The sequence below is a fragment of the Leptosomus discolor genome, chromosome 7 (genome assembly GCF_034619465.1).
Source record: "Leptosomus discolor isolate bLepDis1 chromosome 7, bLepDis1.hap2, whole genome shotgun sequence".
NCBI lineage: Eukaryota > Metazoa > Chordata > Aves > Leptosomiformes > Leptosomidae > Leptosomus > Leptosomus discolor.
In genome coordinates this window covers 42,263,408-42,399,929 of record NC_141397.1, presented here as the reverse complement: position 1 = coordinate 42,399,929, position 136,522 = coordinate 42,263,408, and the positions used below count along the sequence as shown (strand labels likewise).

Genomic DNA, 136,522 nt, shown 5'->3' with positions numbered 1-136,522 from the left:
GGCTTGGTTCTGCACCAGGGTGTGCTTGGGGTGTCTCATTGGTACTAGGTCTGTGACTCCTGGTTCCTGCCGGGAGCCACCGTGTGTTTCGTATGCTCTATGCCGCAGGCATTGCTTTGTGCTGTTGGAGCGGAGCTCTGCTGGAAAAGTGGGTGAAGAGAGAGAGGGGAGTAAAGAAATGCACTAGGCAAACCCCTCTTTATTAAAAAATGGGGGGGGGGGGGTGTGGGGGGGTGGTGTGTATTTAAAAGAGAACACCTTCAGCTCAGTCCTCATAGGAGAGCATATTGGGCGTGATCTACTTTTAAGCATGCAGAATACCTTGAGATGTGGGTCAGCTTCGAATCCAGCCTAATGTGCAGTGCAGCTCCACCCGCCAGCGAGGTTCCCCTGTCCCTCCTCCCAAGTATCGATGCGTCTCTAAAATGGACCTTTCAAAAATCTCTGTCAGCACTACAATTTTCTTAACGAAATCCGTTGGCCTCCAGAAGTGGGGGACAAGTGGGAGATCTGGTGTTAACAGTGCAGCTGATTCTAGAAGACAGAACGGTAGGGGTCGGACAGACCTTCTTGGGTGAAAGCTTGAAAAATGAGCATTATTTCTGTACAAATTCATAGCCACATGAGTGCCAGGGTTTTGTATATAAACAGGGACTGATGTGCAAAACCTTTAGTGCCTCATCTTTTTACTCAAGTCTGGAACACTTTGCTCTTCAAAACAGTGTTTTTCCACTCTCGGCAGCATTTTAAAACCCTGCTTTGCCATTCGTTCTATCAAGTGCCTCCTATCAAAGTTTTAGGTTTCCCTCAGCTCGTGAGATTCCCCTCTCCTCTGCCACTGTGGATGGCTCTTAGTGGAGGGAGCGGAGCGATTCCGATCCCAAATTTTGGATTCTTTGTCTTCACAGCCTGGACAGAGCCACAGTAACGTGGCAGAAGCGCAGCCTCCCCGTGAGGCTACGTTGTGGCGCAAGCTGAGGAGCGTTAAGGGGCTTATTCGACATAGCAAACAAAATGCAGTTCAGTGCTGTTTGTATGCTGGCAGGATGCAACGTTCTGCTGTATTGTTGGCTTACGTGCACGGACATCCTCTCCTTCCAGATACTTTTAGATGTGCCACCACCGTTACCAGACAACCCACTGGCCCTGCTCCCGGCCGGTTACCGCCCTGTTCCTTGCATCAAGTCCACTGCCCGCTCCCAGGCAAAAGGGAAAGGTATGCTGGGCAGGAAAATAGGTTTGAGCGGGGCTGCAGCCATTGTTTGTGGGAGAGAGTGGGAGCAGATGCCGGCTGGGTTCAAGCCCTTCTGTTGGGGTCTGGTGTCCTGCGTCTGATGCCCAGAGCCTAGGTTTCAGAGGAAGGGGGCTGCTCTCCCACATGCTCTAGCAGAAATGAGGAAGATCCTTTGCTGACCCTTCCTGAGGCTTGGGCTTTGGACTTGCCCTTTCTGAACTAGGTGGCAGGTCTTTTAGAGAAGACTTCGCCCTTTAGGTCGCTTCTGGGTGACTCCAATTGGTGTCTGCTGTGCCATTCAGCAGGGTGGGCTCTTCTTTTCTCCGCTCTCTTCTTACTCCAAGTCTTTCACTTTACAGCAGTGTCGTCACCAGCTGAAGAGAGTGAAGAAGGTTTTAAAGGCTGCCGGGTGTATTCAAGGATGCCCGTGTATTCGGGTTCCAAGGCTACCTCCTTGCCCGAGATGCTGTCTCTGTATCAGCAATGCGTCAGAGTGCTCAGTAACAACATGGACTGCAAGTACCTTTCCTCATCTGTCTTAAAGTCCTGAGCCGTGCCTGGCATCTTGGTAGCTTGTTTGTATACCTCTCCGCAGCATCTGGCTTGGAGCATGTGAAGAGTTGCCCCTTGTTGCAAGGCAAGCTAGCTAGTAGGGGACAGATCCCACTGAAAGCTCAGGTGCTGCGGGACTCAGCACCCAGCATGCTTTCAGGGAGTGCTAAAGCGCTGGAAATAGTGTGAGACAGAGTCTTGCGCACGCACCTCTTGACTTGGAGGTACTGGTGCCCGACGGCTCCCTAGAGCTACGGCACCTACGGTTCCTTCCTCCTTGCCCTCCTATTGCGTGGCGTCACGCAGCACTGCAGGTTTTTCCACCGCGTTTCAAGGCGTCAAGCCCTTTCCTCGGCAAGCAAGAAGCAGGATCGATACTGTGTGCATCTTGCTTTGCTCTAGCAATCCACGAAGCGAGTGGCGTCCCTTTCTCAGCTCTGAGGCCAGTATTGGAGAGATGCACCCCAGAGCAGCTGTGTCGCATGGAGGAATGTAATCATGTGAGTGCCTTGGCCTGGGGAAGGGAGGGTGAGGTGTGGAAGTGATGTTCTGTCCTCACTTGCAACAGCAGAATGGTAAAGACCAACGCTCTTTATAGCAAGGGGTGGCTTTTGCTAGTCTCGAGTTCCTGCATTTGCCATCGGCCGATCTCTTGCTGCAAGTTGGCCCCTAAGCCGTCTTGCCCTCTGTGCTATTCCAGTGGCACTGGCACTAGCTGGTGCCGAGGGAGAGAGGGGAGTGAAGGTGTCAGGAGGGATCCCAGCTTACGTGTGCCTTTGCTTCAGTTCCTCACTGAGGATACGGACCAACTGTGGCGCAATCACTGTCTCCGAGACTTCAAGAATGAGAAGCCAGAAGAGGCTGAGTCCTGGCGGGAGGCGTACTTTCGGCTTCGCGATGCACGCGAGCAGCGGCTGCTCGTGTTAGTAGGGAAGATCAGCTCGGCTTATGCCAACAAACCCAGAGGTAAAGTAGGGCTGAATGACCAGAGCGGGGTCTGGGAATGCTGCCTAGGGGATATCTTTGGGGCGGGGGGGGGGGGGGGGGGGGTGGAAGGTCTTTTGAATGCCTGGTTGAAATCTAGTCTAATTTAGGAGATGCCTAGCTCTCTGTTCTTTCTGTGGCGGCCTTTGCTTAGTGGCTTAGCAGGCTCTTGATTTCATCCATAGCGGTGTCGATGCGGACTAGACAGGGCAGAAAACCGGGGGGAGGGGGGGGCGGGGGGAGCATTCCTCCTCTTTCGGTGAACCTAATGAGAGCTACCGACCCGATCAGTCTGGTTTCTCACGGCCCATGTTGTGACTGCAAGAGGTTCGGAGCTTAGGGACGAGGCTATCACCAGAGCTTGGGAATGGGTGGACTGGGGAGAGGTGGCTGGAGCTTGCTGTAATAAGGCAAGCACTGAGGAGCCTCCTTTATATATAGTAGGTTGGGTCCAAGCAACGTTTCCCTCTGGCCTCCTACAGGCAGAGTGACCAAGGTGGCACTTATGGACTGTGCAGCGAAGCCCGCTTGGAACGTACACAGGAGACGAGAGCGGTTGGGAACTGGAGGACCTCTTCTTCCAAAGACCAAGTGAGCGTCTCTCTTTTCCTGGGAGCCCCTGCCAGCTTCCCGCTGAAGCTCTGCATCTGGCAGGAAAGGATACCGTGCGTCTGGGAGGTGTTTGTGCGGTGAAACTTGTAACTGTAATAGGCTCTTTCTTGCTGGGACGTATGGAGATCCTGGGCACCGCTGGCTCCGTGCGATATCAGCCGTGCTGCTGCAAACAAGTGTGGCTCGTGTCTGAAGAATCGCATCAGACCACAGGGATTCCCTTACTGCAGCGTCTGTCCCACCTCTGTTTCAGTACAAAACCAGTCCCGTACGTACCTAGCCAAAGCCGCGCTCCTGTGAGCGAGGAGCACTCGTGCGACGGGCCCAGCACCAGCAGCGCCCATTCTGTCTCTATCCCATCTTCAGCTAGAACCTGCTCCTCTAGTGGCGCCAGGAAACGACAAGGGAAGAGTAAGTACCAACTGCGGAACGTCCCTGTGGTCTCCTTGAGCTCCTCCTTTACAAACACATGAACCCGCTGCTTCTGCTGTGAGAGAAATGCAGGCTATGCAGGAGGGTTAACGTTGGTGGCCTCTCTTCTCTCCTCTCCCTAAGGAGAGCGTGAGAAAGACTGCCCAAACTTCTTGCAGAAGAAAAAGCATAGGGAAACAGCCGATTCGCCTGTCTGCTCGGCGCTGACTGTGTCAGCCTGTCCTAACGGTCCTAGTGAGGCAGAAACCCTGCCTTTTCCCTCCTGCTGTCCTTTGGTGCCTGTCCAGCCGTTTGGAACAAGGAAATTGTAGTGCAGCTCCCCTGGGAGGGAAGCAGGGAGAGTTTAAGCAGAGATCTGCGTTCCTGCAGTGCAGAAAGCAGAGTGGGCTCTCCTTGGTCTGTGACCTGAAAATACGACGAGCCACGATCAGAGAGCACACACTTAGGCCCGCCTTGCGTCTCTTCTGCCAGGGCCGTGGCTTTGAATTGCTCTCTGCTCTCCTAGTCTGTGACTGCTGCTTTACCGCGTGGGGTTCTTGTTTGCTTTGTTTTGTTGGTTTGTTTTTTTTTCCCTTCTCTTTCTCTGTCGCAGACCTTTCACCCGTGACGGCAAAAACGAACAAAGATTTTCAGAAGAGCTTCTCTCGGAGATGAGTTTGCAGTGCAGATCTGGGACTTCCTCTCTCATGGGGGACTGGGAGTGAAGAGGGAGAAAGTACCCCACCCCCCTCAACAGCCCTTCTCGTTGAACTCTTTGGAGGCTGCCGCTGCTGGGAGAGGATTCGATCTGCACAAGACGACGGCACAGTGTTTTCTCTTTACTCTGGTCCCTTTCTCAGGTTCAAGCCCCCCTCTTTTCCCCCTGCCCTTAACATCCTGTTTCGGGCGCTGTCATTGGAAGATGGAGCGACTATTTGCTATTTGACCTCTTAATAAATGATAGAATTGTTTTAATTGATATTAAACTGCTCCTCTATCCCGCCTGTATTATTTACGTCGCTCCCAGTAGTCTCCCTCCTCCCAGTCCAGTACAAGGACCGGCCTCTCTGTGGCTCGAGCTGGCAGGAACCCATCTGTCTGAGGGGAGACACTGGGTGTCACTGGAGTCACTCCCCATGATCTGGTACCTGCTGGGCTCCAAGTCCCACCCGGACTCTCTGGGGCGGGTAGGACCGGCGGCCCATTTGCTCGTCAGTCCTTTGGCAAGCACGTCGAGTCCCGAGGCTTTGCTCTCTACCCATGTATGTTAATGAAACCTTAGCTCTTGACCTTTCCTCTGCTGTTACTATACGTCTTGCACAGGTGCTTACGTTGCTGTGCAGGGGTGCCAAGAGGCCTTGGGGACTTGTGCTCTGCTGCTGTGGTCTTCTGCTGGCTACTGGGAATAAAACTAGGAGGGGGTTGGGGAGAAATTTTACTGCGCACCAAGTCAGGTTTTAACTTTTCTTTTTTTTTTTTTTCCTTTCCCCTTGAAGAGAGAGAGGGGACTTTGCCTCTCAAATTGCAGACAGCTTTTAAATGTCGATGGAGGCATCGGCTTGTCTCTTGTAGTGGAAAGAAGGAATGATTTTGTCGTGTTCTCTGTGTGGAACTGGGAAGGATTTCTTTCCAGTTTGGAAGCCGTTTCCCCTGTATCTTTTGCCCTGACCCCCTCTTTGGAAAAAAAAAAGCAAGGATTTTAGTCTTTGAACCTGAAGCCGCTTGACTGGGGTTGGAGGGAAGCGAATAACGGAACGCGGTTTGTTTCTAGTGCGTGCACACTTCATAGCCGGCGTTCAAAACGCTCGGTTGTACTTGGGGTGTGAGGAACTGGAGCTCTGGAAGGAGCAGGTGTGCGACGTGAGCCTGCAGACCCAGGGGTTGGTGGGAGTGTGAGGAGGTGCCCTGGAGCAGAGCTCCTCTGGGCAGGTTGGGGAGCCCGAGTGCTGCACGAGGCCTGTGGTTTCCGGTGGCCTCGCTGAGGCCGCAGCAGAGAGCGGGGAGCCGGCCACAACGGGGCAGTCGCTATTAACTGTGAAGTGAGCAGCAGAGGGCAGTTTTGGCCCGGGGGGCTGTGTTAGTCTTTGGTGGCCCCTGGAGAGGTGTCTTTCCGTGAACTCTGGAGTCTTTCTTCCCTATACGGGCTTCTGTTGTCTCAGCGCTCTGTTTGCCCGTTCTCCCGTTTCCTTGTCTTGGTTTCTCTGCATACGCCCAGGACGTGCCAGTCTAGGTGGCAAAGATGTCCTCGACCGTCTTCCTGCCTGAGGCTCCCTACAACACTGCAACTAAAAAGTTGGTCGACATCTCGGTGAAGGGATGTCCCAAACCGCCTGGGTGGCAGAGGTAGAAGTACGTTCCCTTCACCTGCAGCCCCCTCACTGGGCTGCAAGTCGGAGAGGGCGCCTCTTCCCTCCCTGGCCTGCGGAGCCGCTGCACGAGCTGGCAGAGCCTCGCCTGGCAGCATGTGCGTGAAGAGAAAGAACCTTTTTCACTGGGGTATGGGGAGGGGAATGGAAAGGAGCGGGTCGAGAGGCAGTGGTCGCGGAAGGGATCAGTCGCCTTTTTAGCACAGACTCTAGTTGAGAGGAGAGAGAGACTGTAGGCAGCACTGACAAGAGTGGAGGGTCTGCAGGGGAGATGTGGGTTCCCTCTTTAGCTCTTGAATAGTCGCAAGCTTCCAATGGAATTGGCTACGTGCTGCAGGCCCGTGTCCGAGGTGCCGCTGCGGTGAGGTTCTCGGTGTCCATGGTGCCATTGTGATGAGGCTCGCTACATTCCAGGCACGAGGAGGGAGCCTGTCAGAGCAAGCGTGGAAGCCACGGAGGGCAGTTTGTCATCCTCAGTTCTTCTTTCAAACGCTTAACGCTTGACTGGGATACGAGAGCTGCAGGCTGGGAGAGGTACCCGGGTGAGCTCTGTGAGAAAGGGAACATGAGTGGAACCAAAGAGCGCAAGTCTTCTCACGAGCAGCAGCGACTGGATGGCAGAGGGAAGCGCAAAGTCTCTGTCGTGGACGAAAAATCAAAGGGCTTTTCTTCAAATTTTGGGGAGGGGGAAGAGAAGGATGAATTTGAACAACCCACAATGTCCTTTGAGTGGTACCTCAACTATGACCAGCCCCAGAAAAAGAAAAGGAAAGTGCTCAAGCCCTCTGTGTCAGCTGGGGGGAAAGACCAAGGGCACAGCAAACCGGACGGCTGCAGAGCCAGTGCCACCAGCTCAAGCCCAAGCCAGAAAAGTCCAAGCCGCAAGCGAACCAATGAGACAGAGGCAGAGAAGGAACTACCAGAGTCTCGTGAACCAAAGCGGGTAAGGTTTTGAAGGATCCGAAAAGGAAGAAAGGAGGTGGCATCAGCTGTTCTCGGGCCTCTGGCACCTGGGGCTTGTTAGTTTTCCCCTTGGAAGTGCTGGGCTTGGTTCTGCACCAGGGTGTGCTTGGGGTGTCTCATTGGTACTAGGTCTGTGACTCCTGGTTCCTGCCGGGAGCCACCGTGTGTTTCGTATGCTCTATGCCGCAGGCATTGCTTTGTGCTGTTGGAGCGGAGCTCTGCTGGAAAAGTGGGTGAAGAGAGAGAGGGGAGTAAAGAAATGCACTAGGCAAACCCCTCTTTATTAAAAAATGGGGGGGGGGGGTGTGGGGGGGTGGTGTGTATTTAAAAGAGAACACCTTCAGCTCAGTCCTCATAGGAGAGCATATTGGGCGTGATCTACTTTTAAGCATGCAGAATACCTTGAGATGTGGGTCAGCTTCGAATCCAGCCTAATGTGCAGTGCAGCTCCACCCGCCAGCGAGGTTCCCCTGTCCCTCCTCCCAAGTATCGATGCGTCTCTAAAATGGACCTTTCAAAAATCTCTGTCAGCACTACAATTTTCTTAACGAAATCCGTTGGCCTCCAGAAGTGGGGGACAAGTGGGAGATCTGGTGTTAACAGTGCAGCTGATTCTAGAAGACAGAACGGTAGGGGTCGGACAGACCTTCTTGGGTGAAAGCTTGAAAAATGAGCATTATTTCTGTACAAATTCATAGCCACATGAGTGCCAGGGTTTTGTATATAAACAGGGACTGATGTGCAAAACCTTTAGTGCCTCATCTTTTTACTCAAGTCTGGAGCACTTTGCTCTTCAAAACAGTGTTTTTCCACTCTCGGCAGCATTTTAAAACCCTGCTTTGCCATTCGTTCTATCAAGTGCCTCCTATCAAAGTTTTAGGTTTCCCTCAGCTCGTGAGATTCCCCTCTCCTCTGCCACTGTGGATGGCTCTTAGTGGAGGGAGCGGAGCGATTCCGATCCCAAATTTTGGATTCTTTGTCTTCACAGCCTGGACAGAGCCACAGTAACGTGGCAGAAGCGCAGCCTCCCCGTGAGGCTACGTTGTGGCGCAAGCTGAGGAGCGTTAAGGGGCTTATTCGACATAGCAAACAAAATGCAGTTCAGTGCTGTTTGTATGCTGGCAGGATGCAACGTTCTGCTGTATTGTTGGCTTACGTGCACGGACATCCTCTCCTTCCAGATACTTTTAGATGTGCCACCACCGTTACCAGACAACCCACTGGCCCTGCTCCCGGCCGGTTACCGCCCTGTTCCTTGCATCAAGTCCACTGCCCGCTCCCAGGCAAAAAGGAAAGGTATGCTGGGCAGGAAAATAGGTTTGAGCGGGGCTGCAGCCATTGTTTGTGGGAGAGAGTGGGAGCAGATGCCGGCTGGGTTCAAGCCCTTCTGTTGGGGTCTGGTGTCCTGCGTCTGATGCCCAGAGCCTAGGTTTCAGAGGAAGGGGGCTGCTCTCCCACATGCTCTAGCAGAAATGAGGAAGATCCTTTGCTGACCCTTCCTGAGGCTTGGGCTTTGGACTTGCCCTTTCTGAACTAGGTGGCAGGTCTTTTAGAGAAGACTTCGCCCTTTAGGTCGCTTCTGGGTGACTCCAATTGGTGTCTGCTGTGCCATTCAGCAGGGTGGGCTCTTCTTTTCTCCGCTCTCTTCTTACTCCAAGTCTTTCACTTTACAGCAGTGTCGTCACCAGCTGAAGAGAGTGAAGAAGGTTTTAAAGGCTGCCGGGTGTATTCAAGGATGCCCGTGTATTCGGGTTCCAAGGCTACCTCCTTGCCCGAGATGCTGTCTCTGTATCAGCAATGCGTCAGAGTGCTCAGTAACAACATGGACTGCAAGTACCTTTCCTCATCTGTCTTAAAGTCCTGAGCCGTGCCTGGCATCTTGGTAGCTTGTTTGTATACCTCTCCGCAGCATCTGGCTTGGAGCATGTGAAGAGTTGCCCCTTGTTGCAAGGCAAGCTAGCTAGTAGGGGACAGATCCCACTGAAAGCTCAGGTGCTGCGGGACTCAGCACCCAGCATGCTTTCAGGGAGTGCTAAAGCGCTGGAAATAGTGTGAGACAGAGTCTTGCGCACGCACCTCTTGACTTGGAGGTACTGGTGCCCGACGGCTCCCTAGAGCTACGGCACCTACGGTTCCTTCCTCCTTGCCCTCCTATTGCGTGGCGTCACGCAGCACTGCAGGTTTTTCCACCGCGTTTCAAGGCGTCAAGCCCTTTCCTCGGCAAGCAAGAAGCAGGATCGATACTGTGTGCATCTTGCTTTGCTCTAGCAATCCACGAAGCGAGTGGCGTCCCTTTCTCAGCTCTGAGGCCAGTATTGGAGAGATGCACCCCAGAGCAGCTGTGTCGCATGGAGGAATGTAATCATGTGAGTGCCTTGGCCTGGGGAAGGGAGGGTGAGGTGTGGAAGTGATGTTCTGTCCTCACTTGCAACAGCAGAATGGTAAAGACCAACGCTCTTTATAGCAAGGGGTGGCTTTTGCTAGTCTCGAGTTCCTGCATTTGCCATCGGCCGATCTCTTGCTGCAAGTTGGCCCCTAAGCCGTCTTGCCCTCTGTGCTATTCCAGTGGCACTGGCACTAGCTGGTGCCGAGGGAGAGAGGGGAGTGAAGGTGTCAGGAGGGATCCCAGCTTACGTGTGCCTTTGCTTCAGTTCCTCACTGAGGATACGGACCAACTGTGGCGCAATCACTGTCTCCGAGACTTCAAGAATGAGAAGCCAGAAGAGGCTGAGTCCTGGCGGGAGGCGTACTTTCGGCTTCGCGATGCACGCGAGCAGCGGCTGCTCGTGTTAGTAGGGAAGATCAGCTCGGCTTATGCCAACAAACCCAGAGGTAAAGTAGGGCTGAATGACCAGAGCGGGGTCTGGGAATGCTGCCTAGGGGATATCTTTGGGGCGGGGGGGGGGGGGGGGGGGGTGGAAGGTCTTTTGAATGCCTGGTTGAAATCTAGTCTAATTTAGGAGATGCCTAGCTCTCTGTTCTTTCTGTGGCGGCCTTTGCTTAGTGGCTTAGCAGGCTCTTGATTTCATCCATAGCGGTGTCGATGCGGACTAGACAGGGCAGAAAACCGGGGGGAGGGGGGGGCGGGGGGAGCATTCCTCCTCTTTCGGTGAACCTAATGAGAGCTACCGACCCGATCAGTCTGGTTTCTCACGGCCCATGTTGTGACTGCAAGAGGTTCGGAGCTTAGGGACGAGGCTATCACCAGAGCTTGGGAATGGGTGGACTGGGGAGAGGTGGCTGGAGCTTGCTGTAATAAGGCAAGCACTGAGGAGCCTCCTTTATATATAGTAGGTTGGGTCCAAGCAACGTTTCCCTCTGGCCTCCTACAGGCAGAGTGACCAAGGTGGCACTTATGGACTGTGCAGCGAAGCCCGCTTGGAACGTACACAGGAGACGAGAGCGGTTGGGAACTGGAGGACCTCTTCTTCCAAAGACCAAGTGAGCGTCTCTCTTTTCCTGGGAGCCCCTGCCAGCTTCCCGCTGAAGCTCTGCATCTGGCAGGAAAGGATACCGTGCGTCTGGGAGGTGTTTGTGCGGTGAAACTTGTAACTGTAATAGGCTCTTTCTTGCTGGGACGTATGGAGATCCTGGGCACCGCTGGCTCCGTGCGATATCAGCCGTGCTGCTGCAAACAAGTGTGGCTCGTGTCTGAAGAATCGCATCAGACCACAGGGATTCCCTTACTGCAGCGTCTGTCCCACCTCTGTTTCAGTACAAAACCAGTCCCGTACGTACCTAGCCAAAGCCGCGCTCCTGTGAGCGAGGAGCACTCGTGCGACGGGCCCAGCACCAGCAGGGCCCATTCTGTCTCTATCCCATCTTCAGCTAGAACCTGCTCCTCTAGTGGCGCCAGGAAACGACAAGGGAAGAGTAAGTACCAACTGCGGAACGTCCCTGTGGTCTCCTTGAGCTCCTCCTTTACAAACACATGAACCCGCTGCTTCTGCTGTGAGAGAAATGCAGGCTATGCAGGAGGGTTAACGTTGGTGGCCTCTCTTCTCTCCTCTCCCTAAGGAGAGCGTGAGAAAGACTGCCCAAACTTCTTGCAGAAGAAAAAGCATAGGGAAACAGCCGATTCGCCTGTCTGCTCGGCGCTGACTGTGTCAGCCTGTCCTAACGGTCCTAGTGAGGCAGAAACCCTGCCTTTTCCCTCCTGCTGTCCTTTGGTGCCTGTCCAGCCCTTTGGAACAAGGAAATTGTAGTGCAGCTCCCCTGGGAGGGAAGCAGGGAGAGTTTAAGCAGAGATCTGCGTTCCTGCAGTGCAGAAAGCAGAGTGGGCTCTCCTTGGTCTGTGACCTGAAAATACGACGAGCCACGATCAGAGAGCACACACTTAGGCCCGCCTTGCGTCTCTTCTGCCAGGGCCGTGGCTTTGAATTGCTCTCTGCTCTCCTAGTCTGTGACTGCTGCTTTAACGCGTGGGGTTCTTGTTTGCTTTGTTTTGTTGGTTTGTTTTTTTTTCCCTTCTCTTTCTCTGTCGCAGACCTTTCACCCGTGACGGCAAAAACGAACAAAGATTTTCAGAAGAGCTTCTCTCGGAGATGAGTTTGCAGTGCAGATCTGGGACTTCCTCTCTCATGGGGGACTGGGAGTGAAGAGGGAGAAAGTACCCCACCCCCCTCAACAGCCCTTCTCGTTGAACTCTTTGGAGGCTGCCGCTGCTGGGAGAGGATTCGATCTGCACAAGACGACGGCACAGTGTTTTCTCTTTACTCTGGTCCCTTTCTCAGGTTCAAGCCCCCCTCTTTTCCCCCTGCCCTTAACATCCTGTTTCGGGCGCTGTCATTGGAAGATGGAGCGACTATTTGCTATTTGACCTCTTAATAAATGATAGAATTGTTTTAATTGATATTAAACTGCTCCTCTATCCCGCCTGTATTATTTACGTCGCTCCCAGTAGTCTCCCTCCTCCCAGTCCAGTACAAGGACCGGCCTCTCTGTGGCTCGAGCTGGCAGGAACCCATCTGTCTGAGGGGAGACACTGGGTGTCACTGGAGTCACTCCCCATGATCTGGTACCTGCTGGGCTCCAAGTCCCACCCGGACTCTCTGGGGCGGGTAGGACCGGCGGCCCATTTGCTCGTCAGTCCTTTGGCAAGCACGTCGAGTCCCGAGGCTTTGCTCTCTACCCATGTATGTTAATGAAACCTTAGCTCTTGACCTTTCCTCTGCTGTTACTATACGTCTTGCACAGGTGCTTACGTTGCTGTGCAGGGGTGCCAAGAGGCCTTGGGGACTTGTGCTCTGCTGCTGTGGTCTTCTGCTGGCTACTGGGAATAAAACTAGGAGGGGGTTGGGGAGAAATTTTACTGCGCACCAAGTCAGGTTTTAACTTTTCTTTTTTTTTTTTTTCCTTTCCCCTTGAAGAGAGAGAGGGGACTTTGCCTCTCAAATTGCAGACAGCTTTTAAATGTCGATGGAGGCATCGGCTTGTCTCTTGTAGTGGAAAGAAGGAATGATTTTGTCGTGTTCTCTGTGTGGAACTGGGAAGGATTTCTTTCCAGTTTGGAAGCCGTTTCCCCTGTATCTTTTGCCCTGACCCCCTCTTTGGAAAAAAAAAAGCAAGGATTTTAGTCTTTGAACCTGAAGCCGCTTGACTGGGGTTGGAGGGAAGCGAATAACGGAACGCGGTTTGTTTCTAGTGCGTGCACACTTCATAGCCGGCGTTCAAAACGCTCGGTTGTACTTGGGGTGTGAGGAACTGGAGCTCTGGAAGGAGCAGGTGTGCGACGTGAGCCTGCAGACCCAGGGGTTGGTGGGAGTGTGAGGAGGTGCCCTGGAGCAGAGCTCCTCTGGGCAGGTTGGGGAGCCCGAGTGCTGCACGAGGCCTGTGGTTTCCGGTGGCCTCGCTGAGGCCGCAGCAGAGAGCGGGGAGCCGGCCACAACGGGGCAGTCGCTATTAACTGTGAAGTGAGCAGCAGAGGGCAGTTTTGGCCCGGGGGGCTGTGTTAGTCTTTGGTGGCCCCTGGAGAGGTGTCTTTCCGTGAACTCTGGAGTCTTTCTTCCCTATACGGGCTTCTGTTGTCTCAGCGCTCTGTTTGCCCGTTCTCCCGTTTCCTTGCCTTGGTTTCTCTGCATACGCCCAGGACGTGCCAGTCTAGGTGGCAAAGATGTCCTCGACCGTCTTCCTGCCTGAGGCTCCCTACAACACTGCAACTAAAAAGTTGGTCGACATCTCGGTGAAGGGATGTCCCAAACCGCCTGGGTGGCAGAGGTAGAAGTACGTTCCCTTCACCTGCAGCCCCCTCACTGGGCTGCAAGTCGGAGAGGGCGCCTCTTCCCTCCCTGGCCTGCGGAGCCGCTGCACGAGCTGGCAGAGCCTCGCCTGGCAGCATGTGCGTGAAGAGAAAGAACCTTTTTCACTGGGGTATGGGGAGGGGAATGGAAAGGAGCGGGTCGAGAGGCAGTGGTCGCGGAAGGGATCAGTCGCCTTTTTAGCACAGACTCTAGTTGAGAGGAGAGAGAGACTGTAGGCAGCACTGACAAGAGTGGAGGGTCTGCAGGGGAGATGTGGGTTCCCTCTTTAGCTCTTGAATAGTCGCAAGCTTCCAATGGAATTGGCTACGTGCTGCAGGCCCGTGTCCGAGGTGCCGCTGCGGTGAGGTTCTCGGTGTCCATGGTGCCATTGTGATGAGGCTCGCTACATTCCAGGCACGAGGAGGGAGCCTGTCAGAGCAAGCGTGGAAGCCACGGAGGGCAGTTTGTCATCCTCAGTTCTTCTTTCAAACGCTTAACGCTTGACTGGGATACGAGAGCTGCAGGCTGGGAGAGGTACCCGGGTGAGCTCTGTGAGAAAGGGAACATGAGTGGAACCAAAGAGCGCAAGTCTTCTCACGAGCAGCAGCGACTGGATGGCAGAGGGAAGCGCAAAGTCTCTGTCGTGGACGAAAAATCAAAGGGCTTTTCTTCAAATTTTGGGGAGGGGGAAGAGAAGGATGAATTTGAACAACCCACAATGTCCTTTGAGTGGTACCTCAACTATGACCAGCCCCAGAAAAAGAAAAGGAAAGTGCTCAAGCCCTCTGTGTCAGCTGGGGGGAAAGACCAAGGGCACAGCAAACCGGACGGCTGCAGAGCCAGTGCCACCAGCTCAAGCCCAAGCCAGAAAAGTCCAAGCCGCAAGCGAACCAATGAGACAGAGGCAGAGAAGGAACTACCAGAGTCTCGTGAACCAAAGCGGGTAAGGTTTTGAAGGATCCGAAAAGGAAGAAAGGAGGTGGCATCAGCTGTTCTCGGGCCTCTGGCACCTGGGGCTTGTTAGTTTTCCCCTTGGAAGTGCTGGGCTTGGTTCTGCACCAGGGTGTGCTTGGGGTGTCTCATTGGTACTAGGTCTGTGACTCCTGGTTCCTGCCGGGAGCCACCGTGTGTTTCGTATGCTCTATGCCGCAGGCATTGCTTTGTGCTGTTGGAGCGGAGCTCTGCTGGAAAAGTGGGTGAAGAGAGAGAGGGGAGTAAAGAAATGCACTAGGCAAACCCCTCTTTATTAAAAAATGGGGGGGGGGGTGTGGGGGGGTGGTGTGTATTTAAAAGAGAACACCTTCAGCTCAGTCCTCATAGGAGAGCATATTGGGCGTGATCTACTTTTAAGCATGCAGAATACCTTGAGATGTGGGTCAGCTTCGAATCCAGCCTAATGTGCAGTGCAGCTCCACCCGCCAGCGAGGTTCCCCTGTCCCTCCTCCCAAGTATCGATGCGTCTCTAAAATGGACCTTTCAAAAATCTCTGTCAGCACTACAATTTTCTTAACGAAATCCGTTGGCCTCCAGAAGTGGGGGACAAGTGGGAGATCTGGTGTTAACAGTGCAGCTGATTCTAGAAGACAGAACGGTAGGGGTCGGACAGACCTTCTTGGGTGAAAGCTTGAAAAATGAGCATTATTTCTGTACAAATTCATAGCCACATGAGTGCCAGGGTTTTGTATATAAACAGGGACTGATGTGCAAAACCTTTAGTGCCTCATCTTTTTACTCAAGTCTGGAACACTTTGCTCTTCAAAACAGTGTTTTTCCACTCTCGGCAGCATTTTAAAACCCTGCTTTGCCATTCGTTCTATCAAGTGCCTCCTATCAAAGTTTTAGGTTTCCCTCAGCTCGTGAGATTCCCCTCTCCTCTGCCACTGTGGATGGCTCTTAGTGGAGGGAGCGGAGCGATTCCGATCCCAAATTTTGGATTCTTTGTCTTCACAGCCTGGACAGAGCCACAGTAACGTGGCAGAAGCGCAGCCTCCCCGTGAGGCTACGTTGTGGCGCAAGCTGAGGAGCGTTAAGGGGCTTATTCGACATAGCAAACAAAATGCAGTTCAGTGCTGTTTGTATGCTGGCAGGATGCAACGTTCTGCTGTATTGTTGGCTTACGTGCACGGACATCCTCTCCTTCCAGATACTTTTAGATGTGCCACCACCGTTACCAGACAACCCACTGGCCCTGCTCCCGGCCGGTTACCGCCCTGTTCCTTGCATCAAGTCCACTGCCCGCTCCCAGGCAAAAGGGAAAGGTATGCTGGGCAGGAAAATAGGTTTGAGCGGGGCTGCAGCCATTGTTTGTGGGAGAGAGTGGGAGCAGATGCCGGCTGGGTTCAAGCCCTTCTGTTGGGGTCTGGTGTCCTGCGTCTGATGCCCAGAGCCTAGGTTTCAGAGGAAGGGGGCTGCTCTCCCACATGCTCTAGCAGAAATGAGGAAGATCCTTTGCTGACCCTTCCTGAGGCTTGGGCTTTGGACTTGCCCTTTCTGAACTAGGTGGCAGGTCTTTTAGAGAAGACTTCGCCCTTTAGGTCGCTTCTGGGTGACTCCAATTGGTGTCTGCTGTGCCATTCAGCAGGGTGGGCTCTTCTTTTCTCCGCTCTCTTCTTACTCCAAGTCTTTCACTTTACAGCAGTGTCGTCACCAGCTGAAGAGAGTGAAGAAGGTTTTAAAGGCTGCCGGGTGTATTCAAGGATGCCCGTGTATTCGGGTTCCAAGGCTACCTCCTTGCCCGAGATGCTGTCTCTGTATCAGCAATGCGTCAGAGTGCTCAGTAACAACATGGACTGCAAGTACCTTTCCTCATCTGTCTTAAAGTCCTGAGCCGTGCCTGGCATCTTGGTAGCTTGTTTGTATACCTCTCCGCAGCATCTGGCTTGGAGCATGTGAAGAGTTGCCCCTTGTTGCAAGGCAAGCTAGCTAGTAGGGGACAGATCCCACTGAAAGCTCAGGTGCTGCGGGACTCAGCACCCAGCATGCTTTCAGGGAGTGCTAAAGCGCTGGAAATAGTGTGAGACAGAGTCTTGCGCACGCACCTCTTGACTTGGAGGTACTGGTGCCCGACGGCTCCCTAGAGCTACGGCACCTACGGTTCCTTCCTCCTTGCCCTCCTATTGCGTGGCGTCACGCAGCACTGCAGGTTTTTCCACCGCGTTTCAAGGCGTCAAGCCCTTTCCTCGGCAAGCAAGAAGCAGGATCGATACTGTGTGCATCTTGCTTTGCTCTAGCAATCCACGAAGCGAGTGGCGTCCCTTTCTCAGCTCTGAGGCCAGTATTGGAGAGATGCACCCCAGAGCAGCTGTGTCGCATGGAGGAATGTAATCATGTGAGTGCCTTGGCCTGGGGAAGGGAGGGTGAGGTGTGGAAGTGATGTTCTGTCCTCACTTGCAACAGCAGAATGGTAAAGACCAACGCTCTTTATAGCAAGGGGTGGCTTTTGCTAGTCTCGAGTTCCTGCATTTGCCATCGGCCGATCTCTTGCTGCAAGTTGGCCCCTAAGCCGTCTTGCCCTCTGTGCTATTCCAGTGGCACTGGCACTAGCTGGTGCCGAGGGAGAGAGGGGAGTGAAGGTGTCAGGAGGGATCCCAGCTTACGTGTGCCTTTGCTTCAGTTCCTCACTGAGGATACGGACCAACTGTGGCGCAATCACTGTCTCCGAGACTTCAAGAATGAGAAGCCAGAAGAGGCTGAGTCCTGGCGGGAGGCGTACTTTCGGCTTCGCGATGCACGCGAGCAGCGGCTGCTCGTGTTAGTAGGGAAGATCAGCTCGGCTTATGCCAACAAACCCAGAGGTAAAGTAGGGCTGAATGACCAGAGCGGGGTCTGGGAATGCTGCCTAGGGGATATCTTTGGGGCGGGGGGGGGGGGGGGGGGGTGGAAGGTCTTTTGAATGCCTGGTTGAAATCTAGTCTAATTTAGGAGATGCCTAGCTCTCTGTTCTTTCTGTGGCGGCCTTTGCTTAGTGGCTTAGCAGGCTCTTGATTTCATCCATAGCGGTGTCGATGCGGACTAGACAGGGCAGAAAACCGGGGGGAGGGGGGGGCGGGGGGAGCATTCCTCCTCTTTCGGTGAACCTAATGAGAGCTACCGACCCGATCAGTCTGGTTTCTCACGGCCCATGTTGTGACTGCAAGAGGTTCGGAGCTTAGGGACGAGGCTATCACCAGAGCTTGGGAATGGGTGGACTGGGGAGAGGTGGCTGGAGCTTGCTGTAATAAGGCAAGCACTGAGGAGCCTCCTTTATATATAGTAGGTTGGGTCCAAGCAACGTTTCCCTCTGGCCTCCTACAGGCAGAGTGACCAAGGTGGCACTTATGGACTGTGCAGCGAAGCCCGCTTGGAACGTACACAGGAGACGAGAGCGGTTGGGAACTGGAGGACCTCTTCTTCCAAAGACCAAGTGAGCGTCTCTCTTTTCCTGGGAGCCCCTGCCAGCTTCCCGCTGAAGCTCTGCATCTGGCAGGAAAGGATACCGTGCGTCTGGGAGGTGTTTGTGCGGTGAAACGTGTAACTGTAATAGGCTCTTTCTTGCTGGGACGTATGGAGATCCTGGGCACCGCTGGCTCCGTGCGATATCAGCCGTGCTGCTGCAAACAAGTGTGGCTCGTGTCTGAAGAATCGCATCAGACCACAGGGATTCCCTTACTGCAGCGTCTGTCCCACCTCTGTTTCAGTACAAAACCAGTCCCGTACGTACCTAGCCAAAGCCGCGCTCCTGTGAGCGAGGAGCACTCGTGCGACGGGCCCAGCACCAGCAGCGCCCATTCTGTCTCTATCCCATCTTCAGCTAGAACCTGCTCCTCTAGTGGCGCCAGGAAACGACAAGGGAAGAGTAAGTACCAACTGCGGAACGTCCCTGTGGTCTCCTTGAGCTCCTCCTTTACAAACACATGAACCCGCTGCTTCTGCTGTGAGAGAAATGCAGGCTATGCAGGAGGGTTAACGTTGGTGGCCTCTCTTCTCTCCTCTCCCTAAGGAGAGCGTGAGAAAGACTGCCCAAACTTCTTGCAGAAGAAAAAGCATAGGGAAACAGCCGATTCGCCTGTCTGCTCGGCGCTGACTGTGTCAGCCTGTCCTAACGGTCCTAGTGAGGCAGAAACCCTGCCTTTTCCCTCCTGCTGTCCTTTGGTGCCTGTCCAGCCCTTTGGAACAAGGAAATTGTAGTGCAGCTCCCCTGGGAGGGAAGCAGGGAGAGTTTAAGCAGAGATCTGCGTTCCTGCAGTGCAGAAAGCAGAGTGGGCTCTCCTTGGTCTGTGACCTGAAAATACGACGAGCCACGATCAGAGAGCACACACTTAGGCCCGCCTTGCGTCTCTTCTGCCAGGGCCGTGGCTTTGAATTGCTCTCTGCTCTCCTAGTCTGTGACTGCTGCTTTAACGCGTGGGGTTCTTGTTTGCTTTGTTTTGTTGGTTTGTTTTTTTTTCCCTTCTCTTTCTCTGTCGCAGACCTTTCACCCGTGACGGCAAAAACGAACAAAGATTTTCAGAAGAGCTTCTCTCGGAGATGAGTTTGCAGTGCAGATCTGGGACTTCCTCTCTCATGGGGGACTGGGAGTGAAGAGGGAGAAAGTACCCCACCCCCCTCAACAGCCCTTCTCGTTGAACTCTTTGGAGGCTGCCGCTGCTGGGAGAGGATTCGATCTGCACAAGACGACGGCACAGTGTTTTCTCTTTACTCTGGTCCCTTTCTCAGGTTCAAGCCCCCCTCTTTTCCCCCTGCCCTTAACATCCTGTTTCGGGCGCTGTCATTGGAAGATGGAGCGACTATTTGCTATTTGACCTCTTAATAAATGATAGAATTGTTTTAATTGATATTAAACTGCTCCTCTATCCCGCCTGTATTATTTACGTCGCTCCCAGTAGTCTCCCTCCTCCCAGTCCAGTACAAGGACCGGCCTCTCTGTGGCTCGAGCTGGCAGGAACCCATCTGTCTGAGGGGAGACACTGGGTGTCACTGGAGTCACTCCCCATGATCTGGTACCTGCTGGGCTCCAAGTCCCACCCGGACTCTCTGGGGCGGGTAGGACCGGCGGCCCATTTGCTCGTCAGTCCTTTGGCAAGCACGTCGAGTCCCGAGGCTTTGCTCTCTACCCATGTATGTTAATGAAACCTTAGCTCTTGACCTTTCCTCTGCTGTTACTATACGTCTTGCACAGGTGCTTACGTTGCTGTGCAGGGGTGCCAAGAGGCCTTGGGGACTTGTGCTCTGCTGCTGTGGTCTTCTGCTGGCTACTGGGAATAAAACTAGGAGGGGGTTGGGGAGAAATTTTACTGCGCACCAAGTCAGGTTTTAACTTTTCTTTTTTTTTTTTTTCCTTTCCCCTTGAAGAGAGAGAGGGGACTTTGCCTCTCAAATTGCAGACAGCTTTTAAATGTCGATGGAGGCATCGGCTTGTCTCTTGTAGTGGAAAGAAGGAATGATTTTGTCGTGTTCTCTGTGTGGAACTGGGAAGGATTTCTTTCCAGTTTGGAAGCCGTTTCCCCTGTATCTTTTGCCCTGACCCCCTCTTTGGAAAAAAAAAAGCAAGGATTTTAGTCTTTGAACCTGAAGCCGCTTGACTGGGGTTGGAGGGAAGCGAATAACGGAACGCGGTTTGTTTCTAGTGCGTGCACACTTCATAGCCGGCGTTCAAAACGCTCGGTTGTACTTGGGGTGTGAGGAACTGGAGCTCTGGAAGGAGCAGGTGTGCGACGTGAGCCTGCAGACCCAGGGGTTGGTGGGAGTGTGAGGAGGTGCCCTGGAGCAGAGCTCCTCTGGGCAGGTTGGGGAGCCCGAGTGCTGCACGAGGCCTGTGGTTTCCGGTGGCCTCGCTGAGGCCGCAGCAGAGAGCGGGGAGCCGGCCACAACGGGGCAGTCGCTATTAACTGTGAAGTGAGCAGCAGAGGGCAGTTTTGGCCCGGGGGGCTGTGTTAGTCTTTGGTGGCCCCTGGAGAGGTGTCTTTCCGTGAACTCTGGAGTCTTTCTTCCCTATACGGGCTTCTGTTGTCTCAGCGCTCTGTTTGCCCGTTCTCCCGTTTCCTTGTCTTGGTTTCTCTGCATACGCCCAGGACGTGCCAGTCTAGGTGGCAAAGATGTCCTCGACCGTCTTCCTGCCTGAGGCTCCCTACAACACTGCAACTAAAAAGTTGGTCGACATCTCGGTGAAGGGATGTCCCAAACCGCCTGGGTGGCAGAGGTAGAAGTACGTTCCCTTCACCTGCAGCCCCCTCACTGGGCTGCAAGTCGGAGAGGGCGCCTCTTCCCTCCCTGGCCTGCGGAGCCGCTGCACGAGCTGGCAGAGCCTCGCCTGGCAGCATGTGCGTGAAGAGAAAGAACCTTTTTCACTGGGGTATGGGGAGGGGAATGGAAAGGAGCGGGTCGAGAGGCAGTGGTCGCGGAAGGGATCAGTCGCCTTTTTAGCACAGACTCTAGTTGAGAGGAGAGAGAGACTGTAGGCAGCACTGACAAGAGTGGAGGGTCTGCAGGGGAGATGTGGGTTCCCTCTTTAGCTCTTGAATAGTCGCAAGCTTCCAATGGAATTGGCTACGTGCTGCAGGCCCGTGTCCGAGGTGCCGCTGCGGTGAGGTTCTCGGTGTCCATGGTGCCATTGTGATGAGGCTCGCTACATTCCAGGCACGAGGAGGGAGCCTGTCAGAGCAAGCGTGGAAGCCACGGAGGGCAGTTTGTCATCCTCAGTTCTTCTTTCAAACGCTTAACGCTTGACTGGGATACGAGAGCTGCAGGCTGGGAGAGGTACCCGGGTGAGCTCTGTGAGAAAGGGAACATGAGTGGAACCAAAGAGCGCAAGTCTTCTCACGAGCAGCAGCGACTGGATGGCAGAGGGAAGCGCAAAGTCTCTGTCGTGGACGAAAAATCAAAGGGCTTTTCTTCAAATTTTGGGGAGGGGGAAGAGAAGGATGAATTTGAACAACCCACAATGTCCTTTGAGTGGTACCTCAACTATGACCAGCCCCAGAAAAAGAAAAGGAAAGTGCTCAAGCCCTCTGTGTCAGCTGGGGGGAAAGACCAAGGGCACAGCAAACCGGACGGCTGCAGAGCCAGTGCCACCAGCTCAAGCCCAAGCCAGAAAAGTCCAAGCCGCAAGCGAACCAATGAGACAGAGGCAGAGAAGGAACTACCAGAGTCTCGTGAACCAAAGCGGGTAAGGTTTTGAAGGATCCGAAAAGGAAGAAAGGAGGTGGCATCAGCTGTTCTCGGGCCTCTGGCACCTGGGGCTTGTTAGTTTTCCCCTTGGAAGTGCTGGGCTTGGTTCTGCACCAGGGTGTGCTTGGGGTGTCTCATTGGTACTAGGTCTGTGACTCCTGGTTCCTGCCGGGAGCCACCGTGTGTTTCGTATGCTCTATGCCGCAGGCATTGCTTTGTGCTGTTGGAGCGGAGCTCTGCTGGAAAAGTGGGTGAAGAGAGAGAGGGGAGTAAAGAAATGCACTAGGCAAACCCCTCTTTATTAAAAAATGGGGGGGGGGGGTGTGGGGGGGTGGTGTGTATTTAAAAGAGAACACCTTCAGCTCAGTCCTCATAGGAGAGCATATTGGGCGTGATCTACTTTTAAGCATGCAGAATACCTTGAGATGTGGGTCAGCTTCGAATCCAGCCTAATGTGCAGTGCAGCTCCACCCGCCAGCGAGGTTCCCCTGTCCCTCCTCCCAAGTATCGATGCGTCTCTAAAATGGACCTTTCAAAAATCTCTGTCAGCACTACAATTTTCTTAACGAAATCCGTTGGCCTCCAGAAGTGGGGGACAAGTGGGAGATCTGGTGTTAACAGTGCAGCTGATTCTAGAAGACAGAACGGTAGGGGTCGGACAGACCTTCTTGGGTGAAAGCTTGAAAAATGAGCATTATTTCTGTACAAATTCATAGCCACATGAGTGCCAGGGTTTTGTATATAAACAGGGACTGATGTGCAAAACCTTTAGTGCCTCATCTTTTTACTCAAGTCTGGAGCACTTTGCTCTTCAAAACAGTGTTTTTCCACTCTCGGCAGCATTTTAAAACCCTGCTTTGCCATTCGTTCTATCAAGTGCCTCCTATCAAAGTTTTAGGTTTCCCTCAGCTCGTGAGATTCCCCTCTCCTCTGCCACTGTGGATGGCTCTTAGTGGAGGGAGCGGAGCGATTCCGATCCCAAATTTTGGATTCTTTGTCTTCACAGCCTGGACAGAGCCACAGTAACGTGGCAGAAGCGCAGCCTCCCCGTGAGGCTACGTTGTGGCGCAAGCTGAGGAGCGTTAAGGGGCTTATTCGACATAGCAAACAAAATGCAGTTCAGTGCTGTTTGTATGCTGGCAGGATGCAACGTTCTGCTGTATTGTTGGCTTACGTGCACGGACATCCTCTCCTTCCAGATACTTTTAGATGTGCCACCACCGTTACCAGACAACCCACTGGCCCTGCTCCCGGCCGGTTACCGCCCTGTTCCTTGCATCAAGTCCACTGCCCGCTCCCAGGCAAAAAGGAAAGGTATGCTGGGCAGGAAAATAGGTTTGAGCGGGGCTGCAGCCATTGTTTGTGGGAGAGAGTGGGAGCAGATGCCGGCTGGGTTCAAGCCCTTCTGTTGGGGTCTGGTGTCCTGCGTCTGATGCCCAGAGCCTAGGTTTCAGAGGAAGGGGGCTGCTCTCCCACATGCTCTAGCAGAAATGAGGAAGATCCTTTGCTGACCCTTCCTGAGGCTTGGGCTTTGGACTTGCCCTTTCTGAACTAGGTGGCAGGTCTTTTAGAGAAGACTTCGCCCTTTAGGTCGCTTCTGGGTGACTCCAATTGGTGTCTGCTGTGCCATTCAGCAGGGTGGGCTCTTCTTTTCTCCGCTCTCTTCTTACTCCAAGTCTTTCACTTTACAGCAGTGTCGTCACCAGCTGAAGAGAGTGAAGAAGGTTTTAAAGGCTGCCGGGTGTATTCAAGGATGCCCGTGTATTCGGGTTCCAAGGCTACCTCCTTGCCCGAGATGCTGTCTCTGTATCAGCAATGCGTCAGAGTGCTCAGTAACAACATGGACTGCAAGTACCTTTCCTCATCTGTCTTAAAGTCCTGAGCCGTGCCTGGCATCTTGGTAGCTTGTTTGTATACCTCTCCGCAGCATCTGGCTTGGAGCATGTGAAGAGTTGCCCCTTGTTGCAAGGCAAGCTAGCTAGTAGGGGACAGATCCCACTGAAAGCTCAGGTGCTGCGGGACTCAGCACCCAGCATGCTTTCAGGGAGTGCTAAAGCGCTGGAAATAGTGTGAGACAGAGTCTTGCGCACGCACCTCTTGACTTGGAGGTACTGGTGCCCGACGGCTCCCTAGAGCTACGGCACCTACGGTTCCTTCCTCCTTGCCCTCCTATTGCGTGGCGTCACGCAGCACTGCAGGTTTTTCCACCGCGTTTCAAGGCGTCAAGCCCTTTCCTCGGCAAGCAAGAAGCAGGATCGATACTGTGTGCATCTTGCTTTGCTCTAGCAATCCACGAAGCGAGTGGCGTCCCTTTCTCAGCTCTGAGGCCAGTATTGGAGAGATGCACCCCAGAGCAGCTGTGTCGCATGGAGGAATGTAATCATGTGAGTGCCTTGGCCTGGGGAAGGGAGGGTGAGGTGTGGAAGTGATGTTCTGTCCTCACTTGCAACAGCAGAATGGTAAAGACCAACGCTCTTTATAGCAAGGGGTGGCTTTTGCTAGTCTCGAGTTCCTGCATTTGCCATCGGCCGATCTCTTGCTGCAAGTTGGCCCCTAAGCCGTCTTGCCCTCTGTGCTATTCCAGTGGCACTGGCACTAGCTGGTGCCGAGGGAGAGAGGGGAGTGAAGGTGTCAGGAGGGATCCCAGCTTACGTGTGCCTTTGCTTCAGTTCCTCACTGAGGATACGGACCAACTGTGGCGCAATCACTGTCTCCGAGACTTCAAGAATGAGAAGCCAGAAGAGGCTGAGTCCTGGCGGGAGGCGTACTTTCGGCTTCGCGATGCACGCGAGCAGCGGCTGCTCGTGTTAGTAGGGAAGATCAGCTCGGCTTATGCCAACAAACCCAGAGGTAAAGTAGGGCTGAATGACCAGAGCGGGGTCTGGGAATGCTGCCTAGGGGATATCTTTGGGGCGGGGGGGGGGGGGGGGGGGTGGAAGGTCTTTTGAATGCCTGGTTGAAATCTAGTCTAATTTAGGAGATGCCTAGCTCTCTGTTCTTTCTGTGGCGGCCTTTGCTTAGTGGCTTAGCAGGCTCTTGATTTCATCCATAGCGGTGTCGATGCGGACTAGACAGGGCAGAAAACCGGGGGGAGGGGGGGGCGGGGGGAGCATTCCTCCTCTTTCGGTGAACCTAATGAGAGCTACCGACCCGATCAGTCTGGTTTCTCACGGCCCATGTTGTGACTGCAAGAGGTTCGGAGCTTAGGGACGAGGCTATCACCAGAGCTTGGGAATGGGTGGACTGGGGAGAGGTGGCTGGAGCTTGCTGTAATAAGGCAAGCACTGAGGAGCCTCCTTTATATATAGTAGGTTGGGTCCAAGCAACGTTTCCCTCTGGCCTCCTACAGGCAGAGTGACCAAGGTGGCACTTATGGACTGTGCAGCGAAGCCCGCTTGGAACGTACACAGGAGACGAGAGCGGTTGGGAACTGGAGGACCTCTTCTTCCAAAGACCAAGTGAGCGTCTCTCTTTTCCTGGGAGCCCCTGCCAGCTTCCCGCTGAAGCTCTGCATCTGGCAGGAAAGGATACCGTGCGTCTGGGAGGTGTTTGTGCGGTGAAACTTGTAACTGTAATAGGCTCTTTCTTGCTGGGACGTATGGAGATCCTGGGCACCGCTGGCTCCGTGCGATATCAGCCGTGCTGCTGCAAACAAGTGTGGCTCGTGTCTGAAGAATCGCATCAGACCACAGGGATTCCCTTACTGCAGCGTCTGTCCCACCTCTGTTTCAGTACAAAACCAGTCCCGTACGTACCTAGCCAAAGCCGCGCTCCTGTGAGCGAGGAGCACTCGTGCGACGGGCCCAGCACCAGCAGGGCCCATTCTGTCTCTATCCCATCTTCAGCTAGAACCTGCTCCTCTAGTGGCGCCAGGAAACGACAAGGGAAGAGTAAGTACCAACTGCGGAACGTCCCTGTGGTCTCCTTGAGCTCCTCCTTTACAAACACATGAACCCGCTGCTTCTGCTGTGAGAGAAATGCAGGCTATGCAGGAGGGTTAACGTTGGTGGCCTCTCTTCTCTCCTCTCCCTAAGGAGAGCGTGAGAAAGACTGCCCAAACTTCTTGCAGAAGAAAAAGCATAGGGAAACAGCCGATTCGCCTGTCTGCTCGGCGCTGACTGTGTCAGCCTGTCCTAACGGTCCTAGTGAGGCAGAAACCCTGCCTTTTCCCTCCTGCTGTCCTTTGGTGCCTGTCCAGCCGTTTGGAACAAGGAAATTGTAGTGCAGCTCCCCTGGGAGGGAAGCAGGGAGAGTTTAAGCAGAGATCTGCGTTCCTGCAGTGCAGAAAGCAGAGTGGGCTCTCCTTGGTCTGTGACCTGAAAATACGACGAGCCACGATCAGAGAGCACACACTTAGGCCCGCCTTGCGTCTCTTCTGCCAGGGCCGTGGCTTTGAATTGCTCTCTGCTCTCCTAGTCTGTGACTGCTGCTTTAACGCGTGGGGTTCTTGTTTGCTTTGTTTTGTTGGTTTGTTTTTTTTTCCCTTCTCTTTCTCTGTCGCAGACCTTTCACCCGTGACGGCAAAAACGAACAAAGATTTTCAGAAGAGCTTCTCTCGGAGATGAGTTTGCAGTGCAGATCTGGGACTTCCTCTCTCATGGGGGACTGGGAGTGAAGAGGGAGAAAGTACCCCACCCCCCTCAACAGCCCTTCTCGTTGAACTCTTTGGAGGCTGCCGCTGCTGGGAGAGGATTCGATCTGCACAAGACGACGGCACAGTGTTTTCTCTTTACTCTGGTCCCTTTCTCAGGTTCAAGCCCCCCTCTTTTCCCCCTGCCCTTAACATCCTGTTTCGGGCGCTGTCATTGGAAGATGGAGCGACTATTTGCTATTTGACCTCTTAATAAATGATAGAATTGTTTTAATTGATATTAAACTGCTCCTCTATCCCGCCTGTATTATTTACGTCGCTCCCAGTAGTCTCCCTCCTCCCAGTCCAGTACAAGGACCGGCCTCTCTGTGGCTCGAGCTGGCAGGAACCCATCTGTCTGAGGGGAGACACTGGGTGTCACTGGAGTCACTCCCCATGATCTGGTACCTGCTGGGCTCCAAGTCCCACCCGGACTCTCTGGGGCGGGTAGGACCGGCGGCCCATTTGCTCGTCAGTCCTTTGGCAAGCACGTCGAGTCCCGAGGCTTTGCTCTCTACCCATGTATGTTAATGAAACCTTAGCTCTTGACCTTTCCTCTGCTGTTACTATAGGTCTTGCACAGGTGCTTACGTTGCTGTGCAGGGGTGCCAAGAGGCCTTGGGGACTTGTGCTCTGCTGCTGTGGTCTTCTGCTGGCTACTGGGAATAAAACTAGGAGGGGGTTGGGGAGAAATTTTACTGCGCACCAAGTCAGGTTTTAACTTTTCTTTTTTTTTTTTTTTTTCCTTTCCCCTTGAAGAGAGAGAGGGGACTTTGCCTCTCAAATTGCAGACAGCTTTTAAATGTCGATGGAGGCATCGGCTTGTCTCTTGTAGTGGAAAGAAGGAATGATTTTGTCGTGTTCTCTGTGTGGAACTGGGAAGGATTTCTTTCCAGTTTGGAAGCCGTTTCCCCTGTATGTTTTGCCCTGACCCCCTCTTTGGAAAAAAAAAGCAAGGATTTTAGTCTTTGAACCTGAAGCCGCTTGACTGGGGTTGGAGGGAAGCGAATAACGGAACGCGGTTTGTTTCTAGTGCGTGCACACTTCATAGCCGGCGTTCAAAACGCTCGGTTGTACTTGGGGTGTGAGGAACTGGAGCTCTGGAAGGAGCAGGTGTGCGACGTGAGCCTGCAGACCCAGGGGTTGGTGGGAGTGTGAGGAGGTGCCCTGGAGCAGAGCTCCTCTGGGCAGGTTGGGGAGCCCGAGTGCTGCACGAGGCCTGTGGTTTCCGGTGGCCTCGCTGAGGCCGCAGCAGAGAGCGGGGAGCCGGCCACAACGGGGCAGTCGCTATTAACTGTGAAGTGAGCAGCAGAGGGCAGTTTTGGCCCGGGGGGCTGTGTTAGTCTTTGGTGGCCCCTGGAGAGGTGTCTTTCCGTGAACTCTGGAGTCTTTCTTCCCTATACGGGCTTCTGTTGTCTCAGCGCTCTGTTTGCCCGTTCTCCCGTTTCCTTGCCTTGGTTTCTCTGCATACGCCCAGGACGTGCCAGTCTAGGTGGCAAAGATGTCCTCGACCGTCTTCCTGCCTGAGGCTCCCTACAACACTGCAACTAAAAAGTTGGTCGACATCTCGGTGAAGGGATGTCCCAAACCGCCTGGGTGGCAGAGGTAGAAGTACGTTCCCTTCACCTGCAGCCCCCTCACTGGGCTGCAAGTCGGAGAGGGCGCCTCTTCCCTCCCTGGCCTGCGGAGCCGCTGCACGAGCTGGCAGAGCCTCGCCTGGCAGCATGTGCGTGAAGAGAAAGAACCTTTTTCACTGGGGTATGGGGAGGGGAATGGAAAGGAGCGGGTCGAGAGGCAGTGGTCGCGGAAGGGATCAGTCGCCTTTTTAGCACAGACTCTAGTTGAGAGGAGAGAGAGACTGTAGGCAGCACTGACAAGAGTGGAGGGTCTGCAGGGGAGATGTGGGTTCCCTCTTTAGCTCTTGAATAGTCGCAAGCTTCCAATGGAATTGGCTACGTGCTGCAGGCCCGTGTCCGAGGTGCCGCTGCGGTGAGGTTCTCGGTGTCCATGGTGCCATTGTGATGAGGCTCGCTACATTCCAGGCACGAGGAGGGAGCCTGTCAGAGCAAGCGTGGAAGCCACGGAGGGCAGTTTGTCATCCTCAGTTCTTCTTTCAAACGCTTAACGCTTGACTGGGATACGAGAGCTGCAGGCTGGGAGAGGTACCCGGGTGAGCTCTGTGAGAAAGGGAACATGAGTGGAACCAAAGAGCGCAAGTCTTCTCACGAGCAGCAGCGACTGGATGGCAGAGGGAAGCGCAAAGTCTCTGTCGTGGACGAAAAATCAAAGGGCTTTTCTTCAAATTTTGGGGAGGGGGAAGAGAAGGATGAATTTGAACAACCCACAATGTCCTTTGAGTGGTACCTCAACTATGACCAGCCCCAGAAAAAGAAAAGGAAAGTGCTCAAGCCCTCTGTGTCAGCTGGGGGGAAAGACCAAGGGCACAGCAAACCGGACGGCTGCAGAGCCAGTGCCACCAGCTCAAGCCCAAGCCAGAAAAGTCCAAGCCGCAAGCGAACCAATGAGACAGAGGCAGAGAAGGAACTACCAGAGTCTCGTGAACCAAAGCGGGTAAGGTTTTGAAGGATCCGAAAAGGAAGAAAGGAGGTGGCATCAGCTGTTCTCGGGCCTCTGGCACCTGGGGCTTGTTAGTTTTCCCCTTGGAAGTGCTGGGCTTGGTTCTGCACCAGGGTGTGCTTGGGGTGTCTCATTGGTACTAGGTCTGTGACTCCTGGTTCCTGCCGGGAGCCACCGTGTGTTTCGTATGCTCTATGCCGCAGGCATTGCTTTGTGCTGTTGGAGCGGAGCTCTGCTGGAAAAGTGGGTGAAGAGAGAGAGGGGAGTAAAGAAATGCACTAGGCAAACCCCTCTTTATTAAAAAATGGGGGGGGGGGGTGTGGGGGGGTGGTGTGTATTTAAAAGAGAACACCTTCAGCTCAGTCCTCATAGGAGAGCATATTGGGCGTGATCTACTTTTAAGCATGCAGAATACCTTGAGATGTGGGTCAGCTTCGAATCCAGCCTAATGTGCAGTGCAGCTCCACCCGCCAGCGAGGTTCCCCTGTCCCTCCTCCCAAGTATCGATGCGTCTCTAAAATGGACCTTTCAAAAATCTCTGTCAGCACTACAATTTTCTTAACGAAATCCGTTGGCCTCCAGAAGTGGGGGACAAGTGGGAGATCTGGTGTTAACAGTGCAGCTGATTCTAGAAGACAGAACGGTAGGGGTCGGACAGACCTTCTTGGGTGAAAGCTTGAAAAATGAGCATTATTTCTGTACAAATTCATAGCCACATGAGTGCCAGGGTTTTGTATATAAACAGGGACTGATGTGCAAAACCTTTAGTGCCTCATCTTTTTACTCAAGTCTGGAGCACTTTGCTCTTCAAAACAGTGTTTTTCCACTCTCGGCAGCATTTTAAAACCCTGCTTTGCCATTCGTTCTATCAAGTGCCTCCTATCAAAGTTTTAGGTTTCCCTCAGCTCGTGAGATTCCCCTCTCCTCTGCCACTGTGGATGGCTCTTAGTGGAGGGAGCGGAGCGATTCCGATCCCAAATTTTGGATTCTTTGTCTTCACAGCCTGGACAGAGCCACAGTAACGTGGCAGAAGCGCAGCCTCCCCGTGAGGCTACGTTGTGGCGCAAGCTGAGGAGCGTTAAGGGGCTTATTCGACATAGCAAACAAAATGCAGTTCAGTGCTGTTTGTATGCTGGCAGGATGCAACGTTCTGCTGTATTGTTGGCTTACGTGCACGGACATCCTCTCCTTCCAGATACTTTTAGATGTGCCACCACCGTTACCAGACAACCCACTGGCCCTGCTCCCGGCCGGTTACCGCCCTGTTCCTTGCATCAAGTCCACTGCCCGCTCCCAGGCAAAAAGGAAAGGTATGCTGGGCAGGAAAATAGGTTTGAGCGGGGCTGCAGCCATTGTTTGTGGGAGAGAGTGGGAGCAGATGCCGGCTGGGTTCAAGCCCTTCTGTTGGGGTCTGGTGTCCTGCGTCTGATGCCCAGAGCCTAGGTTTCAGAGGAAGGGGGCTGCTCTCCCACATGCTCTAGCAGAAATGAGGAAGATCCTTTGCTGACCCTTCCTGAGGCTTGGGCTTTGGACTTGCCCTTTCTGAACTAGGTGGCAGGTCTTTTAGAGAAGACTTCGCCCTTTAGGTCGCTTCTGGGTGACTCCAATTGGTGTCTGCTGTGCCATTCAGCAGGGTGGGCTCTTCTTTTCTCCGCTCTCTTCTTACTCCAAGTCTTTCACTTTACAGCAGTGTCGTCACCAGCTGAAGAGAGTGAAGAAGGTTTTAAAGGCTGCCGGGTGTATTCAAGGATGCCCGTGTATTCGGGTTCCAAGGCTACCTCCTTGCCCGAGATGCTGTCTCTGTATCAGCAATGCGTCAGAGTGCTCAGTAACAACATGGACTGCAAGTACCTTTCCTCATCTGTCTTAAAGTCCTGAGCCGTGCCTGGCATCTTGGTAGCTTGTTTGTATACCTCTCCGCAGCATCTGGCTTGGAGCATGTGAAGAGTTGCCCCTTGTTGCAAGGCAAGCTAGCTAGTAGGGGACAGATCCCACTGAAAGCTCAGGTGCTGCGGGACTCAGCACCCAGCATGCTTTCAGGGAGTGCTAAAGCGCTGGAAATAGTGTGAGACAGAGTCTTGCGCACGCACCTCTTGACTTGGAGGTACTGGTGCCCGACGGCTCCCTAGAGCTACGGCACCTACGGTTCCTTCCTCCTTGCCCTCCTATTGCGTGGCGTCACGCAGCACTGCAGGTTTTTCCACCGCGTTTCAAGGCGTCAAGCCCTTTCCTCGGCAAGCAAGAAGCAGGATCGATACTGTGTGCATCTTGCTTTGCTCTAGCAATCCACGAAGCGAGTGGCGTCCCTTTCTCAGCTCTGAGGCCAGTATTGGAGAGATGCACCCCAGAGCAGCTGTGTCGCATGGAGGAATGTAATCATGTGAGTGCCTTGGCCTGGGGAAGGGAGGGTGAGGTGTGGAAGTGATGTTCTGTCCTCACTTGCAACAGCAGAATGGTAAAGACCAACGCTCTTTATAGCAAGGGGTGGCTTTTGCTAGTCTCGAGTTCCTGCATTTGCCATCGGCCGATCTCTTGCTGCAAGTTGGCCCCTAAGCCGTCTTGCCCTCTGTGCTATTCCAGTGGCACTGGCACTAGCTGGTGCCGAGGGAGAGAGGGGAGTGAAGGTGTCAGGAGGGATCCCAGCTTACGTGTGCCTTTGCTTCAGTTCCTCACTGAGGATACGGACCAACTGTGGCGCAATCACTGTCTCCGAGACTTCAAGAATGAGAAGCCAGAAGAGGCTGAGTCCTGGCGGGAGGCGTACTTTCGGCTTCGCGATGCACGCGAGCAGCGGCTGCTCGTGTTAGTAGGGAAGATCAGCTCGGCTTATGCCAACAAACCCAGAGGTAAAGTAGGGCTGAATGACCAGAGCGGGGTCTGGGAATGCTGCCTAGGGGATATCTTTGGGGCGGGGGGGGGGGGGGGGGGGGTGGAAGGTCTTTTGAATGCCTGGTTGAAATCTAGTCTAATTTAGGAGATGCCTAGCTCTCTGTTCTTTCTGTGGCGGCCTTTGCTTAGTGGCTTAGCAGGCTCTTGATTTCATCCATAGCGGTGTCGATGCGGACTAGACAGGGCAGAAAACCGGGGGGAGGGGGGGGCGGGGGGAGCATTCCTCCTCTTTCGGTGAACCTAATGAGAGCTACCGACCCGATCAGTCTGGTTTCTCACGGCCCATGTTGTGACTGCAAGAGGTTCGGAGCTTAGGGACGAGGCTATCACCAGAGCTTGGGAATGGGTGGACTGGGGAGAGGTGGCTGGAGCTTGCTGTAATAAGGCAAGCACTGAGGAGCCTCCTTTATATATAGTAGGTTGGGTCCAAGCAACGTTTCCCTCTGGCCTCCTACAGGCAGAGTGACCAAGGTGGCACTTATGGACTGTGCAGCGAAGCCCGCTTGGAACGTACACAGGAGACGAGAGCGGTTGGGAACTGGAGGACCTCTTCTTCCAAAGACCAAGTGAGCGTCTCTCTTTTCCTGGGAGCCCCTGCCAGCTTCCCGCTGAAGCTCTGCATCTGGCAGGAAAGGATACCGTGCGTCTGGGAGGTGTTTGTGCGGTGAAACTTGTAACTGTAATAGGCTCTTTCTTGCTGGGACGTATGGAGATCCTGGGCACCGCTGGCTCCGTGCGATATCAGCCGTGCTGCTGCAAACAAGTGTGGCTCGTGTCTGAAGAATCGCATCAGACCACAGGGATTCCCTTACTGCAGCGTCTGTCCCACCTCTGTTTCAGTACAAAACCAGTCCCGTACGTACCTAGCCAAAGCCGCGCTCCTGTGAGCGAGGAGCACTCGTGCGACGGGCCCAGCACCAGCAGGGCCCATTCTGTCTCTATCCCATCTTCAGCTAGAACCTGCTCCTCTAGTGGCGCCAGGAAACGACAAGGGAAGAGTAAGTACCAACTGCGGAACGTCCCTGTGGTCTCCTTGAGCTCCTCCTTTACAAACACATGAACCCGCTGCTTCTGCTGTGAGAGAAATGCAGGCTATGCAGGAGGGTTAACGTTGGTGGCCTCTCTTCTCTCCTCTCCCTAAGGAGAGCGTGAGAAAGACTGCCCAAACTTCTTGCAGAAGAAAAAGCATAGGGAAACAGCCGATTCGCCTGTCTGCTCGGCGCTGACTGTGTCAGCCTGTCCTAACGGTCCTAGTGAGGCAGAAACCCTGCCTTTTCCCTCCTGCTGTCCTTTGGTGCCTGTCCAGCCGTTTGGAACAAGGAAATTGTAGTGCAGCTCCCCTGGGAGGGAAGCAGGGAGAGTTTAAGCAGAGATCTGCGTTCCTGCAGTGCAGAAAGCAGAGTGGGCTCTCCTTGGTCTGTGACCTGAAAATACGACGAGCCACGATCAGAGAGCACACACTTAGGCCCGCCTTGCGTCTCTTCTGCCAGGGCCGTGGCTTTGAATTGCTCTCTGCTCTCCTAGTCTGTGACTGCTGCTTTAACGCGTGGGGTTCTTGTTTGCTTTGTTTTGTTGGTTTGTTTTTTTTTCCCTTCTCTTTCTCTGTCGCAGACCTTTCACCCGTGACGGCAAAAACGAACAAAGATTTTCAGAAGAGCTTCTCTCGGAGATGAGTTTGCAGTGCAGATCTGGGACTTCCTCTCTCATGGGGGACTGGGAGTGAAGAGGGAGAAAGTACCCCACCCCCCTCAACAGCCCTTCTCGTTGAACTCTTTGGAGGCTGCCGCTGCTGGGAGAGGATTCGATCTGCACAAGACGACGGCACAGTGTTTTCTCTTTACTCTGGTCCCTTTCTCAGGTTCAAGCCCCCCTCTTTTCCCCCTGCCCTTAACATCCTGTTTCGGGCGCTGTCATTGGAAGATGGAGCGACTATTTGCTATTTGACCTCTTAATAAATGATAGAATTGTTTTAATTGATATTAAACTGCTCCTCTATCCCGCCTGTATTATTTACGTCGCTCCCAGTAGTCTCCCTCCTCCCAGTCCAGTACAAGGACCGGCCTCTCTGTGGCTCGAGCTGGCAGGAACCCATCTGTCTGAGGGGAGACACTGGGTGTCACTGGAGTCACTCCCCATGATCTGGTACCTGCTGGGCTCCAAGTCCCACCCGGACTCTCTGGGGCGGGTAGGACCGGCGGCCCATTTGCTCGTCAGTCCTTTGGCAAGCACGTCGAGTCCCGAGGCTTTGCTCTCTACCCATGTATGTTAATGAAACCTTAGCTCTTGACCTTTCCTCTGCTGTTACTATAGGTCTTGCACAGGTGCTTACGTTGCTGTGCAGGGGTGCCAAGAGGCCTTGGGGACTTGTGCTCTGCTGCTGTGGTCTTCTGCTGGCTACTGGGAATAAAACTAGGAGGGGGTTGGGGAGAAATTTTACTGCGCACCAAGTCAGGTTTTAACTTTTCTTTTTTTTTTTTTTTTTCCTTTCCCCTTGAAGAGAGAGAGGGGACTTTGCCTCTCAAATTGCAGACAGCTTTTAAATGTCGATGGAGGCATCGGCTTGTCTCTTGTAGTGGAAAGAAGGAATGATTTTGTCGTGTTCTCTGTGTGGAACTGGGAAGGATTTCTTTCCAGTTTGGAAGCCGTTTCCCCTGTATGTTTTGCCCTGACCCCCTCTTTGGAAAAAAAAAGCAAGGATTTTAGTCTTTGAACCTGAAGCCGCTTGACTGGGGTTGGAGGGAAGCGAATAACGGAACGCGGTTTGTTTCTAGTGCGTGCACACTTCATAGCCGGCGTTCAAAACGCTCGGTTGTACTTGGGGTGTGAGGAACTGGAGCTCTGGAAGGAGCAGGTGTGCGACGTGAGCCTGCAGACCCAGGGGTTGGTGGGAGTGTGAGGAGGTGCCCTGGAGCAGAGCTCCTCTGGGCAGGTTGGGGAGCCCGAGTGCTGCACGAGGCCTGTGGTTTCCGGTGGCCTCGCTGAGGCCGCAGCAGAGAGCGGGGAGCCGGCCACAACGGGGCAGTCGCTATTAACTGTGAAGTGAGCAGCAGAGGGCAGTTTTGGCCCGGGGGGCTGTGTTAGTCTTTGGTGGCCCCTGGAGAGGTGTCTTTCCGTGAACTCTGGAGTCTTTCTTCCCTATACGGGCTTCTGTTGTCTCAGCGCTCTGTTTGCCCGTTCTCCCGTTTCCTTGCCTTGGTTTCTCTGCATACGCCCAGGACGTGCCAGTCTAGGTGGCAAAGATGTCCTCGACCGTCTTCCTGCCTGAGGCTCCCTACAACACTGCAACTAAAAAGTTGGTCGACATCTCGGTGAAGGGATGTCCCAAACCGCCTGGGTGGCAGAGGTAGAAGTACGTTCCCTTCACCTGCAGCCCCCTCACTGGGCTGCAAGTCGGAGAGGGCGCCTCTTCCCTCCCTGGCCTGCGGAGCCGCTGCACGAGCTGGCAGAGCCTCGCCTGGCAGCATGTGCGTGAAGAGAAAGAACCTTTTTCACTGGGGTATGGGGAGGGGAATGGAAAGGAGCGGGTCGAGAGGCAGTGGTCGCGGAAGGGATCAGTCGCCTTTTTAGCACAGACTCTAGTTGAGAGGAGAGAGAGACTGTAGGCAGCACTGACAAGAGTGGAGGGTCTGCAGGGGAGATGTGGGTTCCCTCTTTAGCTCTTGAATAGTCGCAAGCTTCCAATGGAATTGGCTACGTGCTGCAGGCCCGTGTCCGAGGTGCCGCTGCGGTGAGGTTCTCGGTGTCCATGGTGCCATTGTGATGAGGCTCGCTACATTCCAGGCACGAGGAGGGAGCCTGTCAGAGCAAGCGTGGAAGCCACGGAGGGCAGTTTGTCATCCTCAGTTCTTCTTTCAAACGCTTAACGCTTGACTGGGATACGAGAGCTGCAGGCTGGGAGAGGTACCCGGGTGAGCTCTGTGAGAAAGGGAACATGAGTGGAACCAAAGAGCGCAAGTCTTCTCACGAGCAGCAGCGACTGGATGGCAGAGGGAAGCGCAAAGTCTCTGTCGTGGACGAAAAATCAAAGGGCTTTTCTTCAAATTTTGGGGAGGGGGAAGAGAAGGATGAATTTGAACAACCCACAATGTCCTTTGAGTGGTACCTCAACTATGACCAGCCCCAGAAAAAGAAAAGGAAAGTGCTCAAGCCCTCTGTGTCAGCTGGGGGGAAAGACCAAGGGCACAGCAAACCGGACGGCTGCAGAGCCAGTGCCACCAGCTCAAGCCCAAGCCAGAAAAGTCCAAGCCGCAAGCGAACCAATGAGACAGAGGCAGAGAAGGAACTACCAGAGTCTCGTGAACCAAAGCGGGTAAGGTTTTGAAGGATCCGAAAAGGAAGAAAGGAGGTGGCATCAGCTGTTCTCGGGCCTCTGGCACCTGGGGCTTGTTAGTTTTCCCCTTGGAAGTGCTGGGCTTGGTTCTGCACCAGGGTGTGCTTGGGGTGTCTCATTGGTACTAGGTCTGTGACTCCTGGTTCCTGCCGGGAGCCACCGTGTGTTTCGTATGCTCTATGCCGCAGGCATTGCTTTGTGCTGTTGGAGCGGAGCTCTGCTGGAAAAGTGGGTGAAGAGAGAGAGGGGAGTAAAGAAATGCACTAGGCAAACCCCTCTTTATTAAAAAATGGGGGGGGGGGTGTGGGGGGGTGGTGTGTATTTAAAAGAGAACACCTTCAGCTCAGTCCTCATAGGAGAGCATATTGGGCGTGATCTACTTTTAAGCATGCAGAATACCTTGAGATGTGGGTCAGCTTCGAATCCAGCCTAATGTGCAGTGCAGCTCCACCCGCCAGCGAGGTTCCCCTGTCCCTCCTCCCAAGTATCGATGCGTCTCTAAAATGGACCTTTCAAAAATCTCTGTCAGCACTACAATTTTCTTAACGAAATCCGTTGGCCTCCAGAAGTGGGGGACAAGTGGGAGATCTGGTGTTAACAGTGCAGCTGATTCTAGAAGACAGAACGGTAGGGGTCGGACAGACCTTCTTGGGTGAAAGCTTGAAAAATGAGCATTATTTCTGTACAAATTCATAGCCACATGAGTGCCAGGGTTTTGTATATAAACAGGGACTGATGTGCAAAACCTTTAGTGCCTCATCTTTTTACTCAAGTCTGGAACACTTTGCTCTTCAAAACAGTGTTTTTCCACTCTCGGCAGCATTTTAAAACCCTGCTTTGCCATTCGTTCTATCAAGTGCCTCCTATCAAAGTTTTAGGTTTCCCTCAGCTCGTGAGATTCCCCTCTCCTCTGCCACTGTGGATGGCTCTTAGTGGAGGGAGCGGAGCGATTCCGATCCCAAATTTTGGATTCTTTGTCTTCACAGCCTGGACAGAGCCACAGTAACGTGGCAGAAGCGCAGCCTCCCCGTGAGGCTACGTTGTGGCGCAAGCTGAGGAGCGTTAAGGGGCTTATTCGACATAGCAAACAAAATGCAGTTCAGTGCTGTTTGTATGCTGGCAGGATGCAACGTTCTGCTGTATTGTTGGCTTACGTGCACGGACATCCTCTCCTTCCAGATACTTTTAGATGTGCCACCACCGTTACCAGACAACCCACTGGCCCTGCTCCCGGCCGGTTACCGCCCTGTTCCTTGCATCAAGTCCACTGCCCGCTCCCAGGCAAAAGGGAAAGGTATGCTGGGCAGGAAAATAGGTTTGAGCGGGGCTGCAGCCATTGTTTGTGGGAGAGAGTGGGAGCAGATGCCGGCTGGGTTCAAGCCCTTCTGTTGGGGTCTGGTGTCCTGCGTCTGATGCCCAGAGCCTAGGTTTCAGAGGAAGGGGGCTGCTCTCCCACATGCTCTAGCAGAAATGAGGAAGATCCTTTGCTGACCCTTCCTGAGGCTTGGGCTTTGGACTTGCCCTTTCTGAACTAGGTGGCAGGTCTTTTAGAGAAGACTTCGCCCTTTAGGTCGCTTCTGGGTGACTCCAATTGGTGTCTGCTGTGCCATTCAGCAGGGTGGGCTCTTCTTTTCTCCGCTCTCTTCTTACTCCAAGTCTTTCACTTTACAGCAGTGTCGTCACCAGCTGAAGAGAGTGAAGAAGGTTTTAAAGGCTGCCGGGTGTATTCAAGGATGCCCGTGTATTCGGGTTCCAAGGCTACCTCCTTGCCCGAGATGCTGTCTCTGTATCAGCAATGCGTCAGAGTGCTCAGTAACAACATGGACTGCAAGTACCTTTCCTCATCTGTCTTAAAGTCCTGAGCCGTGCCTGGCGTCTTGGTAGCTTGTTTGTATACCTCTCCGCAGCATCTGGCTTGGAGCATGTGAAGAGTTGCCCCTTGTTGCAAGGCAAGCTAGCTAGTAGGGGACAGATCCCACTGAAAGCTCAGGTGCTGCGGGACTCAGCACCCAGCATGCTTTCAGGGAGTGCTAAAGCGCTGGAAATAGTGTGAGACAGAGTCTTGCGCACGCACCTCTTGACTTGGAGGTACTGGTGCCCGACGGCTCCCTAGAGCTACGGCACCTACGGTTCCTTCCTCCTTGCCCTCCTATTGCGTGGCGTCACGCAGCACTGCAGGTTTTTCCACCGCGTTTCAAGGCGTCAAGCCCTTTCCTCGGCAAGCAAGAAGCAGGATCGATACTGTGTGCATCTTGCTTTGCTCTAGCAATCCACGAAGCGAGTGGCGTCCCTTTCTCAGCTCTGAGGCCAGTATTGGAGAGATGCACCCCAGAGCAGCTGTGTCGCATGGAGGAATGTAATCATGTGAGTGCCTTGGCCTGGGGAAGGGAGGGTGAGGTGTGGAAGTGATGTTCTGTCCTCACTTGCAACAGCAGAATGGTAAAGACCAACGCTCTTTATAGCAAGGGGTGGCTTTTGCTAGTCTCGAGTTCCTGCATTTGCCGTCGGCCGATCTCTTGCTGCAAGTTGGCCCCTAAGCCGTCTTGCCCTCTGTGCTATTCCAGTGGCACTGGCACTAGCTGGTGCCGAGGGAGAGAGGGGAGTGAAGGTGTCAGGAGGGATCCCAGCTTACGTGTGCCTTTGCTTCAGTTCCTCACTGAGGATACGGACCAACTGTGGCGCAATCACTGTCTCCGAGACTTCAAGAATGAGAAGCCAGAAGAGGCTGAGTCCTGGCGGGAGGCGTACTTTCGGCTTCGCGATGCACGCGAGCAGCGGCTGCTCGTGTTAGTAGGGAAGATCAGCTCGGCTTATGCCAACAAACCCAGAGGTAAAGTAGGGCTGAATGACCAGAGCGGGGTCTGGGAATGCTGCCTAGGGGATATCTTTGGGGCGGGGGGGGGGGGGGGGGGGTGGAAGGTCTTTTGAATGCCTGGTTGAAATCTAGTCTAATTTAGGAGATGCCTAGCTCTCTGTTCTTTCTGTGGCGGCCTTTGCTTAGTGGCTTAGCAGGCTCTTGATTTCATCCATAGCGGTGTCGATGCGGACTAGACAGGGCAGAAAACCGGGGGGAGGGGGGGGCGGGGGGAGCATTCCTCCTCTTTCGGTGAACCTAATGAGAGCTACCGACCCGATCAGTCTGGTTTCTCACGGCCCATGTTGTGACTGCAAGAGGTTCGGAGCTTAGGGACGAGGCTATCACCAGAGCTTGGGAATGGGTGGACTGGGGAGAGGTGGCTGGAGCTTGCTGTAATAAGGCAAGCACTGAGGAGCCTCCTTTATATATAGTAGGTTGGGTCCAAGCAACGTTTCCCTCTGGCCTCCTACAGGCAGAGTGACCAAGGTGGCACTTATGGACTGTGCAGCGAAGCCCGCTTGGAACGTACACAGGAGACGAGAGCGGTTGGGAACTGGAGGACCTCTTCTTCCAAAGACCAAGTGAGCGTCTCTCTTTTCCTGGGAGCCCCTGCCAGCTTCCCGCTGAAGCTCTGCATCTGGCAGGAAAGGATACCGTGCGTCTGGGAGGTGTTTGTGCGGTGAAACGTGTAACTGTAATAGGCTCTTTCTTGCTGGGACGTATGGAGATCCTGGGCACCGCTGGCTCCGTGCGATATCAGCCGTGCTGCTGCAAACAAGTGTGGCTCGTGTCTGAAGAATCGCATCAGACCACAGGGATTCCCTTACTGCAGCGTCTGTCCCACCTCTGTTTCAGTACAAAACCAGTCCCGTACGTACCTAGCCAAAGCCGCGCTCCTGTGAGCGAGGAGCACTCGTGCGACGGGCCCAGCACCAGCAGCGCCCATTCTGTCTCTATCCCATCTTCAGCTAGAACCTGCTCCTCTAGTGGCGCCAGGAAACGACAAGGGAAGAGTAAGTACCAACTGCGGAACGTCCCTGTGGTCTCCTTGAGCTCCTCCTTTACAAACACATGAACCCGCTGCTTCTGCTGTGAGAGAAATGCAGGCTATGCAGGAGGGTTAACGTTGGTGGCCTCTCTTCTCTCCTCTCCCTAAGGAGAGCGTGAGAAAGACTGCCCAAACTTCTTGCAGAAGAAAAAGCATAGGGAAACAGCCGATTCGCCTGTCTGCTCGGCGCTGACTGTGTCAGCCTGTCCTAACGGTCCTAGTGAGGCAGAAACCCTGCCTTTTCCCTCCTGCTGTCCTTTGGTGCCTGTCCAGCCCTTTGGAACAAGGAAATTGTAGTGCAGCTCCCCTGGGAGGGAAGCAGGGAGAGTTTAAGCAGAGATCTGCGTTCCTGCAGTGCAGAAAGCAGAGTGGGCTCTCCTTGGTCTGTGACCTGAAAATACGACGAGCCACGATCAGAGAGCACACACTTAGGCCCGCCTTGCGTCTCTTCTGCCAGGGCCGTGGCTTTGAATTGCTCTCTGCTCTCCTAGTCTGTGACTGCTGCTTTAACGCGTGGGGTTCTTGTTTGCTTTGTTTTGTTGGTTTGTTTTTTTTTCCCTTCTCTTTCTCTGTCGCAGACCTTTCACCCGTGACGGCAAAAACGAACAAAGATTTTCAGAAGAGCTTCTCTCGGAGATGAGTTTGCAGTGCAGATCTGGGACTTCCTCTCTCATGGGGGACTGGGAGTGAAGAGGGAGAAAGTACCCCACCCCCCTCAACAGCCCTTCTCGTTGAACTCTTTGGAGGCTGCCGCTGCTGGGAGAGGATTCGATCTGCACAAGACGACGGCACAGTGTTTTCTCTTTACTCTGGTCCCTTTCTCAGGTTCAAGCCCCCCTCTTTTCCCCCTGCCCTTAACATCCTGTTTCGGGCGCTGTCATTGGAAGATGGAGCGACTATTTGCTATTTGACCTCTTAATAAATGATAGAATTGTTTTAATTGATATTAAACTGCTCCTCTATCCCGCCTGTATTATTTACGTCGCTCCCAGTAGTCTCCCTCCTCCCAGTCCAGTACAAGGACCGGCCTCTCTGTGGCTCGAGCTGGCAGGAACCCATCTGTCTGAGGGGAGACACTGGGTGTCACTGGAGTCACTCCCCATGATCTGGTACCTGCTGGGCTCCAAGTCCCACCCGGACTCTCTGGGGCGGGTAGGACCGGCGGCCCATTTGCTCGTCAGTCCTTTGGCAAGCACGTCGAGTCCCGAGGCTTTGCTCTCTACCCATGTATGTTAATGAAACCTTAGCTCTTGACCTTTCCTCTGCTGTTACTATACGTCTTGCACAGGTGCTTACGTTGCTGTGCAGGGGTGCCAAGAGGCCTTGGGGACTTGTGCTCTGCTGCTGTGGTCTTCTGCTGGCTACTGGGAATAAAACTAGGAGGGGGTTGGGGAGAAATTTTACTGCGCACCAAGTCAGGTTTTAACTTTTCTTTTTTTTTTTTTTCCTTTCCCCTTGAAGAGAGAGAGGGGACTTTGCCTCTCAAATTGCAGACAGCTTTTAAATGTCGATGGAGGCATCGGCTTGTCTCTTGTAGTGGAAAGAAGGAATGATTTTGTCGTGTTCTCTGTGTGGAACTGGGAAGGATTTCTTTCCAGTTTGGAAGCCGTTTCCCCTGTATCTTTTGCCCTGACCCCCTCTTTGGAAAAAAAAAAGCAAGGATTTTAGTCTTTGAACCTGAAGCCGCTTGACTGGGGTTGGAGGGAAGCGAATAACGGAACGCGGTTTGTTTCTAGTGCGTGCACACTTCATAGCCGGCGTTCAAAACGCTCGGTTGTACTTGGGGTGTGAGGAACTGGAGCTCTGGAAGGAGCAGGTGTGCGACGTGAGCCTGCAGACCCAGGGGTTGGTGGGAGTGTGAGGAGGTGCCCTGGAGCAGAGCTCCTCTGGGCAGGTTGGGGAGCCCGAGTGCTGCACGAGGCCTGTGGTTTCCGGTGGCCTCGCTGAGGCCGCAGCAGAGAGCGGGGAGCCGGCCACAACGGGGCAGTCGCTATTAACTGTGAAGTGAGCAGCAGAGGGCAGTTTTGGCCCGGGGGGCTGTGTTAGTCTTTGGTGGCCCCTGGAGAGGTGTCTTTCCGTGAACTCTGGAGTCTTTCTTCCCTATACGGGCTTCTGTTGTCTCAGCGCTCTGTTTGCCCGTTCTCCCGTTTCCTTGTCTTGGTTTCTCTGCATACGCCCAGGACGTGCCAGTCTAGGTGGCAAAGATGTCCTCGACCGTCTTCCTGCCTGAGGCTCCCTACAACACTGCAACTAAAAAGTTGGTCGACATCTCGGTGAAGGGATGTCCCAAACCGCCTGGGTGGCAGAGGTAGAAGTACGTTCCCTTCACCTGCAGCCCCCTCACTGGGCTGCAAGTCGGAGAGGGCGCCTCTTCCCTCCCTGGCCTGCGGAGCCGCTGCACGAGCTGGCAGAGCCTCGCCTGGCAGCATGTGCGTGAAGAGAAAGAACCTTTTTCACTGGGGTATGGGGAGGGGAATGGAAAGGAGCGGGTCGAGAGGCAGTGGTCGCGGAAGGGATCAGTCGCCTTTTTAGCACAGACTCTAGTTGAGAGGAGAGAGAGACTGTAGGCAGCACTGACAAGAGTGGAGGGTCTGCAGGGGAGATGTGGGTTCCCTCTTTAGCTCTTGAATAGTCGCAAGCTTCCAATGGAATTGGCTACGTGCTGCAGGCCCGTGTCCGAGGTGCCGCTGCGGTGAGGTTCTCGGTGTCCATGGTGCCATTGTGATGAGGCTCGCTACATTCCAGGCACGAGGAGGGAGCCTGTCAGAGCAAGCGTGGAAGCCACGGAGGGCAGTTTGTCATCCTCAGTTCTTCTTTCAAACGCTTAACGCTTGACTGGGATACGAGAGCTGCAGGCTGGGAGAGGTACCCGGGTGAGCTCTGTGAGAAAGGGAACATGAGTGGAACCAAAGAGCGCAAGTCTTCTCACGAGCAGCAGCGACTGGATGGCAGAGGGAAGCGCAAAGTCTCTGTCGTGGACGAAAAATCAAAGGGCTTTTCTTCAAATTTTGGGGAGGGGGAAGAGAAGGATGAATTTGAACAACCCACAATGTCCTTTGAGTGGTACCTCAACTATGACCAGCCCCAGAAAAAGAAAAGGAAAGTGCTCAAGCCCTCTGTGTCAGCTGGGGGGAAAGACCAAGGGCACAGCAAACCGGACGGCTGCAGAGCCAGTGCCACCAGCTCAAGCCCAAGCCAGAAAAGTCCAAGCCGCAAGCGAACCAATGAGACAGAGGCAGAGAAGGAACTACCAGAGTCTCGTGAACCAAAGCGGGTAAGGTTTTGAAGGATCCGAAAAGGAAGAAAGGAGGTGGCATCAGCTGTTCTCGGGCCTCTGGCACCTGGGGCTTGTTAGTTTTCCCCTTGGAAGTGCTGGGCTTGGTTCTGCACCAGGGTGTGCTTGGGGTGTCTCATTGGTACTAGGTCTGTGACTCCTGGTTCCTGCCGGGAGCCACCGTGTGTTTCGTATGCTCTATGCCGCAGGCATTGCTTTGTGCTGTTGGAGCGGAGCTCTGCTGGAAAAGTGGGTGAAGAGAGAGAGGGGAGTAAAGAAATGCACTAGGCAAACCCCTCTTTATTAAAAAATGGGGGGGGGGTGTGGGGGGGTGGTGTGTATTTAAAAGAGAACACCTTCAGCTCAGTCCTCATAGGAGAGCATATTGGGCGTGATCTACTTTTAAGCATGCAGAATACCTTGAGATGTGGGTCAGCTTCGAATCCAGCCTAATGTGCAGTGCAGCTCCACCCGCCAGCGAGGTTCCCCTGTCCCTCCTCCCAAGTATCGATGCGTCTCTAAAATGGACCTTTCAAAAATCTCTGTCAGCACTACAATTTTCTTAACGAAATCCGTTGGCCTCCAGAAGTGGGGGACAAGTGGGAGATCTGGTGTTAACAGTGCAGCTGATTCTAGAAGACAGAACGGTAGGGGTCGGACAGACCTTCTTGGGTGAAAGCTTGAAAAATGAGCATTATTTCTGTACAAATTCATAGCCACATGAGTGCCAGGGTTTTGTATATAAACAGGGACTGATGTGCAAAACCTTTAGTGCCTCATCTTTTTACTCAAGTCTGGAACACTTTGCTCTTCAAAACAGTGTTTTTCCACTCTCGGCAGCATTTTAAAACCCTGCTTTGCCATTCGTTCTATCAAGTGCCTCCTATCAAAGTTTTAGGTTTCCCTCAGCTCGTGAGATTCCCCTCTCCTCTGCCACTGTGGATGGCTCTTAGTGGAGGGAGCGGAGCGATTCCGATCCCAAATTTTGGATTCTTTGTCTTCACAGCCTGGACAGAGCCACAGTAACGTGGCAGAAGCGCAGCCTCCCCGTGAGGCTACGTTGTGGCGCAAGCTGAGGAGCGTTAAGGGGCTTATTCGACATAGCAAACAAAATGCAGTTCAGTGCTGTTTGTATGCTGGCAGGATGCAACGTTCTGCTGTATTGTTGGCTTACGTGCACGGACATCCTCTCCTTCCAGATACTTTTAGATGTGCCACCACCGTTACCAGACAACCCACTGGCCCTGCTCCCGGCCGGTTACCGCCCTGTTCCTTGCATCAAGTCCACTGCCCGCTCCCAGGCAAAAAGGAAAGGTATGCTGGGCAGGAAAATAGGTTTGAGCGGGGCTGCAGCCATTGTTTGTGGGAGAGAGTGGGAGCAGATGCCGGCTGGGTTCAAGCCCTTCTGTTGGGGTCTGGTGTCCTGCGTCTGATGCCCAGAGCCTAGGTTTCAGAGGAAGGGGGCTGCTCTCCCACATGCTCTAGCAGAAATGAGGAAGATCCTTTGCTGACCCTTCCTGAGGCTTGGGCTTTGGACTTGCCCTTTCTGAACTAGGTGGCAGGTCTTTTAGAGAAGACTTCGCCCTTTAGGTCGCTTCTGGGTGACTCCAATTGGTGTCTGCTGTGCCATTCAGCAGGGTGGGCTCTTCTTTTCTCCGCTCTCTTCTTACTCCAAGTCTTTCACTTTACAGCAGTGTCGTCACCAGCTGAAGAGAGTGAAGAAGGTTTTAAAGGCTGCCGGGTGTATTCAAGGATGCCCGTGTATTCGGGTTCCAAGGCTACCTCCTTGCCCGAGATGCTGTCTCTGTATCAGCAATGCGTCAGAGTGCTCAGTAACAACATGGACTGCAAGTACCTTTCCTCATCTGTCTTAAAGTCCTGAGCCGTGCCTGGCATCTTGGTAGCTTGTTTGTATACCTCTCCGCAGCATCTGGCTTGGAGCATGTGAAGAGTTGCCCCTTGTTGCAAGGCAAGCTAGCTAGTAGGGGACAGATCCCACTGAAAGCTCAGGTGCTGCGGGACTCAGCACCCAGCATGCTTTCAGGGAGTGCTAAAGCGCTGGAAATAGTGTGAGACAGAGTCTTGCGCACGCACCTCTTGACTTGGAGGTACTGGTGCCCGACGGCTCCCTAGAGCTACGGCACCTACGGTTCCTTCCTCCTTGCCCTCCTATTGCGTGGCGTCACGCAGCACTGCAGGTTTTTCCACCGCGTTTCAAGGCGTCAAGCCCTTTCCTCGGCAAGCAAGAAGCAGGATCGATACTGTGTGCATCTTGCTTTGCTCTAGCAATCCACGAAGCGAGTGGCGTCCCTTTCTCAGCTCTGAGGCCAGTATTGGAGAGATGCACCCCAGAGCAGCTGTGTCGCATGGAGGAATGTAATCATGTGAGTGCCTTGGCCTGGGGAAGGGAGGGTGAGGTGTGGAAGTGATGTTCTGTCCTCACTTGCAACAGCAGAATGGTAAAGACCAACGCTCTTTATAGCAAGGGGTGGCTTTTGCTAGTCTCGAGTTCCTGCATTTGCCATCGGCCGATCTCTTGCTGCAAGTTGGCCCCTAAGCCGTCTTGCCCTCTGTGCTATTCCAGTGGCACTGGCACTAGCTGGTGCCGAGGGAGAGAGGGGAGTGAAGGTGTCAGGAGGGATCCCAGCTTACGTGTGCCTTTGCTTCAGTTCCTCACTGAGGATACGGACCAACTGTGGCGCAATCACTGTCTCCGAGACTTCAAGAATGAGAAGCCAGAAGAGGCTGAGTCCTGGCGGGAGGCGTACTTTCGGCTTCGCGATGCACGCGAGCAGCGGCTGCTCGTGTTAGTAGGGAAGATCAGCTCGGCTTATGCCAACAAACCCAGAGGTAAAGTAGGGCTGAATGACCAGAGCGGGGTCTGGGAATGCTGCCTAGGGGATATCTTTGGGGCGGGGGGGGGGGGGGGGGGGGTGGAAGGTCTTTTGAATGCCTGGTTGAAATCTAGTCTAATTTAGGAGATGCCTAGCTCTCTGTTCTTTCTGTGGCGGCCTTTGCTTAGTGGCTTAGCAGGCTCTTGATTTCATCCATAGCGGTGTCGATGCGGACTAGACAGGGCAGAAAACCGGGGGGAGGGGGGGGCGGGGGGAGCATTCCTCCTCTTTCGGTGAACCTAATGAGAGCTACCGACCCGATCAGTCTGGTTTCTCACGGCCCATGTTGTGACTGCAAGAGGTTCGGAGCTTAGGGACGAGGCTATCACCAGAGCTTGGGAATGGGTGGACTGGGGAGAGGTGGCTGGAGCTTGCTGTAATAAGGCAAGCACTGAGGAGCCTCCTTTATATATAGTAGGTTGGGTCCAAGCAACGTTTCCCTCTGGCCTCCTACAGGCAGAGTGACCAAGGTGGCACTTATGGACTGTGCAGCGAAGCCCGCTTGGAACGTACACAGGAGACGAGAGCGGTTGGGAACTGGAGGACCTCTTCTTCCAAAGACCAAGTGAGCGTCTCTCTTTTCCTGGGAGCCCCTGCCAGCTTCCCGCTGAAGCTCTGCATCTGGCAGGAAAGGATACCGTGCGTCTGGGAGGTGTTTGTGCGGTGAAACTTGTAACTGTAATAGGCTCTTTCTTGCTGGGACGTATGGAGATCCTGGGCACCGCTGGCTCCGTGCGATATCAGCCGTGCTGCTGCAAACAAGTGTGGCTCGTGTCTGAAGAATCGCATCAGACCACAGGGATTCCCTTACTGCAGCGTCTGTCCCACCTCTGTTTCAGTACAAAACCAGTCCCGTACGTACCTAGCCAAAGCCGCGCTCCTGTGAGCGAGGAGCACTCGTGCGACGGGCCCAGCACCAGCAGCGCCCATTCTGTCTCTATCCCATCTTCAGCTAGAACCTGCTCCTCTAGTGGCGCCAGGAAACGACAAGGGAAGAGTAAGTACCAACTGCGGAACGTCCCTGTGGTCTCCTTGAGCTCCTCCTTTACAAACACATGAACCCGCTGCTTCTGCTGTGAGAGAAATGCAGGCTATGCAGGAGGGTTAACGTTGGTGGCCTCTCTTCTCTCCTCTCCCTAAGGAGAGCGTGAGAAAGACTGCCCAAACTTCTTGCAGAAGAAAAAGCATAGGGAAACAGCCGATTCGCCTGTCTGCTCGGCGCTGACTGTGTCAGCCTGTCCTAACGGTCCTAGTGAGGCAGAAACCCTGCCTTTTCCCTCCTGCTGTCCTTTGGTGCCTGTCCAGCCCTTTGGAACAAGGAAATTGTAGTGCAGCTCCCCTGGGAGGGAAGCAGGGAGAGTTTAAGCAGAGATCTGCGTTCCTGCAGTGCAGAAAGCAGAGTGGGCTCTCCTTGGTCTGTGACCTGAAAATACGACGAGCCACGATCAGAGAGCACACACTTAGGCCCGCCTTGCGTCTCTTCTGCCAGGGCCGTGGCTTTGAATTGCTCTCTGCTCTCCTAGTCTGTGACTGCTGCTTTAACGCGTGGGGTTCTTGTTTGCTTTGTTTTGTTGGTTTGTTTTTTTTTCCCTTCTCTTTCTCTGTCGCAGACCTTTCACCCGTGACGGCAAAAACGAACAAAGATTTTCAGAAGAGCTTCTCTCGGAGATGAGTTTGCAGTGCAGATCTGGGACTTCCTCTCTCATGGGGGACTGGGAGTAGAAGAGGGAGAAAGTACCCCACCCCCCTCAACAGCCCTTCTCGTTGAACTCTTTGGAGGCTGCCGCTGCTGGGAGAGGATTCGATCTGCACAAGACGACGGCACAGTGTTTTCTCTTTACTCTGGTCCCTTTCTCAGGTTCAAGCCCCCCTCTTTTCCCCCTGCCCTTAACATCCTGTTTCGGGCGCTGTCATTGGAAGATGGAGCGACTATTTGCTATTTGACCTCTTAATAAATGATAGAATTGTTTTAATTGATATTAAACTGCTCCTCTATCCCGCCTGTATTATTTACGTCGCTCCCAGTAGTCTCCCTCCTCCCAGTCCAGTACAAGGACCGGCCTCTCTGTGGCTCGAGCTGGCAGGAACCCATCTGTCTGAGGGGAGACACTGGGTGTCACTGGAGTCACTCCCCATGATCTGGTACCTGCTGGGCTCCAAGTCCCACCCGGACTCTCTGGGGCGGGTAGGACCGGCGGCCCATTTGCTCGTCAGTCCTTTGGCAAGCACGTCGAGTCCCGAGGCTTTGCTCTCTACCCATGTATGTTAATGAAACCTTAGCTCTTGACCTTTCCTCTGCTGTTACTATAGGTCTTGCACAGGTGCTTACGTTGCTGTGCAGGGGTGCCAAGAGGCCTTGGGGACTTGTGCTCTGCTGCTGTGGTCTTCTGCTGGCTACTGGGAATAAAACTAGGAGGGGGTTGGGGAGAAATTTTACTGCGCACCAAGTCAGGTTTTAACTTTTCTTTTTTTTTTTTTTTCCTTTCCCCTTGAAGAGAGAGAGGGGACTTTGCCTCTCAAATTGCAGACAGCTTTTAAATGTCGATGGAGGCATCGGCTTGTCTCTTGTAGTGGAAAGAAGGAATGATTTTGTCGTGTTCTCTGTGTGGAACTGGGAAGGATTTCTTTCCAGTTTGGAAGCCGTTTCCCCTGTATCTTTTGCCCTGACCCCCTCTTTGGAAAAAAAAAAGCAAGGATTTTAGTCTTTGAACCTGAAGCCGCTTGACTGGGGTTGGAGGGAAGCGAATAACGGAACGCGGTTTGTTTCTAGTGCGTGCACACTTCATAGCCGGCGTTCAAAACGCTCGGTTGTACTTGGGGTGTGAGGAACTGGAGCTCTGGAAGGAGCAGGTGTGCGACGTGAGCCTGCAGACCCAGGGGTTGGTGGGAGTGTGAGGAGGTGCCCTGGAGCAGAGCTCCTCTGGGCAGGTTGGGGAGCCCGAGTGCTGCACGAGGCCTGTGGTTTCTGGTGGCCTCGCTGAGGCCGCAGCAGAGAGCGGGGAGCCGGCCACAACGGGGCAGTCGCTATTAACTGTGAAGTGAGCAGCAGAGGGCAGTTTTGGCCCGGGGGGCTGTGTTAGTCTTTGGTGGCCCCTGGAGAGGTGTCTTTCCGTGAACTCTGGAGTCTTTCTTCCCTATACGGGCTTCTGTTGTCTCAGCGCTCTGTTTGCCCGTTCTCCCGTTTCCTTGTCTTGGTTTCTCTGCATACGCCCAGGACGTGCCAGTCTAGGTGGCAAAGATGTCCTCGACCGTCTTCCTGCCTGAGGCTCCCTACAACACTGCAACTAAAAAGTTGGTCGACATCTCGGTGAAGGGATGTCCCAAACCGCCTGGGTGGCAGAGGTAGAAGTACGTTCCCTTCACCTGCAGCCCCCTCACTGGGCTGCAAGTCGGAGAGGGCGCCTCTTCCCTCCCTGGCCTGCGGAGCCGCTGCACGAGCTGGCAGAGCCTCGCCTGGCAGCATGTGCGTGAAGAGAAAGAACCTTTTTCACTGGGGTATGGGGAGGGGAATGGAAAGGAGCGGGTCGAGAGGCAGTGGTCGCGGAAGGGATCAGTCGCCTTTTTAGCACAGACTCTAGTTGAGAGGAGAGAGAGACTGTAGGCAGCACTGACAAGAGTGGAGGGTCTGCAGGGGAGATGTGGGTTCCCTCTTTAGCTCTTGAATAGTCGCAAGCTTCCAATGGAATTGGCTACGTGCTGCAGGCCCGTGTCCGAGGTGCCGCTGCGGTGAGGTTCTCGGTGTCCATGGTGCCATTGTGATGAGGCTCGCTACATTCCAGGCACGAGGAGGGAGCCTGTCAGAGCAAGCGTGGAAGCCACGGAGGGCAGTTTGTCATCCTCAGTTCTTCTTTCAAACGCTTAACGCTTGACTGGGATACGAGAGCTGCAGGCTGGGAGAGGTACCCGGGTGAGCTCTGTGAGAAAGGGAACATGAGTGGAACCAAAGAGCGCAAGTCTTCTCACGAGCAGCAGCGACTGGATGGCAGAGGGAAGCGCAAAGTCTCTGTCGTGGACGAAAAATCAAAGGGCTTTTCTTCAAATTTTGGGGAGGGGGAAGAGAAGGATGAATTTGAACAACCCACAATGTCCTTTGAGTGGTACCTCAACTATGACCAGCCCCAGAAAAAGAAAAGGAAAGTGCTCAAGCCCTCTGTGTCAGCTGGGGGGAAAGACCAAGGGCACAGCAAACCGGACGGCTGCAGAGCCAGTGCCACCAGCTCAAGCCCAAGCCAGAAAAGTCCAAGCCGCAAGCGAACCAATGAGACAGAGGCAGAGAAGGAACTACCAGAGTCTCGTGAACCAAAGCGGGTAAGGTTTTGAAGGATCCGAAAAGGAAGAAAGGAGGTGGCATCAGCTGTTCTCGGGCCTCTGGCACCTGGGGCTTGTTAGTTTTCCCCTTGGAAGTGCTGGGCTTGGTTCTGCACCAGGGTGTGCTTGGGGTGTCTCATTGGTACTAGGTCTGTGACTCCTGGTTCCTGCCGGGAGCCACCGTGTGTTTCGTATGCTCTATGCCGCAGGCATTGCTTTGTGCTGTTGGAGCGGAGCTCTGCTGGAAAAGTGGGTGAAGAGAGAGAGGGGAGTAAAGAAATGCACTAGGCAAACCCCTCTTTATTAAAAAATGGGGGGGGGGGGTGTGGGGGGGTGGTGTGTATTTAAAAGAGAACACCTTCAGCTCAGTCCTCATAGGAGAGCATATTGGGCGTGATCTACTTTTAAGCATGCAGAATACCTTGAGATGTGGGTCAGCTTCGAATCCAGCCTAATGTGCAGTGCAGCTCCACCCGCCAGCGAGGTTCCCCTGTCCCTCCTCCCAAGTATCGATGCGTCTCTAAAATGGACCTTTCAAAAATCTCTGTCAGCACTACAATTTTCTTAACGAAATCCGTTGGCCTCCAGAAGTGGGGGACAAGTGGGAGATCTGGTGTTAACAGTGCAGCTGATTCTAGAAGACAGAACGGTAGGGGTCGGACAGACCTTCTTGGGTGAAAGCTTGAAAAATGAGCATTATTTCTGTACAAATTCATAGCCACATGAGTGCCAGGGTTTTGTATATAAACAGGGACTGATGTGCAAAACCTTTAGTGCCTCATCTTTTTACTCAAGTCTGGAACACTTTGCTCTTCAAAACAGTGTTTTTCCACTCTCGGCAGCATTTTAAAACCCTGCTTTGCCATTCGTTCTATCAAGTGCCTCCTATCAAAGTTTTAGGTTTCCCTCAGCTCGTGAGATTCCCCTCTCCTCTGCCACTGTGGATGGCTCTTAGTGGAGGGAGCGGAGCGATTCCGATCCCAAATTTTGGATTCTTTGTCTTCACAGCCTGGACAGAGCCACAGTAACGTGGCAGAAGCGCAGCCTCCCCGTGAGGCTACGTTGTGGCGCAAGCTGAGGAGCGTTAAGGGGCTTATTCGACATAGCAAACAAAATGCAGTTCAGTGCTGTTTGTATGCTGGCAGGATGCAACGTTCTGCTGTATTGTTGGCTTACGTGCACGGACATCCTCTCCTTCCAGATACTTTTAGATGTGCCACCACCGTTACCAGACAACCCACTGGCCCTGCTCCCGGCCGGTTACCGCCCTGTTCCTTGCATCAAGTCCACTGCCCGCTCCCAGGCAAAAGGGAAAGGTATGCTGGGCAGGAAAATAGGTTTGAGCGGGGCTGCAGCCATTGTTTGTGGGAGAGAGTGGGAGCAGATGCCGGCTGGGTTCAAGCCCTTCTGTTGGGGTCTGGTGTCCTGCGTCTGATGCCCAGAGCCTAGGTTTCAGAGGAAGGGGGCTGCTCTCCCACATGCTCTAGCAGAAATGAGGAAGATCCTTTGCTGACCCTTCCTGAGGCTTGGGCTTTGGACTTGCCCTTTCTGAACTAGGTGGCAGGTCTTTTAGAGAAGACTTCGCCCTTTAGGTCGCTTCTGGGTGACTCCAATTGGTGTCTGCTGTGCCATTCAGCAGGGTGGGCTCTTCTTTTCTCCGCTCTCTTCTTACTCCAAGTCTTTCACTTTACAGCAGTGTCGTCACCAGCTGAAGAGAGTGAAGAAGGTTTTAAAGGCTGCCGGGTGTATTCAAGGATGCCCGTGTATTCGGGTTCCAAGGCTACCTCCTTGCCCGAGATGCTGTCTCTGTATCAGCAATGCGTCAGAGTGCTCAGTAACAACATGGACTGCAAGTACCTTTCCTCATCTGTCTTAAAGTCCTGAGCCGTGCCTGGCATCTTGGTAGCTTGTTTGTATACCTCTCCGCAGCATCTGGCTTGGAGCATGTGAAGAGTTGCCCCTTGTTGCAAGGCAAGCTAGCTAGTAGGGGACAGATCCCACTGAAAGCTCAGGTGCTGCGGGACTCAGCACCCAGCATGCTTTCAGGGAGTGCTAAAGCGCTGGAAATAGTGTGAGACAGAGTCTTGCGCACGCACCTCTTGACTTGGAGGTACTGGTGCCCGACGGCTCCCTAGAGCTACGGCACCTACGGTTCCTTCCTCCTTGCCCTCCTATTGCGTGGCGTCACGCAGCACTGCAGGTTTTTCCACCGCGTTTCAAGGCGTCAAGCCCTTTCCTCGGCAAGCAAGAAGCAGGATCGATACTGTGTGCATCTTGCTTTGCTCTAGCAATCCACGAAGCGAGTGGCGTCCCTTTCTCAGCTCTGAGGCCAGTATTGGAGAGATGCACCCCAGAGCAGCTGTGTCGCATGGAGGAATGTAATCATGTGAGTGCCTTGGCCTGGGGAAGGGAGGGTGAGGTGTGGAAGTGATGTTCTGTCCTCACTTGCAACAGCAGAATGGTAAAGACCAACGCTCTTTATAGCAAGGGGTGGCTTTTGCTAGTCTCGAGTTCCTGCATTTGCCATCGGCCGATCTCTTGCTGCAAGTTGGCCCCTAAGCCGTCTTGCCCTCTGTGCTATTCCAGTGGCACTGGCACTAGCTGGTGCCGAGGGAGAGAGGGGAGTGAAGGTGTCAGGAGGGATCCCAGCTTACGTGTGCCTTTGCTTCAGTTCCTCACTGAGGATACGGACCAACTGTGGCGCAATCACTGTCTCCGAGACTTCAAGAATGAGAAGCCAGAAGAGGCTGAGTCCTGGCGGGAGGCGTACTTTCGGCTTCGCGATGCACGCGAGCAGCGGCTGCTCGTGTTAGTAGGGAAGATCAGCTCGGCTTATGCCAACAAACCCAGAGGTAAAGTAGGGCTGAATGACCAGAGCGGGGTCTGGGAATGCTGCCTAGGGGATATCTTTGGGGCGGGGGGGGGGGGGGGGGGGTGGAAGGTCTTTTGAATGCCTGGTTGAAATCTAGTCTAATTTAGGAGATGCCTAGCTCTCTGTTCTTTCTGTGGCGGCCTTTGCTTAGTGGCTTAGCAGGCTCTTGATTTCATCCATAGCGGTGTCGATGCGGACTAGACAGGGCAGAAAACCGGGGGGAGGGGGGGGCGGGGGGAGCATTCCTCCTCTTTCGGTGAACCTAATGAGAGCTACCGACCCGATCAGTCTGGTTTCTCACGGCCCATGTTGTGACTGCAAGAGGTTCGGAGCTTAGGGACGAGGCTATCACCAGAGCTTGGGAATGGGTGGACTGGGGAGAGGTGGCTGGAGCTTGCTGTAATAAGGCAAGCACTGAGGAGCCTCCTTTATATATAGTAGGTTGGGTCCAAGCAACGTTTCCCTCTGGCCTCCTACAGGCAGAGTGACCAAGGTGGCACTTATGGACTGTGCAGCGAAGCCCGCTTGGAACGTACACAGGAGACGAGAGCGGTTGGGAACTGGAGGACCTCTTCTTCCAAAGACCAAGTGAGCGTCTCTCTTTTCCTGGGAGCCCCTGCCAGCTTCCCGCTGAAGCTCTGCATCTGGCAGGAAAGGATACCGTGCGTCTGGGAGGTGTTTGTGCGGTGAAACTTGTAACTGTAATAGGCTCTTTCTTGCTGGGACGTATGGAGATCCTGGGCACCGCTGGCTCCGTGCGATATCAGCCGTGCTGCTGCAAACAAGTGTGGCTCGTGTCTGAAGAATCGCATCAGACCACAGGGATTCCCTTACTGCAGCGTCTGTCCCACCTCTGTTTCAGTACAAAACCAGTCCCGTACGTACCTAGCCAAAGCCGCGCTCCTGTGAGCGAGGAGCACTCGTGCGACGGGCCCAGCACCAGCAGCGCCCATTCTGTCTCTATCCCATCTTCAGCTAGAACCTGCTCCTCTAGTGGCGCCAGGAAACGACAAGGGAAGAGTAAGTACCAACTGCGGAACGTCCCTGTGGTCTCCTTGAGCTCCTCCTTTACAAACACATGAACCCGCTGCTTCTGCTGTGAGAGAAATGCAGGCTATGCAGGAGGGTTAACGTTGGTGGCCTCTCTTCTCTCCTCTCCCTAAGGAGAGCGTGAGAAAGACTGCCCAAACTTCTTGCAGAAGAAAAAGCATAGGGAAACAGCCGATTCGCCTGTCTGCTCGGCGCTGACTGTGTCAGCCTGTCCTAACGGTCCTAGTGAGGCAGAAACCCTGCCTTTTCCCTCCTGCTGTCCTTTGGTGCCTGTCCAGCCCTTTGGAACAAGGAAATTGTAGTGCAGCTCCCCTGGGAGGGAAGCAGGGAGAGTTTAAGCAGAGATCTGCGTTCCTGCAGTGCAGAAAGCAGAGTGGGCTCTCCTTGGTCTGTGACCTGAAAATACGACGAGCCACGATCAGAGAGCACACACTTAGGCCCGCCTTGCGTCTCTTCTGCCAGGGCCGTGGCTTTGAATTGCTCTCTGCTCTCCTAGTCTGTGACTGCTGCTTTAACGCGTGGGGTTCTTGTTTGCTTTGTTTTGTTGGTTTGTTTTTTTTTCCCTTCTCTTTCTCTGTCGCAGACCTTTCACCCGTGACGGCAAAAACGAACAAAGATTTTCAGAAGAGCTTCTCTCGGAGATGAGTTTGCAGTGCAGATCTGGGACTTCCTCTCTCATGGGGGACTGGGAGTGAAGAGGGAGAAAGTACCCCACCCCCCTCAACAGCCCTTCTCGTTGAACTCTTTGGAGGCTGCCGCTGCTGGGAGAGGATTCGATCTGCACAAGACGACGGCACAGTGTTTTCTCTTTACTCTGGTCCCTTTCTCAGGTTCAAGCCCCCCTCTTTTCCCCCTGCCCTTAACATCCTGTTTCGGGCGCTGTCATTGGAAGATGGAGCGACTATTTGCTATTTGACCTCTTAATAAATGATAGAATTGTTTTAATTGATATTAAACTGCTCCTCTATCCCGCCTGTATTATTTACGTCGCTCCCAGTAGTCTCCCTCCTCCCAGTCCAGTACAAGGACCGGCCTCTCTGTGGCTCGAGCTGGCAGGAACCCATCTGTCTGAGGGGAGACACTGGGTGTCACTGGAGTCACTCCCCATGATCTGGTACCTGCTGGGCTCCAAGTCCCACCCGGACTCTCTGGGGCGGGTAGGACCGGCGGCCCATTTGCTCGTCAGTCCTTTGGCAAGCACGTCGAGTCCCGAGGCTTTGCTCTCTACCCATGTATGTTAATGAAACCTTAGCTCTTGACCTTTCCTCTGCTGTTACTATAGGTCTTGCACAGGTGCTTACGTTGCTGTGCAGGGGTGCCAAGAGGCCTTGGGGACTTGTGCTCTGCTGCTGTGGTCTTCTGCTGGCTACTGGGAATAAAACTAGGAGGGGGTTGGGGAGAAATTTTACTGCGCACCAAGTCAGGTTTTAACTTTTCTTTTTTTTTTTTTTTTCCTTTCCCCTTGAAGAGAGAGAGGGGACTTTGCCTCTCAAATTGCAGACAGCTTTTAAATGTCGATGGAGGCATCGGCTTGTCTCTTGTAGTGGAAAGAAGGAATGATTTTGTCGTGTTCTCTGTGTGGAACTGGGAAGGATTTCTTTCCAGTTTGGAAGCCGTTTCCCCTGTATCTTTTGCCCTGACCCCCTCTTTGGAAAAAAAAAAGCAAGGATTTTAGTCTTTGAACCTGAAGCCGCTTGACTGGGGTTGGAGGGAAGCGAATAACGGAACGCGGTTTGTTTCTAGTGCGTGCACACTTCATAGCCGGCGTTCAAAACGCTCGGTTGTACTTGGGGTGTGAGGAACTGGAGCTCTGGAAGGAGCAGGTGTGCGACGTGAGCCTGCAGACCCAGGGGTTGGTGGGAGTGTGAGGAGGTGCCCTGGAGCAGAGCTCCTCTGGGCAGGTTGGGGAGCCCGAGTGCTGCACGAGGCCTGTGGTTTCCGGTGGCCTCGCTGAGGCCGCAGCAGAGAGCGGGGAGCCGGCCACAACGGGGCAGTCGCTATTAACTGTGAAGTGAGCAGCAGAGGGCAGTTTTGGCCCGGGGGGCTGTGTTAGTCTTTGGTGGCCCCTGGAGAGGTGTCTTTCCGTGAACTCTGGAGTCTTTCTTCCCTATACGGGCTTCTGTTGTCTCAGCGCTCTGTTTGCCCGTTCTCCCGTTTCCTTGCCTTGGTTTCTCTGCATACGCCCAGGACGTGCCAGTCTAGGTGGCAAAGATGTCCTCGACCGTCTTCCTGCCTGAGGCTCCCTACAACACTGCAACTAAAAAGTTGGTCGACATCTCGGTGAAGGGATGTCCCAAACCGCCTGGGTGGCAGAGGTAGAAGTACGTTCCCTTCACCTGCAGCCCCCTCACTGGGCTGCAAGTCGGAGAGGGCGCCTCTTCCCTCCCTGGCCTGCGGAGCCGCTGCACGAGCTGGCAGAGCCTCGCCTGGCAGCATGTGCGTGAAGAGAAAGAACCTTTTTCACTGGGGTATGGGGAGGGGAATGGAAAGGAGCGGGTCGAGAGGCAGTGGTCGCGGAAGGGATCAGTCGCCTTTTTAGCACAGACTCTAGTTGAGAGGAGAGAGAGACTGTAGGCAGCACTGACAAGAGTGGAGGGTCTGCAGGGGAGATGTGGGTTCCCTCTTTAGCTCTTGAATAGTCGCAAGCTTCCAATGGAATTGGCTACGTGCTGCAGGCCCGTGTCCGAGGTGCCGCTGCGGTGAGGTTCTCGGTGTCCATGGTGCCATTGTGATGAGGCTCGCTACATTCCAGGCACGAGGAGGGAGCCTGTCAGAGCAAGCGTGGAAGCCACGGAGGGCAGTTTGTCATCCTCAGTTCTTCTTTCAAACGCTTAACGCTTGACTGGGATACGAGAGCTGCAGGCTGGGAGAGGTACCCGGGTGAGCTCTGTGAGAAAGGGAACATGAGTGGAACCAAAGAGCGCAAGTCTTCTCACGAGCAGCAGCGACTGGATGGCAGAGGGAAGCGCAAAGTCTCTGTCGTGGACGAAAAATCAAAGGGCTTTTCTTCAAATTTTGGGGAGGGGGAAGAGAAGGATGAATTTGAACAACCCACAATGTCCTTTGAGTGGTACCTCAACTATGACCAGCCCCAGAAAAAGAAAAGGAAAGTGCTCAAGCCCTCTGTGTCAGCTGGGGGGAAAGACCAAGGGCACAGCAAACCGGACGGCTGCAGAGCCAGTGCCACCAGCTCAAGCCCAAGCCAGAAAAGTCCAAGCCGCAAGCGAACCAATGAGACAGAGGCAGAGAAGGAACTACCAGAGTCTCGTGAACCAAAGCGGGTAAGGTTTTGAAGGATCCGAAAAGGAAGAAAGGAGGTGGCATCAGCTGTTCTCGGGCCTCTGGCACCTGGGGCTTGTTAGTTTTCCCCTTGGAAGTGCTGGGCTTGGTTCTGCACCAGGGTGTGCTTGGGGTGTCTCATTGGTACTAGGTCTGTGACTCCTGGTTCCTGCCGGGAGCCACCGTGTGTTTCGTATGCTCTATGCCGCAGGCATTGCTTTGTGCTGTTGGAGCGGAGCTCTGCTGGAAAAGTGGGTGAAGAGAGAGAGGGGAGTAAAGAAATGCACTAGGCAAACCCCTCTTTATTAAAAAATGGGGGGGGGGGGTGTGGGGGGGTGGTGTGTATTTAAAAGAGAACACCTTCAGCTCAGTCCTCATAGGAGAGCATATTGGGCGTGATCTACTTTTAAGCATGCAGAATACCTTGAGATGTGGGTCAGCTTCGAATCCAGCCTAATGTGCAGTGCAGCTCCACCCGCCAGCGAGGTTCCCCTGTCCCTCCTCCCAAGTATCGATGCGTCTCTAAAATGGACCTTTCAAAAATCTCTGTCAGCACTACAATTTTCTTAACGAAATCCGTTGGCCTCCAGAAGTGGGGGACAAGTGGGAGATCTGGTGTTAACAGTGCAGCTGATTCTAGAAGACAGAACGGTAGGGGTCGGACAGACCTTCTTGGGTGAAAGCTTGAAAAATGAGCATTATTTCTGTACAAATTCATAGCCACATGAGTGCCAGGGTTTTGTATATAAACAGGGACTGATGTGCAAAACCTTTAGTGCCTCATCTTTTTAGTCAAGTCTGGAACACTTTGCTCTTCAAAACAGTGTTTTTCCACTCTCGGCAGCATTTTAAAACCCTGCTTTGCCATTCGTTCTATCAAGTGCCTCCTATCAAAGTTTTAGGTTTCCCTCAGCTCGTGAGATTCCCCTCTCCTCTGCCACTGTGGATGGCTCTTAGTGGAGGGAGCGGAGCGATTCCGATCCCAAATTTTGGATTCTTTGTCTTCACAGCCTGGACAGAGCCACAGTAACGTGGCAGAAGCGCAGCCTCCCCGTGAGGCTACGTTGTGGCGCAAGCTGAGGAGCGTTAAGGGGCTTATTCGACATAGCAAACAAAATGCAGTTCAGTGCTGTTTGTATGCTGGCAGGATGCAACGTTCTGCTGTATTGTTGGCTTACGTGCACGGACATCCTCTCCTTCCAGATACTTTTAGATGTGCCACCACCGTTACCAGACAACCCACTGGCCCTGCTCCCGGCCGGTTACCGCCCTGTTCCTTGCATCAAGTCCACTGCCCGCTCCCAGGCAAAAGGGAAAGGTATGCTGGGCAGGAAAATAGGTTTGAGCGGGGCTGCAGCCATTGTTTGTGGGAGAGAGTGGGAGCAGATGCCGGCTGGGTTCAAGCCCTTCTGTTGGGGTCTGGTGTCCTGCGTCTGATGCCCAGAGCCTAGGTTTCAGAGGAAGGGGGCTGCTCTCCCACATGCTCTAGCAGAAATGAGGAAGATCCTTTGCTGACCCTTCCTGAGGCTTGGGCTTTGGACTTGCCCTTTCTGAACTAGGTGGCAGGTCTTTTAGAGAAGACTTCGCCCTTTAGGTCGCTTCTGGGTGACTCCAATTGGTGTCTGCTGTGCCATTCAGCAGGGTGGGCTCTTCTTTTCTCCGCTCTCTTCTTACTCCAAGTCTTTCACTTTACAGCAGTGTCGTCACCAGCTGAAGAGAGTGAAGAAGGTTTTAAAGGCTGCCGGGTGTATTCAAGGATGCCCGTGTATTCGGGTTCCAAGGCTACCTCCTTGCCCGAGATGCTGTCTCTGTATCAGCAATGCGTCAGAGTGCTCAGTAACAACATGGACTGCAAGTACCTTTCCTCATCTGTCTTAAAGTCCTGAGCCGTGCCTGGCATCTTGGTAGCTTGTTTGTATACCTCTCCGCAGCATCTGGCTTGGAGCATGTGAAGAGTTGCCCCTTGTTGCAAGGCAAGCTAGCTAGTAGGGGACAGATCCCACTGAAAGCTCAGGTGCTGCGGGACTCAGCACCCAGCATGCTTTCAGGGAGTGCTAAAGCGCTGGAAATAGTGTGAGACAGAGTCTTGCGCACGCACCTCTTGACTTGGAGGTACTGGTGCCCGACGGCTCCCTAGAGCTACGGCACCTACGGTTCCTTCCTCCTTGCCCTCCTATTGCGTGGCGTCACGCAGCACTGCAGGTTTTTCCACCGCGTTTCAAGGCGTCAAGCCCTTTCCTCGGCAAGCAAGAAGCAGGATCGATACTGTGTGCATCTTGCTTTGCTCTAGCAATCCACGAAGCGAGTGGCGTCCCTTTCTCAGCTCTGAGGCCAGTATTGGAGAGATGCACCCCAGAGCAGCTGTGTCGCATGGAGGAATGTAATCATGTGAGTGCCTTGGCCTGGGGAAGGGAGGGTGAGGTGTGGAAGTGATGTTCTGTCCTCACTTGCAACAGCAGAATGGTAAAGACCAACGCTCTTTATAGCAAGGGGTGGCTTTTGCTAGTCTCGAGTTCCTGCATTTGCCATCGGCCGATCTCTTGCTGCAAGTTGGCCCCTAAGCCGTCTTGCCCTCTGTGCTATTCCAGTGGCACTGGCACTAGCTGGTGCCGAGGGAGAGAGGGGAGTGAAGGTGTCAGGAGGGATCCCAGCTTACGTGTGCCTTTGCTTCAGTTCCTCACTGAGGATACGGACCAACTGTGGCGCAATCACTGTCTCCGAGACTTCAAGAATGAGAAGCCAGAAGAGGCTGAGTCCTGGCGGGAGGCGTACTTTCGGCTTCGCGATGCACGCGAGCAGCGGCTGCTCGTGTTAGTAGGGAAGATCAGCTCGGCTTATGCCAACAAACCCAGAGGTAAAGTAGGGCTGAATGACCAGAGCGGGGTCTGGGAATGCTGCCTAGGGGATATCTTTGGGGCGGGGGGGGGGGGGGGGGGGTGGAAGGTCTTTTGAATGCCTGGTTGAAATCTAGTCTAATTTAGGAGATGCCTAGCTCTCTGTTCTTTCTGTGGCGGCCTTTGCTTAGTGGCTTAGCAGGCTCTTGATTTCATCCATAGCGGTGTCGATGCGGACTAGACAGGGCAGAAAACCGGGGGGAGGGGGGGGCGGGGGGAGCATTCCTCCTCTTTCGGTGAACCTAATGAGAGCTACCGACCCGATCAGTCTGGTTTCTCACGGCCCATGTTGTGACTGCAAGAGGTTCGGAGCTTAGGGACGAGGCTATCACCAGAGCTTGGGAATGGGTGGACTGGGGAGAGGTGGCTGGAGCTTGCTGTAATAAGGCAAGCACTGAGGAGCCTCCTTTATATATAGTAGGTTGGGTCCAAGCAACGTTTCCCTCTGGCCTCCTACAGGCAGAGTGACCAAGGTGGCACTTATGGACTGTGCAGCGAAGCCCGCTTGGAACGTACACAGGAGACGAGAGCGGTTGGGAACTGGAGGACCTCTTCTTCCAAAGACCAAGTGAGCGTCTCTCTTTTCCTGGGAGCCCCTGCCAGCTTCCCGCTGAAGCTCTGCATCTGGCAGGAAAGGATACCGTGCGTCTGGGAGGTGTTTGTGCGGTGAAACTTGTAACTGTAATAGGCTCTTTCTTGCTGGGACGTATGGAGATCCTGGGCACCGCTGGCTCCGTGCGATATCAGCCGTGCTGCTGCAAACAAGTGTGGCTCGTGTCTGAAGAATCGCATCAGACCACAGGGATTCCCTTACTGCAGCGTCTGTCCCACCTCTGTTTCAGTACAAAACCAGTCCCGTACGTACCTAGCCAAAGCCGCGCTCCTGTGAGCGAGGAGCACTCGTGCGACGGGCCCAGCACCAGCAGCGCCCATTCTGTCTCTATCCCATCTTCAGCTAGAACCTGCTCCTCTAGTGGCGCCAGGAAACGACAAGGGAAGAGTAAGTACCAACTGCGGAACGTCCCTGTGGTCTCCTTGAGCTCCTCCTTTACAAACACATGAACCCGCTGCTTCTGCTGTGAGAGAAATGCAGGCTATGCAGGAGGGTTAACGTTGGTGGCCTCTCTTCTCTCCTCTCCCTAAGGAGAGCGTGAGAAAGACTGCCCAAACTTCTTGCAGAAGAAAAAGCATAGGGAAACAGCCGATTCGCCTGTCTGCTCGGCGCTGACTGTGTCAGCCTGTCCTAACGGTCCTAGTGAGGCAGAAACCCTGCCTTTTCCCTCCTGCTGTCCTTTGGTGCCTGTCCAGCCGTTTGGAACAAGGAAATTGTAGTGCAGCTCCCCTGGGAGGGAAGCAGGGAGAGTTTAAGCAGAGATCTGCGTTCCTGCAGTGCAGAAAGCAGAGTGGGCTCTCCTTGGTCTGTGACCTGAAAATACGACGAGCCACGATCAGAGAGCACACACTTAGGCCCGCCTTGCGTCTCTTCTGCCAGGGCCGTGGCTTTGAATTGCTCTCTGCTCTCCTAGTCTGTGACTGCTGCTTTAACGCGTGGGGTTCTTGTTTGCTTTGTTTTGTTGGTTTGTTTTTTTTTCCCTTCTCTTTCTCTGTCGCAGACCTTTCACCCGTGACGGCAAAAACGAACAAAGATTTTCAGAAGAGCTTCTCTCGGAGATGAGTTTGCAGTGCAGATCTGGGACTTCCTCTCTCATGGGGGACTGGGAGTGAAGAGGGAGAAAGTACCCCACCCCCCTCAACAGCCCTTCTCGTTGAACTCTTTGGAGGCTGCCGCTGCTGGGAGAGGATTCGATCTGCACAAGACGACGGCACAGTGTTTTCTCTTTACTCTGGTCCCTTTCTCAGGTTCAAGCCCCCCTCTTTTCCCCCTGCCCTTAACATCCTGTTTCGGGCGCTGTCATTGGAAGATGGAGCGACTATTTGCTATTTGACCTCTTAATAAATGATAGAATTGTTTTAATTGATATTAAACTGCTCCTCTATCCCGCCTGTATTATTTACGTCGCTCCCAGTAGTCTCCCTCCTCCCAGTCCAGTACAAGGACCGGCCTCTCTGTGGCTCGAGCTGGCAGGAACCCATCTGTCTGAGGGGAGACACTGGGTGTCACTGGAGTCACTCCCCATGATCTGGTACCTGCTGGGCTCCAAGTCCCACCCGGACTCTCTGGGGCGGGTAGGACCGGCGGCCCATTTGCTCGTCAGTCCTTTGGCAAGCACGTCGAGTCCCGAGGCTTTGCTCTCTACCCATGTATGTTAATGAAACCTTAGCTCTTGACCTTTCCTCTGCTGTTACTATACGTCTTGCACAGGTGCTTACGTTGCTGTGCAGGGGTGCCAAGAGGCCTTGGGGACTTGTGCTCTGCTGCTGTGGTCTTCTGCTGGCTACTGGGAATAAAACTAGGAGGGGGTTGGGGAGAAATTTTACTGCGCACCAAGTCAGGTTTTAACTTTTCTTTTTTTTTTTTTTCCTTTCCCCTTGAAGAGAGAGAGGGGACTTTGCCTCTCAAATTGCAGACAGCTTTTAAATGTCGATGGAGGCATCGGCTTGTCTCTTGTAGTGGAAAGAAGGAATGATTTTGTCGTGTTCTCTGTGTGGAACTGGGAAGGATTTCTTTCCAGTTTGGAAGCCGTTTCCCCTGTATCTTTTGCCCTGACCCCCTCTTTGGAAAAAAAAAAAGCAAGGATTTTAGTCTTTGAACCTGAAGCCGCTTGACTGGGGTTGGAGGGAAGCGAATAACGGAACGCGGTTTGTTTCTAGTGCGTGCACACTTCATAGCCGGCGTTCAAAACGCTCGGTTGTACTTGGGGTGTGAGGAACTGGAGCTCTGGAAGGAGCAGGTGTGCGACGTGAGCCTGCAGACCCAGGGGTTGGTGGGAGTGTGAGGAGGTGCCCTGGAGCAGAGCTCCTCTGGGCAGGTTGGGGAGCCCGAGTGCTGCACGAGGCCTGTGGTTTCCGGTGGCCTCGCTGAGGCCGCAGCAGAGAGCGGGGAGCCGGCCACAACGGGGCAGTCGCTATTAACTGTGAAGTGAGCAGCAGAGGGCAGTTTTGGCCCGGGGGGCTGTGTTAGTCTTTGGTGGCCCCTGGAGAGGTGTCTTTCCGTGAACTCTGGAGTCTTTCTTCCCTATACGGGCTTCTGTTGTCTCAGCGCTCTGTTTGCCCGTTCTCCCGTTTCCTTGTCTTGGTTTCTCTGCATACGCCCAGGACGTGCCAGTCTAGGTGGCAAAGATGTCCTCGACCGTCTTCCTGCCTGAGGCTCCCTACAACACTGCAACTAAAAAGTTGGTCGACATCTCGGTGAAGGGATGTCCCAAACCGCCTGGGTGGCAGAGGTAGAAGTACGTTCCCTTCACCTGCAGCCCCCTCACTGGGCTGCAAGTCGGAGAGGGCGCCTCTTCCCTCCCTGGCCTGCGGAGCCGCTGCACGAGCTGGCAGAGCCTCGCCTGGCAGCATGTGCGTGAAGAGAAAGAACCTTTTTCACTGGGGTATGGGGAGGGGAATGGAAAGGAGCGGGTCGAGAGGCAGTGGTCGCGGAAGGGATCAGTCGCCTTTTTAGCACAGACTCTAGTTGAGAGGAGAGAGAGACTGTAGGCAGCACTGACAAGAGTGGAGGGTCTGCAGGGGAGATGTGGGTTCCCTCTTTAGCTCTTGAATAGTCGCAAGCTTCCAATGGAATTGGCTACGTGCTGCAGGCCCGTGTCCGAGGTGCCGCTGCGGTGAGGTTCTCGGTGTCCATGGTGCCATTGTGATGAGGCTCGCTACATTCCAGGCACGAGGAGGGAGCCTGTCAGAGCAAGCGTGGAAGCCACGGAGGGCAGTTTGTCATCCTCAGTTCTTCTTTCAAACGCTTAACGCTTGACTGGGATACGAGAGCTGCAGGCTGGGAGAGGTACCCGGGTGAGCTCTGTGAGAAAGGGAACATGAGTGGAACCAAAGAGCGCAAGTCTTCTCACGAGCAGCAGCGACTGGATGGCAGAGGGAAGCGCAAAGTCTCTGTCGTGGACGAAAAATCAAAGGGCTTTTCTTCAAATTTTGGGGAGGGGGAAGAGAAGGATGAATTTGAACAACCCACAATGTCCTTTGAGTGGTACCTCAACTATGACCAGCCCCAGAAAAAGAAAAGGAAAGTGCTCAAGCCCTCTGTGTCAGCTGGGGGGAAAGACCAAGGGCACAGCAAACCGGACGGCTGCAGAGCCAGTGCCACCAGCTCAAGCCCAAGCCAGAAAAGTCCAAGCCGCAAGCGAACCAATGAGACAGAGGCAGAGAAGGAACTACCAGAGTCTCGTGAACCAAAGCGGGTAAGGTTTTGAAGGATCCGAAAAGGAAGAAAGGAGGTGGCATCAGCTGTTCTCGGGCCTCTGGCACCTGGGGCTTGTTAGTTTTCCCCTTGGAAGTGCTGGGCTTGGTTCTGCACCAGGGTGTGCTTGGGGTGTCTCATTGGTACTAGGTCTGTGACTCCTGGTTCCTGCCGGGAGCCACCGTGTGTTTCGTATGCTCTATGCCGCAGGCATTGCTTTGTGCTGTTGGAGCGGAGCTCTGCTGGAAAAGTGGGTGAAGAGAGAGAGGGGAGTAAAGAAATGCACTAGGCAAACCCCTCTTTATTAAAAAATGGGGGGGGGGTGTGGGGGGGTGGTGTGTATTTAAAAGAGAACACCTTCAGCTCAGTCCTCATAGGAGAGCATATTGGGCGTGATCTACTTTTAAGCATGCAGAATACCTTGAGATGTGGGTCAGCTTCGAATCCAGCCTAATGTGCAGTGCAGCTCCACCCGCCAGCGAGGTTCCCCTGTCCCTCCTCCCAAGTATCGATGCGTCTCTAAAATGGACCTTTCAAAAATCTCTGTCAGCACTACAATTTTCTTAACGAAATCCGTTGGCCTCCAGAAGTGGGGGACAAGTGGGAGATCTGGTGTTAACAGTGCAGCTGATTCTAGAAGACAGAACGGTAGGGGTCGGACAGACCTTCTTGGGTGAAAGCTTGAAAAATGAGCATTATTTCTGTACAAATTCATAGCCACATGAGTGCCAGGGTTTTGTATATAAACAGGGACTGATGTGCAAAACCTTTAGTGCCTCATCTTTTTACTCAAGTCTGGAACACTTTGCTCTTCAAAACAGTGTTTTTCCACTCTCGGCAGCATTTTAAAACCCTGCTTTGCCATTCGTTCTATCAAGTGCCTCCTATCAAAGTTTTAGGTTTCCCTCAGCTCGTGAGATTCCCCTCTCCTCTGCCACTGTGGATGGCTCTTAGTGGAGGGAGCGGAGCGATTCCGATCCCAAATTTTGGATTCTTTGTCTTCACAGCCTGGACAGAGCCACAGTAACGTGGCAGAAGCGCAGCCTCCCCGTGAGGCTACGTTGTGGCGCAAGCTGAGGAGCGTTAAGGGGCTTATTCGACATAGCAAACAAAATGCAGTTCAGTGCTGTTTGTATGCTGGCAGGATGCAACGTTCTGCTGTATTGTTGGCTTACGTGCACGGACATCCTCTCCTTCCAGATACTTTTAGATGTGCCACCACCGTTACCAGACAACCCACTGGCCCTGCTCCCGGCCGGTTACCGCCCTGTTCCTTGCATCAAGTCCACTGCCCGCTCCCAGGCAAAAGGGAAAGGTATGCTGGGCAGGAAAATAGGTTTGAGCGGGGCTGCAGCCATTGTTTGTGGGAGAGAGTGGGAGCAGATGCCGGCTGGGTTCAAGCCCTTCTGTTGGGGTCTGGTGTCCTGCGTCTGATGCCCAGAGCCTAGGTTTCAGAGGAAGGGGGCTGCTCTCCCACATGCTCTAGCAGAAATGAGGAAGATCCTTTGCTGACCCTTCCTGAGGCTTGGGCTTTGGACTTGCCCTTTCTGAACTAGGTGGCAGGTCTTTTAGAGAAGACTTCGCCCTTTAGGTCGCTTCTGGGTGACTCCAATTGGTGTCTGCTGTGCCATTCAGCAGGGTGGGCTCTTCTTTTCTCCGCTCTCTTCTTACTCCAAGTCTTTCACTTTACAGCAGTGTCGTCACCAGCTGAAGAGAGTGAAGAAGGTTTTAAAGGCTGCCGGGTGTATTCAAGGATGCCCGTGTATTCGGGTTCCAAGGCTACCTCCTTGCCCGAGATGCTGTCTCTGTATCAGCAATGCGTCAGAGTGCTCAGTAACAACATGGACTGCAAGTACCTTTCCTCATCTGTCTTAAAGTCCTGAGCCGTGCCTGGCATCTTGGTAGCTTGTTTGTATACCTCTCCGCAGCATCTGGCTTGGAGCATGTGAAGAGTTGCCCCTTGTTGCAAGGCAAGCTAGCTAGTAGGGGACAGATCCCACTGAAAGCTCAGGTGCTGCGGGACTCAGCACCCAGCATGCTTTCAGGGAGTGCTAAAGCGCTGGAAATAGTGTGAGACAGAGTCTTGCGCACGCACCTCTTGACTTGGAGGTACTGGTGCCCGACGGCTCCCTAGAGCTACGGCACCTACGGTTCCTTCCTCCTTGCCCTCCTATTGCGTGGCGTCACGCAGCACTGCAGGTTTTTCCACCGCGTTTCAAGGCGTCAAGCCCTTTCCTCGGCAAGCAAGAAGCAGGATCGATACTGTGTGCATCTTGCTTTGCTCTAGCAATCCACGAAGCGAGTGGCGTCCCTTTCTCAGCTCTGAGGCCAGTATTGGAGAGATGCACCCCAGAGCAGCTGTGTCGCATGGAGGAATGTAATCATGTGAGTGCCTTGGCCTGGGGAAGGGAGGGTGAGGTGTGGAAGTGATGTTCTGTCCTCACTTGCAACAGCAGAATGGTAAAGACCAACGCTCTTTATAGCAAGGGGTGGCTTTTGCTAGTCTCGAGTTCCTGCATTTGCCATCGGCCGATCTCTTGCTGCAAGTTGGCCCCTAAGCCGTCTTGCCCTCTGTGCTATTCCAGTGGCACTGGCACTAGCTGGTGCCGAGGGAGAGAGGGGAGTGAAGGTGTCAGGAGGGATCCCAGCTTACGTGTGCCTTTGCTTCAGTTCCTCACTGAGGATACGGACCAACTGTGGCGCAATCACTGTCTCCGAGACTTCAAGAATGAGAAGCCAGAAGAGGCTGAGTCCTGGCGGGAGGCGTACTTTCGGCTTCGCGATGCACGCGAGCAGCGGCTGCTCGTGTTAGTAGGGAAGATCAGCTCGGCTTATGCCAACAAACCCAGAGGTAAAGTAGGGCTGAATGACCAGAGCGGGGTCTGGGAATGCTGCCTAGGGGATATCTTTGGGGCGGGGGGGGGGGGGGGGGTGGAAGGTCTTTTGAATGCCTGGTTGAAATCTAGTCTAATTTAGGAGATGCCTAGCTCTCTGTTCTTTCTGTGGCGGCCTTTGCTTAGTGGCTTAGCAGGCTCTTGATTTCATCCATAGCGGTGTCGATGCGGACTAGACAGGGCAGAAAACCGGGGGGAGGGGGGGGCGGGGGGAGCATTCCTCCTCTTTCGGTGAACCTAATGAGAGCTACCGACCCGATCAGTCTGGTTTCTCACGGCCCATGTTGTGACTGCAAGAGGTTCGGAGCTTAGGGACGAGGCTATCACCAGAGCTTGGGAATGGGTGGACTGGGGAGAGGTGGCTGGAGCTTGCTGTAATAAGGCAAGCACTGAGGAGCCTCCTTTATATATAGTAGGTTGGGTCCAAGCAATGTTTCCCTCTGGCCTCCTACAGGCAGAGTGACCAAGGTGGCACTTATGGACTGTGCAGCGAAGCCCGCTTGGAACGTACACAGGAGACGAGAGCGGTTGGGAACTGGAGGACCTCTTCTTCCAAAGACCAAGTGAGCGTCTCTCTTTTCCTGGGAGCCCCTGCCAGCTTCCCGCTGAAGCTCTGCATCTGGCAGGAAAGGATACCGTGCGTCTGGGAGGTGTTTGTGCGGTGAAACTTGTAACTGTAATAGGCTCTTTCTTGCTGGGACGTATGGAGATCCTGGGCACCGCTGGCTCCGTGCGATATCAGCCGTGCTGCTGCAAACAAGTGTGGCTCGTGTCTGAAGAATCGCATCAGACCACAGGGATTCCCTTACTGCAGCGTCTGTCCCACCTCTGTTTCAGTACAAAACCAGTCCCGTACGTACCTAGCCAAAGCCGCGCTCCTGTGAGCGAGGAGCACTCGTGCGACGGGCCCAGCACCAGCAGCGCCCATTCTGTCTCTATCCCATCTTCAGCTAGAACCTGCTCCTCTAGTGGCGCCAGGAAACGACAAGGGAAGAGTAAGTACCAACTGCGGAACGTCCCTGTGGTCTCCTTGAGCTCCTCCTTTACAAACACATGAACCCGCTGCTTCTGCTGTGAGAGAAATGCAGGCTATGCAGGAGGGTTAACGTTGGTGGCCTCTCTTCTCTCCTCTCCCTAAGGAGAGCGTGAGAAAGACTGCCCAAACTTCTTGCAGAAGAAAAAGCATAGGGAAACAGCCGATTCGCCTGTCTGCTCGGCGCTGACTGTGTCAGCCTGTCCTAACGGTCCTAGTGAGGCAGAAACCCTGCCTTTTCCCTCCTGCTGTCCTTTGGTGCCTGTCCAGCCCTTTGGAACAAGGAAATTGTAGTGCAGCTCCCCTGGGAGGGAAGCAGGGAGAGTTTAAGCAGAGATCTGCGTTCCTGCAGTGCAGAAAGCAGAGTGGGCTCTCCTTGGTCTGTGACCTGAAAATACGACGAGCCACGATCAGAGAGCACACACTTAGGCCCGCCTTGCGTCTCTTCTGCCAGGGCCGTGGCTTTGAATTGCTCTCTGCTCTCCTAGTCTGTGACTGCTGCTTTAACGCGTGGGGTTCTTGTTTGCTTTGTTTTGTTGGTTTGTTTTTTTTTCCCTTCTCTTTCTCTGTCGCAGACCTTTCACCCGTGACGGCAAAAACGAACAAAGATTTTCAGAAGAGCTTCTCTCGGAGATGAGTTTGCAGTGCAGATCTGGGACTTCCTCTCTCATGGGGGACTGGGAGTGAAGAGGGAGAAAGTACCCCACCCCCCTCAACAGCCCTTCTCGTTGAACTCTTTGGAGGCTGCCGCTGCTGGGAGAGGATTCGATCTGCACAAGACGACGGCACAGTGTTTTCTCTTTACTCTGGTCCCTTTCTCAGGTTCAAGCCCCCCTCTTTTCCCCCTGCCCTTAACATCCTGTTTCGGGCGCTGTCATTGGAAGATGGAGCGACTATTTGCTATTTGACCTCTTAATAAATGATAGAATTGTTTTAATTGATATTAAACTGCTCCTCTATCCCGCCTGTATTATTTACGTCGCTCCCAGTAGTCTCCCTCCTCCCAGTCCAGTACAAGGACCGGCCTCTCTGTGGCTCGAGCTGGCAGGAACCCATCTGTCTGAGGGGAGACACTGGGTGTCACTGGAGTCACTCCCCATGATCTGGTACCTGCTGGGCTCCAAGTCCCACCCGGACTCTCTGGGGCGGGTAGGACCGGCGGCCCATTTGCTCGTCAGTCCTTTGGCAAGCACGTCGAGTCCCGAGGCTTTGCTCTCTACCCATGTATGTTAATGAAACCTTAGCTCTTGACCTTTCCTCTGCTGTTACTATACGTCTTGCACAGGTGCTTACGTTGCTGTGCAGGGGTGCCAAGAGGCCTTGGGGACTTGTGCTCTGCTGCTGTGGTCTTCTGCTGGCTACTGGGAATAAAACTAGGAGGGGGTTGGGGAGAAATTTTACTGCGCACCAAGTCAGGTTTTAACTTTTCTTTTTTTTTTTTTTCCTTTCCCCTTGAAGAGAGAGAGGGGACTTTGCCTCTCAAATTGCAGACAGCTTTTAAATGTCGATGGAGGCATCGGCTTGTCTCTTGTAGTGGAAAGAAGGAATGATTTTGTCGTGTTCTCTGTGTGGAACTGGGAAGGATTTCTTTCCAGTTTGGAAGCCGTTTCCCCTGTATCTTTTGCCCTGACCCCCTCTTTGGAAAAAAAAAAGCAAGGATTTTAGTCTTTGAACCTGAAGCCGCTTGACTGGGGTTGGAGGGAAGCGAATAACGGAACGCGGTTTGTTTCTAGTGCGTGCACACTTCATAGCCGGCGTTCAAAACGCTCGGTTGTACTTGGGGTGTGAGGAACTGGAGCTCTGGAAGGAGCAGGTGTGCGACGTGAGCCTGCAGACCCAGGGGTTGGTGGGAGTGTGAGGAGGTGCCCTGGAGCAGAGCTCCTCTGGGCAGGTTGGGGAGCCCGAGTGCTGCACGAGGCCTGTGGTTTCTGGTGGCCTCGCTGAGGCCGCAGCAGAGAGCGGGGAGCCGGCCACAACGGGGCAGTCGCTATTAACTGTGAAGTGAGCAGCAGAGGGCAGTTTTGGCCCGGGGGGCTGTGTTAGTCTTTGGTGGCCCCTGGAGAGGTGTCTTTCCGTGAACTCTGGAGTCTTTCTTCCCTATACGGGCTTCTGTTGTCTCAGCGCTCTGTTTGCCCGTTCTCCCGTTTCCTTGTCTTGGTTTCTCTGCATACGCCCAGGACGTGCCAGTCTAGGTGGCAAAGATGTCCTCGACCGTCTTCCTGCCTGAGGCTCCCTACAACACTGCAACTAAAAAGTTGGTCGACATCTCGGTGAAGGGATGTCCCAAACCGCCTGGGTGGCAGAGGTAGAAGTACGTTCCCTTCACCTGCAGCCCCCTCACTGGGCTGCAAGTCGGAGAGGGCGCCTCTTCCCTCCCTGGCCTGCGGAGCCGCTGCACGAGCTGGCAGAGCCTCGCCTGGCAGCATGTGCGTGAAGAGAAAGAACCTTTTTCACTGGGGTATGGGGAGGGGAATGGAAAGGAGCGGGTCGAGAGGCAGTGGTCGCGGAAGGGATCAGTCGCCTTTTTAGCACAGACTCTAGTTGAGAGGAGAGAGAGACTGTAGGCAGCACTGACAAGAGTGGAGGGTCTGCAGGGGAGATGTGGGTTCCCTCTTTAGCTCTTGAATAGTCGCAAGCTTCCAATGGAATTGGCTACGTGCTGCAGGCCCGTGTCCGAGGTGCCGCTGCGGTGAGGTTCTCGGTGTCCATGGTGCCATTGTGATGAGGCTCGCTACATTCCAGGCACGAGGAGGGAGCCTGTCAGAGCAAGCGTGGAAGCCACGGAGGGCAGTTTGTCATCCTCAGTTCTTCTTTCAAACGCTTAACGCTTGACTGGGATACGAGAGCTGCAGGCTGGGAGAGGTACCCGGGTGAGCTCTGTGAGAAAGGGAACATGAGTGGAACCAAAGAGCGCAAGTCTTCTCACGAGCAGCAGCGACTGGATGGCAGAGGGAAGCGCAAAGTCTCTGTCGTGGACGAAAAATCAAAGGGCTTTTCTTCAAATTTTGGGGAGGGGGAAGAGAAGGATGAATTTGAACAACCCACAATGTCCTTTGAGTGGTACCTCAACTATGACCAGCCCCAGAAAAAGAAAAGGAAAGTGCTCAAGCCCTCTGTGTCAGCTGGGGGGAAAGACCAAGGGCACAGCAAACCGGACGGCTGCAGAGCCAGTGCCACCAGCTCAAGCCCAAGCCAGAAAAGTCCAAGCCGCAAGCGAACCAATGAGACAGAGGCAGAGAAGGAACTACCAGAGTCTCGTGAACCAAAGCGGGTAAGGTTTTGAAGGATCCGAAAAGGAAGAAAGGAGGTGGCATCAGCTGTTCTCGGGCCTCTGGCACCTGGGGCTTGTTAGTTTTCCCCTTGGAAGTGCTGGGCTTGGTTCTGCACCAGGGTGTGCTTGGGGTGTCTCATTGGTACTAGGTCTGTGACTCCTGGTTCCTGCCGGGAGCCACCGTGTGTTTCGTATGCTCTATGCCGCAGGCATTGCTTTGTGCTGTTGGAGCGGAGCTCTGCTGGAAAAGTGGGTGAAGAGAGAGAGGGGAGTAAAGAAATGCACTAGGCAAACCCCTCTTTATTAAAAAATGGGGGGGGGGGGTGTGGGGGGGTGGTGTGTATTTAAAAGAGAACACCTTCAGCTCAGTCCTCATAGGAGAGCATATTGGGCGTGATCTACTTTTAAGCATGCAGAATACCTTGAGATGTGGGTCAGCTTCGAATCCAGCCTAATGTGCAGTGCAGCTCCACCCGCCAGCGAGGTTCCCCTGTCCCTCCTCCCAAGTATCGATGCGTCTCTAAAATGGACCTTTCAAAAATCTCTGTCAGCACTACAATTTTCTTAACGAAATCCGTTGGCCTCCAGAAGTGGGGGACAAGTGGGAGATCTGGTGTTAACAGTGCAGCTGATTCTAGAAGACAGAACGGTAGGGGTCGGACAGACCTTCTTGGGTGAAAGCTTGAAAAATGAGCATTATTTCTGTACAAATTCATAGCCACATGAGTGCCAGGGTTTTGTATATAAACAGGGACTGATGTGCAAAACCTTTAGTGCCTCATCTTTTTACTCAAGTCTGGAACACTTTGCTCTTCAAAACAGTGTTTTTCCACTCTCGGCAGCATTTTAAAACCCTGCTTTGCCATTCGTTCTATCAAGTGCCTCCTATCAAAGTTTTAGGTTTCCCTCAGCTCGTGAGATTCCCCTCTCCTCTGCCACTGTGGATGGCTCTTAGTGGAGGGAGCGGAGCGATTCCGATCCCAAATTTTGGATTCTTTGTCTTCACAGCCTGGACAGAGCCACAGTAACGTGGCAGAAGCGCAGCCTCCCCGTGAGGCTACGTTGTGGCGCAAGCTGAGGAGCGTTAAGGGGCTTATTCGACATAGCAAACAAAATGCAGTTCAGTGCTGTTTGTATGCTGGCAGGATGCAACGTTCTGCTGTATTGTTGGCTTACGTGCACGGACATCCTCTCCTTCCAGATACTTTTAGATGTGCCACCACCGTTACCAGACAACCCACTGGCCCTGCTCCCGGCCGGTTACCGCCCTGTTCCTTGCATCAAGTCCACTGCCCGCTCCCAGGCAAAAGGGAAAGGTATGCTGGGCAGGAAAATAGGTTTGAGCGGGGCTGCAGCCATTGTTTGTGGGAGAGAGTGGGAGCAGATGCCGGCTGGGTTCAAGCCCTTCTGTTGGGGTCTGGTGTCCTGCGTCTGATGCCCAGAGCCTAGGTTTCAGAGGAAGGGGGCTGCTCTCCCACATGCTCTAGCAGAAATGAGGAAGATCCTTTGCTGACCCTTCCTGAGGCTTGGGCTTTGGACTTGCCCTTTCTGAACTAGGTGGCAGGTCTTTTAGAGAAGACTTCGCCCTTTAGGTCGCTTCTGGGTGACTCCAATTGGTGTCTGCTGTGCCATTCAGCAGGGTGGGCTCTTCTTTTCTCCGCTCTCTTCTTACTCCAAGTCTTTCACTTTACAGCAGTGTCGTCACCAGCTGAAGAGAGTGAAGAAGGTTTTAAAGGCTGCCGGGTGTATTCAAGGATGCCCGTGTATTCGGGTTCCAAGGCTACCTCCTTGCCCGAGATGCTGTCTCTGTATCAGCAATGCGTCAGAGTGCTCAGTAACAACATGGACTGCAAGTACCTTTCCTCATCTGTCTTAAAGTCCTGAGCCGTGCCTGGCATCTTGGTAGCTTGTTTGTATACCTCTCCGCAGCATCTGGCTTGGAGCATGTGAAGAGTTGCCCCTTGTTGCAAGGCAAGCTAGCTAGTAGGGGACAGATCCCACTGAAAGCTCAGGTGCTGCGGGACTCAGCACCCAGCATGCTTTCAGGGAGTGCTAAAGCGCTGGAAATAGTGTGAGACAGAGTCTTGCGCACGCACCTCTTGACTTGGAGGTACTGGTGCCCGACGGCTCCCTAGAGCTACGGCACCTACGGTTCCTTCCTCCTTGCCCTCCTATTGCGTGGCGTCACGCAGCACTGCAGGTTTTTCCACCGCGTTTCAAGGCGTCAAGCCCTTTCCTCGGCAAGCAAGAAGCAGGATCGATACTGTGTGCATCTTGCTTTGCTCTAGCAATCCACGAAGCGAGTGGCGTCCCTTTCTCAGCTCTGAGGCCAGTATTGGAGAGATGCACCCCAGAGCAGCTGTGTCGCATGGAGGAATGTAATCATGTGAGTGCCTTGGCCTGGGGAAGGGAGGGTGAGGTGTGGAAGTGATGTTCTGTCCTCACTTGCAACAGCAGAATGGTAAAGACCAACGCTCTTTATAGCAAGCGGTGGCTTTTGCTAGTCTCGAGTTCCTGCATTTGCCATCGGCCGATCTCTTGCTGCAAGTTGGCCCCTAAGCCGTCTTGCCCTCTGTGCTATTCCAGTGGCACTGGCACTAGCTGGTGCCGAGGGAGAGAGGGGAGTGAAGGTGTCAGGAGGGATCCCAGCTTACGTGTGCCTTTGCTTCAGTTCCTCACTGAGGATACGGACCAACTGTGGCGCAATCACTGTCTCCGAGACTTCAAGAATGAGAAGCCAGAAGAGGCTGAGTCCTGGCGGGAGGCGTACTTTCGGCTTCGCGATGCACGCGAGCAGCGGCTGCTCGTGTTAGTAGGGAAGATCAGCTCGGCTTATGCCAACAAACCCAGAGGTAAAGTAGGGCTGAATGACCAGAGCGGGGTCTGGGAATGCTGCCTAGGGGATATCTTTGGGGCGGGGGGGGGGGGGGGGGGGTGGAAGGTCTTTTGAATGCCTGGTTGAAATCTAGTCTAATTTAGGAGATGCCTAGCTCTCTGTTCTTTCTGTGGCGGCCTTTGCTTAGTGGCTTAGCAGGCTCTTGATTTCATCCATAGCGGTGTCGATGCGGACTAGACAGGGCAGAAAACCGGGGGGAGGGGGGGGCGGGGGGAGCATTCCTCCTCTTTCGGTGAACCTAATGAGAGCTACCGACCCGATCAGTCTGGTTTCTCACGGCCCATGTTGTGACTGCAAGAGGTTCGGAGCTTAGGGACGAGGCTATCACCAGAGCTTGGGAATGGGTGGACTGGGGAGAGGTGGCTGGAGCTTGCTGTAATAAGGCAAGCACTGAGGAGCCTCCTTTATATATAGTAGGTTGGGTCCAAGCAACGTTTCCCTCTGGCCTCCTACAGGCAGAGTGACCAAGGTGGCACTTATGGACTGTGCAGCGAAGCCCGCTTGGAACGTACACAGGAGACGAGAGCGGTTGGGAACTGGAGGACCTCTTCTTCCAAAGACCAAGTGAGCGTCTCTCTTTTCCTGGGAGCCCCTGCCAGCTTCCCGCTGAAGCTCTGCATCTGGCAGGAAAGGATACCGTGCGTCTGGGAGGTGTTTGTGCGGTGAAACTTGTAACTGTAATAGGCTCTTTCTTGCTGGGACGTATGGAGATCCTGGGCACCGCTGGCTCCGTGCGATATCAGCCGTGCTGCTGCAAACAAGTGTGGCTCGTGTCTGAAGAATCGCATCAGACCACAGGGATTCCCTTACTGCAGCGTCTGTCCCACCTCTGTTTCAGTACAAAACCAGTCCCGTACGTACCTAGCCAAAGCCGCGCTCCTGTGAGCGAGGAGCACTCGTGCGACGGGCCCAGCACCAGCAGCGCCCATTCTGTCTCTATCCCATCTTCAGCTAGAACCTGCTCCTCTAGTGGCGCCAGGAAACGACAAGGGAAGAGTAAGTACCAACTGCGGAACGTCCCTGTGGTCTCCTTGAGCTCCTCCTTTACAAACACATGAACCCGCTGCTTCTGCTGTGAGAGAAATGCAGGCTATGCAGGAGGGTTAACGTTGGTGGCCTCTCTTCTCTCCTCTCCCTAAGGAGAGCGTGAGAAAGACTGCCCAAACTTCTTGCAGAAGAAAAAGCATAGGGAAACAGCCGATTCGCCTGTCTGCTCGGCGCTGACTGTGTCAGCCTGTCCTAACGGTCCTAGTGAGGCAGAAACCCTGCCTTTTCCCTCCTGCTGTCCTTTGGTGCCTGTCCAGCCCTTTGGAACAAGGAAATTGTAGTGCAGCTCCCCTGGGAGGGAAGCAGGGAGAGTTTAAGCAGAGATCTGCGTTCCTGCAGTGCAGAAAGCAGAGTGGGCTCTCCTTGGTCTGTGACCTGAAAATACGACGAGCCACGATCAGAGAGCACACACTTAGGCCCGCCTTGCGTCTCTTCTGCCAGGGCCGTGGCTTTGAATTGCTCTCTGCTCTCCTAGTCTGTGACTGCTGCTTTAACGCGTGGGGTTCTTGTTTGCTTTGTTTTGTTGGTTTGTTTTTTTTTCCCTTCTCTTTCTCTGTCGCAGACCTTTCACCCGTGACGGCAAAAACGAACAAAGATTTTCAGAAGAGCTTCTCTCGGAGATGAGTTTGCAGTGCAGATCTGGGACTTCCTCTCTCATGGGGGACTGGGAGTGAAGAGGGAGAAAGTACCCCACCCCCCTCAACAGCCCTTCTCGTTGAACTCTTTGGAGGCTGCCGCTGCTGGGAGAGGATTCGATCTGCACAAGACGACGGCACAGTGTTTTCTCTTTACTCTGGTCCCTTTCTCAGGTTCAAGCCCCCCTCTTTTCCCCCTGCCCTTAACATCCTGTTTCGGGCGCTGTCATTGGAAGATGGAGCGACTATTTGCTATTTGACCTCTTAATAAATGATAGAATTGTTTTAATTGATATTAAACTGCTCCTCTATCCCGCCTGTATTATTTACGTCGCTCCCAGTAGTCTCCCTCCTCCCAGTCCAGTACAAGGACCGGCCTCTCTGTGGCTCGAGCTGGCAGGAACCCATCTGTCTGAGGGGAGACACTGGGTGTCACTGGAGTCACTCCCCATGATCTGGTACCTGCTGGGCTCCAAGTCCCACCCGGACTCTCTGGGGCGGGTAGGACCGGCGGCCCATTTGCTCGTCAGTCCTTTGGCAAGCACGTCGAGTCCCGAGGCTTTGCTCTCTACCCATGTATGTTAATGAAACCTTAGCTCTTGACCTTTCCTCTGCTGTTACTATACGTCTTGCACAGGTGCTTACGTTGCTGTGCAGGGGTGCCAAGAGGCCTTGGGGACTTGTGCTCTGCTGCTGTGGTCTTCTGCTGGCTACTGGGAATAAAACTAGGAGGGGGTTGGGGAGAAATTTTACTGCGCACCAAGTCAGGTTTTAACTTTTCTTTTTTTTTTTTTTCCTTTCCCCTTGAAGAGAGAGAGGGGACTTTGCCTCTCAAATTGCAGACAGCTTTTAAATGTCGATGGAGGCATCGGCTTGTCTCTTGTAGTGGAAAGAAGGAATGATTTTGTCGTGTTCTCTGTGTGGAACTGGGAAGGATTTCTTTCCAGTTTGGAAGCCGTTTCCCCTGTATCTTTTGCCCTGACCCCCTCTTTGGAAAAAAAAAAGCAAGGATTTTAGTCTTTGAACCTGAAGCCGCTTGACTGGGGTTGGAGGGAAGCGAATAACGGAACGCGGTTTGTTTCTAGTGCGTGCACACTTCATAGCCGGCGTTCAAAACGCTCGGTTGTACTTGGGGTGTGAGGAACTGGAGCTCTGGAAGGAGCAGGTGTGCGACGTGAGCCTGCAGACCCAGGGGTTGGTGGGAGTGTGAGGAGGTGCCCTGGAGCAGAGCTCCTCTGGGCAGGTTGGGGAGCCCGAGTGCTGCACGAGGCCTGTGGTTTCCGGTGGCCTCGCTGAGGCCGCAGCAGAGAGCGGGGAGCCGGCCACAACGGGGCAGTCGCTATTAACTGTGAAGTGAGCAGCAGAGGGCAGTTTTGGCCCGGGGGGCTGTGTTAGTCTTTGGTGGCCCCTGGAGAGGTGTCTTTCCGTGAACTCTGGAGTCTTTCTTCCCTATACGGGCTTCTGTTGTCTCAGCGCTCTGTTTGCCCGTTCTCCCGTTTCCTTGTCTTGGTTTCTCTGCATACGCCCAGGACGTGCCAGTCTAGGTGGCAAAGATGTCCTCGACCGTCTTCCTGCCTGAGGCTCCCTACAACACTGCAACTAAAAAGTTGGTCGACATCTCGGTGAAGGGATGTCCCAAACCGCCTGGGTGGCAGAGGTAGAAGTACGTTCCCTTCACCTGCAGCCCCCTCACTGGGCTGCAAGTCGGAGAGGGCGCCTCTTCCCTCCCTGGCCTGCGGAGCCGCTGCACGAGCTGGCAGAGCCTCGCCTGGCAGCATGTGCGTGAAGAGAAAGAACCTTTTTCACTGGGGTATGGGGAGGGGAATGGAAAGGAGCGGGTCGAGAGGCAGTGGTCGCGGAAGGGATCAGTCGCCTTTTTAGCACAGACTCTAGTTGAGAGGAGAGAGAGACTGTAGGCAGCACTGACAAGAGTGGAGGGTCTGCAGGGGAGATGTGGGTTCCCTCTTTAGCTCTTGAATAGTCGCAAGCTTCCAATGGAATTGGCTACGTGCTGCAGGCCCGTGTCCGAGGTGCCGCTGCGGTGAGGTTCTCGGTGTCCATGGTGCCATTGTGATGAGGCTCGCTACATTCCAGGCACGAGGAGGGAGCCTGTCAGAGCAAGCGTGGAAGCCACGGAGGGCAGTTTGTCATCCTCAGTTCTTCTTTCAAACGCTTAACGCTTGACTGGGATACGAGAGCTGCAGGCTGGGAGAGGTACCCGGGTGAGCTCTGTGAGAAAGGGAACATGAGTGGAACCAAAGAGCGCAAGTCTTCTCACGAGCAGCAGCGACTGGATGGCAGAGGGAAGCGCAAAGTCTCTGTCGTGGACGAAAAATCAAAGGGCTTTTCTTCAAATTTTGGGGAGGGGGAAGAGAAGGATGAATTTGAACAACCCACAATGTCCTTTGAGTGGTACCTCAACTATGACCAGCCCCAGAAAAAGAAAAGGAAAGTGCTCAAGCCCTCTGTGTCAGCTGGGGGGAAAGACCAAGGGCACAGCAAACCGGACGGCTGCAGAGCCAGTGCCACCAGCTCAAGCCCAAGCCAGAAAAGTCCAAGCCGCAAGCGAACCAATGAGACAGAGGCAGAGAAGGAACTACCAGAGTCTCGTGAACCAAAGCGGGTAAGGTTTTGAAGGATCCGAAAAGGAAGAAAGGAGGTGGCATCAGCTGTTCTCGGGCCTCTGGCACCTGGGGCTTGTTAGTTTTCCCCTTGGAAGTGCTGGGCTTGGTTCTGCACCAGGGTGTGCTTGGGGTGTCTCATTGGTACTAGGTCTGTGACTCCTGGTTCCTGCCGGGAGCCACCGTGTGTTTCGTATGCTCTATGCCGCAGGCATTGCTTTGTGCTGTTGGAGCGGAGCTCTGCTGGAAAAGTGGGTGAAGAGAGAGAGGGGAGTAAAGAAATGCACTAGGCAAACCCCTCTTTATTAAAAAATGGGGGGGGGGGTGTGGGGGGGTGGTGTGTATTTAAAAGAGAACACCTTCAGCTCAGTCCTCATAGGAGAGCATATTGGGCGTGATCTACTTTTAAGCATGCAGAATACCTTGAGATGTGGGTCAGCTTCGAATCCAGCCTAATGTGCAGTGCAGCTCCACCCGCCAGCGAGGTTCCCCTGTCCCTCCTCCCAAGTATCGATGCGTCTCTAAAATGGACCTTTCAAAAATCTCTGTCAGCACTACAATTTTCTTAACGAAATCCGTTGGCCTCCAGAAGTGGGGGACAAGTGGGAGATCTGGTGTTAACAGTGCAGCTGATTCTAGAAGACAGAACGGTAGGGGTCGGACAGACCTTCTTGGGTGAAAGCTTGAAAAATGAGCATTATTTCTGTACAAATTCATAGCCACATGAGTGCCAGGGTTTTGTATATAAACAGGGACTGATGTGCAAAACCTTTAGTGCCTCATCTTTTTACTCAAGTCTGGAACACTTTGCTCTTCAAAACAGTGTTTTTCCACTCTCGGCAGCATTTTAAAACCCTGCTTTGCCATTCGTTCTATCAAGTGCCTCCTATCAAAGTTTTAGGTTTCCCTCAGCTCGTGAGATTCCCCTCTCCTCTGCCACTGTGGATGGCTCTTAGTGGAGGGAGCGGAGCGATTCCGATCCCAAATTTTGGATTCTTTGTCTTCACAGCCTGGACAGAGCCACAGTAACGTGGCAGAAGCGCAGCCTCCCCGTGAGGCTACGTTGTGGCGCAAGCTGAGGAGCGTTAAGGGGCTTATTCGACATAGCAAACAAAATGCAGTTCAGTGCTGTTTGTATGCTGGCAGGATGCAACGTTCTGCTGTATTGTTGGCTTACGTGCACGGACATCCTCTCCTTCCAGATACTTTTAGATGTGCCACCACCGTTACCAGACAACCCACTGGCCCTGCTCCCGGCCGGTTACCGCCCTGTTCCTTGCATCAAGTCCACTGCCCGCTCCCAGGCAAAAGGGAAAGGTATGCTGGGCAGGAAAATAGGTTTGAGCGGGGCTGCAGCCATTGTTTGTGGGAGAGAGTGGGAGCAGATGCCGGCTGGGTTCAAGCCCTTCTGTTGGGGTCTGGTGTCCTGCGTCTGATGCCCAGAGCCTAGGTTTCAGAGGAAGGGGGCTGCTCTCCCACATGCTCTAGCAGAAATGAGGAAGATCCTTTGCTGACCCTTCCTGAGGCTTGGGCTTTGGACTTGCCCTTTCTGAACTAGGTGGCAGGTCTTTTAGAGAAGACTTCGCCCTTTAGGTCGCTTCTGGGTGACTCCAATTGGTGTCTGCTGTGCCATTCAGCAGGGTGGGCTCTTCTTTTCTCCGCTCTCTTCTTACTCCAAGTCTTTCACTTTACAGCAGTGTCGTCACCAGCTGAAGAGAGTGAAGAAGGTTTTAAAGGCTGCCGGGTGTATTCAAGGATGCCCGTGTATTCGGGTTCCAAGGCTACCTCCTTGCCCGAGATGCTGTCTCTGTATCAGCAATGCGTCAGAGTGCTCAGTAACAACATGGACTGCAAGTACCTTTCCTCATCTGTCTTAAAGTCCTGAGCCGTGCCTGGCATCTTGGTAGCTTGTTTGTATACCTCTCCGCAGCATCTGGCTTGGAGCATGTGAAGAGTTGCCCCTTGTTGCAAGGCAAGCTAGCTAGTAGGGGACAGATCCCACTGAAAGCTCAGGTGCTGCGGGACTCAGCACCCAGCATGCTTTCAGGGAGTGCTAAAGCGCTGGAAATAGTGTGAGACAGAGTCTTGCGCACGCACCTCTTGACTTGGAGGTACTGGTGCCCGACGGCTCCCTAGAGCTACGGCACCTACGGTTCCTTCCTCCTTGCCCTCCTATTGCGTGGCGTCACGCAGCACTGCAGGTTTTTCCACCGCGTTTCAAGGCGTCAAGCCCTTTCCTCGGCAAGCAAGAAGCAGGATCGATACTGTGTGCATCTTGCTTTGCTCTAGCAATCCACGAAGCGAGTGGCGTCCCTTTCTCAGCTCTGAGGCCAGTATTGGAGAGATGCACCCCAGAGCAGCTGTGTCGCATGGAGGAATGTAATCATGTGAGTGCCTTGGCCTGGGGAAGGGAGGGTGAGGTGTGGAAGTGATGTTCTGTCCTCACTTGCAACAGCAGAATGGTAAAGACCAACGCTCTTTATAGCAAGGGGTGGCTTTTGCTAGTCTCGAGTTCCTGCATTTGCCATCGGCCGATCTCTTGCTGCAAGTTGGCCCCTAAGCCGTCTTGCCCTCTGTGCTATTCCAGTGGCACTGGCACTAGCTGGTGCTGAGGGAGAGAGGGGAGTGAAGGTGTCAGGAGGGATCCCAGCTTACGTGTGCCTTTGCTTCAGTTCCTCACTGAGGATACGGACCAACTGTGGCGCAATCACTGTCTCCGAGACTTCAAGAATGAGAAGCCAGAAGAGGCTGAGTCCTGGCGGGAGGCGTACTTTCGGCTTCGCGATGCACGCGAGCAGCGGCTGCTCGTGTTAGTAGGGAAGATCAGCTCGGCTTATGCCAACAAACCCAGAGGTAAAGTAGGGCTGAATGACCAGAGCGGGGTCTGGGAATGCTGCCTAGGGGATATCTTTGGGGCGGGGGGGGGGGGGGGGGGGTGGAAGGTCTTTTGAATGCCTGGTTGAAATCTAGTCTAATTTAGGAGATGCCTAGCTCTCTGTTCTTTCTGTGGCGGCCTTTGCTTAGTGGCTTAGCAGGCTCTTGATTTCATCCATAGCGGTGTCGATGCGGACTAGACAGGGCAGAAAACCGGGGGGAGGGGGGGGCGGGGGGAGCATTCCTCCTCTTTCGGTGAACCTAATGAGAGCTACCGACCCGATCAGTCTGGTTTCTCACGGCCCATGTTGTGACTGCAAGAGGTTCGGAGCTTAGGGACGAGGCTATCACCAGAGCTTGGGAATGGGTGGACTGGGGAGAGGTGGCTGGAGCTTGCTGTAATAAGGCAAGCACTGAGGAGCCTCCTTTATATATAGTAGGTTGGGTCCAAGCAACGTTTCCCTCTGGCCTCCTACAGGCAGAGTGACCAAGGTGGCACTTATGGACTGTGCAGCGAAGCCCGCTTGGAACGTACACAGGAGACGAGAGCGGTTGGGAACTGGAGGACCTCTTCTTCCAAAGACCAAGTGAGCGTCTCTCTTTTCCTGGGAGCCCCTGCCAGCTTCCCGCTGAAGCTCTGCATCTGGCAGGAAAGGATACCGTGCGTCTGGGAGGTGTTTGTGCGGTGAAACGTGTAACTGTAATAGGCTCTTTCTTGCTGGGACGTATGGAGATCCTGGGCACCGCTGGCTCCGTGCGATATCAGCCGTGCTGCTGCAAACAAGTGTGGCTCGTGTCTGAAGAATCGCATCAGACCACAGGGATTCCCTTACTGCAGCGTCTGTCCCACCTCTGTTTCAGTACAAAACCAGTCCCGTACGTACCTAGCCAAAGCCGCGCTCCTGTGAGCGAGGAGCACTCGTGCGACGGGCCCAGCACCAGCAGCGCCCATTCTGTCTCTATCCCATCTTCAGCTAGAACCTGCTCCTCTAGTGGCGCCAGGAAACGACAAGGGAAGAGTAAGTACCAACTGCGGAACGTCCCTGTGGTCTCCTTGAGCTCCTCCTTTACAAACACATGAACCCGCTGCTTCTGCTGTGAGAGAAATGCAGGCTATGCAGGAGGGTTAACGTTGGTGGCCTCTCTTCTCTCCTCTCCCTAAGGAGAGCGTGAGAAAGACTGCCCAAACTTCTTGCAGAAGAAAAAGCATAGGGAAACAGCCGATTCGCCTGTCTGCTCGGCGCTGACTGTGTCAGCCTGTCCTAACGGTCCTAGTGAGGCAGAAACCCTGCCTTTTCCCTCCTGCTGTCCTTTGGTGCCTGTCCAGCCGTTTGGAACAAGGAAATTGTAGTGCAGCTCCCCTGGGAGGGAAGCAGGGAGAGTTTAAGCAGAGATCTGCGTTCCTGCAGTGCAGAAAGCAGAGTGGGCTCTCCTTGGTCTGTGACCTGAAAATACGACGAGCCACGATCAGAGAGCACACACTTAGGCCCGCCTTGCGTCTCTTCTGCCAGGGCCGTGGCTTTGAATTGCTCTCTGCTCTCCTAGTCTGTGACTGCTGCTTTAACGCGTGGGGTTCTTGTTTGCTTTGTTTTGTTGGTTTTTTTTTTTTGTTTTTTTTTCCCTTCTCTTTCTCTGTCGCAGACCTTTCACCCGTGACGGCAAAAACGAACAAAGATTTTCAGAAGAGCTTCTCTCGGAGATGAGTTTGCAGTGCAGATCTGGGACTTCCTCTCTCATGGGGGACTGGGAGTGAAGAGGGAGAAAGTACCCCACCCCCCTCAACAGCCCTTCTCGTTGAACTCTTTGGAGGCTGCCGCTGCTGGGAGAGGATTCGATCTGCACAAGACGACGGCACAGTGTTTTCTCTTTACTCTGGTCCCTTTCTCAGGTTCAAGCCCCCCTCTTTTCCCCCTGCCCTTAACATCCTGTTTCGGGCGCTGTCATTGGAAGATGGAGCGACTATTTGCTATTTGACCTCTTAATAAATGATAGAATTGTTTTAATTGATATTAAACTGCTCCTCTATCCCGCCTGTATTATTTACGTCGCTCCCAGTAGTCTCCCTCCTCCCAGTCCAGTACAAGGACCGGCCTCTCTGTGGCTCGAGCTGGCAGGAACCCATCTGTCTGAGGGGAGACACTGGGTGTCACTGGAGTCACTCCCCATGATCTGGTACCTGCTGGGCTCCAAGTCCCACCCGGACTCTCTGGGGCGGGTAGGACCGGCGGCCCATTTGCTCGTCAGTCCTTTGGCAAGCACGTCGAGTCCCGAGGCTTTGCTCTCTACCCATGTATGTTAATGAAACCTTAGCTCTTGACCTTTCCTCTGCTGTTACTATACGTCTTGCACAGGTGCTTACGTTGCTGTGCAGGGGTGCCAAGAGGCCTTGGGGACTTGTGCTCTGCTGCTGTGGTCTTCTGCTGGCTACTGGGAATAAAACTAGGAGGGGGTTGGGGAGAAATTTTACTGCGCACCAAGTCAGGTTTTAACTTTTCTTTTTTTTTTTTTTCCTTTCCCCTTGAAGAGAGAGAGGGGACTTTGCCTCTCAAATTGCAGACAGCTTTTAAATGTCGATGGAGGCATCGGCTTGTCTCTTGTAGTGGAAAGAAGGAATGATTTTGTCGTGTTCTCTGTGTGGAACTGGGAAGGATTTCTTTCCAGTTTGGAAGCCGTTTCCCCTGTATCTTTTGCCCTGACCCCCTCTTTGGAAAAAAAAAAGCAAGGATTTTAGTCTTTGAACCTGAAGCCGCTTGACTGGGGTTGGAGGGAAGCGAATAACGGAACGCGGTTTGTTTCTAGTGCGTGCACACTTCATAGCCGGCGTTCAAAACGCTCGGTTGTACTTGGGGTGTGAGGAACTGGAGCTCTGGAAGGAGCAGGTGTGCGACGTGAGCCTGCAGACCCAGGGGTTGGTGGGAGTGTGAGGAGGTGCCCTGGAGCAGAGCTCCTCTGGGCAGGTTGGGGAGCCCGAGTGCTGCACGAGGCCTGTGGTTTCCGGTGGCCTCGCTGAGGCCGCAGCAGAGAGCGGGGAGCCGGCCACAACGGGGCAGTCGCTATTAACTGTGAAGTGAGCAGCAGAGGGCAGTTTTGGCCCGGGGGGCTGTGTTAGTCTTTGGTGGCCCCTGGAGAGGTGTCTTTCCGTGAACTCTGGAGTCTTTCTTCCCTATACGGGCTTCTGTTGTCTCAGCGCTCTGTTTGCCCGTTCTCCCGTTTCCTTGCCTTGGTTTCTCTGCATACGCCCAGGACGTGCCAGTCTAGGTGGCAAAGATGTCCTCGACCGTCTTCCTGCCTGAGGCTCCCTACAACACTGCAACTAAAAAGTTGGTCGACATCTCGGTGAAGGGATGTCCCAAACCGCCTGGGTGGCAGAGGTAGAAGTACGTTCCCTTCACCTGCAGCCCCCTCACTGGGCTGCAAGTCGGAGAGGGCGCCTCTTCCCTCCCTGGCCTGCGGAGCCGCTGCACGAGCTGGCAGAGCCTCGCCTGGCAGCATGTGCGTGAAGAGAAAGAACCTTTTTCACTGGGGTATGGGGAGGGGAATGGAAAGGAGCGGGTCGAGAGGCAGTGGTCGCGGAAGGGATCAGTCGCCTTTTTAGCACAGACTCTAGTTGAGAGGAGAGAGAGACTGTAGGCAGCACTGACAAGAGTGGAGGGTCTGCAGGGGAGATGTGGGTTCCCTCTTTAGCTCTTGAATAGTCGCAAGCTTCCAATGGAATTGGCTACGTGCTGCAGGCCCGTGTCCGAGGTGCCGCTGCGGTGAGGTTCTCGGTGTCCATGGTGCCATTGTGATGAGGCTCGCTACATTCCAGGCACGAGGAGGGAGCCTGTCAGAGCAAGCGTGGAAGCCACGGAGGGCAGTTTGTCATCCTCAGTTCTTCTTTCAAACGCTTAACGCTTGACTGGGATACGAGAGCTGCAGGCTGGGAGAGGTACCCGGGTGAGCTCTGTGAGAAAGGGAACATGAGTGGAACCAAAGAGCGCAAGTCTTCTCACGAGCAGCAGCGACTGGATGGCAGAGGGAAGCGCAAAGTCTCTGTCGTGGACGAAAAATCAAAGGGCTTTTCTTCAAATTTTGGGGAGGGGGAAGAGAAGGATGAATTTGAACAACCCACAATGTCCTTTGAGTGGTACCTCAACTATGACCAGCCCCAGAAAAAGAAAAGGAAAGTGCTCAAGCCCTCTGTGTCAGCTGGGGGGAAAGACCAAGGGCACAGCAAACCGGACGGCTGCAGAGCCAGTGCCACCAGCTCAAGCCCAAGCCAGAAAAGTCCAAGCCGCAAGCGAACCAATGAGACAGAGGCAGAGAAGGAACTACCAGAGTCTCGTGAACCAAAGCGGGTAAGGTTTTGAAGGATCCGAAAAGGAAGAAAGGAGGTGGCATCAGCTGTTCTCGGGCCTCTGGCACCTGGGGCTTGTTAGTTTTCCCCTTGGAAGTGCTGGGCTTGGTTCTGCACCAGGGTGTGCTTGGGGTGTCTCATTGGTACTAGGTCTGTGACTCCTGGTTCCTGCCGGGAGCCACCGTGTGTTTCGTATGCTCTATGCCGCAGGCATTGCTTTGTGCTGTTGGAGCGGAGCTCTGCTGGAAAAGTGGGTGAAGAGAGAGAGGGGAGTAAAGAAATGCAATAGGCAAACCCCTCTTTATTAAAAAATGGGGGGGGGGGTGTGGGGGGGTGGTGTGTATTTAAAAGAGAACACCTTCAGCTCAGTCCTCGTAGGAGAGCATATTGGGCGTGATCTACTTTTAAGCATGCAGAATACCTTGAGATGTGGGTCAGCTTCGAATCCAGCCTAATGTGCAGTGCAGCTCCACCCGCCAGCGAGGTTCCCCTGTCCCTCCTCCCAAGTATCGATGCGTCTCTAAAATGGACCTTTCAAAAATCTCTGTCAGCACTACAATTTTCTTAACGAAATCCGTTGGCCTCCAGAAGTGGGGGACAAGTGGGAGATCTGGTGTTAACAGTGCAGCTGATTCTAGAAGACAGAACGGTAGGGGTCGGACAGACCTTCTTGGGTGAAAGCTTGAAAAATGAGCATTATTTCTGTACAAATTCATAGCCACATGAGTGCCAGGGTTTTGTATATAAACAGGGACTGATGTGCAAAACCTTTAGTGCCTCATCTTTTTACTCAAGTCTGGAACACTTTGCTCTTCAAAACAGTGTTTTTCCACTCTCGGCAGCATTTTAAAACCCTGCTTTGCCATTCGTTCTATCAAGTGCCTCCTATCAAAGTTTTAGGTTTCCCTCAGCTCGTGAGATTCCCCTCTCCTCTGCCACTGTGGATGGCTCTTAGTGGAGGGAGCGGAGCGATTCCGATCCCAAATTTTGGCTTCTTTGTCTTCACAGCCTGGACAGAGCCACAGTAACGTGGCAGAAGCGCAGCCTCCCCGTGAGGCTACGTTGTGGCGCAAGCTGAGGAGCGTTAAGGGGCTTATTCGACATAGCAAACAAAATGCAGTTCAGTGCTGTTTGTATGCTGGCAGGATGCAACGTTCTGCTGTATTGTTGGCTTACGTGCACGGACATCCTCTCCTTCCAGATACTTTTAGATGTGCCACCACCGTTACCAGACAACCCACTGGCCCTGCTCCCGGCCGGTTACCGCCCTGTTCCTTGCATCAAGTCCACTGCCCGCTCCCAGGCAAAAGGGAAAGGTATGCTGGGCAGGAAAATAGGTTTGAGCGGGGCTGCAGCCATTGTTTGTGGGAGAGAGTGGGAGCAGATGCCGGCTGGGTTCAAGCCCTTCTGTTGGGGTCTGGTGTCCTGCGTCTGATGCCCAGAGCCTAGGTTTCAGAGGAAGGGGGCTGCTCTCCCACATGCTCTAGCAGAAATGAGGAAGATCCTTTGCTGACCCTTCCTGAGGCTTGGGCTTTGGACTTGCCCTTTCTGAACTAGGTGGCAGGTCTTTTAGAGAAGACTTCACCCTTTAGGTCGCTTCTGGGTGACTCCAATTGGTGTCTGCTGTGCCATTCAGCAGGGTGGGCTCTTCTTTTCTCCGCTCTCTTCTTACTCCAAGTCTTTCACTTTACAGCAGTGTCGTCACCAGCTGAAGAGAGTGAAGAAGGTTTTAAAGGCTGCCGGGTGTATTCAAGGATGCCCGTGTATTCGGGTTCCAAGGCTACCTCCTTGCCCGAGATGCTGTCTCTGTATCAGCAATGCGTCAGAGTGCTCAGTAACAACATGGACTGCAAGTACCTTTCCTCATCTGTCTTAAAGTCCTGAGCCGTGCCTGGCATCTTGGTAGCTTGTTTGTATACCTCTCCGCAGCATCTGGCTTGGAGCATGTGAAGAGTTGCCCCTTGTTGCAAGGCAAGCTAGCTAGTAGGGGACAGATCCCACTGAAAGCTCAGGTGCTGCGGGACTCAGCACCCAGCATGCTTTCAGGGAGTGCTAAAGCGCTGGAAATAGTGTGAGACAGAGTCTTGCGCACGCACCTCTTGACTTGGAGGTACGGGTGCCCGACGGCTCCCTAGAGCTACGGCACCTACGGTTCCTTCCTCCTTGCCCTCCTATTGCGTGGCGTCACGCAGCACTGCAGGTTTTTCCACCGCGTTTCAAGGCGTCAAGCCCTTTCCTCGGCAAGCAAGAAGCAGGATCGATACTGTGTGCATCTTGCTTTGCTCTAGCAATCCACGAAGCGAGTGGCGTCCCTTTCTCAGCTCTGAGGCCAGTATTGGAGAGATGCACCCCAGAGCAGCTGTGTCGCATGGAGGAATGTAATCATGTGAGTGCCTTGGCCTGGGGAAGGGAGGGTGAGGTGTGGAAGTGATGTTCTGTCCTCACTTGCAACAGCAGAATGGTAAAGACCAACGCTCTTTATAGCAAGGGGTGGCTTTTGCTAGTCTCGAGTTCCTGCATTTGCCATCGGCCGATCTCTTGCTGCAAGTTGGCCCCTAAGCCGTCTTGCCCTCTGTGCTATTCCAGTGGCACTGGCACTAGCTGGTGCCGAGGGAGAGAGGGGAGTGAAGGTGTCAGGAGGGATCCCAGCTTACGTGTGCCTTTGCTTCAGTTCCTCACTGAGGATACGGACCAACTGTGGCGCAATCACTGTCTCCGAGACTTCAAGAATGAGAAGCCAGAAGAGGCTGAGTCCTGGCGGGAGGCGTACTTTCGGCTTCGCGATGCACGCGAGCAGCGGCTGCTCGTGTTAGTAGGGAAGATCAGCTCGGCTTATGCCAACAAACCCAGAGGTAAAGTAGGGCTGAATGACCAGAGCGGGGTCTGGGAATGCTGCCTAGGGGATATCTTTGGGGCGGGGGGGGGGGGGGGGTGGAAGGTCTTTTGAATGCCTGGTTGAAATCTAGTCTAATTTAGGAGATGCCTAGCTCTCTGTTCTTTCTGTGGCGGCCTTTGCTTAGTGGCTTAGCAGGCTCTTGATTTCATCCATAGCGGTGTCGATGCGGACTAGACAGGGCAGAAATCCGGGGGGAGGGGGGGGCGGGGGGAGCATTCCTCCTCTTTCGGTGAACCTAATGAGAGCTACCGACCCGATCAGTCTGGTTTCTCACGGCCCATGTTGTGACTGCAAGAGGTTCGGAGCTTAGGGACGAGGCTATCACCAGAGCTTGGGAATGGGTGGACTGGGGAGAGGTGGCTGGAGCTTGCTGTAATAAGGCAAGCACTGAGGAGCCTCCTTTATATATAGTAGGTTGGGTCCAAGCAACGTTTCCCTCTGGCCTCCTACAGGCAGAGTGACCAAGGTGGCACTTATGGACTGTGCAGCGAAGCCCGCTTGGAACGTACACAGGAGACGAGAGCGGTTGGGAACTGGAGGACCTCTTCTTCCAAAGACCAAGTGAGCGTCTCTCTTTTCCTGGGAGCCCCTGCCAGCTTCCCGCTGAAGCTCTGCATCTGGCAGGAAAGGATACCGTGCGTCTGGGAGGTGTTTGTGCGGTGAAACTTGTAACTGTAATAGGCTCTTTCTTGCTGGGACGTATGGAGATCCTGGGCACCGCTGGCTCCGTGCGATATCAGCCGTGCTGCTGCAAACAAGTGTGGCTCGTGTCTGAAGAATCGCATCAGACCACAGGGATTCCCTTACTGCAGCGTCTGTCCCACCTCTGTTTCAGTACAAAACCAGTCCCATACGTACCTAGCCAAAGCCGCGCTCCTGTGAGCGAGGAGCACTCGTGCGACGGGCCCAGCACCAGCAGCGCCCATTCTGTCTCTATCCCATCTTCAGCTAGAACCTGCTCCTCTAGTGGCGCCAGGAAACGACAAGGGAAGAGTAAGTACCAACTGCGGAACGTCCCTGTGGTCTCCTTGAGCTCCTCCTTTACAAACACATGAACCCGCTGCTTCTGCTGTGAGAGAAATGCAGGCTATGCAGGAGGGTTAACGTTGGTGGCCTCTCTTCTCTCCTCTCCCTAAGGAGAGCGTGAGAAAGACTGCCCAAACTTCTTGCAGAAGAAAAAGCATAGGGAAACAGCCGATTCGCCTGTCTGCTCGGCGCTGACTGTGTCAGCCTGTCCTAACGGTCCTAGTGAGGCAGAAACCCTGCCTTTTCCCTCCTGCTGTCCTTTGGTGCCTGTCCAGCCGTTTGGAACAAGGAAATTGTAGTGCAGCTCCCCTGGGAGGGAAGCAGGGAGAGTTTAAGCAGAGATCTGCGTTCCTGCAGTGCAGAAAGCAGAGTGGGCTCTCCTTGGTCTGTGACCTGAAAATACGACGAGCCACGATCAGAGAGCACACACTTAGGCCCGCCTTGCGTCTCTTCTGCCAGGGCCGTGGCTTTGAATTGCTCTCTGCTCTCCTAGTCTGTGACTGCTGCTTTAACGCGTGGGGTTCTTGTTTGCTTTGTTTTGTTGGTTTTTTTTTTTTGTTTTTTTTTCCCTTCTCTTTCTCTGTCGCAGACCTTTCACCCGTGACGGCAAAAACGAACAAAGATTTTCAGAAGAGCTTCTCTCGGAGATGAGTTTGCAGTGCAGATCTGGGACTTCCTCTCTCATGGGGGACTGGGAGTGAAGAGGGAGAAAGTACCCCACCCCCCTCAACAGCCCTTCTCGTTGAACTCTTTGGAGGCTGCCGCTGCTGGGAGAGGATTCGATCTGCACAAGACGACGGCACAGTGTTTTCTCTTTACTCTGGTCCCTTTCTCAGGTTCAAGCCCCCCTCTTTTCCCCCTGCCCTTAACATCCTGTTTCGGGCGCTGTCATTGGAAGATGGAGCGACTATTTGCTATTTGACCTCTTAATAAATGATAGAATTGTTTTAATTGATATTAAACTGCTCCTCTATCCCGCCTGTATTATTTACGTCGCTCCCAGTAGTCTCCCTCCTCCCAGTCCAGTACAAGGACCGGCCTCTCTGTGGCTCGAGCTGGCAGGAACCCATCTGTCTGAGGGGAGACACTGGGTGTCACTGGAGTCACTCCCCATGATCTGGTACCTGCTGGGCTCCAAGTCCCACCCGGACTCTCTGGGGCGGGTAGGACCGGCGGCCCATTTGCTCGTCAGTCCTTTGGCAAGCACGTCGAGTCCCGAGGCTTTGCTCTCTACCCATGTATGTTAATGAAACCTTAGCTCTTGACCTTTCCTCTGCTGTTACTATACGTCTTGCACAGGTGCTTACGTTGCTGTGCAGGGGTGCCAAGAGGCCTTGGGGACTTGTGCTCTGCTGCTGTGGTCTTCTGCTGGCTACTGGGAATAAAACTAGGAGGGGGTTGGGGAGAAATTTTACTGCGCACCAAGTCAGGTTTTAACTTTTCTTTTTTTTTTTTTTCCTTTCCCCTTGAAGAGAGAGAGGGGACTTTGCCTCTCAAATTGCAGACAGCTTTTAAATGTCGATGGAGGCATCGGCTTGTCTCTTGTAGTGGAAAGAAGGAATGATTTTGTCGTGTTCTCTGTGTGGAACTGGGAAGGATTTCTTTCCAGTTTGGAAGCCGTTTCCCCTGTATCTTTTGCCCTGACCCCCTCTTTGGAAAAAAAAAAGCAAGGATTTTAGTCTTTGAACCTGAAGCCGCTTGACTGGGGTTGGAGGGAAGCGAATAACGGAACGCGGTTTGTTTCTAGTGCGTGCACACTTCATAGCCGGCGTTCAAAACGCTCGGTTGTACTTGGGGTGTGAGGAACTGGAGCTCTGGAAGGAGCAGGTGTGCGACGTGAGCCTGCAGACCCAGGGGTTGGTGGGAGTGTGAGGAGGTGCCCTGGAGCAGAGCTCCTCTGGGCAGGTTGGGGAGCCCGAGTGCTGCACGAGGCCTGTGGTTTCCGGTGGCCTCGCTGAGGCCGCAGCAGAGAGCGGGGAGCCGGCCACAACGGGGCAGTCGCTATTAACTGTGAAGTGAGCAGCAGAGGGCAGTTTTGGCCCGGGGGGCTGTGTTAGTCTTTGGTGGCCCCTGGAGAGGTGTCTTTCCGTGAACTCTGGAGTCTTTCTTCCCTATACGGGCTTCTGTTGTCTCAGCGCTCTGTTTGCCCGTTCTCCCGTTTCCTTGCCTTGGTTTCTCTGCATACGCCCAGGACGTGCCAGTCTAGGTGGCAAAGATGTCCTCGACCGTCTTCCTGCCTGAGGCTCCCTACAACACTGCAACTAAAAAGTTGGTCGACATCTCGGTGAAGGGATGTCCCAAACCGCCTGGGTGGCAGAGGTAGAAGTACGTTCCCTTCACCTGCAGCCCCCTCACTGGGCTGCAAGTCGGAGAGGGCGCCTCTTCCCTCCCTGGCCTGCGGAGCCGCTGCACGAGCTGGCAGAGCCTCGCCTGGCAGCATGTGCGTGAAGAGAAAGAACCTTTTTCACTGGGGTATGGGGAGGGGAATGGAAAGGAGCGGGTCGAGAGGCAGTGGTCGCGGAAGGGATCAGTCGCCTTTTTAGCACAGACTCTAGTTGAGAGGAGAGAGAGACTGTAGGCAGCACTGACAAGAGTGGAGGGTCTGCAGGGGAGATGTGGGTTCCCTCTTTAGCTCTTGAATAGTCGCAAGCTTCCAATGGAATTGGCTACGTGCTGCAGGCCCGTGTCCGAGGTGCCGCTGCGGTGAGGTTCTCGGTGTCCATGGTGCCATTGTGATGAGGCTCGCTACATTCCAGGCACGAGGAGGGAGCCTGTCAGAGCAAGCGTGGAAGCCACGGAGGGCAGTTTGTCATCCTCAGTTCTTCTTTCAAACGCTTAACGCTTGACTGGGATACGAGAGCTGCAGGCTGGGAGAGGTACCCGGGTGAGCTCTGTGAGAAAGGGAACATGAGTGGAACCAAAGAGCGCAAGTCTTCTCACGAGCAGCAGCGACTGGATGGCAGAGGGAAGCGCAAAGTCTCTGTCGTGGACGAAAAATCAAAGGGCTTTTCTTCAAATTTTGGGGAGGGGGAAGAGAAGGATGAATTTGAACAACCCACAATGTCCTTTGAGTGGTACCTCAACTATGACCAGCCCCAGAAAAAGAAAAGGAAAGTGCTCAAGCCCTCTGTGTCAGCTGGGGGGAAAGACCAAGGGCACAGCAAACCGGACGGCTGCAGAGCCAGTGCCACCAGCTCAAGCCCAAGCCAGAAAAGTCCAAGCCGCAAGCGAACCAATGAGACAGAGGCAGAGAAGGAACTACCAGAGTCTCGTGAACCAAAGCGGGTAAGGTTTTGAAGGATCCGAAAAGGAAGAAAGGAGGTGGCATCAGCTGTTCTCGGGCCTCTGGCACCTGGGGCTTGTTAGTTTTCCCCTTGGAAGTGCTGGGCTTGGTTCTGCACCAGGGTGTGCTTGGGGTGTCTCATTGGTACTAGGTCTGTGACTCCTGGTTCCTGCCGGGAGCCACCGTGTGTTTCGTATGCTCTATGCCGCAGGCATTGCTTTGTGCTGTTGGAGCGGAGCTCTGCTGGAAAAGTGGGTGAAGAGAGAGAGGGGAGTAAAGAAATGCAATAGGCAAACCCCTCTTTATTAAAAAATGGGGGGGGGGGTGTGGGGGGGTGGTGTGTATTTAAAAGAGAACACCTTCAGCTCAGTCCTCGTAGGAGAGCATATTGGGCGTGATCTACTTTTAAGCATGCAGAATACCTTGAGATGTGGGTCAGCTTCGAATCCAGCCTAATGTGCAGTGCAGCTCCACCCGCCAGCGAGGTTCCCCTGTCCCTCCTCCCAAGTATCGATGCGTCTCTAAAATGGACCTTTCAAAAATCTCTGTCAGCACTACAATTTTCTTAACGAAATCCGTTGGCCTCCAGAAGTGGGGGACAAGTGGGAGATCTGGTGTTAACAGTGCAGCTGATTCTAGAAGACAGAACGGTAGGGGTCGGACAGACCTTCTTGGGTGAAAGCTTGAAAAATGAGCATTATTTCTGTACAAATTCATAGCCACATGAGTGCCAGGGTTTTGTATATAAACAGGGACTGATGTGCAAAACCTTTAGTGCCTCATCTTTTTACTCAAGTCTGGAGCACTTTGCTCTTCAAAACAGTGTTTTTCCACTCTCGGCAGCATTTTAAAACCCTGCTTTGCCATTCGTTCTATCAAGTGCCTCCTATCAAAGTTTTAGGTTTCCCTCAGCTCGTGAGATTCCCCTCTCCTCTGCCACTGTGGATGGCTCTTAGTGGAGGGAGCGGAGCGATTCCGATCCCAAATTTTGGATTCTTTGTCTTCACAGCCTGGACAGAGCCACAGTAACGTGGCAGAAGCGCAGCCTCCCCGTGAGGCTACGTTGTGGCGCAAGCTGAGGAGCGTTAAGGGGCTTATTCGACATAGCAAACAAAATGCAGTTCAGTGCTGTTTGTATGCTGGCAGGATGCAACGTTCTGCTGTATTGTTGGCTTACGTGCACGGACATCCTCTCCTTCCAGATACTTTTAGATGTGCCACCACCGTTACCAGACAACCCACTGGCCCTGCTCCCGGCCGGTTACCGCCCTGTTCCTTGCATCAAGTCCACTGCCCGCTCCCAGGCAAAAGGGAAAGGTATGCTGGGCAGGAAAATAGGTTTGAGCGGGGCTGCAGCCATTGTTTGTGGGAGAGAGTGGGAGCAGATGCCGGCTGGGTTCAAGCCCTTCTGTTGGGGTCTGGTGTCCTGCGTCTGATGCCCAGAGCCTAGGTTTCAGAGGAAGGGGGCTGCTCTCCCACATGCTCTAGCAGAAATGAGGAAGATCCTTTGCTGACCCTTCCTGAGGCTTGGGCTTTGGACTTGCCCTTTCTGAACTAGGTGGCAGGTCTTTTAGAGAAGACTTCGCCCTTTAGGTCGCTTCTGGGTGACTCCAATTGGTGTCTGCTGTGCCATTCAGCAGGGTGGGCTCTTCTTTTCTCCGCTCTCTTCTTACTCCAAGTCTTTCACTTTACAGCAGTGTCGTCACCAGCTGAAGAGAGTGAAGAAGGTTTTAAAGGCTGCCGGGTGTATTCAAGGATGCCCGTGTATTCGGGTTCCAAGGCTACCTCCTTGCCCGAGATGCTGTCTCTGTATCAGCAATGCGTCAGAGTGCTCAGTAACAACATGGACTGCAAGTACCTTTCCTCATCTGTCTTAAAGTCCTGAGCCGTGCCTGGCATCTTGGTAGCTTGTTTGTATACCTCTCCGCAGCATCTGGCTTGGAGCATGTGAAGAGTTGCCCCTTGTTGCAAGGCAAGCTAGCTAGTAGGGGACAGATCCCACTGAAAGCTCAGGTGCTGCGGGACTCAGCACCCAGCATGCTTTCAGGGAGTGCTAAAGCGCTGGAAATAGTGTGAGACAGAGTCTTGCGCACGCACCTCTTGACTTGGAGGTACGGGTGCCCGACGGCTCCCTAGAGCTACGGCACCTACGGTTCCTTCCTCCTTGCCCTCCTATTGCGTGGCGTCACGCAGCACTGCAGGTTTTTCCACCGCGTTTCAAGGCGTCAAGCCCTTTCCTCGGCAAGCAAGAAGCAGGATCGATACTGTGTGCATCTTGCTTTGCTCTAGCAATCCACGAAGCGAGTGGCGTCCCTTTCTCAGCTCTGAGGCCAGTATTGGAGAGATGCACCCCAGAGCAGCTGTGTCGCATGGAGGAATGTAATCATGTGAGTGCCTTGGCCTGGGGAAGGGAGGGTGAGGTGTGGAAGTGATGTTCTGTCCTCACTTGCAACAGCAGAATGGTAAAGACCAACGCTCTTTATAGCAAGGGGTGGCTTTTGCTAGTCTCGAGTTCCTGCATTTGCCATCGGCCGATCTCTTGCTGCAAGTTGGCCCCTAAGCCGTCTTGCCCTCTGTGCTATTCCAGTGGCACTGGCACTAGCTGGTGCCGAGGGAGAGAGGGGAGTGAAGGTGTCAGGAGGGATCCCAGCTTACGTGTGCCTTTGCTTCAGTTCCTCACTGAGGATACGGACCAACTGTGGCGCAATCACTGTCTCCGAGACTTCAAGAATGAGAAGCCAGAAGAGGCTGAGTCCTGGCGGGAGGCGTACTTTCGGCTTCGCGATGCACGCGAGCAGCGGCTGCTCGTGTTAGTAGGGAAGATCAGCTCGGCTTATGCCAACAAACCCAGAGGTAAAGTAGGGCTGAATGACCAGAGCGGGGTCTGGGAATGCTGCCTAGGGGATATCTTTGGGGCGGGGGGGGGGGGGCGGGGGTGGAAGGTCTTTTGAATGCCTGGTTGAAATCTAGTCTAATTTAGGAGATGCCTAGCTCTCTGTTCTTTCTGTGGCGGCCTTTGCTTAGTGGCTTAGCAGGCTCTTGATTTCATCCATAGCGGTGTCGATGCGGACTAGACAGGGCAGAAAACCGGGGGGAGGGGGGGGCGGGGGGAGCATTCCTCCTCTTTCGGTGAACCTAATGAGAGCTACCGACCCGATCAGTCTGGTTTCTCACGGCCCATGTTGTGACTGCAAGAGGTTCGGAGCTTAGGGACGAGGCTATCACCAGAGCTTGGGAATGGGTGGACTGGGGAGAGGTGGCTGGAGCTTGCTGTAATAAGGCAAGCACTGAGGAGCCTCCTTTATATATAGTAGGTTGGGTCCAAGCAACGTTTCCCTCTGGCCTCCTACAGGCAGAGTGACCAAGGTGGCACTTATGGACTGTGCAGCGAAGCCCGCTTGGAACGTACACAGGAGACGAGAGCGGTTGGGAACTGGAGGACCTCTTCTTCCAAAGACCAAGTGAGCGTCTCTCTTTTCCTGGGAGCCCCTGCCAGCTTCCCGCTGAAGCTCTGCATCTGGCAGGAAAGGATACCGTGCGTCTGGGAGGTGTTTGTGCGGTGAAACGTGTAACTGTAATAGGCTCTTTCTTGCTGGGACGTATGGAGATCCTGGGCACCGCTGGCTCCGTGCGATATCAGCCGTGCTGCTGCAAACAAGTGTGGCTCGTGTCTGAAGAATCGCATCAGACCACAGGGATTCCCTTACTGCAGCGTCTGTCCCACCTCTGTTTCAGTACAAAACCAGTCCCGTACGTACCTAGCCAAAGCCGCGCTCCTGTGAGCGAGGAGCACTCGTGCGACGGGCCCAGCACCAGCAGCGCCCATTCTGTCTCTATCCCATCTTCAGCTAGAACCTGCTCCTCTAGTGGCGCCAGGAAACGACAAGGGAAGAGTAAGTACCAACTGCGGAACGTCCCTGTGGTCTCCTTGAGCTCCTCCTTTACAAACACATGAACCCGCTGCTTCTGCTGTGAGAGAAATGCAGGCTATGCAGGAGGGTTAACGTTGGTGGCCTCTCTTCTCTCCTCTCCCTAAGGAGAGCGTGAGAAAGACTGCCCAAACTTCTTGCAGAAGAAAAAGCATAGGGAAACAGCCGATTCGCCTGTCTGCTCGGCGCTGACTGTGTCAGCCTGTCCTAACGGTCCTAGTGAGGCAGAAACCCTGCCTTTTCCCTCCTGCTGTCCTTTGGTGCCTGTCCAGCCGTTTGGAACAAGGAAATTGTAGTGCAGCTCCCCTGGGAGGGAAGCAGGGAGAGTTTAAGCAGAGATCTGCGTTCCTGCAGTGCAGAAAGCAGAGTGGGCTCTCCTTGGTCTGTGACCTGAAAATACGACGAGCCACGATCAGAGAGCACACACTTAGGCCCGCCTTGCGTCTCTTCTGCCAGGGCCGTGGCTTTGAATTGCTCTCTGCTCTCCTAGTCTGTGACTGCTGCTTTAACGCGTGGGGTTCTTGTTTGCTTTGTTTTGTTGGTTTTTTTTTTTTGTTTTTTTTTCCCTTCTCTTTCTCTGTCGCAGACCTTTCACCCGTGACGGCAAAAACGAACAAAGATTTTCAGAAGAGCTTCTCTCGGAGATGAGTTTGCAGTGCAGATCTGGGACTTCCTCTCTCATGGGGGACTGGGAGTGAAGAGGGAGAAAGTACCCCACCCCCCTCAACAGCCCTTCTCGTTGAACTCTTTGGAGGCTGCCGCTGCTGGGAGAGGATTCGATCTGCACAAGACGACGGCACAGTGTTTTCTCTTTACTCTGGTCCCTTTCTCAGGTTCAAGCCCCCCTCTTTTCCCCCTGCCCTTAACATCCTGTTTCGGGCGCTGTCATTGGAAGATGGAGCGACTATTTGCTATTTGACCTCTTAATAAATGATAGAATTGTTTTAATTGATATTAAACTGCTCCTCTATCCCGCCTGTATTATTTACGTCGCTCCCAGTAGTCTCCCTCCTCCCAGTCCAGTACAAGGACCGGCCTCTCTGTGGCTCGAGCTGGCAGGAACCCATCTGTCTGAGGGGAGACACTGGGTGTCACTGGAGTCACTCCCCATGATCTGGTACCTGCTGGGCTCCAAGTCCCACCCGGACTCTCTGGGGCGGGTAGGACCGGCGGCCCATTTGCTCGTCAGTCCTTTGGCAAGCACGTCGAGTCCCGAGGCTTTGCTCTCTACCCATGTATGTTAATGAAACCTTAGCTCTTGACCTTTCCTCTGCTGTTACTATACGTCTTGCACAGGTGCTTACGTTGCTGTGCAGGGGTGCCAAGAGGCCTTGGGGACTTGTGCTCTGCTGCTGTGGTCTTCTGCTGGCTACTGGGAATAAAACTAGGAGGGGGTTGGGGAGAAATTTTACTGCGCACCAAGTCAGGTTTTAACTTTTCTTTTTTTTTTTTTTCCTTTCCCCTTGAAGAGAGAGAGGGGACTTTGCCTCTCAAATTGCAGACAGCTTTTAAATGTCGATGGAGGCATCGGCTTGTCTCTTGTAGTGGAAAGAAGGAATGATTTTGTCGTGTTCTCTGTGTGGAACTGGGAAGGATTTCTTTCCAGTTTGGAAGCCGTTTCCCCTGTATCTTTTGCCCTGACCCCCTCTTTGGAAAAAAAAAAGCAAGGATTTTAGTCTTTGAACCTGAAGCCGCTTGACTGGGGTTGGAGGGAAGCGAATAACGGAACGCGGTTTGTTTCTAGTGCGTGCACACTTCATAGCCGGCGTTCAAAACGCTCGGTTGTACTTGGGGTGTGAGGAACTGGAGCTCTGGAAGGAGCAGGTGTGCGACGTGAGCCTGCAGACCCAGGGGTTGGTGGGAGTGTGAGGAGGTGCCCTGGAGCAGAGCTCCTCTGGGCAGGTTGGGGAGCCCGAGTGCTGCACGAGGCCTGTGGTTTCCGGTGGCCTCGCTGAGGCCGCAGCAGAGAGCGGGGAGCCGGCCACAACGGGGCAGTCGCTATTAACTGTGAAGTGAGCAGCAGAGGGCAGTTTTGGCCCGGGGGGCTGTGTTAGTCTTTGGTGGCCCCTGGAGAGGTGTCTTTCCGTGAACTCTGGAGTCTTTCTTCCCTATACGGGCTTCTGTTGTCTCAGCGCTCTGTTTGCCCGTTCTCCCGTTTCCTTGCCTTGGTTTCTCTGCATACGCCCAGGACGTGCCAGTCTAGGTGGCAAAGATGTCCTCGACCGTCTTCCTGCCTGAGGCTCCCTACAACACTGCAACTAAAAAGTTGGTCGACATCTCGGTGAAGGGATGTCCCAAACCGCCTGGGTGGCAGAGGTAGAAGTACGTTCCCTTCACCTGCAGCCCCCTCACTGGGCTGCAAGTCGGAGAGGGCGCCTCTTCCCTCCCTGGCCTGCGGAGCCGCTGCACGAGCTGGCAGAGCCTCGCCTGGCAGCATGTGCGTGAAGAGAAAGAACCTTTTTCACTGGGGTATGGGGAGGGGAATGGAAAGGAGCGGGTCGAGAGGCAGTGGTCGCGGAAGGGATCAGTCGCCTTTTTAGCACAGACTCTAGTTGAGAGGAGAGAGAGACTGTAGGCAGCACTGACAAGAGTGGAGGGTCTGCAGGGGAGATGTGGGTTCCCTCTTTAGCTCTTGAATAGTCGCAAGCTTCCAATGGAATTGGCTACGTGCTGCAGGCCCGTGTCCGAGGTGCCGCTGCGGTGAGGTTCTCGGTGTCCATGGTGCCATTGTGATGAGGCTCGCTACATTCCAGGCACGAGGAGGGAGCCTGTCAGAGCAAGCGTGGAAGCCACGGAGGGCAGTTTGTCATCCTCAGTTCTTCTTTCAAACGCTTAACGCTTGACTGGGATACGAGAGCTGCAGGCTGGGAGAGGTACCCGGGTGAGCTCTGTGAGAAAGGGAACATGAGTGGAACCAAAGAGCGCAAGTCTTCTCACGAGCAGCAGCGACTGGATGGCAGAGGGAAGCGCAAAGTCTCTGTCGTGGACGAAAAATCAAAGGGCTTTTCTTCAAATTTTGGGGAGGGGGAAGAGAAGGATGAATTTGAACAACCCACAATGTCCTTTGAGTGGTACCTCAACTATGACCAGCCCCAGAAAAAGAAAAGGAAAGTGCTCAAGCCCTCTGTGTCAGCTGGGGGGAAAGACCAAGGGCACAGCAAACCGGACGGCTGCAGAGCCAGTGCCACCAGCTCAAGCCCAAGCCAGAAAAGTCCAAGCCGCAAGCGAACCAATGAGACAGAGGCAGAGAAGGAACTACCAGAGTCTCGTGAACCAAAGCGGGTAAGGTTTTGAAGGATCCGAAAAGGAAGAAAGGAGGTGGCATCAGCTGTTCTCGGGCCTCTGGCACCTGGGGCTTGTTAGTTTTCCCCTTGGAAGTGCTGGGCTTGGTTCTGCACCAGGGTGTGCTTGGGGTGTCTCATTGGTACTAGGTCTGTGACTCCTGGTTCCTGCCGGGAGCCACCGTGTGTTTCGTATGCTCTATGCCGCAGGCATTGCTTTGTGCTGTTGGAGCGGAGCTCTGCTGGAAAAGTGGGTGAAGAGAGAGAGGGGAGTAAAGAAATGCACTAGGCAAACCCCTCTTTATTAAAAAATGGGGGGGGGGGTGTGGGGGGGTGGTGTGTATTTAAAAGAGAACACCTTCAGCTCAGTCCTCGTAGGAGAGCATATTGGGCGTGATCTACTTTTAAGCATGCAGAATACCTTGAGATGTGGGTCAGCTTCGAATCCAGCCTAATGTGCAGTGCAGCTCCACCCGCCAGCGAGGTTCCCCTGTCCCTCCTCCCAAGTATCGATGCGTCTCTAAAATGGACCTTTCAAAAATCTCTGTCAGCACTACAATTTTCTTAACGAAATCCGTTGGCCTCCAGAAGTGGGGGACAAGTGGGAGATCTGGTGTTAACAGTGCAGCTGATTCTAGAAGACAGAACGGTAGGGGTCGGACAGACCTTCTTGGGTGAAAGCTTGAAAAATGAGCATTATTTCTGTACAAATTCATAGCCACATGAGTGCCAGGGTTTTGTATATAAACAGGGACTGATGTGCAAAACCTTTAGTGCCTCATCTTTTTACTCAAGTCTGGAACACTTTGCTCTTCAAAACAGTGTTTTTCCACTCTCGGCAGCATTTTAAAACCCTGCTTTGCCATTCGTTCTATCAAGTGCCTCCTATCAAAGTTTTAGGTTTCCCTCAGCTCGTGAGATTCCCCTCTCCTCTGCCACTGTGGATGGCTCTTAGTGGAGGGAGCGGAGCGATTCCGATCCCAAATTTTGGCTTCTTTGTCTTCACAGCCTGGACAGAGCCACAGTAACGTGGCAGAAGCGCAGCCTCCCCGTGAGGCTACGTTGTGGCGCAAGCTGAGGAGCGTTAAGGGGCTTATTCGACATAGCAAACAAAATGCAGTTCAGTGCTGTTTGTATGCTGGCAGGATGCAACGTTCTGCTGTATTGTTGGCTTACGTGCACGGACATCCTCTCCTTCCAGATACTTTTAGATGTGCCACCACCGTTACCAGACAACCCACTGGCCCTGCTCCCGGCCGGTTACCGCCCTGTTCCTTGCATCAAGTCCACTGCCCGCTCCCAGGCAAAAGGGAAAGGTATGCTGGGCAGGAAAATAGGTTTGAGCGGGGCTGCAGCCATTGTTTGTGGGAGAGAGTGGGAGCAGATGCCGGCTGGGTTCAAGCCCTTCTGTTGGGGTCTGGTGTCCTGCGTCTGATGCCCAGAGCCTAGGTTTCAGAGGAAGGGGGCTGCTCTCCCACATGCTCTAGCAGAAATGAGGAAGATCCTTTGCTGACCCTTCCTGAGGCTTGGGCTTTGGACTTGCCCTTTCTGAACTAGGTGGCAGGTCTTTTAGAGAAGACTTCACCCTTTAGGTCGCTTCTGGGTGACTCCAATTGGTGTCTGCTGTGCCATTCAGCAGGGTGGGCTCTTCTTTTCTCCGCTCTCTTCTTACTCCAAGTCTTTCACTTTACAGCAGTGTCGTCACCAGCTGAAGAGAGTGAAGAAGGTTTTAAAGGCTGCCGGGTGTATTCAAGGATGCCCGTGTATTCGGGTTCCAAGGCTACCTCCTTGCCCGAGATGCTGTCTCTGTATCAGCAATGCGTCAGAGTGCTCAGTAACAACATGGACTGCAAGTACCTTTCCTCATCTGTCTTAAAGTCCTGAGCCGTGCCTGGCATCTTGGTAGCTTGTTTGTATACCTCTCCGCAGCATCTGGCTTGGAGCATGTGAAGAGTTGCCCCTTGTTGCAAGGCAAGCTAGCTAGTAGGGGACAGATCCCACTGAAAGCTCAGGTGCTGCGGGACTCAGCACCCAGCATGCTTTCAGGGAGTGCTAAAGCGCTGGAAATAGTGTGAGACAGAGTCTTGCGCACGCACCTCTTGACTTGGAGGTACGGGTGCCCGACGGCTCCCTAGAGCTACGGCACCTACGGTTCCTTCCTCCTTGCCCTCCTATTGCGTGGCGTCACGCAGCACTGCAGGTTTTTCCACCGCGTTTCAAGGCGTCAAGCCCTTTCCTCGGCAAGCAAGAAGCAGGATCGATACTGTGTGCATCTTGCTTTGCTCTAGCAATCCACGAAGCGAGTGGCGTCCCTTTCTCAGCTCTGAGGCCAGTATTGGAGAGATGCACCCCAGAGCAGCTGTGTCGCATGGAGGAATGTAATCATGTGAGTGCCTTGGCCTGGGGAAGGGAGGGTGAGGTGTGGAAGTGATGTTCTGTCCTCACTTGCAACAGCAGAATGGTAAAGACCAACGCTCTTTATAGCAAGGGGTGGCTTTTGCTAGTCTCGAGTTCCTGCATTTGCCATCGGCCGATCTCTTGCTGCAAGTTGGCCCCTAAGCCGTCTTGCCCTCTGTGCTATTCCAGTGGCACTGGCACTAGCTGGTGCCGAGGGAGAGAGGGGAGTGAAGGTGTCAGGAGGGATCCCAGCTTACGTGTGCCTTTGCTTCAGTTCCTCACTGAGGATACGGACCAACTGTGGCGCAATCACTGTCTCCGAGACTTCAAGAATGAGAAGCCAGAAGAGGCTGAGTCCTGGCGGGAGGCGTACTTTCGGCTTCGCGATGCACGCGAGCAGCGGCTGCTCGTGTTAGTAGGGAAGATCAGCTCGGCTTATGCCAACAAACCCAGAGGTAAAGTAGGGCTGAATGACCAGAGCGGGGTCTGGGAATGCTGCCTAGGGGATATCTTTGGGGCGGGGGGGGGGGGGGGTGGAAGGTCTTTTGAATGCCTGGTTGAAATCTAGTCTAATTTAGGAGATGCCTAGCTCTCTGTTCTTTCTGTGGCGGCCTTTGCTTAGTGGCTTAGCAGGCTCTTGATTTCATCCATAGCGGTGTCGATGCGGACTAGACAGGGCAGAAATCCGGGGGGAGGGGGGGGCGGGGGGAGCATTCCTCCTCTTTCGGTGAACCTAATGAGAGCTACCGACCCGATCAGTCTGGTTTCTCACGGCCCATGTTGTGACTGCAAGAGGTTCGGAGCTTAGGGACGAGGCTATCACCAGAGCTTGGGAATGGGTGGACTGGGGAGAGGTGGCTGGAGCTTGCTGTAATAAGGCAAGCACTGAGGAGCCTCCTTTATATATAGTAGGTTGGGTCCAAGCAACGTTTCCCTCTGGCCTCCTACAGGCAGAGTGACCAAGGTGGCACTTATGGACTGTGCAGCGAAGCCCGCTTGGAACGTACACAGGAGACGAGAGCGGTTGGGAACTGGAGGACCTCTTCTTCCAAAGACCAAGTGAGCGTCTCTCTTTTCCTGGGAGCCCCTGCCAGCTTCCCGCTGAAGCTCTGCATCTGGCAGGAAAGGATACCGTGCGTCTGGGAGGTGTTTGTGCGGTGAAACTTGTAACTGTAATAGGCTCTTTCTTGCTGGGACGTATGGAGATCCTGGGCACCGCTGGCTCCGTGCGATATCAGCCGTGCTGCTGCAAACAAGTGTGGCTCGTGTCTGAAGAATCGCATCAGACCACAGGGATTCCCTTACTGCAGCGTCTGTCCCACCTCTGTTTCAGTACAAAACCAGTCCCGTACGTACCTAGCCAAAGCCGCGCTCCTGTGAGCGAGGAGCACTCGTGCGACGGGCCCAGCACCAGCAGCGCCCATTCTGTCTCTATCCCATCTTCAGCTAGAACCTGCTCCTCTAGTGGCGCCAGGAAACGACAAGGGAAGAGTAAGTACCAACTGCGGAACGTCCCTGTGGTCTCCTTGAGCTCCTCCTTTACAAACACATGAACCCGCTGCTTCTGCTGTGAGAGAAATGCAGGCTATGCAGGAGGGTTAACGTTGGTGGCCTCTCTTCTCTCCTCTCCCTAAGGAGAGCGTGAGAAAGACTGCCCAAACTTCTTGCAGAAGAAAAAGCATAGGGAAACAGCCGATTCGCCTGTCTGCTCGGCGCTGACTGTGTCAGCCTGTCCTAACGGTCCTAGTGAGGCAGAAACCCTGCCTTTTCCCTCCTGCTGTCCTTTGGTGCCTGTCCAGCCGTTTGGAACAAGGAAATTGTAGTGCAGCTCCCCTGGGAGGGAAGCAGGGAGAGTTTAAGCAGAGATCTGCGTTCCTGCAGTGCAGAAAGCAGAGTGGGCTCTCCTTGGTCTGTGACCTGAAAATACGACGAGCCACGATCAGAGAGCACACACTTAGGCCCGCCTTGCGTCTCTTCTGCCAGGGCCGTGGCTTTGAATTGCTCTCTGCTCTCCTAGTCTGTGACTGCTGCTTTAACGCGTGGGGTTCTTGTTTGCTTTGTTTTGTTGGTTTTTTTTTTTTGTTTTTTTTTCCCTTCTCTTTCTCTGTCGCAGACCTTTCACCCGTGACGGCAAAAACGAACAAAGATTTTCAGAAGAGCTTCTCTCGGAGATGAGTTTGCAGTGCAGATCTGGGACTTCCTCTCTCATGGGGGACTGGGAGTGAAGAGGGAGAAAGTACCCCACCCCCCTCAACAGCCCTTCTCGTTGAACTCTTTGGAGGCTGCCGCTGCTGGGAGAGGATTCGATCTGCACAAGACGACGGCACAGTGTTTTCTCTTTACTCTGGTCCCTTTCTCAGGTTCAAGCCCCCCTCTTTTCCCCCTGCCCTTAACATCCTGTTTCGGGCGCTGTCATTGGAAGATGGAGCGACTATTTGCTATTTGACCTCTTAATAAATGATAGAATTGTTTTAATTGATATTAAACTGCTCCTCTATCCCGCCTGTATTATTTACGTCGCTCCCAGTAGTCTCCCTCCTCCCAGTCCAGTACAAGGACCGGCCTCTCTGTGGCTCGAGCTGGCAGGAACCCATCTGTCTGAGGGGAGACACTGGGTGTCACTGGAGTCACTCCCCATGATCTGGTACCTGCTGGGCTCCAAGTCCCACCCGGACTCTCTGGGGCGGGTAGGACCGGCGGCCCATTTGCTCGTCAGTCCTTTGGCAAGCACGTCGAGTCCCGAGGCTTTGCTCTCTACCCATGTATGTTAATGAAACCTTAGCTCTTGACCTTTCCTCTGCTGTTACTATACGTCTTGCACAGGTGCTTACGTTGCTGTGCAGGGGTGCCAAGAGGCCTTGGGGACTTGTGCTCTGCTGCTGTGGTCTTCTGCTGGCTACTGGGAATAAAACTAGGAGGGGGTTGGGGAGAAATTTTACTGCGCACCAAGTCAGGTTTTAACTTTTCTTTTTTTTTTTTTTCCTTTCCCCTTGAAGAGAGAGAGGGGACTTTGCCTCTCAAATTGCAGACAGCTTTTAAATGTCGATGGAGGCATCGGCTTGTCTCTTGTAGTGGAAAGAAGGAATGATTTTGTCGTGTTCTCTGTGTGGAACTGGGAAGGATTTCTTTCCAGTTTGGAAGCCGTTTCCCCTGTATCTTTTGCCCTGACCCCCTCTTTGGAAAAAAAAAAGCAAGGATTTTAGTCTTTGAACCTGAAGCCGCTTGACTGGGGTTGGAGGGAAGCGAATAACGGAACGCGGTTTGTTTCTAGTGCGTGCACACTTCATAGCCGGCGTTCAAAACGCTCGGTTGTACTTGGGGTGTGAGGAACTGGAGCTCTGGAAGGAGCAGGTGTGCGACGTGAGCCTGCAGACCCAGGGGTTGGTGGGAGTGTGAGGAGGTGCCCTGGAGCAGAGCTCCTCTGGGCAGGTTGGGGAGCCCGAGTGCTGCACGAGGCCTGTGGTTTCCGGTGGCCTCGCTGAGGCCGCAGCAGAGAGCGGGGAGCCGGCCACAACGGGGCAGTCGCTATTAACTGTGAAGTGAGCAGCAGAGGGCAGTTTTGGCCCGGGGGGCTGTGTTAGTCTTTGGTGGCCCCTGGAGAGGTGTCTTTCCGTGAACTCTGGAGTCTTTCTTCCCTATACGGGCTTCTGTTGTCTCAGCGCTCTGTTTGCCCGTTCTCCCGTTTCCTTGCCTTGGTTTCTCTGCATACGCCCAGGACGTGCCAGTCTAGGTGGCAAAGATGTCCTCGACCGTCTTCCTGCCTGAGGCTCCCTACAACACTGCAACTAAAAAGTTGGTCGACATCTCGGTGAAGGGATGTCCCAAACCGCCTGGGTGGCAGAGGTAGAAGTACGTTCCCTTCACCTGCAGCCCCCTCACTGGGCTGCAAGTCGGAGAGGGCGCCTCTTCCCTCCCTGGCCTGCGGAGCCGCTGCACGAGCTGGCAGAGCCTCGCCTGGCAGCATGTGCGTGAAGAGAAAGAACCTTTTTCACTGGGGTATGGGGAGGGGAATGGAAAGGAGCGGGTCGAGAGGCAGTGGTCGCGGAAGGGATCAGTCGCCTTTTTAGCACAGACTCTAGTTGAGAGGAGAGAGAGACTGTAGGCAGCACTGACAAGAGTGGAGGGTCTGCAGGGGAGATGTGGGTTCCCTCTTTAGCTCTTGAATAGTCGCAAGCTTCCAATGGAATTGGCTACGTGCTGCAGGCCCGTGTCCGAGGTGCCGCTGCGGTGAGGTTCTCGGTGTCCATGGTGCCATTGTGATGAGGCTCGCTACATTCCAGGCACGAGGAGGGAGCCTGTCAGAGCAAGCGTGGAAGCCACGGAGGGCAGTTTGTCATCCTCAGTTCTTCTTTCAAACGCTTAACGCTTGACTGGGATACGAGAGCTGCAGGCTGGGAGAGGTACCCGGGTGAGCTCTGTGAGAAAGGGAACATGAGTGGAACCAAAGAGCGCAAGTCTTCTCACGAGCAGCAGCGACTGGATGGCAGAGGGAAGCGCAAAGTCTCTGTCGTGGACGAAAAATCAAAGGGCTTTTCTTCAAATTTTGGGGAGGGGGAAGAGAAGGATGAATTTGAACAACCCACAATGTCCTTTGAGTGGTACCTCAACTATGACCAGCCCCAGAAAAAGAAAAGGAAAGTGCTCAAGCCCTCTGTGTCAGCTGGGGGGAAAGACCAAGGGCACAGCAAACCGGACGGCTGCAGAGCCAGTGCCACCAGCTCAAGCCCAAGCCAGAAAAGTCCAAGCCGCAAGCGAACCAATGAGACAGAGGCAGAGAAGGAACTACCAGAGTCTCGTGAACCAAAGCGGGTAAGGTTTTGAAGGATCCGAAAAGGAAGAAAGGAGGTGGCATCAGCTGTTCTCGGGCCTCTGGCACCTGGGGCTTGTTAGTTTTCCCCTTGGAAGTGCTGGGCTTGGTTCTGCACCAGGGTGTGCTTGGGGTGTCTCATTGGTACTAGGTCTGTGACTCCTGGTTCCTGCCGGGAGCCACCGTGTGTTTCGTATGCTCTATGCCGCAGGCATTGCTTTGTGCTGTTGGAGCGGAGCTCTGCTGGAAAAGTGGGTGAAGAGAGAGAGGGGAGTAAAGAAATGCAATAGGCAAACCCCTCTTTATTAAAAAATGGGGGGGGGGGTGTGGGGGGGTGGTGTGTATTTAAAAGAGAACACCTTCAGCTCAGTCCTCGTAGGAGAGCATATTGGGCGTGATCTACTTTTAAGCATGCAGAATACCTTGAGATGTGGGTCAGCTTCGAATCCAGCCTAATGTGCAGTGCAGCTCCACCCGCCAGCGAGGTTCCCCTGTCCCTCCTCCCAAGTATCGATGCGTCTCTAAAATGGACCTTTCAAAAATCTCTGTCAGCACTACAATTTTCTTAACGAAATCCGTTGGCCTCCAGAAGTGGGGGACAAGTGGGAGATCTGGTGTTAACAGTGCAGCTGATTCTAGAAGACAGAACGGTAGGGGTCGGACAGACCTTCTTGGGTGAAAGCTTGAAAAATGAGCATTATTTCTGTACAAATTCATAGCCACATGAGTGCCAGGGTTTTGTATATAAACAGGGACTGATGTGCAAAACCTTTAGTGCCTCATCTTTTTACTCAAGTCTGGAGCACTTTGCTCTTCAAAACAGTGTTTTTCCACTCTCGGCAGCATTTTAAAACCCTGCTTTGCCATTCGTTCTATCAAGTGCCTCCTATCAAAGTTTTAGGTTTCCCTCAGCTCGTGAGATTCCCCTCTCCTCTGCCACTGTGGATGGCTCTTAGTGGAGGGAGCGGAGCGATTCCGATCCCAAATTTTGGATTCTTTGTCTTCACAGCCTGGACAGAGCCACAGTAACGTGGCAGAAGCGCAGCCTCCCCGTGAGGCTACGTTGTGGCGCAAGCTGAGGAGCGTTAAGGGGCTTATTCGACATAGCAAACAAAATGCAGTTCAGTGCTGTTTGTATGCTGGCAGGATGCAACGTTCTGCTGTATTGTTGGCTTACGTGCACGGACATCCTCTCCTTCCAGATACTTTTAGATGTGCCACCACCGTTACCAGACAACCCACTGGCCCTGCTCCCGGCCGGTTACCGCCCTGTTCCTTGCATCAAGTCCACTGCCCGCTCCCAGGCAAAAGGGAAAGGTATGCTGGGCAGGAAAATAGGTTTGAGCGGGGCTGCAGCCATTGTTTGTGGGAGAGAGTGGGAGCAGATGCCGGCTGGGTTCAAGCCCTTCTGTTGGGGTCTGGTGTCCTGCGTCTGATGCCCAGAGCCTAGGTTTCAGAGGAAGGGGGCTGCTCTCCCACATGCTCTAGCAGAAATGAGGAAGATCCTTTGCTGACCCTTCCTGAGGCTTGGGCTTTGGACTTGCCCTTTCTGAACTAGGTGGCAGGTCTTTTAGAGAAGACTTCGCCCTTTAGGTCGCTTCTGGGTGACTCCAATTGGTGTCTGCTGTGCCATTCAGCAGGGTGGGCTCTTCTTTTCTCCGCTCTCTTCTTACTCCAAGTCTTTCACTTTACAGCAGTGTCGTCACCAGCTGAAGAGAGTGAAGAAGGTTTTAAAGGCTGCCGGGTGTATTCAAGGATGCCCGTGTATTCGGGTTCCAAGGCTACCTCCTTGCCCGAGATGCTGTCTCTGTATCAGCAATGCGTCAGAGTGCTCAGTAACAACATGGACTGCAAGTACCTTTCCTCATCTGTCTTAAAGTCCTGAGCCGTGCCTGGCATCTTGGTAGCTTGTTTGTATACCTCTCCGCAGCATCTGGCTTGGAGCATGTGAAGAGTTGCCCCTTGTTGCAAGGCAAGCTAGCTAGTAGGGGACAGATCCCACTGAAAGCTCAGGTGCTGCGGGACTCAGCACCCAGCATGCTTTCAGGGAGTGCTAAAGCGCTGGAAATAGTGTGAGACAGAGTCTTGCGCACGCACCTCTTGACTTGGAGGTACGGGTGCCCGACGGCTCCCTAGAGCTACGGCACCTACGGTTCCTTCCTCCTTGCCCTCCTATTGCGTGGCGTCACGCAGCACTGCAGGTTTTTCCACCGCGTTTCAAGGCGTCAAGCCCTTTCCTCGGCAAGCAAGAAGCAGGATCGATACTGTGTGCATCTTGCTTTGCTCTAGCAATCCACGAAGCGAGTGGCGTCCCTTTCTCAGCTCTGAGGCCAGTATTGGAGAGATGCACCCCAGAGCAGCTGTGTCGCATGGAGGAATGTAATCATGTGAGTGCCTTGGCCTGGGGAAGGGAGGGTGAGGTGTGGAAGTGATGTTCTGTCCTCACTTGCAACAGCAGAATGGTAAAGACCAACGCTCTTTATAGCAAGGGGTGGCTTTTGCTAGTCTCGAGTTCCTGCATTTGCCATCGGCCGATCTCTTGCTGCAAGTTGGCCCCTAAGCCGTCTTGCCCTCTGTGCTATTCCAGTGGCACTGGCACTAGCTGGTGCCGAGGGAGAGAGGGGAGTGAAGGTGTCAGGAGGGATCCCAGCTTACGTGTGCCTTTGCTTCAGTTCCTCACTGAGGATACGGACCAACTGTGGCGCAATCACTGTCTCCGAGACTTCAAGAATGAGAAGCCAGAAGAGGCTGAGTCCTGGCGGGAGGCGTACTTTCGGCTTCGCGATGCACGCGAGCAGCGGCTGCTCGTGTTAGTAGGGAAGATCAGCTCGGCTTATGCCAACAAACCCAGAGGTAAAGTAGGGCTGAATGACCAGAGCGGGGTCTGGGAATGCTGCCTAGGGGATATCTTTGGGGCGGGGGGGGGGGGGGCGGGGGTGGAAGGTCTTTTGAATGCCTGGTTGAAATCTAGTCTAATTTAGGAGATGCCTAGCTCTCTGTTCTTTCTGTGGCGGCCTTTGCTTAGTGGCTTAGCAGGCTCTTGATTTCATCCATAGCGGTGTCGATGCGGACTAGACAGGGCAGAAAACCGGGGGGAGGGGGGGGCGGGGGGAGCATTCCTCCTCTTTCGGTGAACCTAATGAGAGCTACCGACCCGATCAGTCTGGTTTCTCACGGCCCATGTTGTGACTGCAAGAGGTTCGGAGCTTAGGGACGAGGCTATCACCAGAGCTTGGGAATGGGTGGACTGGGGAGAGGTGGCTGGAGCTTGCTGTAATAAGGCAAGCACTGAGGAGCCTCCTTTATATATAGTAGGTTGGGTCCAAGCAACGTTTCCCTCTGGCCTCCTACAGGCAGAGTGACCAAGGTGGCACTTATGGACTGTGCAGCGAAGCCCGCTTGGAACGTACACAGGAGACGAGAGCGGTTGGGAACTGGAGGACCTCTTCTTCCAAAGACCAAGTGAGCGTCTCTCTTTTCCTGGGAGCCCCTGCCAGCTTCCCGCTGAAGCTCTGCATCTGGCAGGAAAGGATACCGTGCGTCTGGGAGGTGTTTGTGCGGTGAAACTTGTAACTGTAATAGGCTCTTTCTTGCTGGGACGTATGGAGATCCTGGGCACCGCTGGCTCCGTGCGATATCAGCCGTGCTGCTGCAAACAAGTGTGGCTCGTGTCTGAAGAATCGCATCAGACCACAGGGATTCCCTTACTGCAGCGTCTGTCCCACCTCTGTTTCAGTACAAAACCAGTCCCGTACGTACCTAGCCAAAGCCGCGCTCCTGTGAGCGAGGAGCACTCGTGCGACGGGCCCAGCACCAGCAGCGCCCATTCTGTCTCTATCCCATCTTCAGCTAGAACCTGCTCCTCTAGTGGCGCCAGGAAACGACAAGGGAAGAGTAAGTACCAACTGCGGAACGTCCCTGTGGTCTCCTTGAGCTCCTCCTTTACAAACACATGAACCCGCTGCTTCTGCTGTGAGAGAAATGCAGGCTATGCAGGAGGGTTAACGTTGGTGGCCTCTCTTCTCTCCTCTCCCTAAGGAGAGCGTGAGAAAGACTGCCCAAACTTCTTGCAGAAGAAAAAGCATAGGGAAACAGCCGATTCGCCTGTCTGCTCGGCGCTGACTGTGTCAGCCTGTCCTAACGGTCCTAGTGAGGCAGAAACCCTGCCTTTTCCCTCCTGCTGTCCTTTGGTGCCTGTCCAGCCGTTTGGAACAAGGAAATTGTAGTGCAGCTCCCCTGGGAGGGAAGCAGGGAGAGTTTAAGCAGAGATCTGCGTTCCTGCAGTGCAGAAAGCAGAGTGGGCTCTCCTTGGTCTGTGACCTGAAAATACGACGAGCCACGATCAGAGAGCACACACTTAGGCCCGCCTTGCGTCTCTTCTGCCAGGGCCGTGGCTTTGAATTGCTCTCTGCTCTCCTAGTCTGTGACTGCTGCTTTAACGCGTGGGGTTCTTGTTTGCTTTGTTTTGTTGGTTTGTTTTTTTTTCCCTTCTCTTTCTCTGTCGCAGACCTTTCACCCGTGACGGCAAAAACGAACAAAGATTTTCAGAAGAGCTTCTCTCAGAGATGAGTTTGCAGTGCAGATCTGGGACTTCCTCTCTCATGGGGGACTGGGAGTGAAGAGGGAGAAAGTACCCCACCCCCCTCAACAGCCCTTCTCGTTGAACTCTTTGGAGGCTGCCGCTGCTGGGAGAGGATTCGATCTGCACAAGACGACGGCACAGTGTTTTCTCTTTACTCTGGTCCCTTTCTCAGGTTCAAGCCCCCCTCTTTTCCCCCTGCCCTTAACATCCTGTTTCGGGCGCTGTCATTGGAAGATGGAGCGACTATTTGCTATTTGACCTCTTAATAAATGATAGAATTGTTTTAATTGATATTAAACTGCTCCTCTATCCCGCCTGTATTATTTACGTCGCTCCCAGTAGTCTCCCTCCTCCCAGTCCAGTACAAGGACCGGCCTCTCTGTGGCTCGAGCTGGCAGGAACCCATCTGTCTGAGGGGAGACACTGGGTGTCACTGGAGTCACTCCCCATGATCTGGTACCTGCTGGGCTCCAAGTCCCACCCGGACTCTCTGGGGCGGGTAGGACCGGCGGCCCATTTGCTCGTCAGTCCTTTGGCAAGCACGTCGAGTCCCGAGGCTTTGCTCTCTACCCATGTATGTTAATGAAACCTTAGCTCTTGACCTTTCCTCTGCTGTTACTATACGTCTTGCACAGGTGCTTACGTTGCTGTGCAGGGGTGCCAAGAGGCCTTGGGGACTTGTGCTCTGCTGCTGTGGTCTTCTGCTGGCTACTGGGAATAAAACTAGGAGGGGGTTGGGGAGAAATTTTACTGCGCACCAAGTCAGGTTTTAACTTTTCTTTTTTTTTTTTTTCCTTTCCCCTTGAAGAGAGAGAGGGGACTTTGCCTCTCAAATTGCAGACAGCTTTTAAATGTCGATGGAGGCATCGGCTTGTCTCTTGTAGTGGAAAGAAGGAATGATTTTGTCGTGTTCTCTGTGTGGAACTGGGAAGGATTTCTTTCCAGTTTGGAAGCCGTTTCCCCTGTATCTTTTGCCCTGACCCCCTCTTTGGAAAAAAAAAGCAAGGATTTTAGTCTTTGAACCTGAAGCCGCTTGACTGGGGTTGGAGGGAAGCGAATAACGGAACGCGGTTTGTTTCTAGTGCGTGCACACTTCATAGCCGGCGTTCAAAACGCTCGGTTGTACTTGGGGTGTGAGGAACTGGAGCTCTGGAAGGAGCAGGTGTGCGACGTGAGCCTGCAGACCCAGGGGTTGGTGGGAGTGTGAGGAGGTGCCCTGGAGCAGAGCTCCTCTGGGCAGGTTGGGGAGCCCGAGTGCTGCACGAGGCCTGTGGTTTCCGGTGGCCTCGCTGAGGCCGCAGCAGAGAGCGGGGAGCCGGCCACAACGGGGCAGTCGCTATTAACTGTGAAGTGAGCAGCAGAGGGCAGTTTTGGCCCGGGGGGCTGTGTTAGTCTTTGGTGGCCCCTGGAGAGGTGTCTTTCCGTGAACTCTGGAGTCTTTCTTCCCTATACGGGCTTCTGTTGTCTCAGCGCTCTGTTTGCCCGTTCTCCCGTTTCCTTGCCTTGGTTTCTCTGCATACGCCCAGGACGTGCCAGTCTAGGTGGCAAAGATGTCCTCGACCGTCTTCCTGCCTGAGGCTCCCTACAACACTGCAACTAAAAAGTTGGTCGACATCTCGGTGAAGGGATGTCCCAAACCGCCTGGGTGGCAGAGGTAGAAGTACGTTCCCTTCACCTGCAGCCCCCTCACTGGGCTGCAAGTCGGAGAGGGCGCCTCTTCCCTCCCTGGCCTGCGGAGCCGCTGCACGAGCTGGCAGAGCCTCGCCTGGCAGCATGTGCGTGAAGAGAAAGAACCTTTTTCACTGGGGTATGGGGAGGGGAATGGAAAGGAGCGGGTCGAGAGGCAGTGGTCGCGGAAGGGATCAGTCGCCTTTTTAGCACAGACTCTAGTTGAGAGGAGAGAGAGACTGTAGGCAGCACTGACAAGAGTGGAGGGTCTGCAGGGGAGATGTGGGTTCCCTCTTTAGCTCTTGAATAGTCGCAAGCTTCCAATGGAATTGGCTACGTGCTGCAGGCCCGTGTCCGAGGTGCCGCTGCGGTGAGGTTCTCGGTGTCCATGGTGCCATTGTGATGAGGCTCGCTACATTCCAGGCACGAGGAGGGAGCCTGTCAGAGCAAGCGTGGAAGCCACGGAGGGCAGTTTGTCATCCTCAGTTCTTCTTTCAAACGCTTAACGCTTGACTGGGATACGAGAGCTGCAGGCTGGGAGAGGTACCCGGGTGAGCTCTGTGAGAAAGGGAACATGAGTGGAACCAAAGAGCGCAAGTCTTCTCACGAGCAGCAGCGACTGGATGGCAGAGGGAAGCGCAAAGTCTCTGTCGTGGACGAAAAATCAAAGGGCTTTTCTTCAAATTTTGGGGAGGGGGAAGAGAAGGATGAATTTGAACAACCCACAATGTCCTTTGAGTGGTACCTCAACTATGACCAGCCCCAGAAAAAGAAAAGGAAAGTGCTCAAGCCCTCTGTGTCAGCTGGGGGGAAAGACCAAGGGCACAGCAAACCGGACGGCTGCAGAGCCAGTGCCACCAGCTCAAGCCCAAGCCAGAAAAGTCCAAGCCGCAAGCGAACCAATGAGACAGAGGCAGAGAAGGAACTACCAGAGTCTCGTGAACCAAAGCGGGTAAGGTTTTGAAGGATCCGAAAAGGAAGAAAGGAGGTGGCATCAGCTGTTCTCGGGCCTCTGGCACCTGGGGCTTGTTAGTTTTCCCCTTGGAAGTGCTGGGCTTGGTTCTGCACCAGGGTGTGCTTGGGGTGTCTCATTGGTACTAGGTCTGTGACTCCTGGTTCCTGCCGGGAGCCACCGTGTGTTTCGTATGCTCTATGCCGCAGGCATTGCTTTGTGCTGTTGGAGCGGAGCTCTGCTGGAAAAGTGGGTGAAGAGAGAGAGGGGAGTAAAGAAATGCAATAGGCAAACCCCTCTTTATTAAAAAATGGGGGGGGGGGGTGTGGGGGGGTGGTGTGTATTTAAAAGAGAACACCTTCAGCTCAGTCCTCGTAGGAGAGCATATTGGGCGTGATCTACTTTTAAGCATGCAGAATACCTTGAGATGTGGGTCAGCTTCGAATCCAGCCTAATGTGCAGTGCAGCTCCACCCGCCAGCGAGGTTCCCCTGTCCCTCCTCCCAAGTATCGATGCGTCTCTAAAATGGACCTTTCAAAAATCTCTGTCAGCACTACAATTTTCTTAACGAAATCCGTTGGCCTCCAGAAGTGGGGGACAAGTGGGAGATCTGGTGTTAACAGTGCAGCTGATTCTAGAAGACAGAACGGTAGGGGTCGGACAGACCTTCTTGGGTGAAAGCTTGAAAAATGAGCATTATTTCTGTACAAATTCATAGCCACATGAGTGCCAGGGTTTTGTATATAAACAGGGACTGATGTGCAAAACCTTTAGTGCCTCATCTTTTTACTCAAGTCTGGAGCACTTTGCTCTTCAAAACAGTGTTTTTCCACTCTCGGCAGCATTTTAAAACCCTGCTTTGCCATTCGTTCTATCAAGTGCCTCCTATCAAAGTTTTAGGTTTCCCTCAGCTCGTGAGATTCCCCTCTCCTCTGCCACTGTGGATGGCTCTTAGTGGAGGGAGCGGAGCGATTCCGATCCCAAATTTTGGATTCTTTGTCTTCACAGCCTGGACAGAGCCACAGTAACGTGGCAGAAGCGCAGCCTCCCCGTGAGGCTACGTTGTGGCGCAAGCTGAGGAGCGTTAAGGGGCTTATTCGACATAGCAAACAAAATGCAGTTCAGTGCTGTTTGTATGCTGGCAGGATGCAACGTTCTGCTGTATTGTTGGCTTACGTGCACGGACATCCTCTCCTTCCAGATACTTTTAGATGTGCCACCACCGTTACCAGACAACCCACTGGCCCTGCTCCCGGCCGGTTACCGCCCTGTTCCTTGCATCAAGTCCACTGCCCGCTCCCAGGCAAAAGGGAAAGGTATGCTGGGCAGGAAAATAGGTTTGAGCGGGGCTGCAGCCATTGTTTGTGGGAGAGAGTGGGAGCAGATGCCGGCTGGGTTCAAGCCCTTCTGTTGGGGTCTGGTGTCCTGCGTCTGATGCCCAGAGCCTAGGTTTCAGAGGAAGGGGGCTGCTCTCCCACATGCTCTAGCAGAAATGAGGAAGATCCTTTGCTGACCCTTCCTGAGGCTTGGGCTTTGGACTTGCCCTTTCTGAACTAGGTGGCAGGTCTTTTAGAGAAGACTTCGCCCTTTAGGTCGCTTCTGGGTGACTCCAATTGGTGTCTGCTGTGCCATTCAGCAGGGTGGGCTCTTCTTTTCTCCGCTCTCTTCTTACTCCAAGTCTTTCACTTTACAGCAGTGTCGTCACCAGCTGAAGAGAGTGAAGAAGGTTTTAAAGGCTGCCGGGTGTATTCAAGGATGCCCGTGTATTCGGGTTCCAAGGCTACCTCCTTGCCCGAGATGCTGTCTCTGTATCAGCAATGCGTCAGAGTGCTCAGTAACAACATGGACTGCAAGTACCTTTCCTCATCTGTCTTAAAGTCCTGAGCCGTGCCTGGCATCTTGGTAGCTTGTTTGTATACCTCTCCGCAGCATCTGGCTTGGAGCATGTGAAGAGTTGCCCCTTGTTGCAAGGCAAGCTAGCTAGTAGGGGACAGATCCCACTGAAAGCTCAGGTGCTGCGGGACTCAGCACCCAGCATGCTTTCAGGGAGTGCTAAAGCGCTGGAAATAGTGTGAGACAGAGTCTTGCGCACGCACCTCTTGACTTGGAGGTACGGGTGCCCGACGGCTCCCTAGAGCTACGGCACCTACGGTTCCTTCCTCCTTGCCCTCCTATTGCGTGGCGTCACGCAGCACTGCAGGTTTTTCCACCGCGTTTCAAGGCGTCAAGCCCTTTCCTCGGCAAGCAAGAAGCAGGATCGATACTGTGTGCATCTTGCTTTGCTCTAGCAATCCACGAAGCGAGTGGCGTCCCTTTCTCAGCTCTGAGGCCAGTATTGGAGAGATGCACCCCAGAGCAGCTGTGTCGCATGGAGGAATGTAATCATGTGAGTGCCTTGGCCTGGGGAAGGGAGGGTGAGGTGTGGAAGTGATGTTCTGTCCTCACTTGCAACAGCAGAATGGTAAAGACCAACGCTCTTTATAGCAAGGGGTGGCTTTTGCTAGTCTCGAGTTCCTGCATTTGCCATCGGCCGATCTCTTGCTGCAAGTTGGCCCCTAAGCCGTCTTGCCCTCTGTGCTATTCCAGTGGCACTGGCACTAGCTGGTGCCGAGGGAGAGAGGGGAGTGAAGGTGTCAGGAGGGATCCCAGCTTACGTGTGCCTTTGCTTCAGTTCCTCACTGAGGATACGGACCAACTGTGGCGCAATCACTGTCTCCGAGACTTCAAGAATGAGAAGCCAGAAGAGGCTGAGTCCTGGCGGGAGGCGTACTTTCGGCTTCGCGATGCACGCGAGCAGCGGCTGCTCGTGTTAGTAGGGAAGATCAGCTCGGCTTATGCCAACAAACCCAGAGGTAAAGTAGGGCTGAATGACCAGAGCGGGGTCTGGGAATGCTGCCTAGGGGATATCTTTGGGGCGGGGGGGGGGGGGGTGGAAGGTCTTTTGAATGCCTGGTTGAAATCTAGTCTAATTTAGGAGATGCCTAGCTCTCTGTTCTTTCTGTGGCGGCCTTTGCTTAGTGGCTTAGCAGGCTCTTGATTTCATCCATAGCGGTGTCGATGCGGACTAGACAGGGCAGAAAACCGGGGGGAGGGGGGGGGCGGGGGGAGCATTCCTCCTCTTTCGGTGAACCTAATGAGAGCTACCGACCCGATCAGTCTGGTTTCTCACGGCCCATGTTGTGACTGCAAGAGGTTCGGAGCTTAGGGACGAGGCTATCACCAGAGCTTGGGAATGGGTGGACTGGGGAGAGGTGGCTGGAGCTTGCTGTAATAAGGCAAGCACTGAGGAGCCTCCTTTATATATAGTAGGTTGGGTCCAAGCAACGTTTCCCTCTGGCCTCCTACAGGCAGAGTGACCAAGGTGGCACTTATGGACTGTGCAGCGAAGCCCGCTTGGAACGTACACAGGAGACGAGAGCGGTTGGGAACTGGAGGACCTCTTCTTCCAAAGACCAAGTGAGCGTCTCTCTTTTCCTGGGAGCCCCTGCCAGCTTCCCGCTGAAGCTCTGCATCTGGCAGGAAAGGATACCGTGCGTCTGGGAGGTGTTTGTGCGGTGAAACTTGTAACTGTAATAGGCTCTTTCTTGCTGGGACGTATGGAGATCCTGGGCACCGCTGGCTCCGTGCGATATCAGCCGTGCTGCTGCAAACAAGTGTGGCTCGTGTCTGAAGAATCGCATCAGACCACAGGGATTCCCTTACTGCAGCGTCTGTCCCACCTCTGTTTCAGTACAAAACCAGTCCCGTACGTACCTAGCCAAAGCCGCGCTCCTGTGAGCGAGGAGCACTCGTGCGACGGGCCCAGCACCAGCAGCGCCCATTCTGTCTCTATCCCATCTTCAGCTAGAACCTGCTCCTCTAGTGGCGCCAGGAAACGACAAGGGAAGAGTAAGTACCAACTGCGGAACGTCCCTGTGGTCTCCTTGAGCTCCTCCTTTACAAACACATGAACCCGCTGCTTCTGCTGTGAGAGAAATGCAGGCTATGCAGGAGGGTTAACGTTGGTGGCCTCTCTTCTCTCCTCTCCCTAAGGAGAGCGTGAGAAAGACTGCCCAAACTTCTTGCAGAAGAAAAAGCATAGGGAAACAGCCGATTCGCCTGTCTGCTCGGCGCTGACTGTGTCAGCCTGTCCTAACGGTCCTAGTGAGGCAGAAACCCTGCCTTTTCCCTCCTGCTGTCCTTTGGTGCCTGTCCAGCCGTTTGGAACAAGGAAATTGTAGTGCAGCTCCCCTGGGAGGGAAGCAGGGAGAGTTTAAGCAGAGATCTGCGTTCCTGCAGTGCAGAAAGCAGAGTGGGCTCTCCTTGGTCTGTGACCTGAAAATACGACGAGCCACGATCAGAGAGCACACACTTAGGCCCGCCTTGCGTCTCTTCTGCCAGGGCCGTGGCTTTGAATTGCTCTCTGCTCTCCTAGTCTGTGACTGCTGCTTTAACGCGTGGGGTTCTTGTTTGCTTTGTTTTGTTGGTTTGTTTTTTTTTCCCTTCTCTTTCTCTGTCGCAGACCTTTCACCCGTGACGGCAAAAACGAACAAAGATTTTCAGAAGAGCTTCTCTCAGAGATGAGTTTGCAGTGCAGATCTGGGACTTCCTCTCTCATGGGGGACTGGGAGTGAAGAGGGAGAAAGTACCCCACCCCCCTCAACAGCCCTTCTCGTTGAACTCTTTGGAGGCTGCCGCTGCTGGGAGAGGATTCGATCTGCACAAGACGACGGCACAGTGTTTTCTCTTTACTCTGGTCCCTTTCTCAGGTTCAAGCCCCCCTCTTTTCCCCCTGCCCTTAACATCCTGTTTCGGGCGCTGTCATTGGAAGATGGAGCGACTATTTGCTATTTGACCTCTTAATAAATGATAGAATTGTTTTAATTGATATTAAACTGCTCCTCTATCCCGCCTGTATTATTTACGTCGCTCCCAGTAGTCTCCCTCCTCCCAGTCCAGTACAAGGACCGGCCTCTCTGTGGCTCGAGCTGGCAGGAACCCATCTGTCTGAGGGGAGACACTGGGTGTCACTGGAGTCACTCCCCATGATCTGGTACCTGCTGGGCTCCAAGTCCCACCCGGACTCTCTGGGGCGGGTAGGACCGGCGGCCCATTTGCTCGTCAGTCCTTTGGCAAGCACGTCGAGTCCCGAGGCTTTGCTCTCTACCCATGTATGTTAATGAAACCTTAGCTCTTGACCTTTCCTCTGCTGTTACTATAGGTCTTGCACAGGTGCTTACGTTGCTGTGCAGGGGTGCCAAGAGGCCTTGGGGACTTGTGCTCTGCTGCTGTGGTCTTCTGCTGGCTACTGGGAATAAAACTAGGAGGGGGTTGGGGAGAAATTTTACTGCGCACCAAGTCAGGTTTTAACTTTTCTTTTTTTTTTTTTTTTTCCTTTCCCCTTGAAGAGAGAGAGGGGACTTTGCCTCTCAAATTGCAGACAGCTTTTAAATGTCGATGGAGGCATCGGCTTGTCTCTTGTAGTGGAAAGAAGGAATGATTTTGTCGTGTTCTCTGTGTGGAACTGGGAAGGATTTCTTTCCAGTTTGGAAGCCGTTTCCCCTGTATCTTTTGCCCTGACCCCCTCTTTGGAAAAAAAAAAGCAAGGATTTTAGTCTTTGAACCTGAAGCCGCTTGACTGGGGTTGGAGGGAAGCGAATAACGGAACGCGGTTTGTTTCTAGTGCGTGCACACTTCATAGCCGGCGTTCAAAACGCTCGGTTGTACTTGGGGTGTGAGGAACTGGAGCTCTGGAAGGAGCAGGTGTGCGACGTGAGCCTGCAGACCCAGGGGTTGGTGGGAGTGTGAGGAGGTGCCCTGGAGCAGAGCTCCTCTGGGCAGGTTGGGGAGCCCGAGTGCTGCACGAGGCCTGTGGTTTCCGGTGGCCTCGCTGAGGCCGCAGCAGAGAGCGGGGAGCCGGCCACAACGGGGCAGTCGCTATTAACTGTGAAGTGAGCAGCAGAGGGCAGTTTTGGCCCGGGGGGCTGTGTTAGTCTTTGGTGGCCCCTGGAGAGGTGTCTTTCCGTGAACTCTGGAGTCTTTCTTCCCTATACGGGCTTCTGTTGTCTCAGCGCTCTGTTTGCCCGTTCTCCCGTTTCCTTGCCTTGGTTTCTCTGCATACGCCCAGGACGTGCCAGTCTAGGTGGCAAAGATGTCCTCGACCGTCTTCCTGCCTGAGGCTCCCTACAACACTGCAACTAAAAAGTTGGTCGACATCTCGGTGAAGGGATGTCCCAAACCGCCTGGGTGGCAGAGGTAGAAGTACGTTCCCTTCACCTGCAGCCCCCTCACTGGGCTGCAAGTCGGAGAGGGCGCCTCTTCCCTCCCTGGCCTGCGGAGCCGCTGCACGAGCTGGCAGAGCCTCGCCTGGCAGCATGTGCGTGAAGAGAAAGAACCTTTTTCACTGGGGTATGGGGAGGGGAATGGAAAGGAGCGGGTCGAGAGGCAGTGGTCGCGGAAGGGATCAGTCGCCTTTTTAGCACAGACTCTAGTTGAGAGGAGAGAGAGACTGTAGGCAGCACTGACAAGAGTGGAGGGTCTGCAGGGGAGATGTGGGTTCCCTCTTTAGCTCTTGAATAGTCGCAAGCTTCCAATGGAATTGGCTACGTGCTGCAGGCCCGTGTCCGAGGTGCCGCTGCGGTGAGGTTCTCGGTGTCCATGGTGCCATTGTGATGAGGCTCGCTACATTCCAGGCACGAGGAGGGAGCCTGTCAGAGCAAGCGTGGAAGCCACGGAGGGCAGTTTGTCATCCTCAGTTCTTCTTTCAAACGCTTAACGCTTGACTGGGATACGAGAGCTGCAGGCTGGGAGAGGTACCCGGGTGAGCTCTGTGAGAAAGGGAACATGAGTGGAACCAAAGAGCGCAAGTCTTCTCACGAGCAGCAGCGACTGGATGGCAGAGGGAAGCGCAAAGTCTCTGTCGTGGACGAAAAATCAAAGGGCTTTTCTTCAAATTTTGGGGAGGGGGAAGAGAAGGATGAATTTGAACAACCCACAATGTCCTTTGAGTGGTACCTCAACTATGACCAGCCCCAGAAAAAGAAAAGGAAAGTGCTCAAGCCCTCTGTGTCAGCTGGGGGGAAAGACCAAGGGCACAGCAAACCGGACGGCTGCAGAGCCAGTGCCACCAGCTCAAGCCCAAGCCAGAAAAGTCCAAGCCGCAAGCGAACCAATGAGACAGAGGCAGAGAAGGAACTACCAGAGTCTCGTGAACCAAAGCGGGTAAGGTTTTGAAGGATCCGAAAAGGAAGAAAGGAGGTGGCATCAGCTGTTCTCGGGCCTCTGGCACCTGGGGCTTGTTAGTTTTCCCCTTGGAAGTGCTGGGCTTGGTTCTGCACCAGGGTGTGCTTGGGGTGTCTCATTGGTACTAGGTCTGTGACTCCTGGTTCCTGCCGGGAGCCACCGTGTGTTTCGTATGCTCTATGCCGCAGGCATTGCTTTGTGCTGTTGGAGCGGAGCTCTGCTGGAAAAGTGGGTGAAGAGAGAGAGGGGAGTAAAGAAATGCAATAGGCAAACCCCTCTTTATTAAAAAATGGGGGGGGGGGGTGTGGGGGGGTGGTGTGTATTTAAAAGAGAACACCTTCAGCTCAGTCCTCGTAGGAGAGCATATTGGGCGTGATCTACTTTTAAGCATGCAGAATACCTTGAGATGTGGGTCAGCTTCGAATCCAGCCTAATGTGCAGTGCAGCTCCACCCGCCAGCGAGGTTCCCCTGTCCCTCCTCCCAAGTATCGATGCGTCTCTAAAATGGACCTTTCAAAAATCTCTGTCAGCACTACAATTTTCTTAACGAAATCCGTTGGCCTCCAGAAGTGGGGGACAAGTGGGAGATCTGGTGTTAACAGTGCAGCTGATTCTAGAAGACAGAACGGTAGGGGTCGGACAGACCTTCTTGGGTGAAAGCTTGAAAAATGAGCATTATTTCTGTACAAATTCATAGCCACATGAGTGCCAGGGTTTTGTATATAAACAGGGACTGATGTGCAAAACCTTTAGTGCCTCATCTTTTTACTCAAGTCTGGAACACTTTGCTCTTCAAAACAGTGTTTTTCCACTCTCGGCAGCATTTTAAAACCCTGCTTTGCCATTCGTTCTATCAAGTGCCTCCTATCAAAGTTTTAGGTTTCCCTCAGCTCGTGAGATTCCCCTCTCCTCTGCCACTGTGGATGGCTCTTAGTGGAGGGAGCGGAGCGATTCCGATCCCAAATTTTGGCTTCTTTGTCTTCACAGCCTGGACAGAGCCACAGTAACGTGGCAGAAGCGCAGCCTCCCCGTGAGGCTACGTTGTGGCGCAAGCTGAGGAGCGTTAAGGGGCTTATTCGACATAGCAAACAAAATGCAGTTCAGTGCTGTTTGTATGCTGGCAGGATGCAACGTTCTGCTGTATTGTTGGCTTACGTGCACGGACATCCTCTCCTTCCAGATACTTTTAGATGTGCCACCACCGTTACCAGACAACCCACTGGCCCTGCTCCCGGCCGGTTACCGCCCTGTTCCTTGCATCAAGTCCACTGCCCGCTCCCAGGCAAAAGGGAAAGGTATGCTGGGCAGGAAAATAGGTTTGAGCGGGGCTGCAGCCATTGTTTGTGGGAGAGAGTGGGAGCAGATGCCGGCTGGGTTCAAGCCCTTCTGTTGGGGTCTGGTGTCCTGCGTCTGATGCCCAGAGCCTAGGTTTCAGAGGAAGGGGGCTGCTCTCCCACATGCTCTAGCAGAAATGAGGAAGATCCTTTGCTGACCCTTCCTGAGGCTTGGGCTTTGGACTTGCCCTTTCTGAACTAGGTGGCAGGTCTTTTAGAGAAGACTTCGCCCTTTAGGTCGCTTCTGGGTGACTCCAATTGGTGTCTGCTGTGCCATTCAGCAGGGTGGGCTCTTCTTTTCTCCGCTCTCTTCTTACTCCAAGTCTTTCACTTTACAGCAGTGTCGTCACCAGCTGAAGAGAGTGAAGAAGGTTTTAAAGGCTGCCGGGTGTATTCAAGGATGCCCGTGTATTCGGGTTCCAAGGCTACCTCCTTGCCCGAGATGCTGTCTCTGTATCAGCAATGCGTCAGAGTGCTCAGTAACAACATGGACTGCAAGTACCTTTCCTCATCTGTCTTAAAGTCCTGAGCCGTGCCTGGCATCTTGGTAGCTTGTTTGTATACCTCTCCGCAGCATCTGGCTTGGAGCATGTGAACAGTTGCCCCTTGTTGCAAGGCAAGCTAGCTAATAGGGGACAGATCCCACTGAAATCTGTGCCGGAGCAGTGGTTCCCCCGCGATAAGTTTGCGGCTGCTACCCCTGCAGAACATGGAGATCAGCGGTGGCCCCGGATGAGAGCTTGCAGCCCGCGGAGGACCCCAGGCCGGAGCAGGGACGGACCCGAAGTAGGCCGTGGCTCCGAGGCAGCCCGCGCTGGAGCAGCCCGTCGGTGTGAGGGACCCTCGCGGGGGCGTATTAGGGAGCTGTGGCCCCACGGGAAGGACTCCCGTTGGAGCAGTCGGTGCAGGGCTGTCTGCCGTGAGAGGGACCCCGCGGTGGGGCAGCGGAGGGCTGCGAGGGCGCCCTCTCCCTCAGGAGGAAGGAGCAGCAGAGACACCTTGTGATGGACGGGCTGTGACTCCCATTCCCTGCCTGCTGCGCTGTTGGGGGGGGGGGGGGGGGGGAAGAGGGAGCAGAGCTGAGCCTGGGAAGACGGGTTGGAGTGGGGGGGAAGGTATGCTGTGTTTAGGACCGGGTTATATCGCTCGTTATCCTTGGTGGTGGTTGTTTATTAAATTGCTGTTGTTATTCTCGAGTTGTGGCTGTCTTTTGCCTGTGACCATACCTGGTGGGTGAGCCCTCCCTGTCCTGTGTCAGGACCCTGGAGTCTTTTGGTTGTATTTTCTCTTCCCCATTCTTCAGGGTATAGGATAGGGGTGAGCGAGAGGCTGTAGGGGGCTTTGCTGCCACCTGGATGGCCTCAAACTATGACATGAGGTTAAACTAAAACTAAACCATGTTGCCTCTCAGCTGTGGTATTCTGAAGCATGGCGACTGTATTGCTTGTGTTTGCATAGCTGGCAGCTTGTAGAGGTGCAGCATCTGTCATCTCTTTCTGATCTCACACAGTTGCGGGTACAAAGGCCTAGCTTTTGCAGCCAGCAGGAAGGGGCTTACCTTCACGCAGACTTTCACAGATCTCTGTCAACTTAGTGAAAAAATGGGTGTGTGAAATAGAATTTTCACGAGAAAGCAGTAGTATTTTCAGATTATTGTGTAGGCTGTCTACTATTTGGGACTAGAATAATTCATAATGGTACAAAACAAATGGATGTAGTTTATGACTGTGTGAACATACTCTTTAAGAATTATATTTCCCTATATTACTATAAGTGTTATGAAAATTACTTTCCCTGTTTGTGGCCTCCTAATCTAAGACTTAACTCTATTTACAACATGAGTAGTTGTTACAGGAATGAGAGTCTACAAAGACAGTGGAAGTCAAATGTAGTACTTCAAATGGTGTTGACAAGTTGGATAAATGGTTTGAGAAAGAAAGAATTCAATGGGGGATAAAGACATATGCAAAAGTTTTGCACGTACGTAGGAATAGTTGTGAGCACAAATGTGAGATATGGGTGAGGTTGGTATGCTGCAAATCTGAAAAAGGTGATCTGGGGCTTAGACTAGATTGCAAATCAAGTATGACTGGAAATGAAATGGAAGGTTTTGCTGTGGTAGAAAAAAGTCAACTTGATTATGGGGTATGCAGTTGCTTAAGGCTTTAGAAGAACTATATTCAGTCTTGGGTGCCTCTTAAAAATGAAAGAAAGAAAGAAAGAAACCCAGCCCAATCCAAGAGGGGCTAGGAAACAGGAGCAAACGTAGTGAGCTACATCTGAAGCACAGAAGTAGCGGGGTGTATTTAGAGCACAGATGTTGAAGTGTGGAGGGCATAAATAGGTCTTCAAATACATAAATAGTAACTACGAAGGGAATAAATAGTTTGCTATATCCACTGCAAAAGAAAGAATGGATTTACACTGCAAATACACTGGAAGTTAAAATAAACCTTTCTAATGCTGAAGACAGCTAAAACTAGAAATACCCCTTGCTGTGAGGTGTTATTTAAAAGCAGATTAGACAAAATTCTGCTGGTTATAACATTGAAATACTTGAGCTGGCCTTTCATTAGATGGTCTCTTCCCGCCTTTTCGACAAGTCTGTGCTTTCACATGCAAAAGATTGAGCTGAACTAGAAATAACCTTGGGTAATGTGACAGCTACATGTGAGTTAGCATTCTGGGGGGGCAGAAAAGACCCTAACTCATTGCACGCTTTGGTTGTAAACCAGTGTAATCCCAGAGTGGCATGAACTCTTACCTTGGTATGAGTCGTCCTTATTTTCTGCAAGTTGACAGTGGCCATTTACCAGGTAGTATAATAACTAAATTGCTTTACTCTATGCCTAATTTAGCACAGATTTGTTCCCTGACGTCAGCAGTGGCCACAGCTGACAAAGCCAGGAGTTCTCCCATACATCATTGCATTCTATAAAAAGAAATCCAGCAACAGAGTGCTACAAAAAAAGGCAGGGAGGGAAAGTTCATGAAAAGAATTAATGTAATTTTCTCCAGATGCTTCTTTGCTATGTGTCATCTGTCGGCAAGAGTAAGCTTTGCTGAAGTAGTCCTTCCTGGGTTATTGGCTGGAAACTGAGGTAAGGGATCTTGTATCTTATTTTATGTTATAATTTTCAGGAGCTGGCTAAAGGGTATTCTAAGTTTCACTGCTGATTCTGATATTACAAAAGGTAATATCTGTTGTATGAAGCTTTGTCTGGCAAAGGAAGGTGGATCATTTGCGCATCATTTTGTATCAGTTGACTAAACAATGTCTAAGTGTTTTTAAGTACAGTAATCAGCAGCCAAAATCACTAGTGCTGTAAAAGAAAAGGGTAGAAATACCATCTAGCTGCAGTGATATAGATAGCAAACCTGGAGCTTACTACTAATTCTTGGATAGGTCACTCTTCTTTTGGTTGTCCACAGTTTATTTTATCTAACATGGAAAAGACTCTAGTAAATAGGTATAAACAAGTTATGTACTAAACAGTAAAAGTAATGCCTTATTTTTACTGTTTAAGAGAACCACTTATGACAAACCCTGTGAGATTTTGCTCTTTTGTACTCAAATTATGAGAGTTTGCCCCACTGCGCTGCTTGCATTGCAAGTAAATTAACAGTGGTCAGAGCATTACTTTCAAGTGTTGCTCCTTCATCTAGTGTTTCCAGTGTTCGAGCAGCATCTTCACTATACGCTCAGGTCTAGACCACATAAGGGAGTGTCAGAGGCACAAGAGCTCTTGGGCAAATATGTGGGAGAGCCAGGCTTAGAGCTGGAGGGCTCTTTGGTAACTCACCTGAAAGCTTCAACCAGGACCTGTCCTGCATTAGGTTACGGGCAGGTGGAGGTAGCTGTGTGCGCCGGGGTCAGGCGCTATGGCGGGTGTCTGTCTGTGGGCAGGCTGAGGCCTGGAGGGTGCCTGTCCATCTGCCTGTCTGCCTGGGTCTGTGTTCCCGCACGGCACATCAAATGCGTGTCCCGGCTCATGGGTTGTCATTTTGCTGCAGTGGGTATCTGGAGTCTCAGGTGTTAAGAGCTCAAGCCAGCATGTCAATAGGCTTGGAAACGTCACTGACAGTGTTTCACCTGTTAACTTGTGAACGCAAGAAATATGACTCTTTTATTTACCTATATTTTATGGACTATGAGGTGGAAGTAGTTGTGATGTGTGTTGTCAGGTGTTAACCCTATCAATATCACTTTAGGCACATACAAAGGATGTGATACCACCTCACTGATTTGAGTGGTTCATCCCGTGAAGTTGCTTCCTACAAAACAACCCTGTGGGCAGGTGCTTTTGCAATTCAGTGCACTCACCTGTGGCTAAAGGTGCCTGTTTCTGGTGGCCCCAGCCCTCCAGAGCCAGTGGTGTTGCCTCTGGCCTGAGCTGCTGGTGGTGCAGGTGCTAGCTGAGGGCTGCATGCATCACTTCAGCTTGCTGCAGCGGTTTTAGCTGAGGAGAGCAGCCAGGTTAAAATATTACCTTCAAAGTCTTTATCGCCAATAATTCCAACATCCCCAGCACCTTTAATAGCATACACAGCCCATATGTCTGACAATAATAGGAAAGTACCATTTTTGTGAGGCTCTTCTGAAGGTATAGCAATGTGCCAGGCCTTCCCAAAACTACTTTAGTGTTTCTTTTTCCATGTGCAGGATGTTTTTCATCACATACCAAAGCTTTTCCAGAAGTCAAACACATCAGTTTCCTTCCCTTTCCCCAACAAAGGGGAAGTGAGTGGTCAGTTGCAGTGACAGCATGTGGGAAAGGTGTTGCCTTGACAAAATGGCTGCATCCTTCCAGGAGGCTGTCTCCAAAAGGAGAATTGCCCTGTGAGCCAGAGTGCCAGAGGAGGAGGGCTGTCCCTGCAGTGAGTGCCCATCCCCAGAGAGGGCTAGGGAGCTGGGGACTTAGCACCTTCCTGCTTATCACCGGGGTGGAAAAATGTCTGTGAGAATTGTTCATTTTTAGATTAGCCCTCTGAAGCAGAATGGGAATTCCACTAAAAAAATGACATTTCTTGGGTAAGGTTAGTCTCTGCTTCCCACCCTGTCCACCATGGAAGTGAGCAGTGTGAGAGCATGAGTATACAGGTATTTCAGAGGAGCTGAGCACATTTCAAAAGTATCAAAACTGATACTAATGGATAGTTTGCCTCACGCCTATGTTTCTTTCCTCCCTCCCTTTCTTCTAACCCAACTTGTGTTTCCTTCTTCCCGCAAAGCCCATTTGTTTGGCTTTGAGGTGAGCTGAGGTCTCCTCAGCTACCTGCATAAACCTCTGTGGGAGGGAAGAAACTGGCTAAAGGAGGATGAGGAAAAGCATTTAGGAAATGTTTTTGATTTTTTTTTTTTTAGTTTTCAAGCAGTCTTCCTCTTCCAGATGTGTTGGACATACTGCTGCATGAGTGTTTTTAGATGTCTTTGTAGACATCTGAGCAAAGATGTAAGTTCCCAGGCACTCTCCCTTGGGCAGCCCAGCAGAAGTCTGGCCCAAAACACCTTTTCCTGCTTTCTGAGACCACCTTCTGCCCTTCCTCTCACAGGTGTGCTGGACAGTTTGTTGCAGACAGAGGTCAGGGTTTCCCTCTAGTGGTTTGATACTTTCTGTATAAGTATAAGCATTACTTGGGCCTTTTGAAGTTTCAGAGCAGTCTTTATCCTTGGCAGCTCTAGGCGAGTGCAGATGTTTTCCATTCAGAGCAGTGTCCTGCTCAGGATTTACCTGGTGGGCGCTGGCTGCAGTTTGGTCCTTTTGGTCTGCCTGGTGCAATGCTGCACAAAGCTCCGGCAGGTACAGGGACATGCTGACAATGCTGCGAAAGCTGGATGTCAATGGTGTGGTTAGACTTTTAATTTTTTAAAAATAATTTTATGGGTATAAAAATTGATTCTCTGTGCTCATGGAAGGCAGAAAAGCCCCTGATGCACCATTTTACATAAAGAAGCAATCTCTGGTTTAGGAAGTTCCTAAACTACAAGCTGCAGTAACCTTGGAAAGTATCTGCTGGGATTCCAGCCTGCCACAGCAAGGATGGTCTTCCAGCTTTGTGGTGTAGTGCCAGGGCCCTGCAAACCTAACCTTCCCTTGGCTCAGATGCTGTAGACAGCATTGCAGCTGCAGCAGGGACTGGGACAGCATGGGGTGCACTGGATTTCTGCTTCTTATCAGCCTGACTACAACTGGAAAAAACCTCCAGTTGGGGAGGAGACCTGTACTGCAAGAGGCTGATTTCCATATGAGACTCTCCCTCATGGTGTGTGGGAGAGGCAGTGAGTTCATGCACTTGCACTTTTCCTCTGGCTACCTAAAAACAGGAGCTCTGTACTGATAGAGGGGCCCAGAGGCTCACAGAAATCACTAATACTGTGCAGCAGAGTTAAATCTGAGCCAAAGGAAGAAGCTCTGGCTACCAGCAACTGAAGACAGTTGTTTTCAAAAGATCCAGAGAGAAGTATGGGAACATAACTCCTTGAGCCACTTGAAAAGCCAGCTTAGCACAGACATTGATCGCTGTATTGGAAAAAAAAAACCCCAACCAACCAAACCCACAACACAAAACAGCAACAAGCCAACAAAAAATGTACCCCAAAATAAACCTACTTTAAGTCTGGAAGTCCCATCTGGAGAATATTTACTAAACCTTCTGGTCTATGTGGAACATCTTAGAATTAGGACTTCAAGAAAAATAAAGCAGTTTATACGGAAAAGATATATAGTAAATGTCCCATGCTCTCTGCTTAGAAATATTAGTCATGAGGGATTCTACTTTCTCTACTTTTACAAGACTAATGCATCAGGAACTAAATTTATGCCAAAGTTTTTGTTTTCCCCTCTTGTATGCTGCAGCTGCTGCCATTTCTCCCATCACTGTGTCTCTCCTAGGTGCTTACTTGCTTTCTGTTCCCCTTACATGCTCTGTGTCACACTGCTACTTTTTGTCACCAGCACAGGGAATAAAGCAGAAAAAAGGAAGCATTTTCTCTCTACGCTGACTGGTGTGTTACTTACTTTTCACGTGGAGACTGAGGGTTGTGTTCACAGTGTTTCTTCTCAAATCAGGATTTTAGAAATGATAGAGGATGACTCATGGAGACCTTTTCTTTAGCTGTTGTCTTAAAATGGATCTTCAGATATTTTATTCTTCCTTCCTTTTTTTGTGACAGCATTCTTGTTGATTGACCTTCCCTAAGTTACTGACATCTAGGGTTTGTTGCTCTTGTACAGGTCATTTATTGAGTCAGATCTGCTAGAAATCATTTAGAGATGCAGGCTTTGTTGATCAGAGACAGGCTATGCTGGCACAAGGTGGAGAAACAAAAGGTCTGGTGAGGAAGGTGAAAGATGGTTCTTCCTGCATTTTGCAAGTTGGTGCCAAGTTGTCTGTGGTTGTTCATAATAAAATGGGTTAGTGGGGGATGCTGGTGCAGAGCAAGGGACCTGGCCCTTGGGGCTAGGGACTTTCTTCTGCTGGCCTTGTCACTCCCACACTGATGGGCTGGAAGAGCAGACCTTGAATAATCATTGCTCCATTTGGGGAAGAGGATTGCTGGTTGGGGCCTGTTAGTTGCTCACCTTCTCTTGGCTGGCTTTCTTCTATTCAGTCGTGGGCTGTTTTGCATTGGCACTTGTTGGAAGGGGTTAGACGAGCCTTTGGTGTCACTGGAAAGGTGGGTGTGATGGCACCAGCATTAGCAGTAAATGCTGCTTTTAGGGAAAAGCACTGGATTTTCATGAAATCAAGGCTTCCTACCACCTGCATCAGCATGGTTTATAAACATGTTTAACAACAAGAGGGTAAATACAGGCCTGAGGAAAAGCTCTAACACCTACTGCTCTTATCCATGGAAGTCTGTGGTTTTAACTTGAATGCATTTCCCCCAAAATATTGCAGTTTGCCAAGACTGCAGCTTATACTTCGGTGTGCCCCTGCCTCACAGCAGTGCCACAATCTACAGCATCAGTGGAGCACCTAGTAGTTGGGCAGCAAAAGGTGTTGCAGAAAGGAATGAGCTTGCACAGCTCAGCTCTTAGCAAGCTCACAGGTAAAAACATGCTAAAAACAGTCCTCATGCGGTCCTGGCGTAAATTCATTGTGATGATTTGGGCTGTGAGCATGCTTATACCTCCAATATGCATTTGATAGCTTGGATGGTAGGGATACAGGGCAGCCAGCCCTTGTGAAGAGGTCTCTGACTTTGGTGGTCCTTTTTTTTTGTAATAAGTGTACTCTGACCATTGCATATTGGCTTTAGATTAAGAATGTTTTTTTCTTAAAAAAGAAAAGGAAATGGAGTGCGAGTGAAACAATGCCGAAGAAACAGATAAGAGTTGGGTGCTTCTCGCAGAAAGGTGGGGTTTTTTGTTGTTGTTGTGGGGTTTTTCTTGTTTGTTTGCTTGTTTTTAGGGTTTTTTTTTTTTGCATTTCTATCAGATCATCTTTGTGGCAGTTCACACACCAAAAAATGCCCTGGGCAAGGATGACTGGCCCATACTGGGGCTGGATGCTCAGCACTGGTCAGGAGAACTCAGAGTGGCAGCAACCAGCTCTGGTCACCAGAGTGTGCCCCTATGACTGCTGGAAAGGCTGAGCTGCTTCTGGGGTCATTTACAGAAGACGATGATAAAAAAAGGAGAAAAATCCCCAAGACCTGGAAAGGATGAGTCTAAACGGCTAATGGAAATAGTGGCGTGGTTTCTAAAAGACATACCTCTTTCCTCCCCATTTGGTGGCCAAATCTCTTCATACCCAAGAATTTGTTACACAAGTCACCTTTTCTATGGCTGGTAGATTGGTTAGTTTGCTTGTTCTTGAGGTGTTTTGGTTTTGTGTGTTGTTTTGGATTTTGCTTTTTCGACTGTGGTTTTTCTATTTTTTTTTTTCTTTTCTTTTGTTCCTTCTTTTTCTTGTATTTATGGAAATTCTTGTGGTGCATGTGCTTCCTCACTGACAACTGCACTGGATACCCTTGGGCTGGGTTGGGGATATCAAAGGGCTTCTGGAAAAAGCTTGCCCTACAGGCATGGGACCTTCCCCTCCTCCTGCAGCTCTGGTAGGCTGTCCTCTTTCATCCCCTCACCCTGGTCACATCCAGCCTTTCCCTGAGGAGGGGAAACCCGTGTTTCTGCAGCTGACAGCCGGGGAGACTAGGTGGTTTTGCAGAGCAGCTGGATCCTGTGTGCCTGTTCGAAGGCACCAGTCCAGCTTGTGGCATATTGCAGTGAGGTTGGACAGTCAGAGACTTCAGGTGATCCTGCCAAGCACTGGATTTTGCTGAGCATGGAGCCACCTAAGCAAGGAAAGCCTCTGAAAGGTAGAAAGAAAGCAGAGCAGTGCAGCATGCTTCACTCTCTGGAAGTGGTAATGGCTAGCTAATACAGCAATTTCCACAGATTTTCATGTGGGTCTTGTACCCCCGTTTCTTTCCTCTGCATACCTATATAAGGCATAAAGGCAGTTTCCAGTTGCAGCAGGATTTTGGGGCAGGCTGGGCATGGGGAGTAGCGCTGGGGCGTGGGATTCCCATGGTGGAGAGTCTGGAGGAGGAAGGGGAGCTATAGGCACACCTCCTGGAGCCAAGAGAGGGCATTTCATGCATCACAGGTGGGCCTGAAACACTCCTAGAGCTGCCATGAACATCCTTCCATGGAGGAGATGTTTGTGGGATCTCTCCATGCAGATCCAGGTACAAACCACCCAGGGGGAGAGGACAGGCCAGTCCCTGTGCTGAAGACTGGGCTCACAAACTGGCACTGTCGGCAGCAAAAGCGATGGAGCAAAGAAGGGCTGTTTTGTTGCAGTTGTGTGTAGCACCAGGAAGCTGCGTGTCCCCGTTGCTCCTCTGACACCAGCAGAAACCTTTGTGCCGTCGAGGCATTCGCCAGCACTATGAGGGAGGTTTTAAGTGCGTGAAAAGAAGCTCTTGTGACTTCTTTCTTCTGCATGTGCTGAGTGACGTGTTGTGCCTTTGTGTGCTGGAAATTGAAGAAACTTGGCCAAACATAAAAGTGACACATGCTCTTTGCATCTGGCTTATGCAGCCCTATCTGAAAGCAGAAGAGCAATTCCTCCTTCGGCCACTTTTACTGAAAGAATTGAAATTTTATGAAGCTAAATAAGGAAATGTTTCAAGGGAAACTAAGGTGAGATGTGAGGGGTTTATGTGTTTATGAGGAAGAAAAAAGTGTTGAAATACTGTGGAAATAAATCAGTCTGAGCTTTACTGGCAAAAAGTAAAGCCAATGTGAATTAATCAAAAAACAGAAATGTGCTGGATTTCATAACTGTTTTCAGCATTGTCACCTCAAATCTGCCTAATGATGATAGTGTAGGTTATTGTCACCAGCAGCACAGTCTGAACCTGGGGTGTGCCTTTAAAAGCAAAATCTGAGAAACCCCTTTTTGAAAGAGTGTTTTTTCTGCCATGCTCCCTCTTCCTTTTTCCTTTTTTTCCAGTGGGGGATGCTGCCTGGCTAGGATCCCTGTACCAGGCAGGTGGTGGGATCCACTTCCCTTTTGCTGGGAGAAGGCATTGGGTGTCCTGGCAGGTGGGTGCTGGGGTGGCCCTGCCCTGGGCAGCCCCACAGGAGGTGGGCACCGAGATGCAGGGGAGTGCATTGTCACCATGGGAACATTATGTCAGGGCCTCTGCTTCCTAGATTGTGCTTTACCTAGTGGGGAACCTGGTCAAGCATCTGCCTCTACTGAGACCTCCCTGCTGGGACTGAAACAGCTCTGAGGTCACTGATGTGAGAGGTGAGAACAGAAGAACCTTAAAAACCAAAACAACAAAAAGCCTCGAACATGCATACCTGGAACAGTGCTATTGTATTTGAGCTCTCCTTTCTTCCAGAGCCGGGACTGCTCCAGACCACCATCCCTACAGGAGGCAGTGTGTGAGATAACCCCTTGCTGCTCTCTGCCTACTGAAAACATTACCTGCTTTTAGCAGAGGGGCAAAATGCACCATTTGGGTCCAATGAGACCCAAAATAAAAGGAAAAAAAAATCCAGGTATATTATTAAAGTCAGATATATCTTTTATCATTGCATAGTATATTGCACCTTTGGAATTTTTTGAAGTTCTGTTTCTTTAAACAAAACAGAAGCCAAACCCCAACCCCTCTCTAAAACTGCTAAAACGCAGTGAATATGGCTGTGTCACTTGAGATGAAAAGGTGTAACTGCAGTGGCAGAGAGCAAAGATCCCAGCAATGGCAAAGGGCCAGGGCTGGTGGGTGCATTCCTCCCAGGCACAGAGCTTGCAGGGTGGCACTATGGGTGACTGGGGGCTGCCTGGCAGCAGGGACTAGGAGCTAGCCACTAAGAACGTGTTAAATGCCATTCAAGTCTGACATGATCAGTGCCTAGAACATGAAAGGAAGCAGCCTTGAAAGTGGCAAAAGAAGGGGCTTATTATTCTTCATGGTTACTTAGTTGCCATTGGGAGAGTAGAAGGGTACTCAACACCAGTTGCATTCTTCCATTCATAGAATAATAGCAAGGAAAGGAGATGAGCAGCAGTAAAAGATCTAATTTACTATTAAATTGTAACTTAAAGAAGAATCTCTTCCTTCCTGCCCTAAGATCACTCCCGACCTTCTTCTGCCTGTGCTGACCTGCCCTGCCTGTGGTGGCTGGTGAGCAATGGTCCATTGCTGCCTTTCTGCTGCAAAACAAGATTAGATTGTGCACTCCCTTTCCTTCCGCCACCTGGCGCTCTTCTTGGAAGAAATTATTGAATAACCTTTGTGACAGGCAGAAGTGTAAACCTGTTAAGCAGGTTGTGAAATAGCTGTGGCAGCGTGGAGCAGCTGTGTGACCCATGTGGGGTGTGTGTGATGGTGTCCTGCCCTTCTGAAATGTGACATTTCTGTGGTGGAGACATGATGCAGAGGCACTGGGGCACTGAGAAAAGCTGCTCCTTTGGTCCCTGGTCAGTGCAACATGACTTTTGGTAGAAATGTTTGTTAGAGACTATTTTTATACAACAACATAGGGGAAGGGTTAAACAAGTGACTGTGGGCTGTGGCACCCACCAAGGGCAAGAGACCTACAGACTTGCTCTTACGATTTTGAGGCTGATAAAAGTCAGGCTTGCAATATCTGTGCTAAAGTTTTACTGAACCAAAGCAGGGGACCTGGCTTGAAAGCCAAGGGCCAGAAAGGCAGAAGTATGAAGTGTTCATCTTGGTAGAAAAATAACAGCAGACAGAAGTGAAACAAGAGTTTTGAAGTTAGTGTAGCTGCTGGCAGACTGCTGTCAGGGTTTCTGATGGGCAGGGCTGCAGATGCTGCAGCCTTTTAGCACCTTTGAGGATGAGGAGTGCATGGTGTGAGATCATAGAATCATTAAGATTGGAAAAGACCTCTAAGATAATCAAGTCCAACCATCAACCTAACATCATCATGCCCACTAAACCGTGTCCTGAAGTGTCACATCTACATGATTTTTGAACACCTCCAGGGATGGTGACTCCACCACTTCCCTGGGCAGCTTATTCCAATGTTTGGCCACTCTTTCAGTAAAGAAATTTTTCCTAATATCCACTCTAAACCTCCCCTGGCACAACTTCAGGCCATTTCCTCTTATCCTATCGCTTGTTACTTGGGAGAAGAGACCAAGACCCACCTCGCTACAACCTCCTTTCAGGTAGTTGTAGAAAGCAATAAAGTCTCCTGTCAGCCTCCTCTTCTCCAGGTTAAACGACCCCAGTTTCCTCAGCCTCTCCACACACAAACTTTCACAGATAATAAAAGGGAAACAAAAACTAAGATATCCTTTCCAGTTTCTGAACTTGATTTGTTTCAGTCT

At 53.1% G+C, this 136,522-nt stretch overlaps 5 protein-coding genes across 5 annotated transcripts; all 5 read left to right on the top strand.

Annotated features, from left to right (window-relative positions):
- Positions 1–57,138: 57,138 nt before the first annotated feature.
- Positions 57,139–68,178, top strand: LOC147415257 (elongin-A-like). The gene is made up of 10 exons (XM_086468569.1): positions 57,139–57,516; positions 58,718–58,832; positions 59,210–59,365; positions 59,805–59,902; positions 60,188–60,368; positions 60,868–60,976; positions 61,251–61,408; positions 65,928–66,032; positions 67,437–67,568; positions 68,066–68,178. Exons 1-10 carry the CDS (start codon positions 57,139–57,141, stop codon positions 68,176–68,178), a joined length of 1,545 nt encoding a protein of 514 aa, XP_086324695.1.
- Positions 68,179–71,537: 3,359 nt separating this feature from the next.
- On the top strand, positions 71,538–82,579 carry LOC147415256 (elongin-A-like). The gene is made up of 10 exons (XM_086468568.1): positions 71,538–71,915; positions 73,117–73,231; positions 73,609–73,764; positions 74,204–74,301; positions 74,587–74,767; positions 75,267–75,375; positions 75,650–75,807; positions 80,327–80,431; positions 81,836–81,967; positions 82,467–82,579. Exons 1-10 carry the CDS (start codon positions 71,538–71,540, stop codon positions 82,577–82,579), a joined length of 1,545 nt encoding a protein of 514 aa, XP_086324694.1.
- Positions 82,580–85,947: 3,368 nt separating this feature from the next.
- LOC147415255 (elongin-A-like) lies at positions 85,948–96,994 on the top strand. The gene is made up of 10 exons (XM_086468567.1): positions 85,948–86,325; positions 87,526–87,640; positions 88,018–88,173; positions 88,613–88,710; positions 88,996–89,176; positions 89,673–89,781; positions 90,056–90,213; positions 94,742–94,846; positions 96,251–96,382; positions 96,882–96,994. The coding sequence occupies exons 1-10, from the start codon at positions 85,948–85,950 to the stop codon at positions 96,992–96,994; spliced, it is 1,545 nt and encodes a 514-aa protein (XP_086324693.1).
- Positions 96,995–100,362: 3,368 nt separating this feature from the next.
- Positions 100,363–111,409, top strand: LOC147415254 (elongin-A-like). Its single transcript, XM_086468566.1, has 10 exons — positions 100,363–100,740; positions 101,941–102,055; positions 102,433–102,588; positions 103,028–103,125; positions 103,411–103,591; positions 104,087–104,195; positions 104,470–104,627; positions 109,156–109,260; positions 110,665–110,796; positions 111,297–111,409. Exons 1-10 carry the CDS (start codon positions 100,363–100,365, stop codon positions 111,407–111,409), a joined length of 1,545 nt encoding a protein of 514 aa, XP_086324692.1.
- A 3,358-nt stretch (positions 111,410–114,767) lies between these two features.
- Positions 114,768–125,035, top strand: LOC147415253 (elongin-A-like). Its single transcript, XM_086468565.1, has 10 exons — positions 114,768–115,145; positions 116,347–116,461; positions 116,839–116,994; positions 117,434–117,531; positions 117,817–117,997; positions 118,493–118,601; positions 118,876–119,033; positions 123,557–123,661; positions 124,407–124,598; positions 125,004–125,035. The coding sequence occupies exons 1-10, from the start codon at positions 114,768–114,770 to the stop codon at positions 125,033–125,035; spliced, it is 1,524 nt and encodes a 507-aa protein (XP_086324691.1).
- Positions 125,036–136,522: the final 11,487 nt, after the last annotated feature.

Bases quoted from the DNA above. Each gene is read 5' to 3' on its own strand.
- LOC147415257 (XM_086468569.1), top strand. From the start codon at position 57,139: ATGAGTGGAACCAAAGAGCGCAAGTCTTCTCACGAGCAGCAGCGACTG. The intron at 58,833-59,209 runs GTATGCTGGGCA...TTCACTTTACAG, and splicing joins CTCCCAGGCAAAAGGGAAAG to CAGTGTCGTCACCAGCTGAA. The intron at 61,409-65,927 runs GTAAGTACCAAC...AGATACTTTTAG, and splicing joins CAGGAAACGACAAGGGAAGA to ATGTGCCACCACCGTTACCA.
- LOC147415256 (XM_086468568.1), top strand. From the start codon at position 71,538: ATGAGTGGAACCAAAGAGCGCAAGTCTTCTCACGAGCAGCAGCGACTG. The intron at 73,765-74,203 runs GCAAGTACCTTT...GCTTTGCTCTAG, and splicing joins GCTCAGTAACAACATGGACT to CAATCCACGAAGCGAGTGGC. The intron at 81,968-82,466 runs GTAAAGTAGGGC...GGCCTCCTACAG, and splicing joins TTATGCCAACAAACCCAGAG to GCAGAGTGACCAAGGTGGCA.
- LOC147415255 (XM_086468567.1), top strand. From the start codon at position 85,948: ATGAGTGGAACCAAAGAGCGCAAGTCTTCTCACGAGCAGCAGCGACTG. The intron at 87,641-88,017 runs GTATGCTGGGCA...TTCACTTTACAG, and splicing joins CTCCCAGGCAAAAGGGAAAG to CAGTGTCGTCACCAGCTGAA. The intron at 94,847-96,250 runs GTATGCTGGGCA...ACTGTCTCCGAG, and splicing joins CTCCCAGGCAAAAGGGAAAG to ACTTCAAGAATGAGAAGCCA.
- LOC147415254 (XM_086468566.1), top strand. From the start codon at position 100,363: ATGAGTGGAACCAAAGAGCGCAAGTCTTCTCACGAGCAGCAGCGACTG. The intron at 103,126-103,410 runs GTGAGTGCCTTG...CCTTTGCTTCAG, and splicing joins GCATGGAGGAATGTAATCAT to TTCCTCACTGAGGATACGGA. The intron at 104,196-104,469 runs GTGAGCGTCTCT...CCTCTGTTTCAG, and splicing joins CCTCTTCTTCCAAAGACCAA to TACAAAACCAGTCCCGTACG.
- LOC147415253 (XM_086468565.1), top strand. From the start codon at position 114,768: ATGAGTGGAACCAAAGAGCGCAAGTCTTCTCACGAGCAGCAGCGACTG. The intron at 118,602-118,875 runs GTGAGCGTCTCT...CCTCTGTTTCAG, and splicing joins CCTCTTCTTCCAAAGACCAA to TACAAAACCAGTCCCGTACG. The intron at 123,662-124,406 runs GTATGCTGGGCA...CTACCCCTGCAG, and splicing joins CTCCCAGGCAAAAGGGAAAG to AACATGGAGATCAGCGGTGG.